Source organism: Squalius cephalus, assembly GCF_949319135.1.
Source record: "Squalius cephalus genome assembly, chromosome: 2".
NCBI classification, from domain to species: domain Eukaryota; kingdom Metazoa; phylum Chordata; class Actinopteri; order Cypriniformes; family Leuciscidae; genus Squalius; species Squalius cephalus.
In genome coordinates, this window is record NC_137123.1 from 4,188,591 (window position 1) to 4,317,168 (window position 128,578).

The 128,578-nt window shown below is 37.6% G+C and overlaps 5 protein-coding genes and 1 long non-coding RNA gene across 9 annotated transcripts in view; 1 reads left to right on the top strand and 5 right to left on the bottom strand.

Moving 5' to 3' along the window:
- The window catches only part of LOC307154788 (stonustoxin subunit alpha-like), a gene marked incomplete at its 5' end in the record, with an annotated part of 9,347 nt that extends 822 nt beyond the window's left edge, over positions 1 to 8,525 (bottom strand). The window contains 5 exons of the mRNA XM_079864872.1: positions 1 to 962; positions 1,245 to 1,291; positions 7,332 to 7,505; positions 8,186 to 8,398; positions 8,494 to 8,525. The exon at positions 1 to 962 is cut by the window's left edge and continues 822 nt beyond it. Coding sequence (XP_079720998.1) covers positions 439 to 962; positions 1,245 to 1,291; positions 7,332 to 7,505; positions 8,186 to 8,398; positions 8,494 to 8,525 — 990 coding nt within the window. The 3' untranslated portion in view covers positions 1 to 438. The remainder of the gene's footprint in view (positions 963 to 1,244; positions 1,292 to 7,331; positions 7,506 to 8,185; positions 8,399 to 8,493) is intronic.
- Positions 8,526 to 8,533: 8 nt separating this feature from the next.
- Positions 8,534 to 15,541, bottom strand: LOC307154493 (protein NLRC3-like; the record flags this gene model as incomplete). 3 transcript variants are annotated; one of them, XM_079864495.1, is made up of 3 exons in its annotated part: positions 15,410 to 15,541; positions 10,868 to 10,990; positions 8,534 to 10,346 (listed from the first exon to the last, which is right to left on the bottom strand). In XM_079864495.1, exon 3 carries the CDS (start codon positions 10,259 to 10,261, stop codon positions 8,534 to 8,536), a length of 1,728 nt encoding a protein of 575 aa, XP_079720621.1. In that variant the 5' UTR covers positions 10,262 to 10,346; positions 10,868 to 10,990; positions 15,410 to 15,541. The 3 variants fall into 3 exon arrangements, 2 of the variants coding, with proteins under 2 accessions (XP_079720621.1, XP_079720622.1); XR_013820367.1 differs by lacking the exon at positions 8,534 to 10,346 and adding an exon at positions 10,349 to 10,395; XM_079864496.1 differs by lacking the exon at positions 15,410 to 15,541 and having other exon boundaries at positions 10,868 to 11,047.
- Positions 15,542 to 43,456: 27,915 nt separating this feature from the next.
- Positions 43,457 to 93,146, top strand: LOC307154563. 2 transcript variants are annotated; one of them, XR_013820382.1, is made up of 4 exons: positions 43,457 to 43,523; positions 43,673 to 43,718; positions 43,891 to 43,971; positions 93,072 to 93,146. It is a non-coding gene; the product is annotated as an uncharacterized lncRNA (long non-coding RNA). The 2 variants fall into 2 exon arrangements; XR_013820383.1 differs by lacking the exon at positions 93,072 to 93,146 and adding an exon at positions 44,137 to 44,192.
- On the bottom strand, positions 43,965 to 55,211 carry LOC307154525 (uncharacterized protein). Its single transcript, XM_079864537.1, has 2 exons — positions 55,124 to 55,211; positions 43,965 to 47,820 (listed from the first exon to the last, which is right to left on the bottom strand). The coding sequence occupies exons 1-2, from the start codon at positions 55,133 to 55,135 to the stop codon at positions 46,687 to 46,689; spliced, it is 1,146 nt and encodes a 381-aa protein (XP_079720663.1). The 5' UTR covers positions 55,136 to 55,211; the 3' UTR covers positions 43,965 to 46,686.
- On the bottom strand, positions 61,029 to 91,099 carry LOC307154532 (uncharacterized protein). Its single transcript, XM_079864546.1, has 7 exons — positions 91,019 to 91,099; positions 89,767 to 89,847; positions 77,927 to 78,243; positions 70,488 to 70,536; positions 68,908 to 69,047; positions 67,812 to 68,193; positions 61,029 to 62,165 (listed from the first exon to the last, which is right to left on the bottom strand). The coding sequence occupies exons 4-7, from the start codon at positions 70,534 to 70,536 to the stop codon at positions 61,741 to 61,743; spliced, it is 996 nt and encodes a 331-aa protein (XP_079720672.1). The 5' UTR covers positions 77,927 to 78,243; positions 89,767 to 89,847; positions 91,019 to 91,099; the 3' UTR covers positions 61,029 to 61,740.
- Positions 93,147 to 94,457: 1,311 nt separating the features above from the next.
- On the bottom strand, positions 94,458 to 104,163 carry LOC307154513 (uncharacterized protein). Its single transcript, XM_079864521.1, has 2 exons — positions 103,782 to 104,163; positions 94,458 to 96,474 (listed from the first exon to the last, which is right to left on the bottom strand). Exons 1-2 carry the CDS (start codon positions 103,993 to 103,995, stop codon positions 95,291 to 95,293), a joined length of 1,398 nt encoding a protein of 465 aa, XP_079720647.1. The 5' UTR covers positions 103,996 to 104,163; the 3' UTR covers positions 94,458 to 95,290.
- Positions 104,164 to 128,578: the final 24,415 nt, after the last annotated feature.

Below are 128,578 nucleotides of genomic sequence, written 5' to 3' on the forward strand. Positions count from 1 at the left end.
CCTTTACATAATCATCCTACGATCTCTTTCTCAATGAAATCAAAAGCCGCAAGTTGTGTGATAAAACAAGGTAATGCACAATTTTAGTTTGTTATTTAATAAGATGCTGCGCCGCTTCAATGCATTGCAGGCTCGTCAAAACGCAAAGCGGAATGTAACTTTTGGTAACCGCTACCTGCTGGAAAAAGTAGTTAGCTACTGGAAAAGCTATACTGTTTTAAAAGCAACTGAGCTACTGTCAAGCTACTGAAAAATGTAAGTTAGTAGCGTTGCAACTAGTAGTTAGCTACTCGCCAACACTGTGTATTTCCACTGCCTCCATTTGGTTACAGAGGCATAGTAACAACGTAATCTTTTAGTATTATGCTATTAACTACCTTTGAAACTTATCTATGTAACTACTTACGAATAAGTTTAATTATTTAAGTACCTTTGTCTCTAATGCAAAGACACAGAGGAGCCTGGATACAACCCAAATCCAGCATAGAGGGGTTCAGTGAATGTGGTGTTGAATGTGTGTAAGTGTGTGAGTGTGTGTGTGTCAGAGACGCTGTAGAAGGACAGATTGCCGGCAGACACGTCCAGATACACTCCTACTCTCTTAGACGTTGAAGGAGCTGGTATGTCAGTGCTTTTTTTATTGTGTAGTGCAGAGAAATTGCTACTTGTACAATAAACAGTCCAGGACTTTTCATTGTATCCAATAAAACACTCATTACTGTTTCCTTTTCTGCTGATTCCTTTATATACCACTGCTATGTCAGCCACTCCACTCCATTCAGCCTCCCAGTAACAGCGTCCAGTCAGGCTCTCTTTACATAAAACGTTACCATAGTAATCAAATCTCTCTGGATGATCAGGATACGGCTGACGCTCTTTCACTCGGGTCACTTTTCGGTTCCTCTCGGAAAGAGCAAGACGAGAGTCTGCTGTATTTTTATCCAGTGTGAGATCACAGTTGTCTGTAGTTGAGATAAAAAAGCAAGATTATTCATCATAACATGGTGAAATGAGTGAGAGAAAAAAAGTTAAAAGTACAATTACCCCTGGATAAATCCTAGTGTAATTTACTCCCTTTTCTTTCTTTCTTTCTTTCTTTCTTTCTTTCTTTCTTTCTTTCTTTCTTTCTTTCTTTTTTTTTTGCATGATTTTAATTGCATATAAATGTGTATCATGTTAGATAATTTGGTGCTTTTTACTGTATTTAATATAATTAAACACAGGATGTGTTTATTAAAACTTACATTTTTTCAGTCCTGGTTTAATTCTGCTCTCTCCTCCATGACCCAGCCTATAGAAACCCAAACACACACCAAACTGGTAAGCAGAGGTGGACAGTAAAAAAATACATTTAATTGAGTATTACTTTTTCTGGAAACTTGTTACTTTAACTTTAATGTTGATCTTGATCTATTTTTCATAATTGAAATAACATAATTTCAGGGTGCAAACCTAATACAAAAAATCAATGTTAAATTTCAACCTTGATTCAATGTTGATTCAATGTTAGTCTGCTATCAGGATATAGATTAGACTACAAATTAAATCAGTGAATCGGGCCACTCCGTCAACACGTTGATCTCACAGTGATCTCTCTATATCAGGGATGGGCAAATGCTGTCCTGGAGGGCCAATGTCCTGCAGAGTTTAGCTCCAACCCTGATAAACTCTCCTGTCTGTAGCTTTCTAGTAATCCTGAAGACATTGATTAGCTGGTTCAGGTGTGTTTGATTAGGGTCCCAGATAGACAGCAACCATCAAAACAATGTTAAATCAATGTTAATGTGTACATTTGACTCAACACTTTTGCTCCCACAATTTAAGATTTCATCCAAAAAACAATGTTAATGATATTGAATCATTGTTACAATGTGATGTTGGTTCAACATCATGTTTGCACCCTCAGAAAATGAAACACAACAACTATAACTGACTTAAAGCCACACAGCCTGAAATCAACTGCAAATAAAATGCAATACATCTCTCAAGATCTCAGCAGAAGTTCTTTTTGACAATTAACAGAGGTTTAGATGTTGATGTTTTATTGAAAATGTTTGGTCACCATTATGGTGAGTAGTGTTTTCTTTAGTTGGACAGTTTGACTATTAGCTTTTATGTGAGTGTGTGATCTTTGCAACAGTGTGTCCTGAAACACATAATTTATTGCAAAGAAAGCCAGAAACAAAGATCATAATTCAGCATCATAGTTCACTAATTTTACTCTGATCAAAAGTAGTAATTTGTTATTAAAAAGTTATATTCACAAACAATACTTTCTTGCCACAGATCAGACATTCTGAATTTTGATTTTTAAAATACATTAAAGAAAGAATATTTTTAGATACACATCCAGACATCAATAATCAGCATATGAATCTCAACAATGGTGACATGCTTCATGTTGCAATGCATGTTGGGAGCCACCATAGTATAAAACCAGCATGCATTGGCATGAAGCATGTCACCATTGTTGAAATTCGTATGCTGATTCTTGATGTCTGTGTGTCTAAAAAAGAAAATTCCTACTATGTTTTTAAAAATTAAAATTCTGAACGTTTTATCTGTTGCAAGAAAGCAATAACCACTTTTGTTGTTGTGGTGGAAAATTAGGAAACTAATCTACTGATCACAACAATGGTGACCAAACATTTTAAAACATTTTATTTGCAGTTGATTTCAGGCTGTGTGGCTTTAAATCAGTTGTAATTGTTGTTGTTTCATTTTCTGAGAGTGCAAACATGATGTTGAACCAACATCACATTGTAACATTGACTCAACGCCATCATCATTGATTTATGGATGAAATTTAAAAAAAAATGTCAACATTAAGAGCAACATTAATATTAATAAAGAGATGTTGATTCAATACAGTTAACATCGACACATTGACATTATTTTGATGGTTGCTATCTATCTGGGACCCTAATCAAACACACCTGAACCAGCTAAGCAATGTCTTCAGCAGAGGTGGAGAGTCCAGGGGTAGGGCTGGCCGATTTAAATCGCGATATTGTTATGCGCATCTCGTCAGTAAAGCCGGTTCCTTGATTAGTAGTAAATCGCCATCACCTGCTTTCAGATGGAGCGGCATTTACTACAAAGAGCCGTAGTTAACTGACAAGCTGAGCCATATCGCATTAAAATCACGGACGTATCGCCAGCGATAATTAATGCGATATGGCTCAGCTTGTCAGTTAACTATGGCTCTTTGTACACAGCAAAAACTCCAGTGTTAATTTAACACTCCTGGGAGTCCACACTCAAGAGTGTTTAAGTTAATGAGATAATTAAGTGATTAATTTAGTGATGATTGAACATTATTGAAGACACCTGATGTTAACAAGCAGAATCACTGAAGGAGAAAATCACAAATTGTAAGTTACCGTTATGACGATCAATGGTTGCTTTAGTTGGACTCTTGACCCATATATTATTAACTTTAGATATTGTTTGTCTGTTGATTCTGAATTATAATCACCAGTTGAACAAAGAAAAAAGTGATCTGATGGTGTTGGTTATGTTATGACAATCATCATTTGAACTTGATCACTGAACTCATTAAAATCCTTCTTTCTGACTTCGATTTATGTTGTTGGTTAGTGAATCTGCATAAATGCCCAGAATTTTTTATATAATATAAAGGATTTCTTAAAAGTTGTTTAAAAAAAAAAAATCATTCTTTTAGGCACACACAGATGTCAAGATTCAGTCTATGCATCTCAACAATGGTGAGGAGCAGAATATTCAATTAGGAAAAGTAAATTACATAGACAATTCAGATCATAATTTATTCATACCGCAATGCATGATGGGAGCCATTAATGAGTTGTGATTGGTGGCAGCCACTGCAGCATGCTTTATTATTGTCACCATTGTTGAGATTCACAGGCTGATTATTGATGTCTGTGTTTTAAATTAATTTATCTGAATGTCTTTTGATCAGAACCATGTTTATTAAATATTTTGAATTATAAGTAAAGTACTGATGATCATAGGCTGAAGAATCACTAAACTGCTGCAAACAAGTTAAACCAAACTATCTCAATAAGTTTCCTTTTTCAGATCACAGCATGATTATGTCAAAACATAACCAACACTATAAGATAGCATTTTACTTTGTTCATTTAGCTGTTATAAATCAATAACAACAGTAACTATTAAAGTAAACATATAATGGTCTAGAGTCCAACTAAAGCAAACACCCATCACCTTAATGGTAACTTACAATTTGTGATTTTCTTCTTCAGTGATTCTGCTTGTTAACATCAGGTGTCTTCAATAATGCTCAATCATCACTAAATTAATCACTTAATTATCTCCTCAGCCCTAAATGCCGCTCCATCTGAAAGCAGGTGATGGTGATTTACTACTAATCAAGGAACCGGCTTTACTGACGAAATGTGCATAACAATATCGCGATTTAAATCGCCCAGCCCTATCCAGGGGTCAGAAAGTAAAAGTCCTGCCATATTTTTATTCCACACATGAACTCACACAGCAAAAACTCCAGTGTTAAATGAACTCTCCTGGGAGTTTATTTGGCTCCAGACTCAAGAGTGTTAAAGTTAATGAGCTAATTAAGTGATTGATTGAGTGATGATTGAGCATTATTGAAGACACCTGATGTTAACAAGCAGAATTACTGAAGGAGAAAAATCACAATTTTAGTCACCATTATGTAGATCAGTGTTCGTTTTTGGTGGGCAGTTGACCTTCAAATGATTACCTTTAGATTTTGATTGGCTGTTGATCTTAGTTATTACAGCCAGATGAACAAAAAGAAAAGTTGATCAGGTGGTGTTGGTTATATTTTAACATAATCATAATTTGATCTGAATCACTGAACTCATTTAAAGCCTAAACTCTGACTTAAATGTATATTGGTCATTACAACATCGCAGTAATTCTACAGATTAAGATCCAGATTTTTCAATATAATTCAAATTATTTCTTAAAAGTTGTTCTGATAAAGAAAAAGAAAATCTTTCTTTAAGGCACACACAGACATCAAGATTCAGTGTATGAATCTCAACAATGGTGACAAAAAGAATATTCAATTAGGAAAACAAGACAATTCAGATCATAATTTATTCATACCGCAATGCATGATGGGAGCCATGGATGAGTTTTGATTGGTGGCACCCAGAATGCACTGCAACATGCTTTATTATTGTCACCATTGTTGAGAATCACAGGCTGATTCTTGGTGTCAGTGTGTCCAAATAATGTATTTTTTCAAAATCTTTTGATCAGAACAACTTTCAAGAAATCTTTCTGATTACATTGAAAATGATTAACATGGCATAATATTAAAATCACAGGCTGTTGTAATCAACAAGGTAAACTTAACTCTCTAAATGAGTTTTCAAAACATAACCAACACCACCTGATCAACTTTTCTCTTTGTTCATCTGAGAGTTGTAACTCAGATACAACAGCCAAACAAAATCTAAAGTTATTAGTTTAAGGGTCAAGAGCCCAACTAAAGCAAATACTGATCACCATAATGGCAACTTAAAAAAGAGATTTTCTCCTTCAGTAATTCTGCTTGTTAACATCAGGTGTTTTCAATAATGCTCAATCATCACTCAAACAATCACTTAATTATCTCATTAACTTTAACACTCTTGAGTCTGGAGCCAAATAAACTCCCAGGAGAGTTCATTCAACACTGGAGTTTTTGCTGTGTGAGTTCATGGGTGGAATAAATATATGGCAGGACTTTTACTTTCTGACCCCTGGATTCTCCACCTCTGGTCTTCAGGATCACTAGAAAGCTGCAGACAAGAGAGTTTATCAGGGTTGGAGCTAAACTCTGCAGGACAGTGGCCCTCCAGGACAGCATTTGCCCATCCCTGCTCTATATGATCACAATGTGAGTTCACAGTGAGCAAAAAGTGTAACCACACAGTACACTCACTGTGTGCTCATATTATGGCCATAATGTGAGTCACCCCAGGTAGAAATGTTATTGGACATGGACTCCAACATCGCTCAGACGTCACATTTTGGTTGAAATTGAAAATTGGGTTGACATCTCAACATTTGATGTCAGGCCCCAACATCATTAAACAACTCCACAAACAGCATTACCAGCTTCACTTATTACTAACCAGATTTACTTCTGTCATATGTGTACAAAAGTCCTTATTGAGATTAACAGAAGTTTAGATGTTAATGATTTATTGAAATTAATAGTTTGATTTTATGTCACAATTATGGTGATCAGTCTTTAGTTGGTCAGTTTGACTCTTGATGTTTTAATGTTAGTTTTTCTCTAGCTGCTGAAACTGTTTGTTATGACAAGAACAGTAAGAGAAAATGTGATCAGATGATGTCAGGTACTTGATGATGATGATAATGATATAATATCAGCTGATCTCTTCTAAATCATCTTGTGTGTTATTAATTTGATATAGTTGATTATAATAATGTTTCTATAGTATTATATCCAACAGTGTTTAAATAGGAAAATCTAATGAATAATAATAAAATAAAATAAACATTTTTAACTACTACTTCACTAAGACACATTCAAACCTTAAGAATCAGCGTGTGAATCTCAATAACGATGACATGCTTCATGCTGCAATGCATTCTGGGAGCCACTGATGAGTTTTGTATAATATACCCAAAATGCATGTCACAGTTATTGAGTTTTGTGTTTGTCTCAAAAAGGGGGTTTAAAACTTATTGTACACATATTTCATTTTTTATATTAAATACTCTGCATTAAAATTTAAAAGATAAAAGTGCAGCAGGATCTCATGCTGTATAATTCCTGAGAAATTTTAAGGCATTGAACTTCAGTTTATTCAGTTCATGATCATTCACACCCCCACGCATATTGCCTTTCCAAACAAAAAGTACCTAACAAAAATTGTAATCAATGTATTGTTTTATGTGAATGATTAGGCAGTATTATTTTCAATTCATTTTGAAGAAAAAACTCTAGGCGACAACCTCCATTAGTCAAAAGTCTTGTGGACACATATTTAGTATGTGTTTTGTGATTTTGTTATTTCAGAAAATTTCATTTTTAGTTTTTTCAATAACCATGCATAAACATTATTCTCTCAAAAATACAAACATGTACATACATGTTGCTCACATATTATGGTAGCCCTGTTTGTGCTAAATAATGGCACCTTTGCCATTAATATGTTTATAAGCAACTGAAAAAAGCATAAATGTCAGGGCATGTCAAAACATCTCAAGGACCCCTAAAACACCTTAGACCCCAGAGGGTTAAACAAAAAAGTTTCATTTCAGATTTCAGCTTCTATTTGAAGTTGGTTGAAGGTCAAAGAGTTAAATTTAGTTTGACATACTTGAGTTTCTGCAGCGAGCAGTTTGGATCATTTAGTTTGTGGTTGAGCAGCTGAACTCCTGATTCTCCTGGGTTATTGTAGCTCAGATCCAGCTCTCTCAGGTATGAGGGGTTTGAACTCAGAGCTGAAGACACATAACCACAACCTTCCTTTGTCACCATGCAGCCTGACAACCTGCAGATGGACAATGATTACTGAAATATTTTTGTTTTGTGTAGGAGAGCACTACATTTTCTTTAAGATAGTAGAGAGAAAATAGACTTATTTTATATATATTATGTATAGACAAAAATATTTAAGTCTAATTATGTTTGTGCTTTTTACTTATGAGGTAGTGCTATATGAACTGTACTATCAGCTCATCATTTTTTGATGTGTGGGTCAAATGACTGTTCTTGGTAATAACTTAAAGCAGCCCTTACACACTGTACAAGTTCTAATTTACAGATATTTCAAGACTGTCTTTTTTAACACTATAAAACTACTTACAACAAATAATAAACTATATAGCTGAAGAAACATTTTTAAAACTGTAAGGAAACTAATTTTATTAAACCATTCTGAGATATTATAGAAATAGATTCTATGGGTTTCATATTACTTCCTCGTCCACTGTCAACTCTGTGTTTTCTAGGAAATGGCACACATAAAAGGTCCCTGTTACCTTTAAAATGTCATTGAAATAGGTGTCATGAATTATGACTCTTAAACATACACGTGTTTATAGTAAATAGTAAAAGTGAAAGAAAATAGCGACATAATGCATTCATGCCACAATGCATGCTGGGAGTCATGGACGAATCGTGTTTATATAAACCACACTACAGAAAGAATGTCCAAATTTGTTCACAAACCTCAGTATCTCCAGCTGACAGTTTGGTCTCTTCAGTCCATCCGAGAGCAGCTTCACTCCTGAATCCTGCAGGTCATTGTTACTCAGATCCAGCTCTCTCAGGACACAGTTTGAGGATTGTAGAGCTGATGACAAACTCTCACAACATTGAGCAGTCAGATTACAGCCAGAAAGACTGGAACAAAGTAAATCAATTATTAATCTTACTCTATACCTTCTTTCAAATTATTAAATTTCAAAATTCAAATTCAAAATAAAAAAAATCAAGACTCTTGATAAAATCTTAGATATGAATTCCTCTCAGGGAACATAATGCTGCTCTTCAGAAAGATTTTCTTCATTGTAACACTCACAGCGCTTTCCTGCAGTTGATCACAGGTGGTATTAGTCTTCTTCTACCTTCATCTGATGTGTTGTATTTCTTGAGGTCCAGCTCATCAAGCACCTCCTCTGACATCTGAAGCATGTAGGCGATTGTTGAGCAGTGAGCAGGAGAGAGTTTCTTCTCTGAGTGTTTGTCTGATTTCACAAACTCCTGAATCTCTCTGGACAGAGTCTGATCTTTCACTTCCAAAAGACAGAGGAACAGATTGATCGATCTTTCAGGGGAGAGTCCATGTCCATCTTTGATCTTCTCGTTAATGTACTGTGTGGTTCTCCTGATGCTCTCTGATTTGTTCTCTGTGTGTGTCAGTAGATCCTGTAAGAGTCTCTGATTGGACTCCAGTGAGATGCCCAGCAGGAACCGCAGGAACAGATCCAGATGACCATTCTCACTCTCAAGAGCTTTATCAACTGCATTTTTTAGAAAGCTATAAATAACATCAAAAAAATTAAGTGTGTCAACATTTTTTATTACATGGAGGTAAAATAAATAGAAAGCAGCAAGAAACTCCTGAACACTCAGATGAATGAAGCTGTAGACTTTCCTCTGATGAATCACAGATTCCTCCTTAAAGATCCCAGAATATACTGAGGCGTCAGTGACATCTATGCCGCTCTCTCTCAGGTCCTCCTCATAGAACATCACATTGCCCTTCATCAGCTGCTTGAAAGCCACTTCAGCAAGTTTCACAATCACTTCTCTGTTGGACTGCAGAAGTTTCTCTGGATCTCTCTCTTCACACTCCTGATTCCTCATGTTGATCTGAATCAGCAGGAAGTGGATGTACATTTCAGTCAGAGTTTGAGGGATTTCTGCAGTCAGATCTTCTTTCATGAGCTTCTGAAGCACAGTGGATGAGATCCAGCAGAAGACAGGTATGTGGCACATGATGTGGAGGCTTCTTGCTCTTCTGATATGTGAAATGATTCTCCTGGCTTGATGCTCGTCACTGATTCTCTTGCTGAAATATTCCTCCTTCTGAGGCTCATTGAATCCCTGAATCTCTGTCAGACGGTGGATGTATTTGGAGGGGATCTGATTGGCTGCTGCTGGTCTGGAGGTAATCCAGATGAGAGCAGAGGGAAGCAGATCTCCTTTTATGAGGTTTGACATCAACACACCCACTGATGAAGTCTCAGTCACATCGGAAACCTTCTGAGTGTCTGGAAACATCAGTGTGATTCTGCTTTCATCCAGACCATCTAAGATCAACACAACTTTACACTGCTCATAAGTCTTTGAGTCCAGATCTTGAAGTTCAGGGTGAAAGTCCTGCAGAAGTCTGTGAAGACTGTACTGATGATCTTTAATCAAGTTCAGCTCTCGAAATGGAAGCACAAACATGAAATCTACATCCTGATTGGCTTTTCCCTCAGCCCAGTCCAGAATGAACATCTCCACAGAGACGGTTTTTCCAATTCCAGCGATGCCTTTAGTAAGAACAGTCTTTACGTGGACTTTGTCCTCACAATCTGGTTCTGGTGAGGCTTTAAAGATGTCATTGCAGTAGATTGGAGTGTCTTGTGAGTGTTGTGTTCTGGCTGTTTTCTCCATCTGTAAAACCTCATGTTCTTCATTCACTCCTTCTCTCTCTCCCTCTATGATGTAAAGCTGTGTGTAGATCCTGTTCAGGAGGGTTTGATTCTCTTGGAGTTTGTTTCCCTCAAATAATCTCTCATATATCTTCTTCATGCTGCTTTTGTGCTGGTCTTTGACCCCCTGTAGTTGTCCAGTCTCCAGTGTGTGTGTTTTCAGGGCTGCTTCAGTTTTGTCCTGCCTATATAGAGGACGGCACAGATGTGATCAGCTCATGTATTTCACTCTTGCTAAAAAAATTAAAAAAGAGTAAAAAGACAATGACTGCTGGAGACCAGAAACGTATTGGTTACAAGATATCCCAGCTAACAGGAAAGTTCTCATAACTTTGGCTATAATGTTCTGGCAAGATTCTCTCAGTTATGAACAAACGTTCTTCCAGTAAACTTAACAGAATCCGTTCAACGGTCTCAAAATGTTAACACAAATACATTATTCATACATTATTTATAGAAGGTGTTTCAAAAGTCCTCATAATGTTGGGAGAAAATGTCTAGAACAACATTCTGTCCTTTATCTGCTATAACCTCACTATGCAAGTTTGCCAGATCGGATCGCGTTTCTGTAGTTCTAATGAGACATAAGAAAACTACAAAATTTACTTGCTTTACGTCAAGCGTTACAATAGTCATTATTTTGTTTTTCTTCGTTTCTGATGTCGCAATACATCATACTTTAATAAAATCATGCATCATACTCTACCTTGTCTGTGGACATCGTTCATTCCAAAGCCAGTGCTGGATAAACAGCGAGAGTGCGTGCGACGGTAGGCTGCGGTGGGCTAAATGATTTACGACAGCGGTAATAAACAATTCTGCTTCCAACCTGTAGGGCGACCACAGAGGAAAAGTTCCTTGGTGTTGCTTTAAAGACACTGTTTCTTGCAAATTATCCAGTATACAGTCAACTAAGCACAACAATAAATATACAGAACATAACACTTAAATTTACAGGCAGCACATTACTCACATAAAGAAATAAAAGCAGCTTTCCCAATTGTCTATCCCGTTGTTTTAATGCAACATGATAGCTAAAAACATGTGACGTGTTTAAGTATACTTACATGCACATTAGCCATATATGGGTTAGTGATAAATGCCTTAAAATTTAGGAAAAAAAACTAAAATGAAATAAAACTAAAAGTTGTTTTTACCATCATTATAATGATATTTAGAAATCTACTGTATATTTTAATTTCAAATCATATGATGTTAGTAGTCTTATGCGTTAACAGTGATGCACATTAAATTATGATGTAATTTTTTAATTATCATATTCAACAGTTATGGACTTAAGAGAATGGCATCGACTGAGAGGCCGGGTTTTTTGGGCAGATGCCGTGATGACCAACTTCCCGGCGGCAAAAGAGTTCGACTTGAGAAATGCAATTGGGGAGCATTTCAAACAAGAACCAGGGAGAGCGGGGGGTGGGGGGAATATAAATAAAACCAATTAATAATGTATTCACTGTTGAGAGTTAAGATAATAAATAACCCACTTTACAGTTATATAAGTTATACCTAGCTATACTTGTTGTTTAAAATATTTTATTTTGTCATTCTTTATATTTTCATTATCTTAACTTAATTTCCAATATTTTTTATTATAATCTTTATATATATATATATATTTTATTATATTCATAATATTTTATTTTCATAATTGTAATTGTATAATTAATAAGTGTCATAATTGATTTTTTTTTTTTTTTTGGATGGATGGATTGTCAAATATGTATGTTATATTTGAGTAAACAGAATTGTTGTATTTTGTTGTCTATTATATGTAGTCATTCATTTGCTGTCTATTTGAGGACTAGTCTATTCTTGGTCTATTACATTTTCAAAAATTAGTTTATTAACTATTAAATTAGTGTCATAATTGAATTATTATTATTTATTTTTTTGGATGGATGGATTGTCAAATATGTATGTTATATTTGAGTAAACAGAATTGTTGTATTTTGTTGTCTATTATATGTAGTCATTCATTTGCTGTCTATTTGAGGACTAGTCTATTCTTGGTCTATTCATATTTTATTTTCATAATTGTAATTGTATAATTAATAAGTGTCATAATTGAATTATTATTATTATTATTATTTGGATGGATGGATTGTCAAATATGTATGTTATATTTGAGTAAACAGAATTGTTGTATTTTGTTGTCTATTATATGTAGTCATTCATTTGCTGTCTATTTGAGGACTAGTCTATTCTTGGTCTATTAAATTTTCACTGACAGCCCAACATTAGCCTTGTTTTAGCCTAGATGTCAGGGCTGTGTTTGGACGGCTATTAGATGTCTTTTAAACGCAAAATTGCTTGCTGGGTTGCTAACTTTTCTCAAAAGCAGCATTATCAATTAGGGGTTGAAACATGAACATTTGAATAATGTACAGTGAGTCTGTTCAGTCATTGAGTAAGCTTGAAACATTTAATTGTACTTTTTGTGCACATGCAGTCTGTACTTGACTATTGATTAAATGTTTTTTTTTTTTTCACTTTATTTTGAAAATTACACATCTGAGTATTTTACTACATGTATTGTGTTAAATTTGACTCAACGTGTCATTTTAAACATGTCTCTTTTTAGAGTGCACATACTCTAAATCCATTAAATTCAGGAACACTGAATAAACGTCTAAATCAAAAGACTGGGTGTTTTATGAAGTAGGAACTGCATTTTAGCGGGAAAATGACACCTATGGCCATTCCAATGGGTCGTTTCTCCAGGCACAGATACTGTACGGCCAATCCGACCCAATACGGTTCAGTTTTTTTAAGTATCTTGATCTGTCGAGCAGCAGAAGTGATTCTACGTAGGCTATACAAGGTTAACAAACTCCGTGAAGTTGGCACCCCATAAAACGAAATAATCTTCAAAACTATGCCATTCGTTTGTGCTGATTTGTGCCGCAAAAACGAACGTTTGTGCTAGTTTGGTGTTTGAGATATTGAACATTGTTTTTTTGGTTGTGTGACGTCACTCTCCACCCCATGTCATTCAAATCGCTCCAAACCGGTGTCATTCGTTTGTGCTGCTCGGTTTGTGCTGATTTGTGCCTTTGAAACAAACACTGTATCTATTTTCCTTTCACACACATATAACAAATATAATTCGGGGCAGTGACGTCACTCTCTACCCCACCTCATCTAAATCGCACCAAACCGGTGTCGTTCGTTTGTGCTCGGTTTGTGCCGTTGAAAGAAACATTGCAACTACGATCCCCTCTTAAACATAAAAAAATTAACTTTTTAAGTACAGTTACATAACTGTCCACCCCATGTGGTCCAAATCATTGCAAAACTGCGCTGCTCGTTTGTGCTCGATTTGTGCCGTTACGATGAACATTGTATCTTTTCCCCCTCCTTAGAAATAACACATTGGATTCAGGACAGTGATGTCACTCTCCACCCCATGCCGTCCAAATCGGCCCAAACCGGTGCTTTTAGTTTGTGCTCGATTTGTGCCGTAGAAAGAACCATCATAAATTATTCCATTCTTTAGACATCACAAAATCTTTGGAGGAGTAGTGACGTCACCATACTCTCCATCCATCTCGTCTACAAACCTGTCTGGTTTGTTTGTGCTCACACAGGGCCGCAGCTGTCATTGCTCTTTTCTTTAGATATGGGAATGTTTTATTTTAGATTTGTGCTATTGACATTTGGTCTTTATATAATCACCAATGCACAATGATATGTAAATGTACTGTCACTACTCTGGCTGTATGCTACATGTGACTGATGCTTTAATTTTGTAATAAAATAAAATAAACAATATATATATATATTTTTATCTTTTAATTGTGTGTAGTGTCTTAAGTTTTCTGAATACTTTTAACAGCTTACAGACATTTAAAGTCTTTCTGCCCCCATAGCCTACAGCCAGAGTAGTGGCAGTACATTACATAGGCCTATCATTGTGCATTGGTGATTATGTAAAGACCAAATGTCAAAAGCACAAATCTAAACTAAAACATTCCCATATCTAAAGAAAAGAACAATGACAGCAGCGGCCCTGTGCGAGCACAAGTGAACCAGACAGGTTTGTAGACGAGATGGATGGAGAGCGCGGCTTGCTTGTGTAACGTCACTAATCAAAAAAGATCTTGTGATGTCTAAAGAATGGAAAAATTCATAATAGTTCTTTCTACGGCACAAAACAGCACAAATCAAGCACAAACAAAAAGCACTGGTTTGGGGCGATTTGGATAGCATGGGGTGGACAGTGATGTCACTGTCCCGAATCCAATGTGTTATTTCTATGGAGGGAAAAAAGATACAATGTTCATCGTAACTGCACAAATCGAGCACAAACGTTCGTTTTTGCGGCACAAATCAGCACAAACAAATGGCATAGTTTTGGAGATTATTTCGTTTTATGGGATGCCAACTTCACGGAGGTGGGTTAACACCATGCTTTTCCAGTCAGGGGAAAGGAGTGTTTTTCCCCACTCACCCAGCTATGACACGACACCGACCAAGTCTACAGGGCACAGCAGATGTTAACTGAAACCAATATGCTGAAACCTGTAACCTGAACATTTTCAACTAAAATTAGCAGCAGATTAGCAGCAGATGATTTACATCGTTGTGACATTTGAATATAGTGATTTTTAGACTGATAATCAATACAGATTGATTATAATTGTGAACCGTGTTCACAATTGACTCATGTTCATCCATCTACAGTGATGTTATTATATAAAAAAAACAATACCATTGTTCAAAGTGTCTAAAAGGAATAGGTGAACATTCCGTCATCATTCACTATTTCGACGCATTAATGATGTTCTCCCCAGAATAGTCCAAACTGCTCATACATCGGGAATGAATAAAGGCCATGGCTGTTAAAGAGTTTAAAGGCGAGTGAATGAATAATGAAATAAAATTCACTCTGAATTTATATATTTACATATTTATAATATTTACATAAGGTCTCATGGCCTCGAAAGGGTTGGAATATAGTGTACAACCTCGCATGGACTACTTTTACGATGTCTTCATGGTGATTTTGTATGACATTTTTGGAACTTGAAAGCCTCCATCCACTTGAAATGTATGAACATTCTTCAGAACTAAACACGTCGGTGTTTCTGCCATTTTGGTCAGACATTTTCACATTAAACTGTTGAAATGAAAATGATCCGACTTTGAAACTCCATGTAAAGGAGAGCAGAAACAGAAGCTTATTTTTATATACCTATATGGTTTCATGAAGAAAAAGTTCTAAACTTACCAGAAAATATGCTCCCTTTGAACAACCAGTGTTTACAAGTTTAAAGACTCGAGATGCCGTCTCTTCCTTATCTCCTCTTTTGCTTTCGATTCAAGGAACTTGGTTAAAGTGAGTCTTTGTCCTCCCTCTAGTGGCGCGCAGAACGTCACCACAGTCTCTCAGGACCTGCAGAAAGGGGCGGGGCTACAGTGTCACTCCCCATTCTTACTCTGATTGGCTCGGTCGTCTTTCATAGGCATACATGATAGAAAACGTATTCGGAGTTGTCTTTGCACAGGCAATACAACACTAGCCTACATCCTGCAATGGCTAGAGAAATTAATTAATACTAATAAAATATTACTCCAGTAAAAGAGAGGTTTCTAAGTAAGAAAGTAAGACAGACCTAAAATAGGTTAGAGCCTCCCCTTACGGAACATGTATTTCTATATATTTATGATCAATACATTATATGGTGTAAATATACTGGAAAATATATTAAATAATATATTGCGTTACAATATTATATATATATACAGTACCAGTCAAAAGTTTGGAAACATTACTATTTTTAATGTTTTTGAAAGAAGTCTCTTATGCTCATCAAGCCTGCAGCAGAAATCATTCTAATATGATGATTTGATACTCAGTTATTATCAATGATGGAAACAGTTGTGCTGTTTAATATATATTTTTTGGAATACTTTTTTCAGGATTCATTGATGAGTAAAACGTTAACAGCATTTATTCATAAAAACAGCATTTATTCAAAATAAAAACATTTCTAACAATATAAATCGTTACCATCACCTTTCATCAATTTACCGCATCCTTGTTGAATTAAAGTACTAATTTCTTAAAAAAAAAGAGTTATTGTTCCCAAACTTTTGAACGGTAGTGTATATTGTTACAAAATATTTCTATTCTAAATAAATACAGTTTTTTTTTTTTACTTTTTATTCATCAAATAATCCTGAAAAAAGTATCTCAGGTTATAAAAAAAATATTAAGCAGCACAACTGTTTCCGACATTGATCATAAATCATCATATTAGAATGATTTCTGAAGGATCATAAGACACCAAAGACTGGAGTACTTGCTGATGAAAATTCAGCTTTGCAGCACAAAAATAAATTACATTTTAAAGTATATTAAAAAAGAGAACCATTATTTTAAATTGTAATAATATTTCAAAATATTACTGTTTTTTTTTTTTTTTTTTTTTTTTTTTTTTAACTGCAGGCTTGATGAGCATAAGAGACTTCTTTCAAAAACATTAAAAATAGTAATGTTTCCAAACTTTTGACTGGTACTGTATATATGTATGTACAATGTATTTACACTTTAGTTGAGTGTACTTAGAAAACATGTAGAAAACGATTGCCCTAAATTTCTCAAGGATGTTTTACTCAAAGTTGTAAGTTGCTAATATAAAAACATACAAAAGTGTTGGCACAATGACAGACTGTGCATTTATTCGTATTTATTAAACTAATAATTCTTTGTGCATGTCTGAAACATAACTGAATAAATAATGAAAAAAAAAAAAAAATATATATATATATATATATATATATATATATATATATATATATATATATTAGGGTGGACATCCTTTTGTCTCAAAATGTATTGCGCCCCTCTCTGATAAATGTAAATAATAATAATAATTATTATAAATATTATAATAAATAACAATACACTTATAAACGTATACACCATTGCCACTCACTATAATAATGCAAAAAAAAAATATTATTATTATTTATTTTTTTTTGGTTTGTTTATTATTCATATTAACTAACATGAACTAACCATGAGCAAAACATTTGTTAGGCTACTGTAGGCCTATTAATAATACAACTGTTAATTGTTTGTTCATGTAATGTCACAGTCAGTGCATTAACTAATGTTAACAAATACAATTTACAATTTAATAATGTTTTAGTAAATGCTGAAATTAATATTAACTAAGATTAATAAATGCTGTAGAAGTGCAGTTCATTATTAGTTCATGTTAACAAATTTAACTAATGAAACCTTATTGTAAAGTGTTACTGATTTCATGATAGCTAACACTTTCATGAATACATACAATTTATAACATCAACATAACTATACATTAATTCCTCATAATTACCTTCTTGATTCTCATTGTTTTGTTTGGTAAAGTAAATAATATTATCTAATAAAAATATTAGTAATATTATCATCATTTCCCTATTTTTGTTTGATTATGATTATGATTTGATTTGATTATTTTGTGTTATGCATTCTAATTGTATTAACGTCTTTTCATTGGTAATGTAGACTCTGACCTACCGCTGCTCTCCATCGAGCGAGATATTCCAGTTAATTGTGAGGAAGTCAATAAAATATTTAAAAACACAACAGACAGACGGGTACTGCTTTAAATACAGGTGATTTATTTAATAAATAAATGTAAAAAAAATTGTGCCCTTTTTGGTCCTTCCGCCCCTGCCCCTGAGGAGGTCTGTGCACGCCACTGGTGTGAAGTAGTCTTCAAGTGCTTCCAGTATGGCTTTTACGTCTTTCTGCTGGTCTTGTGTGAGACCCAGGTTGTGCTTATATAAGTGTCTGCACTCACTGCCCATTAGCCTTCTTAGTGTCGCCGCTTGCACATCCGCATCTTTCTCACATAGTCCGGTCGCCAGCAAGTAATCATCAAACTCTGCTCGAAAACTTGCCCAATTGCTGCTCAAGTCACAAGACATCTTCATTGGCTCTGGTGGCGTAATGGACGACGCCATCTTACAGTCGCAATGTTATGGCTAACGTTAGCTGGTTTGCTGCGAACGGACGTAAATACGACTTATCTGTCCAGTAAATAAACCAAACGTGTCGTGTTAGTGATGGGCTACATAAGCTCACTTTTCGCCTAGTCTATCTGACACCATATTGCATGTTGTTGAATAAGGACGCTACACAAACTGTGGGTTAAGATCCGTGAATTGATGTATCGCACCTGGTAGCACAACACTGTTGACTTCCTGTTACATGTTAACATACCCAATTTCCCCACAGGTTGGAGCTGCTGCCTAAGCAGTACAACAGGATACCCTGTAACATACACCCTAAGTGATAATAGCTGTACGTCGTTTAACCATGCAAAGCCACATGTCCTATTCATCATGTTCATGTTTTTGTCTGCTTGACAGGACCATACAAATGTGTGTATCTTGTATTAGAGCAGTTCAAATTTGCGCTTTGAGTACAATTCTCTCATACTGACCACTGAATGTTCAACATGGCACCTCATGGCAAACAACTCTCTAAGGATTTGAGAATTTTAATTGTTGCTCTCCACAAAGATGGCCTTAGGCTATAAGAAGACTGGTAACACCCTGAAACTGATTTACAATACAGGCCAGGGTCATACAGAGGTGTTCCACTTGGAACAGGCCTCGCAAGGGGCAATCAAAGAAGTTGAGTCCTCGTGCTGTATGTCAGGTGCAGAAACTGGCTGAAAAAAACAGAAGCATGAGTGCTGCCAGCATTGCTTTAGAGCAGGGCTATTCAATTAGTTTCATTCGAGGGCCGCATTATCAAATCGAAAAGTTGAGGTGGGCCGGTGGGTTGGTTTGGGGGTTTAGCTTATTAATTGAAACATAACAGTTTCAATAAATAAGTTAAAGTAACCCTTAAAAAAGTGTGGTATTTACTTGGAAATGTGGTACCCAACAGTATGCAAATATATAAAACCATAATAAATAAAAACTTGATAATTTACAGCTGTGTACAACTATTTTCCTTGGAACAAATAAATTATTTATACAAACTTATTGCTGTTGGTGAGAAATAATAATTATTTTATTTATAATAGTTATGCTTAAATGAAAATATTCTGACAGTGAGACTTGATAACCACAGGCTACTCACTCCCACTGTATAAAAAATGCCTAAACACAAGTTAAAAACTATACGCACCTTTACAAAGAAACTGACATCATAACAAACATTAATTATATATTCCTCTACCCACCTAATAAAACTAATGCAATATAAATCACTATATTTACTATTATACTACATAATATTATAGTAGTATATATATATTTACTATATTTATTTATTACTACATAGTATTATTCAATATAAATATTGCACATTTCTGCCCAACCCATGGTAAATTACTACAGTACATTCATGGTAAATGGGTGATTAGGGGATTTAAAGTCTTCTAATTTCGTTCATGCCACAATGTTTCTCCTGCTTTCCTCATCAGTCTCAGTGTAAAAAATTTCTAACCCTCCCAAATCAAAAATTTCAAGTGACCGATAACATCTAAATTTTTCAATTGGCCCAAGTGAAATTCTGTAAATTTCAATTGGCCCAAGTGAAAATCTGTAAATTTAATTTTATAATTTACAGAATTTCACTTGGGCCAATTGAAAAATTTAGATGTTATCGGTCACTTGAAATTTTTGATTTGGGAGGATTAGAAATTTTTTACAGTGCTTGTTGGGAATGTTGAGGCTGTTTCATCCGATTTAATACTAGTTAAATCATCGAGTGATTTGTGGTTTGTAACAGAGAGGTGTCTGTCGAACTGAAACGCTTCCCACTGGTTGTCGCAACGCTGCTCAATATAGTGTCCAGGACCGGGAGTAAACGCAACTCCGTGCAGGGCCGTGCTGAAACAACTAGTGAAACAACTGAAAACAGCGCTATTTGTTGTTACTGTACTGGCCGAGAAACCGCTTCAGATGATTCAGTGACGGAGCGGTCCGAATGAATCCGAATAGTTTTAGACCGTTATGCAAGCGCGTTTAGAACCGAACCAAAATAATGATTCATTCACGAATGATTGGTAGCCTATCGCTGGTTCAGTCTACATAAATTCGGGACACATATAATAACTGCTGAAATATTCGCACATAAAACGTTTCTCAGGTCAATTGGAGAGAGTATCAAACTGAATTAGCCGCACCGTCAGGAAAAGAGGAGGAGGGAGGTTGGTGCCGTCGGGCCACATGGAGATGATTGGCGGGCCGCATTTGGCCCGCAGGCCGCCAATTGAATAGCCCTGCTTTAGAGGTTGCAGAAGCGGAAGGTCAGCTTGTTAGTGCTCAGACTATACGCCGTCATCCCAGAAGGAAGCCTCTTCTGAAGCTGGCTCACAAGCTGGCCTGCAAATAGTTTGCTGAAAGCAACCTGTCCAAGAGCATGAATTACTGGAACCATGTCCGGTGGTCTGATGAGACTTAGATAAACTTGTTTGGCTCAGATGGTGTCCAGAATGTGTGGTGATGCCCTGGTGAGGAGTACCAAGAACATTGAGTCTTGCCTACAGTCGAGCGTGGTGGTGGTAGCATCATGGTCTGGGGCTGCATGAGTGCTGCTGGTACTGGGGAGCTGAGCTTCATTGAGGGAAACATGGATTCCAACATGTACTGTGACATTCTGAAGCAGAACATGATGTCCTCCCTTCAGAAACTGGGCCGAACGGCATGATAACGACCCCAACACACCATCAAGATGACAACTGCCTTGCTGAGGAAGCTGAAGGTGAAGGTGATGGAGTGGCCAAGTATTTCTCCAGACCTGATCCCTATTGAGCACCTGTGGGGCGTATTCAAGTGGAAGGTGGAGAAGCGCCATGTGTCTAACATCCAGCAGCTCCGTGATGTCATTATGTGGAAGAGGATCCCAGCAACGACCTGTGCAGCTCTGGTGAACTCCATGGTCAGGAGGATTGAGACAGTGCAAGATAACAATGGTGCTCACACAAAATATCGACACTTTGGACACAGTTTTGACATGTTCACTTAGGGTGTTCTTACTTTTGTGGCCAGCTATTTTGACTATAATGGCTGTATGTTGAGTTATTTTCAGAAGACAGTAAATATATACTGCTATAAAATCAGCACAATGACTACTCTAAAATATATCCAAGTTTCATTTCTATAGTATTGTCCCTTAAGAAGATATACTAAAATGTTTGCTGAAATGTGAGGGATGTACTCACTTTTGTGAGATAATGTATATACAGTATATATATATATATATATATATATATATATATATATATATATATATATATATATATATATATGGGTCAATGACGTGACGGGTCATTTTTTGTCCAAAGGCCTTAATAATAATAAAAAAACAAATATATAACATCCAAAGTATGTAAGGTAGTACAACTTGATCTCTTTTACTGAATCCAAAAGGTTTTAATTATATTTTACTACATATAAAGGTATTTTAAAGATTTTGAAGTGTCAAAAGGTCATTCGGTTTAACCGTCCGAAGGCCAATACAGCAATTTCATTTGTGATTAAAATATCTTAAAATTTTATAAGTTTATATTTTTTTTATTCTGGCATGATTTTATAATATTATATATAAACATAGTGGCATGATTTTATAATATTATATATAAACATAGTGGAAAATGGTATTACTTTGCTTTGTTATGAGAAAGAATGTCCGGAAAAATTATTTTCATTGATGTCATTCAGAGTAACCAATATAAAGGGCTCCATTTTGGATCAAGTCATGTGGTCAATATTATATGACAGGATGTGACATCATTCAGACACCTGCAAAGGACCGCATGGTTGTGAAGCAAAGTAATTAACTCTCTCTTAACTATTAGAAAAATTCATGTTTTCACTTGCTCATACACATGTCCCCAAATATCAGGTCATTCGGTACAACCGCTATAAAACATGGATAATGTTGTAATATTTTAAAAACTTTTACTAAATATAAAATGTTTGATTGTCCTTTTGGTAGCTAGCTAGCTAACTAACAAGCTAGGCAGCTAGATATCAGCCTGTTAGCATTGAATGAAGATTTTGTCATTCGTTATAACCAAAAGAGTCATTCGGTTAAACCGAAATTTTGGTTATAACGAATGACTTACTGGTTGTATCGAATGACAGCAATGTATGTTGGTCATATTTGTACATATCTGGAATAAATAAATACAACATTTTATTAATAGAAAATGTGCAGAGTATATTATTATAAAATTTTGACTGAATTTTGACCTTTTTATAGATTGATAATTATATCACTTCTGGGCAAAGATCAATGCTGATCCTGTTAAAAAAGAACAGATGCTCACCAAAAGAAGGGAAAGGTATCATTTGTTTTTATTATTTATATTATTATATTCAATAATATAGGTGCCTGAAAGTACCCCATAGACATATGGTGAAGGGAATGCCCAAAAAACCTGGATTGTGCATGTTTATCCTACTATGGTAAATTGCATAGGGATTTTGTATTGAACATGATTTTGCAGCACAGTGTCATAGAGACAAGGGGGTGGGCTCATTTTACTCAGGCAATCAATCAGGCCCTATCTTGCCCCTAATGTTTTAATTAATATAATTTGCGATACTAATTATATGTTCATTACAATATCAAAATGTTGGATATCAAAATGTTTTAATGTTTGAAAAACTTTTTACATTAATAGCCTATTATATTAACAATATTGTTAATATATATTAACAATAAAATGTGCTTTTGAAGCTATTTGTGTCTCTTTATTGTCTTAAATATTCATAATGTCAAGGGCAGCAGACATGGCCATTCGGTATAACCGGCCTTGGTCATTCGGTAAAACCGATATAGTAAATATTTAAATGGAATAATATTGTTTTTAATAACTAAAGGAACTACAATAATACAAATATAAAGCAGATAATGATCTCTTTTTTACATTTCCCCTTTTCTCCTTTCCCTGTGCAATGTTTTACTTGAATATCCAATAAAATGATTACATTTATGAGATCAGTGATAATTTTATTTAATATTTCTTCTGTGGTACACACTATATACTATCTCAACATCAATGTCAAATCAGATTTTTTCATGAATAATTATCTGCAAATTAATAATTTTAGATATATTCATGGTTAAACCGAATGACTTTTTTGGTGACAAATTTTGTCCATCTTGTAAAAAATGACAAAAAACATTGTTAATTGATTGTACAAACCACAAAATCTTATTGTTAACACCTAGGTAAACTAAAAACTGGTTTAAAATATAGTTATATCTCCATTCTATTTTTTTACACTTTTAAAAACCTTATTCGTCAATGACCCATATATATATATATATATATATATATATATATATATATATATATAAAACAAAGCAACCACTGTGGTTTGTGTTCTAAATACAGGTCTGTGACATCATGACATCAACACTGTTCATCTCTCACGAGGGTCACGTGATCTCAGTTAACACTTGAGATGCTAATGTGAAGCTGAACAGTCAGAGTAATAAACTTAGTTCTACAAAATGTTAGACATGAGGAAACAACTTCTGTTCTATTACTCTGTTAATTTCTGATTTTATTATTGTTAATTGTATTACCAACTTCTTTTTAATTAGTCAAAGTGTGTGAAATGGATAATCAATAATTTACTTGGTTCCTTAGAAACCGATTAAATATGCATCAAGTTTGAAAACATAATGAGAATCTCTGTGAGCTGATGTAAAGTTTCTCTCAGTTGAACTTGCATCTGTGATGAAGCCCTTTTGCCTTGTTTAATCTCTTCTGCTATTTATGCTGTGAAGGGGCATGTCTTTTTTTAAATGTGTTAATCACGTGTCATTCATAGTGTGAAAACCCCAATATCTGTCACATCCTGAACATTTTTAATTTGTTAACCGATCATGATTGTTGGTGAAACGGGTAAGAGCATGGTTTACCAATAATTCTAAATTATTCTCAGATATGTTGTGTGTGTGTGTGTAGGGGATACTGGGGCTAGTTTTCAGGAAGTGGACACATGGCTGTATCTCAGTAACTATAAGGTTTAAAGTCAAATATCAAGATGGTTTTGTATTCAATAAAAAAAATTCTGCCTTCCAAGTTAAAATTTCAGCATTACTCGAGAAATATTTACAGAACTTAAAGCATGACTAGTCCTGGTGTGTGTGTATGAAGACAGGAACTATATCTGTACCATTTGGTCTGATTTTTAAGATAAATGTTGTTGATTTATATATTTAACATGATTTTGTAATGGATAAGAACCTGCTGCAAAGACCAGGATATGTTGTATTTTAGATGTTGGTGTCACTACCAGGCTTTTACTTTTGCTTAACCAAAAACACGATCTTGGTTTCACCAGAAAGACTACGCTGGTCAACCAACTTTTAAACCCCTGGATAGCATAAACCATCATTTAAAATTAAATGTGGTATTTGGGAAAGCCAGGAATGATAAAATTAACAGCATGTGTGCTATAAACTAGTTTAACCAACAGTTGCAATGAGTCGGACTAAACCACAATAAACACTAGTTTCTAAACAGACAAACTAACTGTACTATAATATTTGCATTTAAATGGACATTTATGCATTTAGCAGATGCTTTTACCCTAAATGAACTACAATAGAGCAGCAAAAGCAATTCATCACATAGCCAACAATTTCATTGTGTAAATTGCCATGTTTATTATAAAGCTGGATTAGCAAACAAGCAAAAGCAGAAGATTGGCCTAAGCGGAATTAATAAATAGTGACACCCACAAGCCAACTATAATTGCAGTTCAAAGCAAGGAAATACGGCCACAGTGGTAGAGCTCTATTGTAACGATCTAAGCGCATGGTCTAAAGCTCAGGGCGCAATTGCACTTATGGCCTTTCTGAATCCACTTTTGCTAGTTTAACGATGGGAAAATGGTCGGCGTGGTCTGAAAGGGTTGTCTCTATTCTCTTAATGAGTAATGGGTGTGTTTTGTGCGTAACGTGAAATAAACCAACCAGAGTCTAGTCTCCCATTCTCTTTAAAAGCCAGTTGCACTCGCGCCATGGCGGATTCGCTATTTACATGACGGAATTTGCAAGCGGAAAGACTAACCGCTTCTCCAGAGAGCAAACGGATCTGCTTGTGCGCTTGGTTAAAGCTCAGACCATCTAAGGTACAAGCCGGATTCACCATATCTTTATGTACACAATATTAATCGTTTACATTGTAATGCTTTTATTTGTAATATTTGGCATGTTTGTGTGCTGCTGTGTGTCCCTGTGTGTGTAACAAGCAGAGTGTACGTGTGTTGTGGACCCGCCTATAGGCGCATATTACTAATGCGCCCTTTAAAGGGATAGTTCACTTTGAAATTAAATTTTGGTACTACTGTGGAAACAAAGACACCTACATCTTGGATGCCCTTGAGGTAAGCTAAAACATACCAAAATTTAATTTCAAAGTGAACTATCCCTTTAAATAAAAATTCATGAGTTCACACGGGACGATTTTAAAATTGTCGGCCGATTTTCCAAACCTGAGAGACCCCACACACGGCGATCAAAAATCACGGGTCTAACAGTTTTGGTCGTACAGTGTGTGGTGCGCAGCCACATCACACACGAACCGATTTGACTCCCGAGCATTCCCAGGTCAGACGGGAAATCGCGCAAAATCCCTCGAGATCAAACGTAATTTAATACTGTGCTTACGATGATACTTGACAAAGTGAACATTTTGGCATACTTTTGTGTGTTTTTGTCCGTTCAAGCGTGAAAGAGAACTCAATGCGGCAGCGCGCTGTCTGAAGCGGGATTCTGTGCGCATGAGTTCTGTGTGTGTGTGTGTGTGCATCACACAGAGAGGAGATTTACAGACAGCGCGCCGCCAGTACAGATTTAAGTTCTTTTTTGCGTTTTATCGCGCTTGAATTGTTTCTTAGCACTTGAATGAATGATAGCGTGAAAAAAAACTATAGTAGCCTATAGAGCAGCCAATGGATGAAAGAAAAATCTACATGCCACAGTCCACATGCAGGCTGCGTGCTCGTTTGTCCCCGGGGGACACCACACACGAGGAGAAATCGGGCCAAAACAATCCAACATGTTGGATATCCCCGATTTGAGATCGGAGCGGTCCCGAAGTCCTTCCGAGCAGCCGAGAGCAGTCTTAACACACCACACACGGCAGGAATATCTGATCAGATTATTTTACGATAATCGGAGCATCCTTAAGATTGTCGGAAGGGGTGAATCGGGACTAAAATCGGCCTAATTATCCTGCCGTGTGAACCAGGCTTTACATATAATACGATAGAGTAAAGTATATGCGTATTTGGCGTGCTGTCAGAGGGGAGGGTTTAGCTAGTATAATAATATTACAGCATCAACTCAGGGTGCTCTTGCGTTCAATGGAGGATGCTTAACACCCTCTAGAACCTCCATAGAACCGGGCCTGCCTCCATACAGCAAAATCCTTAAGCATTATGGCTGCCCTCAAAGGGCCGGTTGTAACTGTAAGACTCTTAACATATTGTGGTAACACTTTACAATAATAGTACATGAATAATCATGTACTAATACCTGAATTAATAATTACTTTACTATGAACTAATGATGAGTTAAGACATGTATTAATGAGGTACTAACCTTAATTACGACATGAGTATCATGAATTCCTACATGAATATACCATCTTAACTACGCGTTAGTACATGCTTGTTAATTAATGTATTAATTAACATTTCGAGGTAAAGTAAATCAAACATGCTCTAGATCAGAAGAAAGATGTACTAAAAGGGCACAATGTTAAATTGTTCATAAATTTAACACCATCAATTGTCACATACATCAGTGAATGACACAAGATGTCTTGAAATATTTATATTAAACCTACTCATTGAACACACATTCCGTTTTAAGTGATTCCACTGCTGCCTTCAAGTGTAAAATACCTACTACACTAGCATATTCATTAAACAGATGCAATTTTCAAAATTAAAATCAGTGTTAGCACAGATGATGGTTATTTTCTGGATTTGTTTACTGTCTTTATATCATAATGCAGTCGGATGTTAGTCTTGTTTGCTGGCTCTTCTTTGGGGCCACTATTGCCCCTTCAAAATTTGTCCACTTTTTTCCTACCGTTCAGTTCCTTCTCCATCTAAATTCAGGCACAGCACCTCTGCTCTTCCACTTCTTTACAAACCACCGACAAGCACCAAATGATATCTGATTTAGAAGAGCTGAATATGTATAAAACATGTGTAATTGATACATTTTTGAAGATTTACTCTTGGAGGGCCAAGACAAGAAATTACATGATACATTAACAAATCATGAATTCATGTTACTTTCCAAGTAATTAATGATGAGTTAGTAATGATGTGCCCCCCCAAGTAAAGTCATGACATTATGATACATTAACAAGTCATGAATTCATGTTACTTTTACTTCATGGCGGGGCACATTATTACTAACTCATCATTAATTACTTGGAAAGTAACATGAATTCATGACTTGTTAATGTATCATAATGTCATGACTTTACTTGGGGGGGCACATCATTACTAACTCATCATTAATTACTTGGAAAATCCAAGAGTAAATCTTCAAAAATGTATCAATTACACATGTTTTATACATATTCAGCTCTTCTAAATCAGATATCATTTGGTGCTTGTCGGTGGTTTGTAAAGAAGTGGAAGAGCAGAGGTGCTGTGCCTGAATTTAGATGGAGAAGGAACTGAACGGTAGGAAAAAAGTGGACAAATTTTGAAGGGGCAATAGTGGCCCCAAAGAAGAGCCAGCAAACAAGACTAACATCTGACTGCATTATGATATAAAGACAGTAAACAAATCCAGAAAATAACCATCATCTGTGCTAACACTGAATTTAATTTTGAAAATTGCATCTGTTTAATGAATATGCTAGTGTAGTAGGTATTTTACACTTGAAGGCAGCAGTGGAATCACTTAAAACGGAATGTGTGTTCAATGAGTAGGTTTAATATAAATATTTCAAGACATCTTGTGTCATTCACTGATGTATGTGACAATTGATGGTGTTAAATTTATGAACAATTTAACATTGTGCCCTTTTAGTACATCTTTCTTCTGATCTAGAGCATGTTTGATTTACTTTACCTCGAAATGTTAATTAATACATTAATTAACAAGCATGTACTAACGCGTAGTTAAGATGGTATATTCATGTAGGAATTCATGATACACAGCAAAATCCCCAGTGTTAAATTAACACTCCTCAGTGTTTATATGTGTCCACACTACAGGGTGTTAAAAATTAACACTGAACAGTGTTGAAGTTAATGAGTTAATTAAGTTAACACTGAAGCAGTGGTGAAGTTAATGAGATAATTAAGTGATTAATTAAGTGATGATTGGCTATTAGTGGTGACACCTGATGTTAATAAGCAGAATCATTGAAGGAAAGAGAAACAAGAACAGAAAAAAGAGAAACACAAGAACTACTGACTTCGAGACATTACACATTGTTGCACTTATTATTACCAGTTTGACTTTATTTCTGTCAAACTGACTTTTATTACTTTATTTTCTTTTCTACATCGACAAAAGTTCTTGAGATTTAACAGAAGTTTAGATGGTAATGTTTTATGGAATTTTTCTTTTCAAGTCACCATTATGGTGGTCAGTGTTTGCTTTAGTTGGGCTCTTGACACTTTTCATATTTCAATAGTTTTTCTCTGGTTGCTGCAACTCTGTGTTTATAAAGCACATTTGTTACTGCAAGAGAAAACATGACCTGCTCACAATATGTTTTGATGATAAAAACATTATCATGTAGTGTCCTGATTCACTGATGTCATTCAGAGTCTAAATTGACTATATGCTTTATGTCTTGTTTTAGTATTGGTGATTGTAGCTCTGAGATTCTACATTTTGAGATCCAACAGCAATATAAAAAATTTTGAAAATACTTTGAGCAAAGAGGTGACTGTATTTAAACACACAGACATCAAGTATCAGCATATGAATCTCAACAATGGTGACAATAAACAAACTAGTGACAAACAGATCAACTCTGAACATCACAAAACAAGCTACTAAAGTCAGAACAAAACAATAGCAAAATAAAAGCAAACAGAAAAAACAATGAAAATTACAGGACAATTCAGCTGCATAATTTATTCATGCTGCAATGCATGATGTCAGCCATTGATGCGTTCTGATTGGTGGCTCCCATCATGCATTGCAACATTAAGCATTTGTTTGATTGTCACCATTGTTGAGATTCATATGTAGATTCTTGATGTCTGTGTGTGATTTTAAATCATTCAGATCTGTAAAACATGTAAAACATGGCTGAAAGTAACTACTGTAGTGAAAAATTAATAAAACAATTGAAACAGGTCACTAGTAATTTCATCATTGAAACATAACCAGGGCTGAATTTCCAAAAGCATCTTAAACTTAACTTGATTGAAGACCAACTGCAACAAATGGTCTATACGATCAAATTAGGCTTGTGATGCTTTCAGGAAACACAGCCCAAATCATAGTTTCTCTTGCCACAACACATATGCTTTATAAGCACAGAGTCGGAGCAGCCAGAGAACTACTAATATTTAATAATAAAGTGTCAAGAGCCCAACTAAAGCAAACACTGACCACCATAATGGTGACATGAAACGAAACATTCCATAAAACATTACCATCTAAACTTCTGTTAAATCTAAATAAGACCGTGTGTAGATGTATGACAGAAATAAAGTCAAACTGGTAAAATAATAAGTGCAATAATGGCTCGAAGTCAGTAGTTCTTGTGTTTCTCTTTTTTCTGTTCTTGTTTCTCTTTCCTTCAGTGAGTCTGCTTGTTATCATCAGGTGTCACCACTAATGGCCAATCATCACTTAATTAATCACTTAATTATCTCATTAACTTCACCACTGCTTCAGTGTTAACTTAATTAACTCATTAACTTCAACACTGTTCAGTGTTAATTTTTAACACCCTGTAGTGTGGACACATATAAACACTGAGGAGTGTTAATTTAACACTGGGGATTTTGCTGTGTACTCATGTCGTAATTAAGGTTAGTACCTCATTAATACATGTCTTAACTCATCATTAGTTCATAGTAAAGTAATTATTAATTCAGGTATTAGTACATGATTATTCATGTACTATTATTGTAAAGTGTTACCCATATTGTTAAATAACTGTCTCTTTATTTTATTATTACTTATTTAAGTTACAAATATTGTATATGCATTTTCAGGGGCGTTTCTAGGTTTTAAAAACATATGGGGATGAGCCCGAAACATCAGGGGCTGGGTAATAAGATAACATGATTTGATACAGAGTATATTGTGTATTGTAGGCCTATATGCAGGGGCAGACTGGGTCAAAAATTCAGCCCTGGCACTGTAGCCACACCAGTCCCCAGCCCACATTACCACACAAACACGCGCATTGAAATGTGAGGTAAAATTTGGATTTCTCTGACCTGCATTTTAAGGTGTTTGAAGGGCAAAAAAATTGGATAACAATAGCTTTAAATTCATGTCAGTGGGCAGTAGCATAAATTATTTGTCAAGCACAAAACAGATTCTTAAACATAAGAAAGAGGATAAATGTTGCAGTGAATGATCCATACAACAAAATTGAAATGCAGAATGTTGTTGCTTATTGTTGACAATACACAATCACATATTCCCAAAAGAAATGGCCTTAATTGAACTGATTAGTGCCAAAAACATTGATTAACTCAGGAAAGAAGTTTGCTGAAACCAATCTTTAATGCTAATAAAAATAGCTAATTTGCCTCTGAATTGCCTCAAAAAGATTGCAGTGGTGTTTGACTGAAATGTTAGCCTAGAAATCTAGACGCACCCTAGCGGCAGCAAAATTTATTTTGCAGCCAGGGTAGTCTAGCAACTCTCCGTTGACTTTCGAACTGGAAAAAACTAAATTAGCTCAGGCCAATCACAACATGTATTGAGTAGGCGGGGCGGGCTTAACATAATGACAACAGAGTTGTGACGGTTCCCTGCTACTTGAAAACAAAGAATGGCGGCTGCTGCTGGAGAACAGTCTTTCGAATCGGCTTTGTTCGCGACTCTGGAGGACTTGGAGTTAAGTTTTTCTTTGAGAAAAGAGCAAAGAACGGCACTTAAGTCATTCTTAAAAAAGGAAGATGTGTTCGTAGTTTTGCCTGCCAGATTCGAAAGTTGAATCTATCAACTAACCTTAGCTCCGCTGTTGGGAAATTGCTCTGGTTGGTTGAAGCGCTGTCCTATTGCGTGCAGAGGGAATTTGAAAGACAGCCGTTTATCCCGCCCCTCGGATTGAGCCGTGTCTATGGTGAGTTGCCAGACCCAACATCTTGATGTAGGTCTGGCTTGCCAGGCTACTGAAATGTAACATCTATGCAATAATAATTGTTCACTCACAAAGACACTCACTTGTCGCCACCTACTGGCTTAATGATGCAAGTCGCGCAAACACAGACAAGCAGAGTGATATAAATGGTGAAAAGGCTGATACTGGTACCATTATTAAAATAATATTATATATTCATATATTATATATGAATATATTAATATTAATATATTATTCCAGCCCGTTCTCATCCCAAGGCGTCATATACTGACGCTTTTGACATTTCGTCTACATCAAACGCACATGGCACCCTTTAGCGTCAATATGAGATGCAGATAGATATGGGCCAGAAGGCGCCTCCTAGCGGTCTAACCCTAACCCTACCCCAGACCTAAACCTACCCATAACCGAACAAAGCTCTGTGCGTGTCATATTGACGCTAAAGGGTGCCATGTGCGTTCAATGTAGACGAAATGTCTAAAGCGTCAGTATATGACGCCCTCGGATGAGAATGCGTTGATTATTCTTAATTCAGTTCTATGCAGTAGAATCAGATTTAACAGATTTATTTTTTGACCAATTGTCTAAATAAAGTGTAGTCCTACAAAGCTATTTTTATCAGAGCATGTGAGCAGATAGCAGGGAGAGGATCAGTGAATGAGAGGATAGCATCATTTTACCAGCGTTGCCCAGCACGGCTATAGGCCTACACACCATGTTATAGCACAGTAGTTCTATTGCAAACAGAAACAAGTCCAACGACTGAGCAGAGCGTGCAACACAAACACACACACACACACACACACAGCGGAACACGCTTCAAAGTTGTGTATCTTCGGAAGCGGAGCTGCTTGCAAAGTCACAAAACATGCTGAGCCAGAGTGAAACCAGATCGCCGAACACGGAGGGGCGGTGCGGCCTTTTTTTCCTCTTTCGGCCAAAAACCAAGTATGCTATCTTCGGCAGCCTAAATTTCGGTGCATCCCTAATTTTCAGACAATCGTATGCTCTCACGGGCAATATGAAATATAGTGGCCTTGGGCCACGGGCCTTGAGTTTGAAACATGATATAGGGGACATTAAATCTCTCAAGATTGAGAGGATTAAACAACTCCACAAACAGCATTACCAGCTTCACTTATTACTAACCAGACTGACTTTATTTCTGTCAGACGTCTACAGAAGCTCTTATTGAGAATTAACAGAGGTTTAGATGTGATGTGTTATTGAAAACAGTGTTAGTGATGGGCAAATTAAGGTTTGGTGAAGCACTGAACCACTTAGAAGAATTGTTTTAAAAATGGGTGCATTACTCGAAGCTTCAGTAACAGCGACCTCGCCTGGTGAAGTGCCAAGGCTGCATCTAAATTATCCCGGCTAGACAGTGGACAGGCTTTAAGACAAGTGAAATAAATCTAGTGCAAGCTCCTAACTCCTTACTTTTCTGTACCAAAGCAGCCTTCGGAGCAGTGGTTCAAATGGAATTGTAGTTAATGGTTTGAAGCACGTATCAAAGCTTCAGTGTCAGACTGCCATCACTAATCAGTGTTTCCTTAGTTGGTTATTTTGACTCTTGGCTTTTTTTTGTGTGTGAATTTGTGGTTTTTGTATCAGTTTTTACCAACTAGTTTTTTAACAACATAAAGTAGATTAATTCACAAACCTCATCACTGACTAAAAGTGATTATTTGATGTTAACAGATTATATCCACTAACAACACTCTCTCCCCACAGATCAGACATTCTGAATTTTGACATTTAAATACATTGCTGGATTATTATTACTATTATTATATTTTTAGACAAACAGACATCAATAATCTTAGGATGTTAGGATGGGAAATAGAAAGTTATTTGCGTTCCCTCGCAAAGTTATTTGCGTTCCCACGCAAAACTTTTGCGTTCCCACGCAAAACCTGTTTTGAGCTCGGACATACACTTCCTGTTTAATGTCCCGCTGGCAGTGTTTCAGAGCTCCGTACGTTAATGGAGCGTTTCATAGTGTTTGAACTTGGACTCAAATATAAAGATGCGGTCAGTGCTTAACTCAAGGAGTTCAATGAAGCTGGCAATATTCACATAGGCTATTCGAACGTCCCTATTCTTGAGCTAAACGTTGTTAAAGCACAAACGACACCTATTTACAATCACAGTAACCTAGACAACGAGCTACAACCCAATTATCATATATTTATAATATAGGCTAAATGGATCTCTATGAACAGGCGGCAGAGACAAGTTCAAAGGGACCGTCTGCAAAGTGCAATATAACCCAAAAACGACTACAGCATCAACTCATAGTCAAAAATAGTCATTGACTTCAATGTTACAAACTGTAGTGCCACCCAATTCAGTTTACATATCAATGGTGACCCACTGGTCATACTACATTGCTTTTGCACATTTTATATTACTGTTCTAATGTTGGTTATAGGCCTACACTTAGTTTGGGAAGTAATTGCACATAAAAAAGTAAGTAGGCCTAATTCTTTACACAAATTATATTGGTACTGTACGCAGCTTTTGCATTATATTTGCATACTGAATTTGATGGCATCACTGTATAACAGTGTGAAGTTATTTATAATATATTTTCTAAAAAGGGTGAAGTTATTGATTTTATTTCATAATAAATAATTATAAAAATTATCAATTTTTTTAAAATCAAACTATGTAGTATAACCAGCAGGAGAGCAGTGATGTGTGAACTGAATTTGGTGACAGTACAGTGTGATCACAGTGAAGCTATTGAATATGTTCAATAATATAAAATGTGCAGAAGGGTTGGGGATTTGCACTTTACAGACGGTCCCTTATTTGGACTTGTCTCTCATTCGTCTGGTTAGAGACAAATTAATATTATAAAGCTCGTTTTGATGAGAATTGGGTTGTAGCTCGTTGTCTAGGTTACTGTGATTGTAAATAGGTGTCATTTGTGCTTTAACAACGTTTAGCTCAAGAATAGGGACGTTCGAATAGCCTATGTGAATATTGCCAGCTTCACTGAACTCCTTGAGTTAAGCACTGACCGCATCTTTATATTTGAGTCCAAGTTCAAACACTATGAAACACTCCATTAACGTACGGAGCTCTGAAACACTGCCAGCGGGACATTAAGGCTCCAATATGTAACAATTTTGTAATAAAATTTCCGAAAATAACTTGCACAGTGTGATATATTTCCTCCATTTGTGTACTTACAATATCTCAAAAGTCTCCAAAGATTTTTTATTTCAGAGAAATTCCGATTTTAAAGAACTGACCGTCCCGGAAAAGAAATGTCGCCTCTCAGTGACGCAATGTCCGCACTATCCTTTTTTTCCGGTGTGGACCATGTGATATTCCACCACACCGGAATATCACATGGTCAAATGCGGAAGTGGTGGTTATAGCATAGCCATAGACTGTATGGTTATAGCTGTTATGAATCACGATTACTCTTTGGCGAGTATTGAAGTGCCAACAAAACGAAAGCGTCCATACTCGGATACACGCAGAGACTGTGTGACAAATGGAGGAATAAAACCCGGATAAATATCGGCCAGGCGTTTTCGAGATGGAGAGAGCTGCGCGATAATCTTGGACTTGACAGAGACTCTGCTCTCGCGAGTGTATTGATTTTTTATTTTTATTGTACAAGTAAGTTATATTGCTCTTTGTACTTCGGTAAGGCTTTTTATCACGTGTGGTTACCGAGATTATGGCAGTACAATTAAATACAATCGGATATGTGTTGTTAAAAAAATATATATTTAGTCATTACTTGCAAATGTTCGTTCAAATTTACTTTTAGATATTGGTTTGAACACGTTAAACAACACGGCATTAACCATAAACACGTAAAACTGCACAACATTGACCCAACAAATCATTTGACAAATAGCTGTAAGTTGTAACGAGATAATATAGCATAACATTTCACATTCCTTGCAGTTCATTAAATATGATGGCATAAAATAATACGATCAGACATACAGGTAATACAAAAACGAATAAATTACCTCATCCGTGATCATGATTCATTAATTCCATTTAGATACATCGCTAGATGGTGAAAACGCATTAAAAACGACATCTCCCATCGTCACCTCCTTCATAGCGTCATCAAGCTTCGCCTTTGTTATTGTTGGAAACTGCGCCCTCTTGTGGTGAAATTTTTTTACATATTGGGGCTTTAAACAAAACAGGTTTTGCGTGGGAACGCAAATATCTTTGCGTGGGAACGCAAAACTTTGCTTGGGAACGCAAATATCTTTGCAAGGGAACACAAAACTTTCCGTGGGAATTCAAATATCTTTGCGAGGGAACGCAAAGTTTCTCGGGGGAACGCAAAATATTAGAAAAAAAAAATCTCCCACCTAAAAATTTTTCCACCACCACGTCCCTTTAGGGGCTCCGTAGATTCTTGATGTCTTTGTCTTTGTCTTTGTCTTAAGATTTTTTCCCCCCATATTGCAGTTCAAAAATCTACATTCCGGAGGAGGGCCTGGTGGAAACTTTGCGTTCCTGTTTTTGTTTTTTCTGTTCCACCACTGGCTCACCGGAGTCCAGCAGCACCCACTTTTTTAATTAATTGTCCCACGAGGGCCAGACTGACAGTGTGCGACCCTTGTAAAGCCTTGCCACCCTCAGCCCCCTCTTGAATCGCCAGCCAGGTACAGTTTGAGGACCCAACTATGCCTTCTCACGCACCCCCTGCCAACCTGTGGAGACAGGGAAGTGTTGCACCGCGCACTCAGACCCCACTTCGGGCTGCTATACTTTCCGATTTGTGTCCCTGTCTTCCATCTCCCTGCCCCACCGCAGGTACATCTGTGGTTCCCCTTGGTTTCTGGGAGCCTGGCTAGCGCTCCCCAACCCGTCCAGCTGGCTCCTCTGTACCATCAGACTCGGCTATACAATTCAGTTTGTCGATTGTAAAACCATCAGGAGTTAACCACCATTGCCTGATGTCCTTTCACTTTAGCTTTAGCTTTCTTTGCTGCTGCAAATGTGTTTGACAAACACACTGTCACAGCGGCCAAAATATATAATAAGAGTAAAGAGCCCAACGAATGGAAACACTAATCACTGTTATGATGACTTCAAATGAAACACATTAGAGTTAAACCTCTTTTAATTCTCAATAAAAACTTCTGTAGAAGTCTGACAGAAATAAAGTCAGTCTGGTTAGTAATAAGTGAAGCTGGTAATGCTGTTTGTTACGTCTCATTTTTATTTATGAATCCTTGCTTCCTTTCCTTGCATCTTAGCAAGGAAAGCGTCACAAGTCATTAGTAATTTGATGGCAAGAATTACAGGAGAAACAAGAAAGTATTTACAAATATGTTTGTATTGTCTTATTAAAAGTACAATGAGAGATTAATACAACTTCAGTACAATAAAAATGAGCCACTGTGCTTTTGTTGCAGGTGTTGCTATGCTGATGTCAGTCAGAAGAATGGCTCCTCTTTCTATGATCTTTCTGCTCATGATTCACGGTGAGTGGCTTCAACACTTTAGAAACTCTCAAAGGATTTTGCAATTTGCGTACAAATGTTTTTCCAGTATATTTGATGCACAAGCTAAAGCTAATTCGTTCAGTCTGAATTCTGTGTTTCAGGGGTTTCTAGTGATGGCTGGGGTGTGCGTTACAGTTCTTCACACATCTGTGCACTAAAGGACTCAACAGTGATCGTGAGATGCACTTATACATACCCTGATGGACATCAGATCATGAAAGCGTTCTGGACCAAACGCTTAGTAACAGGTGTCGAGCATCCAGATCTGTCTCAGGACCCTGAATACAGTCAGAGGCTTCAGTATCTGGGAGATAAACAGCAGAACTGCACCGTCAGACTGAGTCATGTGACACTGAAGGATTCACACATGTACTATTTCAGATTCATCACTAATAATACAGGAGGAAGATGGATTGGCGCTCCAGGAGTGAGTCTTACTGTCACAGGTGACTTTGATGAGGTTTATCTCTTCTTCTGTGCATTATGTTGAATAATAATCAGTGTATGACAGCAGCACTAGATATAATGTGTGTGTTGTGTTCAGATCTTCAGGTGGAGTCTCCTAAGAGAGTGACAGAGGGAGATTCAGTCAATCTGACGTGTAAAAGCAGCTGCGCTCTGACTGACAGAGCAACATTCATCTGGTACAGAAACTCACTGAAGATATTAACTGAGAGTAAATTCAGTAACAAACTCTCCTTCAATCCAGTCGGAAGAGAGGATTTAGTCAGATATAGCTGTGCTGTAGACGGACACACTCCCATCTCTCCTGCTGTTTATCTCAATGTCATGTGTGAGTATGAATTCAGTCAAATTTTAATTATAATATAATATATTTTAATCAATAAAGATGTTGAGTGTCTATTTACATTAAGTACAAGCCACTGCCACAATCACACAGCCTGGCGATTTACAATTGCTTTTTGCATGACTGACCGAGTTTGAATCCACATTTTTCAGATTTCTTTCCTCATTCCCATCGCAAATAAGCTCAAAGAAACATTTTTTTTTTTAAATTAAAACGAATAAAAGTTGAAACAAAATGCCAGGTATAAAATCTAACATGTCTAACATGCAAGTAGCTCAATCACAGTTCAGGTCATGATGGTTATGTTTCAATTACGAACTTACAATTGTGTATTGGCCTGATTCACTAGCCATCAAGCATTACAAGCTGATTATACAAATGCTTAATTAGTTTTCATCACAATAATTCCTACAGTGTTTTAATAATTTAAAGATTTTAAAATCACACACAGACATCAAGAATCTGCATATGAATCTCAACAATGGTGACAATCACACAAATGCTTCATGTTGCAGTGCATGATGGGAGCCACCAATCAGAACGCATCAATGGCTCACATCATGCATTGCAGCATGAATAAATTATGCAGCTGAATTGTCCTGTAATTTTCATTGTTTTTTCTGTTTGCTTTTATTTTGCTATTGTTTTGTTCTGACTTTAGTAGCTTGTTTTGTGATGTTCAGAGTTGATCTGTTTGTCACTAGTTTGTTTATTGTCACTATTGTTGAGATTCATATGCTGATTCTTGATGTCTGTGTGTCTGAACACAAAAGTTTTAATGCACAACATATTTTCAAAATTGTTCATATTGCTGATGGATCTCAAACTGTAGAATCTCAGAGCTACAATCACCAATACTAAATGAGACATCAAGCATATAGTCAAAGATTTAGACTCTGAATGACATCAGTGAATCAGGACACTACATGATAATGTCATCATCACAACATATTGTGAGCATGTTTTCTCTTGCGGTAACAAATATGCTTTATAAACTCAAAGTTAGAACAGTCAGAGAAAATCTATAGTTAAAAAATAATAAAGGGTCAAGAGCCCAACTAAAGCAAACACTGACCACCATAATGGTGACTTGAAACGACAAATTCCATAAAATATTACCGTCTAAACTTCTAAACAAGAACTTTTGTCGATGTATGACAGAAATAAAGTCAAACTGGTAATAATAAGTGCAATAATGTGTAATGGCTCGAAGTCAGTAGTAGTTCTTGTGTTTCTCTTTTTTCTGTTCTTTTTGTTTCTCCTTCTTTCAATGATTCTGCTTATTAACATTAGGTGTCACCACTAATGTCCTATCATCACTTAATTAACTTCAACACTGCCTCAGTGTTAATTTTTACCCCCTGTAGTGTGGACACATATGTACACGAGGAGTGTTAATTTAACACTGGGGATTTTGCTGTGTAGAACATCATTATATTCATTGCAAATAAATGTCATTAAGAATTCAAACAGTGTGATGACATGGTTTCTTAAACAATCTCTACTGTAGTACAAACTGTTTTAAATTGCAAAAAAATAAAAATAACTAAAAATAATACATTTTCTTCTAGATCCTCCACAGTACACTTTTGTTGGGGTGAGTCCATCTGGTGTAATAGTGGAGGGAGATTCAGTGACTCTGAGTTGCAGCAGTGACTCAAACCCTCCTGCAGAAATCAGCTGGATTAAAGGAGGAACGATTGTAGGATCTGGAAGAATCTTCAGCATCTCAAAGATCAGCTCTGATGACAGTGGAGAATACAAGTGCAAGTCCATCAATGAACGTGGAGAGGAATACTCTGATGGTGTGACTTTAAACGTCATGTGTAAGTTTAAAATAAAACACAAGATGCTCTAGAACATTCCAGTATGTCTATTATGATATCAGTAAATATTATGGCGCTTTTCCATTACCAGTACCAGCTCAACTCAACTCAACTCAACTCAACTCGACTCGACTCGACTCGACTCGCCTCGCTTTTCGCTCTGTTTTCCATTGCAGATAGTACCTCCACAATAGTACCTGGTCGTCATAGCGATGCCGCAGGAAACTGTACGAAAAAAAGTACAGGTACAACTTTTACACAGTGGAAAACCAAACAAAGGCAAGTCGAGTCGAGTCGAGCTGGTACTGTGTAGTGGAAAAGCGCCATTAGTAGCACAAAAATGGTTCATGATCTTTGCCACAATAAGTTTGGTAATCATTTTTAGACCCTCCCAGGAATGTCTCAGTGTCCATTATTAGCCTGGTCAGATTTGGGTCGGAGATTCAGTGACTCTGAGCTGCAGCACCAGCACTCAAAAAAACATGAATGTCTAAATTTAAGATTTATGTATGTAAAAATGTTGGCTAGTAGAAGCCGAATTTGCCGGTTGATAACAGACCCACTACGGAGAGTCCGGTTAGAGACTTTCACCAGAGATGATCAGATATTCGGGAATAACCCATTTATTGTCACCACAACTCAGTACACTGGATCATTCTGATTTGCATGTGTGTGTGGTTTTCTATAAATAAACATATAAGAAAAAGTTATAAGTAACAATAACAAATAATAGTAGTCATCACAATATAAACATAGTAACAGTAATCTTCACAATGAATATTAAGTTAAAATGATTAATAAAGTATAATAAGAAAACAAATGTGCCATTATAAGGAAAAATGCACTGCTAGAAATGAGTAATTCACAATAATTCTGAGCGGTTGAAATTCGACACCCTTGCGCGCTGAGGACAGAAATGGAGCCGCTCTGACTATCACATTAGTGCGCATGCGCTAAAAGAGTGCTTTAACTCTAAAAGTGAGTAATATATATATCAAATAGACCATATAATGAATAAAAGGCACGTAGATTATGTCTTATGAATATAACAATAAAATATGTGAGGAAGTATGTAAATATACACACGAACATCTTTACGAGCTCTGTCGTATCGTCACTCGCATACATTAACTTTTACACATGCGGGGCTATTCAAACGTTCATAAAATGAGTAAAGAACAATGTATAAACAGACTGCAACTTACTTTAGAGGCACGCACACAACTTTAGCAAGGATTAATCGTTACAGTACAGCTTGCATCCGTCCGCTTTCTCGAATCAGTCAGACTCCGTTCAGTGGGCGGGAGCACTGACCTGCACGTCGTTTCCGCGGCGCTGATTGGCCCGCTGGACGGATGCTATGATGGATGCGTCATTTTGGCATATAGCAAAGGAAACTAAGAAACTTAAATATAAGCCTAATAGTGGCCTTTTTAACAATGTATTTGAATTTCATAGAAAAAATCCATCCATTTGGATTACATAGTTTTAACATACACAAATAAAAAAACTGAATGTGATTCATATATGTCAGTCATACATAAATTAAACAAATAAGATTTATGTAATAATTTGTGTAATGTTTGCGGGCATGTATGATTGCGGGCATTTGTCTGTGATCTCGCGGAAAAAGTCGTCGAGTGAAATTTGGGGCTGAAATCGTGCAGTGTGAACTCGGCATAACGCCTGGTTCACACCGGACGCCGAAGCGGCGCGGAACGGAGGCCGCTTCCTTTCGGCGCCCATGTTAACCTATGGTGTCGTTCACACGCGCGCCGCGGCCGGCCCGCGCCGTGAAGCGCCAGTTTCGGCATCTGGTCTATTTTTTGCGGCCCGCGCCATGAAGCGCCAGTTTCGGCGTCTGGTCTATTTTTTGTCACACCAAGAAACACGAGACAATCCGGTCAATTGTCAAAATATAAGCAATTTTCAAAAATTAAAATACCGCGAGTGACAAATGCGATCATATTTGTGTATCTAAACAGACTAGAAAGATGAAAACAAACAAAGAAAAAACACAACAAAATAGATTTAATAAATTTGAAGAGAGGATGTATATTTCAACGGTATATCTACACTACTACTGTCTCTCTCACTTCTCTCTCTGTCTGCGTGTGTGTCTCGACAACGGATTAATAAAAGAAGTGTACAAACTTCTTGGTTACAGAAACATGGTGTATTCATTTTATGAGGTTATTTACTTACCCATGATGTAAAAAATAGCTCTGAATAAACAACAACTGAGCAGAAGCGCTTGTCGACCGCCGCGGAGAATACACGTCTGGTGTGAACAGGCAGGCGCCGGACCGCACGTGATTTTCCGTTCCACGCCGCTTCCGCGTCGCTTCGGCGTCCGGTGTGAACCAGGCGTAAGGCTGTGGCTGGAAGTCAGTTGTAGTTCTGTTTCTCTTCAGTGATTCTGCTTGTTAACAGCAGGTGTTCATCATTAATGCTTAGTCGTCACTTAATTATCTCATTAACTTCAACACTGCTTCAATGGTACTTTAAGACTATAATAGTGTGCACACACATGAACACTTTTGCTGTGTACTATTACATAAATCCCCAGCAAGCACAGTATGTCAATGTAACTTCAGGAAGATGTTGGACTCCAACTAATCCAACATCAGATGTCATATTTAGGTTAAAAATTAAATTCAGGCTGACGTCTAAACCCAATGTTTGTTTGACAATGTGGTTGGAATAAACATTGCACTGCAAAAAGGGTGAAATGCACATTAAATCTGTGAAGATCTCAGCAGAGGAGGATTAAACAACTCCACAAACAGCATTACCAGCTTCACTTATTACTAACCAGACTGACTTTATTTCTGTCCGACGTCTACAGAAGTTCTTATTGAGAATTAATAGAGATTTTGTTGTTGATTTTTTTATTGAAAATAATAGTTTGGTTTGAAATCACCATTATGATGATTAGTGTTTGCTTTAGTTGACTTTTTAACATACATTTTTCTTGGACTTCAGTAACTGTATTTTTTATGTCAAGAAAAACATTTTCAACCAAAAATTAACATCTAAACCTCTGTTCATTTTCAATAAGAACTTCTGTAGATGAATGACAGAAATGAAATCAATCTGGTTAGTAATAAGTCTACTGCCATTCATTTCACTTTTTTCTTTTTTTGTGTGTGTTTATTCCAACCAAAATTTGACGTCTGTCTGACACTGGAGCTTGACGTCAAACAAACGTAGGGTTAAGATGTTGACCAGACTTTAATTTTCAACCTAAATCCAACGTCTGACTGATGTTGGAGTCTAAATCCTCAGTCTCATTCTGACTTGTTTAATTTAAAGGCACAATATGTAAGATTTTTTGTTAAAATATCCAAAAACCACTTGAACAGTGTTATATATTTTGTTGATTTGTGTACTTAAATTATCCCAAATGTTTCTAAGAATGTTTAAATCCAGAGAAATAAACAGTTTTAACCAGGACACGGACAGTGTCTGCGCGTCGCCTATCAGTGACATCAAACCTCTATGAATTTCTTTGTTATGCTGAACACAGAAGAAGATAGAGTGAAGACGGTGGGTAACCAAACATTACTTTTTATACATACTATGGAAGTCAGTGGCTACCGTCGTCTGGTTGTTACCCACCTTCTTCACTCTATCTTCTTCTGTGTTCAGCATAAAGAAATTCATACAGGTTTGGAACAACTTCAGGGTGAATGATGACAGATTTTTTTTTTTTTTAATTTTGTCTGAACTATCACTTTAGATTACTCATTCTAAAGTGAAGTAAATGAATATTTTCGGATGTTATACTTATACTTTTTGTCTCAGCTATAGGATGTTTGGTGATATTATACATATCCATTGGAGTGGTTTGTGGAGCTGCAGTGATCATTACTATGGTGCTAATTGGGTAAGATGTTTGCAATATTTGACTGCAGTTACTAGTACTAATATGTCTTTTTTTAAATGTACACTAAATATGATCCCATAGTTTAGACAAACTAAACTGAAAGGTTTTCAAATAAAAATCTGATCACATCACATTAATTGGTTTTCAAGGGTAAGCAAGTGGATGAAAAAGAGAAACGACACACTCAAATCTCAGGTGAGAAAAATGAATTTGGTTATCAGTAGTTTACTAATCAGGTAAATGACCTGCACTCAGATTGAAGTCCTGAATGTAGTCGTGACTCGTGACTTTTATCTAGTGGGTGTTGGAAGACATTATTCATGCATTTCTCTCTATTCTGTTTTTTTTTTTTTTTGTAATGGAAAAGATGAGTCAGTCCAGAAATGATTATAGCAGACGTGAAGCTTCTGGTGATGAGTTAAGTGAAGCTGTGTATGAGAATGCAACAGTAAGTGTTTTAACTGAGCTTTTCACACTATTCACTGAATATCAAATGTCTATAGACTAAGCATATAACAAAGAATATAAAAATAAATAAATAAAAAAGCAGTATTACTTCTATATTCATTCACTTACTCTCATTATTTTTCTCTTCATTGTTTCTTTCTTTTAGCCTAACATGAGACCGTAGTGTTTGGGACACAGAGCAAAAAAACTGTTCGCTTGAAATGGAAAGTCTTCACATCCCTTTTAAACCAGCTGGGCATTTTTTATGTACAAATTTAAACAAAAGATAAATCATATCAGAACTTTTGCATATTTAATGTAACAATTACAACTTATGCAATGCCACAGGACTCCGTTTGGATGGGAGTCTTATCAGTTCGGCACATCTTGACATGGCAATATTTTCCCACTCTATTTTTTATTTTGCAAAAACACTTTGATTCACGATTCCATCCACCTTTCAACAATGAGAACCCGTTGATGTTTTGTATAAGCTCTTTATTTTTATCTTTGGTTGTCATTTTTTTTTACATTAAATGTGCAAATGCTCTGACTGAGTTATCTTTGTTTCATGTTTTACATCACTGTTTTAACGGAGTGTGTAGACTTTTAATATCCACTGTATCTCTTGTGTGTGGAGCCCTGAAAAGCAACATGAATTGATATAAAAGTGTGTAATCATTCGTGTGTATTGTTTTTGTTGCATATAGTTTGTTTAGCTTAAATGTTTTAAGATGTTTTGTTTAACTTTAAGCCTCATTGTTTGTTTTCAACACAGAAAATAAAGATCTGATATTGCAAGTTTACAGTCTTCTGTCATACAACAGCATAAAAAAACAATTCATTTTTGGGGCATTTACATTACGCAGTTTTCAACTAAAAACTGAAAACTTTGTATGTCTTTTCACTGTTCATTTACACAACAACAGTGTTCTGGGCCTGAAAACGCAAAACTTTTGAAAATGGGTTTCAAGGTGCTAGTTTCTGAAAATTATAGTTTTTGTCTCAGAGTAAACTACAATAAAATTTGCTTTTGTGTACTTTCTTTAAAATTAAGGTTTATCTGCCATTTTAATTCATAATTTCCACAAAGTGCCATAGAGGAAGTCCATATGATTGATGAGTAATATTTCTGAAGTAATACGACAGCTTTGTGTGAGAAACAAATTTAAGATGTAAGTGATACTGTATATTAGTTGAGGGAGGCCTGTTGATAACTCTGACATTACTCTAAAAAAGCCCTGGATTTACACTGACATTGAAAGTGAAGAAGCAAACCAGGAGCACCAGAATAAATCTCAACTTCTCTGAAGAACATGTTTCACCAATATAAAAAAAACAAACATATATCTTTGTTTTTTCCACACTTTACATTAAAAGTCATTAAACACTAAAGTATTCTCTGAGATTTTAACGGAGGTATGTGCGTTCACATAATAAAAGACAATGACAGCTAAATTTACTGGATTTCAGATCATAAAAAATTAATAATAATCAAAGAGGCCTACTTTTAAACATTACTTTATAAAGGAAACGTGAAAAACAAGAGTGCTTCAAAATTAATTTGTGAAGCGGATCTTACATACTATAGTATCATAAAGACACCCAAAGACATGAATCTCAGCAATGGTGACGAATGAAAAGCTATATGCTGCAATGCATGCTGGGTGCCACCATGTACAAAACCCATCCATGACTCCCAGCATGCATTGCGGCATGAATAAATTATGCACCTGAATATTCCTACTATTTGCTTTTATTTTTGCTGTTGTTTTTGTTTTGTATTTGTTTTGTGATTTTAGTTGCTTTTCGTGATGTTCAGAGTTGATCTGTTCAAATGAATAGTTTGTTGATTATCACCATTGCTGATAGTCAACACTTTAAATGTTTCATTTTTGCATTTGCATTGTATGGTCTGAAAACTGAATTGTGAAGTGTTACACGGACCTGTTCAGGCGCTTAGTTGGCGCATTGCTATTTTTAGGCAATATCTTTTGCACTACTGACTTTAGAGACGCGTTCAGTTTTTCTGCTTGCAAATTTCGTCATGTAAATAGTGATTTTGCTTGTTAACATCAGATGTCTTTAATAATGCTCAATCATCACTCAATTATTCACTTAATTATCTCATTATCTTTAACACTGCTTCATTGTTACTTATAAAACTCTTTTAGTGTGGATTATATGAGCAGTGTGGGATTTTGCTGCGCAGAAACACAAGAACTACAACTGACTTCAGCCACAGCCTAGGATGAAATCAACTGAAGAGAAAAGAAGACATAAAATCTGTGAAGAACTCAGCAGAGGAGGATTAAACAACTCCACAAACAGCATTACCAACTTCACTTCATATTTTATATTCTGAACTAATTGCAATCAGTTTAATGTTGTTTGGCAGACACACAAACACACACACACATATATACAAGGAGTTGCAATAGTCTTGCCTCGCAAACACTGACCGGCTTGTGAAAGAATGATAGAGAGCATTATAGGTTAAAAATGGTGTATTTATTTTGAACAATCCAGATGATTTCATTTTTTTTTAAATCCCATAACAGCCTTTCAATGATACGTAATAAATATTAGATTAGAAAAAAAAATCAACCTCCAACTTTTATTTACTGTAATTTCTCACCAAAATCTATTAGCAGAAATGCTGGATAAAACCCCAAATTCGCAGAACTGCAAAAGTTCTTACAAAATTTGCACATTCTTAGTCCGCTTCCATTTTCACTTCCTCAAGTGTATTTTCTTCTTTTTCATCTTTCTTTTCATCTTTTTCATCTTTCTTTTCATCTTTTTTATCTTTCTTTTCATCTTTTTCATCTTTCTTTTCATCTTTTTCATCTTTCTTTTCATCTTTTTCATCTTTCTTTTCATCTTTTTCATCTTTTTCATCTTTATTTTCATCTTCATCTTGCAAGCTTTCAAGGAATTCCTGAGCTTCTTCAATGGAAGGGCAGTTTTCTCCTTTTGAAAGGTTTATATTTATATCAGCTTCACAACAACTGAGGCTTGCTTTAAGCTTTCTTTGAGGGAAGGTAAGGACCTCACCCTCTTTGATGTGAAAGACGAGGGTAAGCTGATCCCACACATAATACTGGTATGGATACTTGGTTTGTGTCACTGCTGTTTTTCCACGGATTTCCAGTTGGTAGCTGTGGGTTTGACAAATGGCTTGTGCTCTCCAGATGATCTGATTTCCCTCATAAGAAACCAGTGGGCTGGATGTAAGCAGTGGATATTTACTAAACTTCTCATTAAACTGAGGGCGGTGAACGAGAACAACATACTCAATCTTCTGCTTGAAAAGTTTGGTCTCGTAAACTCTGAGAACCGGCTCTTCGTCCTCACACATCTGCTTCTTGTAGGCCTCCATCAGTTCAGGCAGAGGAAACGTGAAGCGGAAGTTGCCGTAGCGTGAGGTGTCATTTATGAATGCTGGTGACGTGGTGAATTTACTCAGGAACGGCTGCTGAGCTGCTATTTCTTCTTCGCTTCTGTCTGGGAATGAACTCTCGAGGAAACGCTCCTCAGCGTCTCTTATATCCGCTTCATTGATCTTCAGGCTCCACCATGAAAGCGATTTTGAATTAAATCCCATGAATCCCTCTGAGTCCCAGATCTTCTGAAGGCTAGGTTTGTTAGTGACATGGGTCAATTCTGTGATGTGAAATACAACAGGAGTTGGATAATCTGTGATATCTTTGGAGAGATTTTTTAGTACTTCTCTCGTAGGATCTCTCATATCACTTCTTTTTTTCAGATCTTTTATGCTGACATGTTTTCCCTTTAAATATAACTCTGGTGTGTTGAAGTTGTTCTGTCTTGGTTTGAAGTCATTTGCCTGAGAAGATAAAGTAACAGTGTGTTATACACTGTTAACCCTTGCTGTAAAAAAGGCCAAATTCTGACAATATTATACCATTTTCCATTAAAACAGTAATATACCGTAGAACAATGCATTCTGGGTGATATTTGTTGTTTTTTGAGAAAGTAGCCTACAGGAATATACTGTGAATTAACAGTGCTCAAAATCGACACTCAGAGGCTGTTTTCCCAATCACACCCTATACCCTCATTCACTATTCCCTACACTAGTTCACTAATATAGTCCACTTGACAGAGTGAATGAAAAGAAGTGAGTGAATTGAGACACTGATGAACACCTGATAAGCAGAATCACTGAAGGACAGAGAAACAAGAACAGAAAAAAGAGAAACACAAAAACTACACAGCAAAAAGTCCAGTGTTAAATTAACTCTCCTGGGAGTTTATATGGCTCCAGAGTCAGTGTTAAAATATGAGTGTTAAATTAACACTCAAGAGTGTTAAAGTTAATGAGCTCATTAAGTGATTAATTGAGTGATGATTGAGCATTATTGAAGACACCTGATGTTAACAAGCAGAATCACCAAAGGAGAAAATCTAATTTTTTAAGACACCGTTATGGAGATCAGAGTTTGCTTTAGTTGGGCTCTTGACCCATAAACTGTAAACATTAGATTATTCTTTGGCTGTTATATCTGAGTTATAACTGCCAGATGAACAAAGAGATAAGTTGATCAGGTGGTGTTGGTTATGTTTTGACATAATCATAATTTGATCTGAATCACTGATCTCATATAGAGTCTAATCTCTGACTGTATATTGTTGATTACAGCATCACTGTGATTCTACAGCATAAGATCTTTTTTTCTAACTAGTCTAAAGGATTTCTTAAAAGTTGTTCTGATAAAACAAACATTTATTTTAGGCACACACCGACATCAAGAATCAGTGTATGAATCTCAACAATGGTGACAAACAGAATATTCAATTAGGAAAAGGAAATTACAAAGACAATTCAGATCATAATTTATTCATACCGCAATGCATGATGGGAGCCATGAATGAGTTTTGATTGGTGGCACCCAGAATGCACTGCAACATGCTTTATTATTGTCACCATTGTTGAGATTCACAGGCTGATTATTGATGTCTGTGTGTCCAAATAAAGTAATTTTCTATGTATTTTTATCAGAACAATTTTTAAGAAATATTTTGGATCATATTGATAATGATAAAAAATCATTTGTTGTAGAATCACAGGCTGCTGTAATCAACAAGGTAAATCTGACTCTAAATGAGAGTTGATATTCAGGTCAAATTATGATTATCAAATCATAACCAACACCACCTGATCACCTTTTCTCTTTGTTCATCTGAGAGTTATAACTCAGATACAACAGCCAAACAACATTTAAAGTAAAAGCTTTATGGGTCAAGAGTCCAACTAAAGCAAACTCTGATCTCCATAACGGTGTCTTAAAAAATTAGATTTTCTCCTTTGGTGATTCTGCTTGTTAACATCAGGTGTCTTCAATATTGCTCAATCATCACTCAATTAATCACTTAATGAGCTCATTACCTTTAACACTCTTGAGTGTTAATTTAACACTCATATTTTAACACTGACTCTGGAGCCATATAAACTCCCAGGAGAGTTAATTTAACACTGGACTTTTTGCTGTGTACAATTGACTTCCAGCAACACTGAGTGTGAAAACAGTTTACAAACCAGTTTAACATTATTTATTTCATACATGTACAAAAGTTCTTGTTGAGAATTAACAGATATTTAGTTGTTGATATTTTATTGAATATAATAAAGTTTGTAGTCCATGATGGAGATCAGTATTTGTTTTAGTTGCCACTTTACTTGACACTTGACTTTCAACCTTTAGTTTCTCTCTGGCTGCTATAACTGAGTTTGTAAAGCACATTTGTTATTGCAAGAAAAAGCCAAGCGGAAGCTGGACATCTCTGATTTTCTGATCACATCCAGTATATAAGCTTTGAATTTATGGCTATTTAAAGGGATAGTTCACCCAAAAATGAAAATTCTGTCATAATTTACTCACCCTCAAGCTGAATTTCTTTTTTCTGTTGAACACAAAAGAAGATATTTTGAAAAATGTCAGTAACCAAACAGTTGATGCACCCCAATGACTTCCATAGTATTTTTTTTTTTTTCCTACTATGGAAGTCATTGGGGTGCATCAACTGTTTGGTTACTGACATTTTTTAAAATATCTTCTTTTGTGTTCAAATGAAAAAAGAAATTCAGCTTGAGGGTGAGTAAATGATGACAGAATTGTCATTTTTGGGTGAACTATCCCTTTAATATTTATTAAACGTATATCTGTGCATCTGACAAAAATATTGCCACCATTGTTGAGATTCACGTGCTAATTTTTGGTATCTCTGTGTTTCTACAATACAGTGTAGCTCTGTATTATTTGGTTATGCATGTATTCATTGTAACTCATTGCTGTAGTTTAACAGTGATGGTAATGTAACACTTTTAATACAGGGTTAAACTCTGAATGATGTTAGTGATTGAACAGGCTATATAATGATTTTGGCATCATAATCAATATAACTGCAATCATTCACTAACCATGTGTGTGTGCACAAGTGTGAGCTGCAAAAACACAGTTCAAGCAGCAAGAGAGAAACTAATGTTATTAAGTCAAGAGTCCAGAACCCAACTAAAGCAAACGAGATAGGTCTGACTGCAGAATTGCAGAACCATACGTCATAGCAGTGTGAGGACGACAGCGCCAGCCTGACAGTCTGGTGCCGGAAGTGGATACCATACATATCCACCTTACATATACCATACCTAAACCTACCCATCTCCACCCCCTGACCCCTAAACGCACCCCTAAACCTACCATCTCCACCCCCTGATCCCTAAACCCACCCCTAAACCTACCCATCTCCACCCCCTGACCCCTAAACCCACCCCTAAACCTACCCATCTCCACCCCCTGATCCCTAAACCCACCCCTAAACCTACCATCTCCACCCCCTGATCCCTAAACCCACCCCTAAACCTACCATCTCCACCCCCTGATCCCTAAACCCACCCCTAAACCTACCCATCTCCACCCCCTGACCCCTAAACCCACCCCTAAACCTACCCATCTCCACCCCCTGATCCCTAAACCCACCCCTAAACCTACCATCTCCACCCCCTGATCCCTAAACCCACCCCTAAACCTACCATCTCCACCCCCTGATCCCTAAACCCACCCCTAAACCTACCCATCTCCACCCCCTGACCCCTAAACCCACCCCTAAACCTACCATCTCCACCCCCTGATCCCTAAACCCACCCCTAAACCTACCCATCTCCACCCCCTGACCCCTAAACCCACCCCTAAACCTACCATCTCCACCCCCTGATCCCTAAACCCACCCCTAAACCTACCCATCTCCACCCCCTGACCCCTAAACCCACCCCTAAACCTACCATCTCCACCCCCTGATCCCTAAACCCACCCCTAAACCTACCATCTCCACCCCCTGATCCCTAAACCCACCCCTAAACCTACCATCTCCACCCCCTGATCCCTAAACCCACCCCTAAACCTACCATCTCCACCCCCTGATCCCTAAACCCACCCCTAAACCTACCCATCTCCACCCCCTGACCCCTAAACCCACCCCTAAACCTACCATCTCCACCCCCTGATCCCTAAACCCACCCCTAAACCTACCATCTCCACCCCCTGATCCCTAAACCCACCCCTAAACCTACCATCTCCACCCCCTGATCCCTAAACCTACCCCTAAACCTACCATCTCCACCCCCTGATCCCTAAACCCACCCCTAAACCTACCATCTCCACCCCCTGATCCCTAAACCCACCCCTAAACCTACCATCTCCACCCCCTGATCCCTAAACCTACCCCTAAACCTACCATCTCCACCCCCTGATCCCTAAACCCACCCCTAAACCTACCATCTCCACCCCCTGATCCCTAAACCCACCCCTAAACCTATCCATCTCCACCCCCTGATCCCTAAACACACCCCTAACACCTATCCATCGCCACCCCTTAGATGCTTTTACCCCGCCCACTTCTGGCATCAGACTGTCAGGCTGGCGCTGTCATCCTCACACTGCTATGACGTATGGTTCTGCAGTTGGTTAATATTGAAGCAAACACTGATCTATATAATGGTGACTTCAAACCAAACATTTTCAATTAAACATCTTAATAACAACTTCTGTAGATGTATGACAGAAATAAAGTCATACTGGTTAGTAATACTTTTTCCTCTTTGTAGTGTGGATTTTCCTGTGGGGTTGAATAAAAAGACACACCCACTGGATGTATTTTAACAGTAATAAAGTTATAAAACAGGTTTATACTGGTAACACTGTTGCCAGTAGTTTACTGTAAAATGTATTTTATTGGGTCACCATTGTGCAGAAGAGTAGAGCCTGTGCTTCAGTCCAGGAGAAGATCTACAAATATTGATGATACGCTGCATGTTGCTTTATTTAACAGGCGGTGACTGTGTAGTTGCTGGTCCAGTGGAAATCTCTTTATTTACAAAAGTTTTTTAGTGGTTTCAAATGAAAGAAGTTCACTTACGTTCACTAAGTTAATTGCCATTAATATGCAACGTTTTAGAAAAGTATAAATTAGTAGAATATCCAGTGTTATGAAAACAGTAGGTCAACATAACTACTATGCATTCTATAATTCCCGGTCTTATTCTGCCCTCTAGTGGCATATCGAAATGAATACAAACCTTAACATATTTACTTACAGACCAAACACAGTAAATAATCATACTAATAAAGTATATGTACAACAAAATCTGATGAGCTCAGAATATACGCGTTTAATTCCACGTTAAGCAAATTGCCGAATACACTCAAATGAGATCGACTCAGACGACAATAAATGGACGCGCAAATTATAATCACTAATACAAAATAAAACAAAAATGTCTTTTATACACAAAAATGTCTCTATTTGTACAAATTGCTGCACAATCGTTGAATTCTGAATTTTGCACATTTGAAAGCAATTTGTTTATGGGTAGCCTAAAATATCTGCAACATTTATCAAGTTCAAGGATAATTGTGCGTGCATTTCTTAATCAATATGATACTAAAATCATAATAAAGTATACTACAAAAAAATCAGATAAGTCCAGACTATGAACGCAAAGAAACTCTGTTTTACTTGACTTGGCTTGCACTGCCTTAGCCTAGCACTACTGCGACTATTATTATTATTATTATTATTATTATTATTAATACTAATATTAATTTAACTATTATTGTTGTTGTTGCACTGCATTCGTTGAATTCTGAATTTTGCACACATAATTGAAAGCAATTTGTTTGTGGATAGTAGCCTAAAACATATCTGCAACATTTATCAAGTTCACGGATAATTGTGCGTGCATTTATTAATCAATATGATACTAAAATCATAATAAAGTATAGGCTACTACAAAAATCAGATAAGTCCAGAATATGAACGCAAAGCGTTTAATTTGACGTTAAGCATTTTCCTCCCATAGAAACTCATTATAAGAACGCTAAATGTAGCTTAATGCATATTAGAATGTCCCCTTATTATGTCGAAATAACGAGATATTTATGTCGAAATAACGAGATATTTATGTCGAAATAACGAGATATTATGTCGAAATAACGAGATATTATGTCGAAATAACGACTTATTATGTCGTAATAACGAGATATTATGTCGAAATAACGACTTATTATGTCGTAATAACGAGATATTATGTCGAAATAACGAGATATTATGTCGAAATAACGAGATATTATGTCGTAATAACGAGATATTTATGTCGAAATAACGACTTATTATATCGAAATTAGGGCCGGGACTCGATTAAAAATTTTTATCTAATTAATTAGAGGCTTTGTAATTAATTAATCGAAATTAATCGCATTTTAATCGCATATAAATTAGGGCTGTCAATCAATTAAAAATAATTGTGTTGAACATGTTATTGAAATAATGTTCAAATGTTCAAAGGGTGAGAATTGAAATAATTGTGCCTAGCAAATAATCAATACAATTGAACATTGTAAAATTATTGAACATTATTAAATTATACATTTAATATTAAACATTAAATTATAAACATTATTTACACTTGCTTTACAGGTTTTTAACATTACTAAAATGCTGCAATTTAAAGTTTGAGATGTTTTTCATCTGTTTTAGAAAGTATTTTTAGACTTTTGTTTTTTCAGAATAAAACTTGTTTTACAATCTTGAGCATGTATTATATTTTTATTAAATGTGTTTAATTAAGCCATTGCTGCAAGTAATTTGACAGTTAATAATATTTTAGTGTACAGTTAATCACAAATTCAGTCAGCATTGTCATGACTCATTATCCCATGATGAAAGGTAAGACGGTGAAACAACGTCACGATATCAACGTTGATTCAATTTGCAAAACCGAAGCATAATTCAACATTGGTTCAACGTCGACATACAATCTTTATTCACCCATATTGAAAGAAGAGACGGTGAAACAACGTCACGACATCAATGGTGAAACAACGTCACGATTTCAACGTTGGTTCGTTTTGCACAGTCGAAACATAATCCAACATTGATTCGACCTTGGTCCCTTGCGTTCACCGGTGAATCAACGTTGAAATGCCGGCTGTTTTTTTATAAGTAAATGTTCCAATCAATGATCCAGGCAGCGCAAGCGCGTTCTCGTCTCCCTCCTTCATTTTACAGTCGAATGGTGGCTAGAACGGCTCCAGGTTCAAAGGTCAATATGGAATGGATTAATCTGCGTTATTTTTTTTAACGCGTTATTTTTTCTCAGATTAATTAATCGAAATTAACGCGTTAATGTCACAGCCCTAATCGAAATAACGACTTATGTCGAAATAACGACTTATTAAGTCGAAATAACGAGATATTATGTCGAAATAACGACTTATTAAGTCGAAATAACGAGATAAGTTTTCTTTATTTTTTTCTCACCTTGCGGTTCAGGGCTTCCATATATTAACAAGATGATACCATTGTTTCATCCTACTGAAACTAGTTTATTTAGTTGTATTGTTTTGAGTAGCACTGTGATTTATCAGTGGAATGTTAAGCACTACACTAGAACAGTTTTTTTTATATAATGCCAAATAATGCCACAGTGCTGTGAAATGATGACAGCAAAGTTACAAACCAATACATACAAAATGTTCAAAATCAGCACATTCACTATTTTACGATTTGTTCTCTCTATCCTGATTTGTGTCTGCCTTGAATTCAGTGTTTCTTGTTAAGAATTGCCTACTTACTGCGTTTGCCATTTCATGAGATTTATGCTATGAAGCAAGGTGTGATGTTGTTCTTCTCTGTATTGTGAAGACTGTGAGATCCTCTTCTGGTTTTCAAAGTATTTTGACGTGCCTATGAAGGTTTTTTTTTTTTTTTTTTTTTTTTAAACGGACCTTGCCTTGCATAATCACACAGGAAGCTTAATTACTGCAGAATGTACAGAATGTGCTTCCTCATAGCAACCAGTTAATGTCACAGTGATAAAAACTGCATCTCATGATATAAAATTCATTGCATTTTCTCAACAAATCAATACAGATCTACACTTATTTACATTCCAGAAATGCATAGAGTCTGTCTGCAGAACTATCTTAACATCAGGCGTCTTCAATAATGGTCAATCATCACTCAATCAATCACTAAATTAGCTCATTAACTTTAACACTCTTGAGTGTTAATTTAACACTCATATTTTAACACTTTAACACTCTTGAGTCTGGAGCCATATAAAGTTACTATCTGGGCAGTGACAAACAAAGATCAGCTGTTCATCTACTGAAGCTGCGTCACCTGTTCTTCACACAGAACCTGTTTCACTACAGATACTTCATTAAAGTCAAACACACAATTATTCTGTTTATGTGAACATTTACACACCTTACAAGTCAAGTCAAGTCAACTTTATTTATATAGCGCTTTTCACAATACAGATTGTATCAAAGCAGCTTCACAGTATTAAATAAAATAGTACATCAGTGTTTGTTTCTAGTGTAAAACGTCCACGTTTGGTAATGCTGATCAATAGTATTGTTGATTGATTAATTAAATTAAGTATCCCCAACTGAGCAAGCCAAAGGCAAGTTACAGTTTGAACCTGCTCAGTTGCATATTTTAGATGGGTGTGTTAGTGTGTCTCTTGTTTTTCAGGACATCACCTGTCACATCTACTAACTAGACACACCTGACATGAACTAGGAACAAAAGTTTAAAAGGAAAGATGTTAAACATGAAAAAACAACTCCAGCTATGAACCCAGCAAACCTGTTATACATACAGCAAAAACTCCATACTCAAGAGTGTCAAAGTATTCAAATTTGAGTGTTAAATGAACACTGAAGCCGTGTTAAAGTTAGAAATAATTAAGATAATTGAGTGATGATTGATTATTATTGAAGACACCTGATGTTAACAAGCAGAATCACAAAAAAAAAAAGTCACCATTGTGATGATCAGTGTTTGCTTTAGTTGAGCTCTTGTTCCTTGAATTTTTTACATTAAATTTAGTTTGGCTGCTGTAACCATAGACATGTATAGAAAGGCTAGATGGCTCAAGGCGGAGTCAGCTGTGTCGTCACTTGGCGGCCATCTTAGGTCAGGAGACTGCGCTGCTGCTCCCTGCTGCTGTGGACGGAAGGTGAGTGACATACGCCAACTAAAATGCTCGTAACTTGCTGAAATCTGGACGGATTTACAAACGGTTTGGTTTCTTACAAACGTTATTAACGTGGCTATAATTCTGAATGCTTAAACATTTTGAACATAATTATTCATATGTATGCAGTATAATAGCTACATCTCTGACGTTTATAACAAACCAAACCGTTTGAAAATCGGTTGAAAATTGAGCAAGTTATGGTTATTTAAAAGTACATGCACCATGTTATGAGTGAGCGAGCATCCTGTCGTAAGATGGCCGCCGTGTGCGGATGTCGAGCTCCATTGGCCAGCAGCGCGGACGAGACATCTAGCCTTTATATGATATCTATGGCTGTAACAGTCAGACAAACAAAACCAAAAGATAGTCAGGTGGTGTTAGTCGTATTTTGACATAATCATTGTTTGATATTTATCACTGATCTAATTTATAACTTTATCTCTGAGTTAGATTTACATTATCGATTATAGCAGCACTGTGATTCTACACCATAAAATTCAGTATATTTAATATAATCCAAAGGGTTTCTTAAAAGTTGGTTTAACTGAACAGACTTTGTTGTATTGTAGAATTAATGTAGTTTTAATCGTGCGGCTGTAAAGTTCATCTTCTTGTTTCAGGGAGGATGTTGTGATTGGATCAAACTTGTGATGAAGAGAAGAGAACTGCCAACAGCATTTTTCTGTAAATCTTTGCTGAATTTTATATATATTTGTAGCTCTATTGTTTATTAAAAGACACAGAAGCTTTCTTTTTTTTTTTTTTTTTTTTCAAAGTCCATTGCAACAGTGACATGTAAAAGAGTGAAAGTTCACAGTGGAAACAAACAAAGATCAGCTGTTCATCTACTGAAGCTGTGTCACCTGTTCTTCACACAGAACCTGTTTCACTACAGGTACTTCATTAAAGTCAAACCCAGAATTATTTTATCTATGTGAACATTTACACACCTTACAGTTTGAACCTGCTCAGGTGCGTATTATAGATGGGTGTGTTAGTGTGTCTTTTGTTTTTCAGGACATCACCTGTCACATCTACTAACAAGACACACCTGACATGAACTAGGAACAAAAGTTTAAAAGGGAAGATGTTAAAAAAAACAAAACAAAAAAACATACAGAAATTATGCTTGACAAAATGACCTCAAATCAATCAATTAATCTGAACTTGGGTTTTCTGAATAAAAACGGCATAGGGCTGGGCGATATATCGCACGATATTGGGCCGGTTTCACAAAGCTATTTTAGACCGGTCTATAGACAAGTCTAAAATTTGCTCATAGACTAGTCTAATGCAAGTTAGTCTGTTTCACAAAAATAAAGACTGACTTAATTTAGACCAAAAAAATTAGACACCTTACCCCCAGGCTAACTTAGGTCTAAGACTCTGGGCCCTATCTTGCACCAAGCGCAATTGACTTTGTACAGCGACGCACGTATCATTCCTATTTTGCACCCGCGCAAAGCGGACTTTTCCCTCCTCAGACGCGCGTCGGTTAACTAAGAAATACACTTGCGCTCCCCGGGGCGGTTCAGCGCAAAGAGGAGGCGTGTTCTGGCGCAAACGTTCCCTCATGCTATTTTCCTGTTCCATAAAACAATTGCGCCACTGACCAGAAAAAACCTAGTCTAAAGTCAGTGGCGCGTTGCGCGTTGTTCATTATGCTATTTTAAGGGCGCATGCTTGACCATAATGTATAGCGTGCACAACGCGCATACACTTTGCTTATGTAATCTACACAGATGCAACAGTTATTTTTGCACATCATAAATTGTTACAATAAAAAATATTAACACATGAGATGACGGAAATCATTGTGGTGTGCACGAAGATGTGAAAAAATAGGCATAAATGTAGCTTACAAATTTTTCAGGCTAATTGTAGTAATTAAGGATCAGACCTGTTTGCCCAATAGTGGCAAGACATATGTATATAAGGACATCTGACAAATTGGTTTGTCCGTCAAGAACCAGGAAAAAAAAATCGGAAGACTGTGAAATCACCTTTACCATAATGTAAGTAGCCTACATTAAAAACCTTAGTCTTCAACTTACCAGTTAAGTTGAGCTTGCTCATATTTTTTTCTTTTGCACAGTGAGATGGAGTATGTCTTGGGACAAAGAATTAGACGCCGGAGGGAGAGGGTATACCGGCCCAGACAGACTTATCTCTCCCTCAGTGAGGAGGAATGCGTACGTAAGCTACGCCTGACCCGCCAGGCTGTGACAGACATCTGCCATCTCCTGGCAGATGAGCTGGGGACTGATGCACCCTGTCCCTATGCCTTCCCCGTTGCAGTAAAGGTTACAGCGGCATTGTATTTCTATGCATCTGGGTCGTTCCAGCACCCCCTTAGCTCCATTGGAGGCATTTCACAATCTGCCATAAGTTCGGCTATACATGCAGTTACATCAGGTCTAGTCCGACATGCTGGGGAATACATCAAATTCCCCGTCACACCTGACAGCCAGGAAAGAGCAAAGCAGGCATTTTGTGCGAAATATGGGTTCCCTGGTGTCCTTGGTGTTATAGACTGCACCCATGTGCAGCTACGTGCCCCATCAGAAAACGCACTTGTATACATCAACCGCAAGGGAACCTATTCAATCAACGTACAAGTCATTTGCGATGCTTATAGTAAAATCACCCATGTCTTTGCGAATTATCCTGGCTCGAGCCACGACTCATTCATACTGGCAAACTCTGCCATTCCTGCCATCTTCGAGGGGAATCCCCCGTTGGATGGGTGGCTGTTAGAGGACAACGGCTATCCGTTAAAGACATGGCTGATGACACCATTTTTGATGCCAGCAACAATGAGTGAAATGCACTTTAATCGAAAACACACACAAACACGCTGTGTAATTGAACGAACGTTCGGCATGCTGAAAATGCGCTTCAGGTGTTTGGATAGATCAGGAGGCACTTTACAGTACAGTCCTCAAAAAGTCGCAGCATTCTTTGTGGCGTGTTGTGTTTTACACAACATTTCCATAAATCAAGGTTGTGTTGTTGACATAGATGAGGAAATATTAGAGGACTTAAGGAGACGTGATGGTGAACTGCATGTGCCGATGCCACTTAACCCCAATGCCCCAGCAGCAGCACGGGAGAGGAGAGCTTATTTGGCAGAAGAGCTGCTGCATCGTCTATAGTGAGGTAAGCAAAGTTATCTCGGTCTATGTTATACTACATTGCAACAATATAACCATACTCGTGATTCAGAGAGAACGAGTCCAAAACATTCAAAAGTATTTATTCGTGACATTTCTTTATATTTTGTCAAAAAAACAGTAATTGATAAAAAAAAAGGAAAATGAGGTTAAAAATATTTAAACAGAAAAACTTTATTTATTTTTCCCTCCTCTGGTAGTTTTGCGACGTGCGCCACGGCGGGATTGGACACCTGAGGGTCCGGGAATGGCATTGCGCGATGTGCGCCTGGTGGAACGAGTGGACGGAGATGGAGTGGGGGAAGGAGGAAGAGGCACAACCGGAGGTGGTGGTGCGCTTGAAGGGCCACGCTCCATGGCTGCAGCAATCCTCTCCAGGCTTGAGGAGATGCACCCGAGAGGCCGCAGCAACATCGCCATCCGGTCAAGATGATCATTCACACTTTGCCGCATCCCAGACAGCTCCCGCTCCAGCATTTCAAATCCGGTTTGCTGGAGCTGCAGGAATGGGTGGTCCTCCGGTCTAGCGATGCTGCCACGGCGTGTAGTGGGTCTGGACCTTGATGGTTGCACTGTTCCCTCCTCAGATGGCCCGTGCACACGGCTCGCGAGGCCAGGGTCTTCCTGCGAAGCTGTTACATTGTTTTTATTTATTGTGTGGACTGCTTGCGTTTCTGGTTGGGTGCCGATTTCAAAGCCCCCAAATCCTTCAACGCTTTCAGCGGTGAGGGTGGACGCAGCGATGTCCTCTGCTGGCGTCAGGTCCTGAGTAGAGGCAGATCCACCTCCCGTTACACGGAGTGCCCGATTGATGCTGGCAAGCTTGGACTTCCCCCGTCTTCTGATGTCATTGTAGCGCTTGCGGCACTGGTGCGACGTCCTGGGGATGCCAGCTGATGAAACAATTGTGGCTATTTCCTCCCACGCCTGTTTAACCGACGCTGATTTGGGTGGGTTTCTCCCATCCCCATACAACATAACTTCTCTGTCTTTCACTGCTCTTACAAGAACATCAGTGTCCTCGGCTGTGAACCGCTCCAGGCGTGCGCCTGGTAAATCCGCCATAATAATAGCAATCCGTCATGAAACTTGTGCACCTGCTCTTAAAGGGAATGTGAGATGACGCTCTGATTGGTTTATTTCACGTTACGCCCAAACCACACCTATGAATAATGAAGCTACTTCAGACGAACCCTTTTTAGATTTGCGCCTGGCGCAAGTGTCATTTATCCCGCCGGGAAAATAGCAACAGCGCCAAGACCCGCCCACAAAGTTACTTGCGCTTTGCGCTTTGACACTTGCGTTTCAGATCGTTAAAATAGGGCCCTCTATGTTACCTTGGCAACCAGCAGTAACAATCAGTTACATTACAAACTGCCAAAAGAAAAGGGAAAATGGCTCATAATTTAAACATTTCTTCTTGTTACTATATTCCCAAGTAAAATGTCCGTGTGACTGTTAGGGCCGTTACATAGTCAACGTGAGCAACGATCGACGCGCTCCCTTTCATACGCAAGCGTCACGGGCGATGCGTGAAATGCAATACACCGTGACTGCTCAAACAGGGGGTAGTGGACTCATAGTGGAGTCATAGCTCTGAATGCCCGTCTATTTCGCTTCAAACGCTCGCTTTATACGCGCGTCCTATTCGCCTTGGACGCGCATGGATTTAAAATGTTCAAGCGTCGAATTAGACGCGATAGACGCGTTTGGAGTGAACGCTGCATAATAACAGGCTGCGATGTCAAGATTGCAATGCTGGAATGTGTGTGTGTCAGAGAGAGAGAGAGGCACGGGCGCGATCGAACAGTGGAAACATAAAAACATACTCCGTCATTTATACTCCTCCAACAAACACATATTTTCCGCTCGGGTAAACTGCACTGAGCGGTTGAATGCGCTTTCTCGATCCGCCATGTTTTTTGTTTTGAAAAGTGTCTTATTTTACCCAGAATGCATTGCAGTGTAGTCCTACTTAAGATAGTCAGAGTCTTAAGTGGTTTGTGCAACGGTCTGATTATTAACTTTATTAACTACACTTGTACAGCTTTTCCCCCGTGTGCATCCGCTTGTGAACACGAAGAGATTGTTTGTTCCTGAAATACTTGTCGCACTCGCTGCAGTGGAAAGTCTTTTCGCCAGTGTGTGTCTTTATATGAGCTCTCATATTAGATGGAGTGGTGAAAAAATCCTTCCCGCACTGTTCGCAGTGAAACTCCTCCTTCACTCTGTGCTCTTTTGAATGAAGTCTCTTCTCTTCTAAGTTTGTAAAGCTGATGTTGCATCTCTTGCATGTCAAGTCTTTCTCTTCTGTGTGTGTTCTCTTGTGTCTCGCTAAATTTCCCCGTGAGCTCAATGTTTTCCCACAGGTGACGCAGGAGAAACTCTTGACCTTCAGCTGCTCTTTTGATGTCGAGGTTGTTTCTTCATCAGTAGATGAACCGCTATTCACATCTGAAAAGAAAAAAAAAGGTATTAAAATATCGGTAAGACTATACGATAATGTTCCATTAGTTATTGCATTGGTTAACATGAACTAACCATGAACAACGCCTGTGAAAAGCTTTACTGTTTTGTAAGGTTAACTTACTGTACATATATACATTAGTTTATGTAGCAGTTGACACTACACTCTCAGAATAAAAAAAAAAAAAAATAAATAAATATATATATATATATATTAGGGCTGGGCGATTTAAATCGCGATATTGTTATGCGCATCTCGTCAGTAAAGCCGGTTCCTTGATTAGTAGTAAATCACCATCACCTGCTTTCAGATGGAGCGGCATTTAGGGCTGAGAAGATAATTAAGTGATTCATTTAGTGATGATTGAGCATTATTGAAGACACCTGATGTTAACAAGCAGAATCACTGAAGAAGAAAATCACAAATTGTAAGTTACCATTAAGGTGATGGGTGTTTGCTTTAGTTGGGCTCTAGACCATTATATGTTTACATTAATATTTACTGTTGTTTGTCTGCTGTTATTGATTTATAACAGTTAAATGAACAAAGTAAAATGTTATCTTATAGTGTTGGTTATGTTTTGACAATCATACTGTGATCTGAAAAGTGAAACATATTAAGATAGTTTGGTTTAACTTGTTAGCAGCAATTTTGTGATTCTTCAGCCTATGATTATCAGGACTTTACTTATAATTCAAAATATTTAATAAACATTGCTTTAATCAAAAAGACGTTCAGACATCAATAATCAGCCTGTGAATCTCAACAATGGTGGTGACAATAATAAAGCATGTTGCAGTGGCTGCCACCAATCACAACTCATTAATGGCTCCCATCATGCATTGCGGTATGAATAAATTATGATCTGAATTGTCTATGTAATTTACTTTTCCTCATTGAATATTCTGCTCCTCACCATTGTTGAGATGCATAGACTGAATCTTGACATCTGTGTATGCCTAAAAGAATGATTTTTTTTTTTAAACAAGTTTTAAGAAATCCTTTATATCAAAAATGCTGGCCATTTATTCAGATTCACAGTTATGCTGTAACCAACAACATAAATCGAAGTCAGAAAGAAGGATCTTAATGAGCTCAGTGATCAAGTTCAAATGATGATTGTCATAATATAACCAACAAAGATCACTTTTTTTTCTTTGTTTAACTGGCAGTTTTAACTCAGATACAACCGCCAAACAAAATCTAAAGTACACATGAAAGGGTCAGAGCCCATCTAAAGCAACTACCCATCACAATAATGGTAACTTACAATTTGCGATTTTCTCCTTCAGCGATTCTACTTGTTAACATCAGGTGTCTTCAATAATGCTCAATCATCACTAAATTAATCACTTAGTTATCTCATTAACGTAAACACTCTTGAGTGTGGACTCATACACTCCCAGGGGTGTTAATTTAACACTGGAAGTTTTGCTGTATACAAAGAGCCGTAGTTAACTGACAAGCTGAGCCATATCGCATTAAATATCGCTGGCGATACGTCCGCGATATTGATGTGATTTGGCTCAGCTTGTCAGTTAACTACGGCTCTTTGTAGTAAATGCCGCTTCATCTGAAAGCAGGTGATGGCGATTTACTACTAATCAAGGAACCGGCATTACTGATGAGATGCGCATAACAATATCGCGATTTAAATCGCCCAGCCCTAATATATATATATTATAAAGACCGCAAACTGGACGTTCTTTTAAATTGAGATTCAAGCAGCCAATCAGGGCTGGCTCTAAGGATGAACATTTCTAAATCCCCATCTTATCCTAAAGGTAAAAATGCTGTTGTGCACCTTATCAACATTATTTAATAATTAAGCATTGATTTGGGCTTTCGGTAAACATAATTCTACAGTGGAAACTAGCGGGAAAACATGTTGTTCATGTTTATATGTGCTTTACTATCATTACTTGCATTCAACAAAGTATTTATTAATGGATTTTGTGAACATTATTGTAAAGTATACACTATTTTAACATTAACTGATGTGTTAACATTTGTAGACTCTTTATTAACATGACTAACTAGGGATGGGAATTGATAAGATTGTATCAAGATCAATGCCACTGACGAGTCTGCTTATCGATCCGATTCTTTAACGATTCTCTTATCGATTCTTGATAGCACTGTGTGGAAAAATTTAGTCATATGCTTTTCAAAAAAACAAGTGGTTATATTTATTTTAAAGCTTAAGCTTGAGTAAGCAAACTGTACTTTTTATGTAATTTATGTAATAAATAAAACCTTATTGTAAAGTGTTACCCAGACGTCTCCTGAGTTCACTGTTGGAAAGATCAGTTGTTTTAACCATTCATTAAAATTAATCGGTTCAAAGGAGCCATTAGTTTCGTTCATTCAAATCTGGGACCAGTCTGCAAAGTTGAACGATAGCCATTTTTGCCGGATACACCTCAGTTTGTAAATGCCACTGAATTGCATCAAGGAAGCGACAATCGATCTGTAAGTCCGATCGCAACTCTACAAAACACTATTCTTCACCTGAATGGCTGTATACATAAAGAACAATTAAATAGAATGACGACTAAAAGAAAGTTTGAACTTTTTCGACCAGTAAACCAGGCCACCAACGACTGCTTTTGCTGTTCAGGGGTTTGCTGTACAGAGGTGTGTCAGCCAAGACAGCCCCACAACATCCAGAGACTTGAGGTACTCAGGGCGGATCTCATCCACCCCTGGTGCCTTGCCACCGAGGAGCTTCTTAACTACCTCGGTGACTTCAGCTTGGGTGATGGACGAGTCCACCTCCGAGTCCTCAGCCTCTGTTTCCTCAATGGAAGACGTGTCGGCGGGATTGAGGAGATCCTCGAAGTATTCCTTCCACAATCCGATGACATCCCCAGTTGGGGTCAACAGCTGCCCACCTCCACTGAAAATAGCATTGGTAGGGCACTGCTTCCCTCTCCTGAAGCACCGGAGCGTGTCGACAATGGAGGAGGAGAACATGGTCCACTCGGACTCCATGTCTCCAGTCTTCCTCGGGATCCGGTCAAAGCTACGCCGAAGCTCTCTGACAGGAGACTCAGCCAAACGTTCCCAGCAGACCCTTACAGTATGTTTGGGTCTGCCGAGTCTGTCCAGCTTCCTCCCCTGCCATCGGATCCAACTCACCACCAGGTGGATGAACGACCACAAAGTTGACCATCAACCTTCTGCCTAGGGCGTTCTGATGCCACGTACACTGATGGACACCCTTATGCTTGAACATGTTGTTTATTATGGACAAGCTGTAACTAGTACAGAAGTCCAATAACAGAACACCGCTCGGGTTCAGATCAAGGGGGCCGTTCCTCCCAATCATGCCCCTCCAGGTGTCACTGTCACTGCCCACGTGGGCATTGAATTCCCCCAGTAGAACGACGAAGTCCCCAGTCAGAGCACTTTCCAGCACCCCTCCCAGAGACCCCAAGAAGCCGGGTACTCTGCACTGCCGTTTGGCCCATAGACGCACACAACAGTCAGAGACCTATCCCCAACCCGTAAGCGCAGGGAAGCGACCCTCTCGTTCACCGGGGTGAACTCCAACACATGGCGGCTGAGCTGGGGGGCTATAAGCAACCCCACACCAGCCCGCCGCCACTCACCATGGGCAACTCCAGAGTGGAAAAGAGTCCATCCTCTCTCCAGGAGTGTGGTTCCAGAGCCCAAGCTGTGCGTGGAGGTGATCCCGACTATCTCTGGTCGGTACCTCTCAACCTTACGCACAATCTCAGGCTCCTTCCCCGCCAGCGAGGTGACGTTCCATGTCCCTAGAGCTAGTTTCCGTGTCCAGGGATTAGGTTGTCGAGGCTCCCGTCTTCGACTGCCGCCCGATCCACTAAGCACCGACCCCTTATGGTCCCTCCTGCAAGTGGTGGGCCCACAGGAAGGTGTCCCCACAGCGCTCCTTTGGGCTGAGCCCGGCCGGACCCCATGGGGGGCGGCCCGGCCACCAGGCACTTGCATACGAGCCCCAATCCCAGGCCTGGCTCCAGGGTGTGGCCCCTGCTGCGCCATGCCGGGTGATATCACGGTCCTCTATTTAAGTCCATCATAAGAGGTTTTTGAACCGCTTTTAGTCTGATCCATCACTTAGGACTTGTTTGCCTTGCAACATAGTTACTAGGGTCATTCGGGAACTCAAACCCCTCCACCACGGTAAGGTGGCAGTTCAAGGAGGGGTATGGAATTCCATACCCATAAACATCTGAAACATTGATAGCTTCACAATTTTTAAAACCAAGCTTAAGTACTGGCTACTATCAGAACAAATCTGCAACCACTGATGACTGTGTTTAAATAATTTGTTTTTATATACTGATTTTGTAAATCTTACATTCCTGGACATACGTATGTTGATGTTTTATGCGGTGTATATGTATTATTGTATGTTATTTAATTTGTTGACCTGCCCATTGACATGCTTTTAAAGCTACTTTTATCATTTTTTAAACACTTTAAAAGGCACATGTGCAGATCGGGAAAATCAAAATGTTCTTTTTTTAAAAATCACTATTTCAACATTAACTGATGTTACTAACATTTGTACATTTGACTTGACTTGCCATTAATAAATTATTATTATATTATTAAATGCTTTATTAATGGTAAGTCATGTTATTGAGACTATAGAACATTTAGATTTTCCCGATCTGCACATGTGCCTTTTAAAGTGTTTGAAGGCCAAAACAAAAAAGTAGCTTTAAAATCATGTCAGTGGGCAGTAGCATAAATTATTTGTCAAGCAGAAAACAAGATTCTTAAACATGAGAATCAGTTTAAATGTTGCAATGAATGATCCACACTACAAAATGGAGAAGCAGAACACTTATGCTTATTGTTGACAATACACAATCACATTTTCCAAACAGGAATGGCCTTAAATGAGAAAAGTTTCAAGGATTAGTTTGCATAGATGTTAAATTTCAATCAAACGCCAATGCAATCCTTCTGTATCTAGAGGCATGAGCAAGTAGTATGACCATCGAAGATCTGTTTCAGCAACTTGTTTATTTCCTAAATTAATCAATGTTTTTGGACTAATCTGTTCAATTAATGGTTCAATTGCTCACTGATAAAGACAGTCACTTGTCTCCACCTACTGGCTTAATGATACAAGTTGCGCAAACACAGGCAAGTGGAGTAATACAAACAATGAAAAGTCCCAGTGCGGACACTAGTGAAATATTCAAACACATTCGATATAAACAAATATATTTATACAATAATAATGGCAATATATTTAATATGTGCTTGCTTGTGTTGTTAAATTGAGCTTTTAGTTTCCACTGTAATTGGCAAAGAACGTACAGTATATCTGTGTTAACTAATGGAACCTTGTTGTAAAGTGTTACCAAAATGTCTAACTTAAAATGAACACAGTTAGATTTAATGAATCATGCACTTACCATCATGAAATTCTATAATATCTGTCTATATTTTTCTATAACTTCTAGAGCTTAAAAATTAAAGATTAATGTGAAATTGTGATGCAGCTCATGATAGTGTTTTCACCACATCGGTTCACAGTAACTAATGTCTGCACCTGCTGATTTAGGAGCACAACTACATGTTTACACACATTCATTTACTATAACACAAGATCATAAATGGAAGATACATACCTGAAGGAATAAAATCATCATTGTCATCATTTCGATTATCCTCATCCTCATTTTCTTCAACATCATTTCCTTCATCATCCTCATTCTGAACATCATCATCCTCCTCCTCCTCCTCATGGCTCTGTTGTTGTTCCTCTGCTGTGGTTTCTTCTCCTCGTCTCTCTATCAGGTTCCTGCAGTCCTCCAGTTTGACGGAGCACATCTTCATCTGCTGTTCTCCAGCGTTACAGTCAGAGGTTTGATCAGCGGATCCATGATCCTGAGCGTCAGTATAACACAGTAAAGTGAGGCTGAGCTCTGAGTCCTGTGTGTCTCTGGATCTCCAGACTGAATCCTGAGCTTCTGTCCCATCAGTCACACACACTGAAACTTTCTCCAGATCCTGACAAACACATCATAGATCAACACAAATAAACAACAACCTGTTGATATTAGCCTCATTATTCAGCAGTTTTCTCTAGTGGGTATACTGGTGATTTGTTTGCATATTTTGCTGCTGTCTTAACTTGAGATGTGCATAAGAAGTGAGAAGTGTTGTAAACTTTTCTAGCAAAACGAGACGTTTTGGATACATTCAAGAAGTTATATTCTTTATTGAGGACGTTGCTGTATTTCTTCCAAACAGTCTAAAGTATATACATTTGCATGGTGTCTTATAGGCATTTTAGGAGGAGGGACTTTTGAAGGTGCTGAACTTAAACACAGACTTAGGGCTGACCACTACATCTAAGCATCTAAAGACAATAGAGGCAATTACCCCCAACCGAGATAATGGTACCCCCCAAATTGTATAAACACAAATGGTCACGAGAACTAAGACTAGGTAAATATTCACACATAGTTCAACTCTTAGTTGGAAGATCAAAGACTAACAAAACCCCTTCAAAGGAAACTATTAAATCTAATCAGTAAATTGATGCCATCGTGTTCACCTTGAATGCCCATTAGAGTGTAGTACATCTTAGTTTTTCATGTGATGTTATGTAAGGAAGTAGGATCCGCAGATCTAAAACATATTCTTAAATTTTAATCCTTCAGAAGCTAACAAAGCTTAGGTTTGATTGAGCTGAAGGATGAAATGATGAGCGGCTCAAACCTCTCTGTTGGGGTTGTCTCCTCTTTCTCTCAGCTTTGCCTCCAGTGACGCCACCTCTTTCTTCAGTGATGAAATCCTCAATATCCAGCATGGACAGATCAGTTCCTGGGTGATTCTCCAACTATGGTACTTTTTATGTCCTTGACAGATATTAAAAAAACTAAAAAACATTTCCACTGTTTTTTTTTTTCACACTTACTACATGTGTAGGGGAACCTATATATAACAAATCATTGTTAAATTCTGTTGTTTTATATAAAATAGGAGGCATTTTATAAGCGTTTTTTACTATTTTGCCTCTGTCCCTAGGCCAGACTTTGGATCTTCAATCTTATCTCACTTAAAATCTAATACTGATATAATTTTAAATTCAAACAGAAAGTATGCATTATAACCCAATTCATTCAAATCTAATATTTTTTTTAATATTTCTTTTCAATTTGACATATTTTAAACATGTTGAACACTTGTCCCTTGGGTTCACTGTCATTTCCACACCTCTGCATTAAATGCAATCCCAGGCTCAGTGTTCTAGATTTGTATACTCAGTAACCATAGTAATTGACACTCCAGAGGAAACCACATGGCTGAATGAAAGAATGGTCCCAGCAGATGTTAATAAATTGGAGATATATCAAGGTAAATATGAGAAAAACTGCGAGTATGTTTATTGTATGTCATTTCTGAACCGCTCATAATTCATTCCGACGGAAACATTTCTGGATGTTTACAATTTCATCAGGTGATATTTGAGATTATTTAATGCTAACTCTAAAACTAACACTAACAGGCTAATCAAACATGAAATATTAGAGGGAAAGGGGGAAAATGTCATTTCCACATCTGTCTCCATGGAAGTGATAAAGACAGGTTGGCTTGGCAAGGACATTGTCTGTGCTTAAAAGCAAAGTAGTTTGCCTATAGTACTAAAAATATAGTGTAAACACATAAACTTTACATATAATGTCATAGAGAATGTTTTAAATTGAGATATTTTATTGTTTACAACTAAATCTGACATAGTCTCTCTGTTGTTCTTTAAGATAGCACACAAAACATCAGCAGAGAAGTCCAGACTATTCAGGGAAAGACTAAAATCTGATCCAATTAAATATGCTGAGTTCCTAAGGAAAGACAGAGAAAGATATGAAAAGAAAAAACAGCAAGGACAGGTCTGAATGTTATTTTCACCATAACCCGCCTTTCCCTTGTCATTTCCACAACCACAAATATTTTTTGGTAAAACATAAAAAATAAAAAATAAAGTTAAGGTAATGATGGTGGTGGTGTTGATTATTTAGCATGTATATGAGTTGATATATTTTATAACTACAAATATTTCAACATTTTTTGTTGAAAACACATGTTTTTGTTCGGTTGTGGAAATGACAATTTATTTTGCGATGTCTGGAAAAAAATGTAAAAAAATACATATTATTTCATAAAAATCAGCACAGCCAACTTCAGGGCAGGTATCTAAGCATACTGGGGAAACAAATTATGCCAGTAATATTTTAATTAAAAATGTTTCATTTTCTGAAAATGTCCAGGTCCAAAAAGTACCATAGTTGGAGAATCACCTACTGATTTACAGCAGATCACATCCATCTGCGCTCTCATGGTCAACATCTGAAGACACACATTTTATCATTATTACAAGATGCATTTATCCACATTTATATCAATCTAAGTTGTAATGTGGACTCGTGCATTTTCTGTAAAGCTGCTTTGAAACGATGTGTATTGTGATTGTGAAAAGCGCTATACAAGTAAATGTGAATTGAATTATAATGAACTTACACTGATTTAAACTCAAAATGACTAATGATAATGAAGGAGAACAAAACTACACAGAATAAGAAAATTATTGCAATTTCTGAGAATATTAATACACAGGTAGATATTAATTACAGATATAAAATAAACATATGTTTAAGCGTGTTTATGTTTAAATTCATTATCATAAGAATATCATTATGATACATTATCATCATTATCTAGAACTTAAATTTAGCTTCTGGATTTAAACACATAATGTGATACTTGTACTCGTTTCTAAGCATCATTTAAGTGTCCAGCATTTAAAATTAAACGTGTTGACTTTGGTTTTATTACAAATATCACAGTTAAAACACACCTAACGTTACTGTAGTAAGCAAAGGCTAATGTGTGTTTACAACTACAAATATACTTACTATTATTACAAATATCCTTTACTTATGCTAAAAAAAAACGTTAATTTGAAGCTCATTAAAACACTACAGACAGAAAATCAACAATCACACACACAGTTAAAAACAACACACCTCAGTGTGAGCATAGATATCATATATAAACGCTAGATGTCTTATGGCGCAGTCACTTCCGGGATCACCGTTCGGCCATCTTGTCACAGGCAGGCTTAATGTAAAGTGAATGATCAGCACGCACACAAATCCTCTTATCTCGCTGAAATCTTGACGGATTTACAAACGGTTTGGTTTCTTGCAAACGTTATTAACGTGGCTTTAATTCCGAATGCTTGAACATGTATGTTATAATTATTCATATGTATGCTGTGTATGTATGCAGTGTCATAACTACATCTCTGACATTTATAACAAACCAAACCGTTTGAAAATCGGTAGAAAATTGAGAAAGTTATGGTTATTTAAATGTACATGCACCAACGAGTGAGCGAGCTGCCTGTGGCATGATGGCCGCCATGTGCTGACGTCGACCTCCATTGGCCAGCAGCGCACACGAGACATCTAGCGTTTATATATAATGGCTGTTTCTCAATTCCAAGAACGCAGAGAACGGACTTGTGTTCTCGTGGAGACCGGTCTTGCCAAGCTTCCTTGGAAGAACGAACTCGGAACCGGCCGCAATGACTTCTGGGACACCAGGAGAGTACTAGCTCAAGTCTGCATTCGATGCATCCTCGGTATCAAGAACACATCCGGGTTCTTTCATGCGTCCTCTGTACTTGCGTTCTTGAGAATTGGGTCTGAACTCCGACGGTTAATGATGACGTAAAACGAGAACACAAGGACGCAGGGCCGGCCCGAGGCATAAGCGAACTAAGCGGCTGCTTGGGGCCCCCTTGCCACCAGGGGGCCCCAAGCGAGTTTTTTTTTTTTTTTTACATATTAATTAACTTAAACAAGTGACATAAATGAATGAATGGATTAATAATTCAAGACAAGAAAATTCTGATTTCATGATCAATATACCTGCCTACAACTGCTGCTGTGTCTGCCAGTGTCTGAGTCATATGCGCATAACCTCGCGTGCTGCGCAAAGTCACGGTAGGCTAATAAGCCATGTCACAAAAATTTGATTTGATCAATGATTTGTCCTTTAAGTTTAATGATATTCATAACAGAACAAGAATAAAAAAAAAACTATAAACAAGCCAAAACGAAATAATTTAAAGCGAAAGTGAAAGCGGCGTTGGTCTCACGTCTCTCAGTCTCTCATTAGAATCAAAATGTTTCAACATTCGCGATGGATTTGGATGGCAAACTATTCTTTATAATAAGCTTCTTTGTACTTCACCCACGTTCCAATATCGAGGGAAAAAATCATTCTCTTCACATGCGCAAAAATGTGCTTGGAAACATCACAGTGGAGCGGTGCTTAGGCTACGCAGCGCTGAATGGTACGAATTGTAGGCTACTGACTATTTAAACAGAGCAGTGTAATTTTATATGTTAGGTTGACTATTTTATTATATTTTATTACGGCTATAACGAACAGGCTGCGATGTCATTGCAATGCTGCTGAATATGTTGTGTGTGTGTGTGTGTGTGAGGCGCGGGCGCGATCGAATTGAAACATAAAAACATACTCCGTCATGTTCATACAAGACATCATTCAAACTGCAAAGTGTTGCAAAACGTTGGAGGATATTTTGCAAATTATTTTTTTTATATGTTTTGTGACAATTTGTTTTCAGAAGTTTCAAAGAAGTAGTAAAAGAGTAAAGAAAAAGTTAAAACATTTTATTTAAGTATATCTATTTTTTATTAAGTATTTATTTTGTATAACCTCATTGTATTAATTTATAATGTAACATTATAGAGTGACATTGTGTCAATAATCGACAAGCACAGGTGACTCCGCGTGGTGGGAGGGGGCCCCCAAATCAAATTCTGCTTAGGGCCCCCAAAAGGCTCGGGCCGGCACTGCAAGGACGCAAGATCGCTGAAGAACGCATATTGAGAAACACCCGATATCTATGAGTGTGAGTGCCAGGCTTCCTCTTCTTCAGTGGTTTTACCGGCGGACTGAAGAGCGTCACAGCGACTCCTACAGGTTTCAGGAAGAAACGCTAGTCAGTAGATATATCGTGTCTACAGCAAACTTTCTAATCTCGTTATCTCAATCAAAAACAAGCTTGAATTCCTGTGGTGCTGCTATGAACGTGAAAATACCGCCAGCTACAACACCATGTTTATGTTTCTCTCTATGGTAAAAGTAAAATTGTTCATTTGATGACCACGATGTAAGTTTTAACTGTTATTTTTGTTCTTGATTTGTCATGTTCACGACACCACTTGATTTCCTAACGTTTCCGTATCGTGTATTATTGTATGTCTGTGTCAGAATCAGTTCTGCTCTCTAAACATGAACTGTGGTAAATAATTTATTGCCCTGATGTGGTACTGCCATGTTTCTAGAGTTAGTATTACTGCTAAAAGAAGCTAGCTGAGTTTTTTGTTTACATGAGACCAATAGGCCTATGCTAAATAAATAAAACTATCAGCCTGCACATTAAAGAGAAGCTGCCTCAAAATAAAATAATAAAATAAATAAAAGTTCCATCCAGAGCATTTATTTCTTTGCAGCAAACATCTTAGGCCTACCTGACATGGTGGCACAAATGCTCTGGGAAAACACATGAAATTAAAAATTAATAACATTGTGTGAAAGGAAAACCATGGCTCTTTCTTGATTAAATAAAACTTATCCCAATGAAAACCATCCAACAATGGAAAAAATGGTTCAATTGCCTTACAATCATCCTTGAGCCACTTTCAACACTTAACATGTTTATCAGCGTTATGAAATCCAGGAACTCATAGATACTATTTTGAGGCTTTTTAGTAAGTCAAGTTCAATCAATCTTTAAGATACCATCATTGTTCTATTCTGTCCAACACAACTTCATTTACAGAGTTTAGTTCAATCCATCTCTACTCTCTCAATCCACAAGCTCAATGTACAGTTTCAGGATGAGCTCAATGAGTCTTTTCCAGATTTACTGATGAAAAGACACTATGGGGCGGTTTCCTGGAATGGCCCTTAACAGAAATCTGCTTTACCTGTCATGTTAAATCTAGTCATAAACTTCTGGGGTCTCATTTCTAAAACTGTGCGTAGGAAACTTACTAAAAGTGTACGTGTGCCCGAAAGCCAAAAATGGCGTACGCAAAAAAATATTCAGACTTATAAAACCGTTCGTACGCCAGAACCTGCGCAGAATTCACTTTATAAATCCCAGTCAGCGGAAGATTGTGCGCACATGCGTCTCCTCCCCGAAATAACCATATATGGAGCTTACAACGCCTAGTTTTACTATGCAGATCCTCATCTACATATCATTTGCATATGATTATTCATCCATGTGATAACGTTTAACGGTACAAGACACATTACATTAATAAAAATCAAGTAGTTGCCTATCCTTGCCTTGTTTTTGAGTACATAAATGAAATGGTGTAAAATACATTTCAGAGAAAGTTTTTCTCAATCTTTTCCACTGGCCGAATTGTATTTTTAATTGATTTATATGTTTTATGGAAACAGATAGTCCTTGGGCATTATTTGCACGAAACTATTTTCTCAGACAATCTGGTATTATCATGATAAGCAATTATCTCTGTGGTTAAAACATTAAAACAGCATGCCAGAGGAAAAGTGTTCAAAAGCATCGCATCCACAACAAATATTTCTGTAACTGTCAAAGGACATGTTTTTTTGTTCATATGTGTATTTATGTTTTTGTTATAAATTAATGTCAATTTGAGTTCATTCAATGTGAAACAATTGCGTTATTCAGAAGCCTATATTTATAATTAATGCCCTTTGAGGTGTTTAAAGTTAGGGGTTCTTTAAGATTTACGTAGAAAACGTGATGTCACATGACCCAGTTCAGTTTGGAGCGGGTCTGCGTCATTTTTGGGTCAGAGCGAATATGGATGCAGAGAAACGACATGTACCCAGTGGGCATTTGATGTCAATTTAACATCAATATGACATCAAATTGATGTCAAAATTACGTCAAGAAATAGGTCAAAAATGAAAGTCAAATTGACGTCAAAGTGTCAATGTCAATTTGATGTCAAGATTTTGACCTCTGCTGATGTCATTTTGCCAAACAAAAAGGTGAAATGCATGACCGTACACTTATTACCAGCTTCACTTAAACTAACCAGATTTACTTTATTTAATTTCCGGTTTAATGAAATCATATTTTGTATTTTAAAGTCACCATGATGGTGGTTAGCGTTTGCTTTAGTTGTGCTCTTGACCCTTGACTCTTTAATAGGGCTGGGCAATTTAAATCGCGATATTGTTATGCGCATCTCGTCAGTAAAGCCGGTTCCTTGATTAGTAGTAAATCACCATCACCTGCTTTCAGATGGAGCGGCATTTACTACAAAGAGCCGTAGTTAACTGACAAGCTGAGCCATATCACATTAATATCGCGGACGTATCGCCAGTGATATTTAATGCGATATGGCTCAGCTTGTCGGTTAACTACGGCTCTTTGTACACACTCAAGAGTGTTTAAGATGAGATAATTGCATGAGATAATTAAGTGATTAATTTAGTGATTGAACATTATTGAAGACACCTGATGACGTTAACAAGCAGAATCACTGAAGGAGAAAATCTCAAATTGTAAGCCACCGTTATGACGATCAATGGTTGCTTTAGTTGGGCTCTAGACCCATATATTATTAACTTTAGATTTTGTTTGGCTGTTATATCTGAATTATAGTTGCCAGTTGAACAAAGAAAAAAAGTGATCTGATGGTGTTGGTTATATTATGACAATCATCATTTGAACTTGATCACTGAACTCATTAAAATCCTTCTTTCTGACTTTGATTTATGTTGTTGGTTACAGCATAACTATAAATCTGAAACCCAGAATTTTTTATATAATAGAAAGGATTTCGTAAAAGTTGTTTTAAAAAAAAAAAAAAAATCATTATTTTAGGCACACACAGATGTCAAGATTCAGACTATGCATCTCAACAATGGTGAGGAGCAGAATATTCAATTAGGAAAAGTAAATTACATAGACAATTCAGATCATAATTTATTCATACCGCAATGCATGATGGGAGCCATTAATGAGTTGTGATTGGTGGCAGCCACTGCAACATGCTTTATTATTGTCACCATTGTTGAGATTCACAGGCTGATTATTTATGTCTGTGTTTTAAATGAATTTATCTGAATGTCTTTTGATCAGAACAATGTTTATTAAATATTTTGAATTATAAGTAAAGTACTGATAATCATAGGCTGTAGAAGCACAAAACTGCTGCTAACAAGTTAAACCAAACTATCTCAATAAGTTTCCTTTTCCAGATCACAGCATGATTATGTCAAAACATAACCAACACTATAAGATAACATTTTACTTTGTTCATTGAACTGTTATAAATCAATAACAGCAGACAAACAACAGTAAATATTAAAGTAAACATATAATGGTCTAGAGCCCAACTAAAGCAAACACCCATCACCTTAATGGTAACTTATAATTTGTGATTTTCTTCTTCAGTGATTCTGCTTGTTAACATCAGGTGTCTTCAATAATGCTCAATCATGACTAAATTAATCACTTAATTATCTCCTCAGCCCTAAATGCCGCTCCATCTGAAAGCAGGTGATGGCGATTTACTACTAATCAAGGGAACCGGCTTTACTGATGAGACGCGCATAACAATATCGCGATTTAAATCGCCCAGCCCTACGTTGTAGTATGTAACATTTTATGTTAACATTCCTAGTTTATGTTGACTCAAATTAATGTACACATTAAATGTAGAATTCTGAAGAAAAATAGGCTCATACTCCAGTTGAGCAGTGTTAGAGCATGCACTGCATAAAACTCTTGTGCTGTTGAGACTTTGCACGTTAACACTATACATGTTGTTTACATGTTCACATAAGGATTCATATTCGTATTGAATGTTGTAGAATGTTTAAGTAGTAACAGAGTTAAACAACATTTCAAAAAGGTAGCCTACATCAAGATTTCTTGGAAGCTTTTTTAAATGCTTCCTGCAGTCACTGTGAGATTTGCATATGCTTACTGTCCATAAACTGTTAAAAAATAATTGTTATGAAATGTTAAATCTGAATTGGGCATGAATGTTAAGTATCTTGCATGTATTTCCTCTACTAGTGCACTACTAGTTTATTTTGATAATTGTTGGATAGTGTACTGTAACTTCCTGCTTGCTCAAGCATACATCACAACTGTGTTTTATGAAAAAAAAAAAGTTTATTACACTTACAGCTCAAAAATAATACAATATATTAGCATAACAGTTTTTTTTGGGGGGGGGGGGGGGGGGTTGTAATTTGAGCTCAAATTTAATTATCGGATTCATTTCATTGTAAAACAAACATTAAAAGTTGTTCTTTCTACATATTCTCTAGTATCTCAATTCTTAACCCTTTAGGCGCCAGAAGTTTTTTCCTAAAACGTTCGATTTTGACATCTTAATTTCAAAAGGCTATATCTTAAAAGTGATAAAAGATAGAGACTTTCTGTAAATTAGAGAAATATTAAGGATGACCCAAAGATTATGTAGGGATTACATTTTCCCATCTAATTTGCATATTATGACGTCATATGGTGGTATTAAATTAAATTCTTAAATGTGTGTACAGTTCATCTGCATGGTATGGGTCCAGATGAGCAGTTAATCCCTTTTCTTTCATAAGAAGTGCACAGAACACAAAAACAGGCTTGTCACAGGGATGTGTGTGTGTGTGAGTGTATTACATCAAATTTCTTATCTCCTGTTTAAGTATAATGTACAGGTTTCTGCCTTCCTCAGCATCCTCTGGAGGAAGAAGATGAAGCTCCTCCATCAACAGGCAACAAAGTTCAAATGTCTCCTCACATGGGTACGTCAACATGTGACACTCCTCCTGGCAGTTCTGAACATCCAAAGAATTGCACTGGAAAAGATAGTCGTCTAATCCATAAAGATGAGGAGCCATATACATTATGGATGGACGCCCATGAGGTGCCGTAATGTTCCGTTGCGCTCGGATTCTGTGTGCGTTTCACATCTGCACAAATCTGTCAAGTTCATCCTTAAATGACAAAAGCACATAAAATCCTCCATTAATATATATATATATATATATATATATATATATATATATATATATATATATATATATATATATATATATATATATACAGGGCTTGACATTAACTTTTTTGCTCACTAGCCAATGTGGCTAGTGGTTTTCCAAAGTTACTAGCCACACAGCATTTTTACTAGCCACATTTTTGTTTTTGTGAAATTACCTGATAAAAGTTGACTATGGCGTGCTAAAATTTACTTGAACTAGATTTACAACCCTTTTAAATGTAAAACCACTGTACTCACCCAAATCAAGACTACATAAATATATAACAATACAGGTCATTATCATTAGCTCTGATAAGGTTGTGTGTAAAGCTCCTTTTTTAAAAATAAAACCATGTATTATGTATTATATGTCGCCACATAGCTCCACACCGGCATACGACGTAACTCCAGCAGGGCAGCTAGCTGTCTCTTCGTTCTGTGTTGTACGGTCACAAGCGCGCAAGCGCAAGGCAACACAGTGTGCATCTACTAGGCTACTCATTAGGGCTGTCAAAATTGCTCAAAAATGACGTTCGAATATTCCCTCTAAAAAAAAAACAGCCTATATATGAACTATTCGAACATCTGGTTGCGCATTTTGTCAATGACGCCCATTACGTCAATAACAGGACAAATTAATACAAAGAGACATAACTACTTGTATAGGTAGTTTATTTAAGTTTAAACATAGTTGACAACGTATTACCTACACAAAAACAAGTAAATCAACGACCAAGACCGCAGATCTCTCTCTCTCTCTCTCTCACGTGAAACGTGAATAGAGCATCTGGCGCGAGTTTAAAGACGCGTTTACGCGCGTCTGGAGGTCTTGCGGCGCGAATGAGGCGTCACGCTCTCTGTGCATAACAGTTTAAATGAACAACAACAATAAGCAAATGTTGAGTGCTGATCAAGAGTTTTGTGCAAGCAATTTAAGGTCGCGACTCTTATATAGCAGGCTTCATTCAGTGATTGAAACAAATATTATTTACAATAATTTAAGTTTTACAGTAGCCTATATAAAACCGACATTGAACGCTCTGAGCGAGCTGTGCTGTGGTAAACATGGAACTTTTCCTTGACATGAAACAGTAAATAATCAAACCAGTGGAAGCCTGCAGTGCATGAAACTACTGTATCTAACCTACTTTATTCATGCACTATCTATTCAGTCAATATAGTAGCCTACACTTTAGTAATGTTTCTGTTTAACGTTAACGCTTCTTCTTGTTACCTGTCCCTGATTCCCTCAGGCAGCGCGTCCACTCGCAAAGCAGACAGCCGCGCCTCTGCTACCGTGGGCGTTTTTTTTTTTTTTTTACCACATTCGAATAGCCTATTCATTTTCACCTTCGAAATTCTGTTTTTTAAAACTATTCAAATATATATTCGCATTTAGAATATTCGTTGACAGCCCTATGGGAGTTGTAGTGTCACACTTATTTCAGATGCGTTTTGAAAAGACTACAATTATTCAACCCGCCAAAGTGGCTAGTTGGAGTGACTATGTTACCCGCCACGAGCAAAATCCACCCGCAATGTTAATGTCAAGCCCTGTATATATATATATATATATATGTAACAACATTGGCTATCGAATCATTCGTCGTTGGTTTGAATTAACAAATTCAAATACTCTGTGTTGCTAAAAACATTTCTTCCTGAATACAAAAGCTGGTGCACTTTGAACTCGTGAGTGCAAATCAGGCTTTGGCTCCAGCTAGTCGGCCAATTGACTTTTACGACACTAATTTCACCTCAGAGACATTCCGAACCCCCCCTTTCCCCTCTCTGGACCACAGAGAGATAACGAAACTTGAAACTTTCTACACACACACAAACACACACAAACATCCCTTTGTGTTTAAATTAGGATAGAATATACTTTAATTTATGTACAATTACATTAGGCATGTGTGATTTAGTTTGGCTTTATAATAGAGGTGTGGTTTTGAAATGTATTCTTTAATCAATAGTGTTTTAGTTAGAGAATGTTCAACAATATTCTCTGGCAATTGCCTTCCCCCCACTTTGCTGTTTTATTGCCTAATGGAATGTCAACTGGGTTTTTAGGAGTGGAGCAGAATTAACGTGGTAATCTTTACTCCTACTTAAATCCTACATTTTCTACTTAAATCCTAAATTTTCTATATGCATAACCACCGAAGAAATGTAAACATGGATGTAATTTCCCATCTCATAATTTTTCTTTTACGTGGTGTAGTTTGTGTATTCTGGTAAACTTTGGTAATAAGGTTAGACAAATCAGGTGTGTACCGTGTTTAGTTCCTCAAGCTTCATATCCATTTGTACCCTATAGGGTACAACACATTTTGGGTAAATCTTATTTCTAGACATGTAACGAACTTTAAAATGCTTGTAAATATGCATATCTTATGTAACTTGATTTTCTTAATCTTCATATGACGTGTGTGATATCGTTGAAATTCTCTCAATCTAACAGAGTCGAATTTCGATAGCAGAATGAAGTAATGTGCATTATTTTACACTTTTTCATATTTCGGGAGCCGAACAGCTCAAAGCTCATCTCCTCATGACTCATCCGAGTGGGCGTGGCCCCAGAGACAAAGACATTTTTCCCGCTTCAGACCTTTGGACGTTCATTGGTTGTTCGCGCGAACAGAGGCGTCAACCCATATTGTCCATAAAAGACCGACTCAGAAAATCCTCTCGCACTCTCTCCTGTTTTTACGAACCCTCTTCTTCAGAAGACCCATGGCTCCCTTTTAGGGAGCATTCTTTCGTATTCGGACTCAGCGAAGCAAACGCAGCAAGCAACTTCAACTCAAAGAAAAGACTCTTTTGAAAATCCCGCAGCCGCGCTCACCTGAAGACGCATGAGAGAACAAAGGCCCATGCGCGCGCGCCTGCCTCATCCACAGACCACATGCAAGTCTCGAAATCTAAATGCTGTTTAAGGTTGCTTTCACTTTCGCTCGCTCATCCTTTCCTACTCTCTCCTTCCTCCTCCAAAACCCAAGTCCGGACCGGCTTCGGCCTGCTTCTCTTTTCTTTTTATTTATTTCTTTTATGTTTTTCTATAGTCTAGTTTCGTTTTCCTCTTCGCCTCTGTTCGTTCACGAGCTGAATGAACTTAGCCTGAATCATTCCCGGCAACTCTTTGAAGCTCCCGCGCTCGCACGCGCGCCGGAAGACAGCACGCGCACGCCTCCCCTCAGACGACTCGCGCTGCTTTTAAAGACACGCAGAACCCTGCCTTCCTACACATAGGGTGACCACCCGTCCCGCGTAGCGCGTGCGCGCACAGCGTTTGAAGCCCAATTCATGCGTCCCGCAAATTGAGACCGTGTCACGCATAATCTATGCTTGCTCAAAAAAAAGTTGGTCGCTCTCCTCGAGCCCCAGGCAGCTAAACGAACATTACTTGACAGTTCACGCTATTGTTGGAACCATAGACATAATAAATACATAGACGCCCTATTGGCCGCTTTGGAACGTTGCTGCGATACGTCAAGGCGTCCGCCATTTTGTGGAGGGCAAGACTGCGCTGTAATCAAATGCAAGTAAACAGGTGAGCTGCGGTTTTTCTGTATAAAAACCAAAAAAAAATTACATTTATCAACCGATTTCAGTGGTTTGTATGTGGTGTACCAAAAAGTTCCATAGTTATTTAAAATCACGATAGTTAGACTTTATTTTTTAAATAAGGAATGGCCAAAGCTCAGGCTTGTCATGTATTTGGCTTTTCATTCTTGGATAACAATTGTGAACACCCCCATACTGAGATATAATTTAATTTTCACATTAAATTAAATAAAGTTTTCTTATTGTGGGAAAAGCATATTCTGTCATTGACCCGATTTTAGCAATAACAAAGATAACTGATGGATCCTTTATGGTAATACATATGATATGGTACAACTAGAGTGCAATGCAAATAGTAAATATAAGATAAAGTGAGAGGTAGGCTAATAGTAAATAGTTTAGTCAATAAAATAAACAAACAGTATACAGCAAATAAAATAGTAATGAAAAGTATAATTATATAATATCATAAGTACTAATATAATAATAATAATATATTGATAATAGCATATAGTTTATGTATAATACTATAATAATAGCAATAGAATATGACATATAAATTACAGAATATAGACAATAAAAAATAATAAGTTAAATAGTTACTATGAATATTAAAATAATTTAACAGCATAACTATAATAGATTGATAATCGCAAGTGGTATATTATTATAATAACAATAAATAATGTAAATTTATACATTTTAAAATATTATTACATAGGCTATATAAAATAAAATGACGCAACCCTGTCTCTTTTTGTTAAATTTCAGTTTTTAAAAGGTATAAGAAGCTATACAAGTCAAGAAATAAAGTAAACGATTCAGTCAAACATACAGCAGGCTACACCGTTAAAGTTAAATAGCCTAAATATATAAAGTTATGAAACTTTACTTTGCCCTCAGCCAAAACAATCTGCCAAGGAACAAATGATAGATTAATGAAACCAAAGATCGCCCGTTAGATAAACACAAGACGAATTATTCTCACTAGACTGACAGCGGCGAACGTCAGAACTCAGAAGCACAAGCCGAGGCAAGGCTGTTCTCGGCGGGGTTCACGAGCGCTGAGCGCCCGCGGTGATCGCTGGATCTCACAACTCCGAAACCGTCAGATAACATTTTTAAAAAGGCGCTATCTTTATAAATAAACCACAGATTTGAGCTTTAAACAACTACATTGTCGACTGAAAAACTCTTAAAACTACATTTCGTGACACAATAACAGTAGTATTTTTAAATTTCGCGGCCTTTCTCCTCTGAAAATAAAAATAGTAAATGAAATGCAACCAGAAACAAATTTTCAGTTTTGCTTGTGAAAGGTAATTCCCTGAGACCTGTTTTCAATTGTGTGGCGATTTGTAAAGCCCCAAGCAGCACAAGAAATAGGCATTTTTCTCAATTCTCGTTATGAGAGGTATGGGAAAGTTGCCCTCCGCAGTATGGCGGCGCCGTTGACGTACGATCCAGCGGCCAATAGGGCGTCTATGTATTTATTATGTCTATGGTTGGAACACCCACCCCTCAGTTGAACTGCTGACTAGGTTGTTGTCAACTTTTTCGTTGTTGTCATGACAGCGCACGCACGCGCATACCAGACACACTGGGAAGGAAGGAACTTTTAGATGCGCGCTTTCCAATTCGAAAAATTCGAGAAAGAGACTGAGTCTGAGAGGCACCGTCATCATCAATTAAAAAGAGAAGGTGTGGGTACAAGAAAGACTGGGAAAATGAATATTTGTGGCTGAAAGGTGTTGAGGGGGATACCGAGAGGGCTTTATGTGACCTTTGCAAAACGTCCTTCTCAATCGGACATGGAGGGGAATACGATGTCAATCGTATTTTTTTTTAAATACTTTTTTTTTTACTGTTCCTGTGGTGTTGAGCAACTACAATTCCTGTTAATCCTATAATTTTATATTATAATTTATTTAAAGTGAATAAATTGTAATGAAAAACAAATAAAATTAAATAGTAAATCTTAAGTGGAAGTACATCTGTCAATTCATTGAATGTTCAAAATATTATGAATCTTTATTTAGAAAGAAAATACACATTGGTTGGCCTATTCATGAGCATACATCAGCAATTACTCATGTTTAGGGGAATGGGGCATTATTACCATGTAAGGTGGTATGTGCTAGAAATGGGTAAACCACTATCAGTGAGTCTGCCCGTGGGGTGGGGGCACCGCCGCGCCAGGCAGTGTCCCACATTGTCCCTCAGAAACATACCCCTTGTCCCCCCTTGGGCTTATTAGCAGGTGGTCACCCTACCTACACACCTCATACAAAGAGAACCATATGCCATGCAAGTATCGATTATTGAATTGAACTTATGATGTGATTTCTTTGTTGTGTCTTAAGGGTTACTGTCTGTGATTTTGCCATAGCCAACTGCGATCTCTGATCGCAGATTTTTGCTTTCACTTCCGATCTCGTCCCCCATCCTTCTCTCTCTCTCTCATCCACTCTCTCTTAATCCTTTTCTGGCATTCTATCTTTTTCTAACTCTGATCATTTTATTCTCTCTCACTGTTATTCGTTATCTTGTATTGTTTAACTGTATTTTATGTACATAGACATATAATCCGTGTGTATTGTGTAGTTTGATATATCCCTTAGTTCGATGTATTGGTCCAATTATTAAATTCCATATGCCCTTGACTGACTCTGATTTAATTGCCCATGTTACTTAGTCCCTGAAATGTTCGATCTTAGCTATATGCTTTATCTTGGTAGGCTACGATTTAAGTAACCTAATTTTAGTCTACAGACACCGAGAGTGTCTTTTCAAGGCCTGGAAAAGATACTCTTTCTCGTGTTTGTAAGAAGGATAATTTTCCTTGAGAGTTAATTTAATCTTACGTACAATCTGTTCGCTGGACAAACAGATTGTTTGATAACTAAATTAATTCCATTAAAGTTATCCCATAACTTCGAGCTGAAATAAGAACAATTGATGTATTAATGACGAACCATAACCCGTTATGGTAATCGTTCATATATCAATCTAGTTCAGCTGCGATAAATTAATGTAACTGTAACATACAAAATATTAATCATATTCATGATTAATTATTAAAATTCCCTATAGATCATTTGAGCTAATATTAATATTAATGTACGACCCATTGTTCTTACATATATATATATATATATATATATATATATATATTAGAGGTGGGCATAGATTAATTTTTTTAATCTAGATTAATCTAGATTAATTTTGAAATTAATCTAGATTAATCTAGATTAAAATGGCTCATTTGAATTCTGCCGAAGGCATTCAGAATATGTGTGCTACCCAAATAATGACTATAAAAGAACGGGTTTCTCAAGCCAGGTGGCGCATTACACCAGGGGCTCATCTCCTGTTTCCAAAATGCATCACAAACTGCTTGAGAAAGCTGTTCTACTCATAGACTGTAAAAGGTTACTACTGTACTGTTACCGTCCATAGGCAACATTAGGTAGGCCTATGTTATCATCAACTACTATAGGCTATCAATTAGGGATGGGCGATATGGCCTAAAATCTATATTGTGATATACATTGCAGCCTCTTGCGATAACGATATACAGTATATTATAATAAAACCATTTCAGAACAGGTTACACAGACCCTGCTAAACAACTGCTAAATGTATTTTTTTTTAAGGGTATATGTAGTTTTGAGAACATATATTGTGCAAAACTGTGAGTATACAACATAATTTTGCAGATAAATAAAATTTAAGTACACTAGCTGCAGAGACTTAAGTAGGTCTAATGTTTATTATAGCTTTGAGCTTATGAAACCCCAAATTTAAAGTGATAATATTGTCTAACTGATGTCTTTTCAGTTAAAAAGAAACACAACAACGATTCTTAAAATCGGGCGCAGACAGAGATTATGTGTTGACGTTACACCACTAAGATATATTGGAATGAGAATAATACGCGCGCGCTGGTATTCAGTGATATCATGTTTCGTTTTGAATTTGAGGTGGTAGAACGGATTAGTCGTGTGTTAACTTACCGAACCGTTACCCCACACACTCTGTCTATAGTTTGCTGCTGTTTGTCGGACGGCTTAAATCCGAACCAAGTCCAAATAATGGATGTTGCAGCTTTCACTTTCAGCCGTGTTTACTTAAGATGACGACGAATATGCGTTGCAGCCGGGTTTACCTCGCGGCCGCGGGTAGATTGCGTCATCATCTCCCAACCCAACTTGGGGAATAGATTAACGGCGATATTTTTTTTATCGCGCGATAAGAGTCTCGCGTTAACGCAGCGCGTTAACGCCGATAACGGCCCACCACTAATATATATATATTTATTATTATTATTATTATCTATTAAAGTGCATGTTCTCTTTGTATTACAAGGCCTATTACAGTCTTGCTATTTTAGCAAATAAATATGTGGACAGATAGATAGATAGATAGATAGATAGATAGATAGATTTTTACAATAAATTTTACAACAACATGTTGTATTCATGTTTTTATTGTAAATGCAAATGCATGATGGGAAATTTATGGACAGTCCTGTAATTTTATTGTAACTACACTGTAGAAGCATTATTTTACAGCCACCGCATAGCATTGTGGGATCGCTGCTGTTTGAATTTTGAAATTGCGCGGCCAACGGTACCACAGAATCAAACATTTTTGGAAGAAGAACACATCTCAGGTATGAAACGTTAACATGAAATCTATTTTATAAGTATATGGATATATTAATACCGTTGATATGAGTGAGTGCTGCTGATTGTTTCGTATGGTATATTTCAGTGACATTAGCTTCAGTGACGTTCGCCCCGAGTCGACTAAACAACCTGAACTGACCGCGGTGAAGTGGCGTCTTCTTTCTCAATCCATACGGAAAAGGAACGAAATGCAGGTGCAAGGTACGAGATATTCACAATTTTTAATTTGGTATATTTCAGTGACATTAGCTAGAGTAATGTTAGATCCCTATAACGTTAGCTCGACTCGCTCACTCCCGGTATAAACAACATGAACTGACCCCGGTGAAGTGGTCTTACTCAATCCATAAGGAAAAAGGTAAGTTACCACCACATCAGGTATAAGACACTAGATATTCACAATGGAAAAACAAACATGGTGAGTAGAATCGAGTCGAGCTGAGCTTAACGTTAATGGAAAACCACTACAGTGACGATAGCTCAAATAACTTTATCCCAGACTGTAAAAATAAGCATTAACGTTAGCCCGGTAAGCTTCCTTAGCTCAGGTTATTATTATTATTATTGATTACACATGCTAACGTTACCGGACAGGCTGTTGTATGACTTCTGTTTTGCTGCCTTGTAACTTAATCGGGGGTCTTGAAATCGTGGTTTGCACACTAGCATAAACGTAGCTTGTAGATTTTACGGTCACTGAATACTTACAGAATTAAATTAAGGTATCTTCATTTAATTCTGTAAGTTAGCTATAACTGTGATAAAAGCTGAATATAGCATCTGGTATGTTCAGATGTTATGACTTTACTTTCTGCTTGGCCAACCAGGGTGAAAGAGCAGCCATGTAACGTAAGTTAAAGTTAGCTGTCTTTATATAAAATAAACCGCGCGTGTACAACTTAAACCGACCAGCATCATCATTAAATATTTTTTACGGAGCCTGGGTTCTGTTGAAAGGCTTTCACTGCTCTCTTTGTCTTCAGAGAAGGCAGCAAATTATTAGTAGTATTAAAATCAAGTTAACCATTTTGTTTGTATGTATGTTTAGTAACCACATTTGGTAATGTTTACATTTTTTATTCCCTAGCCCTCTGCCACAGCTGCTGATATCCAGAGAGAGACCCTACCAAGCACACCTTGCTTAATTGTACAAGGTATATTCTTCCCTTATTTTTTTAAAAGGGTAGTTCACTTATAAATGAAAATTACCACCCCATGATTTACTTGCCTTCAAGACATTCTTTCAGACAAATACAATGTGAATTATACAGAAAAAAAAACTGTTGAAGTTTGAAGCTCAAAAAAGTGCATCTATCCATCATAAAAGTGCTCCATGCGGCTCTGAGCGGTTAAAATAGGCCTCCTGAAGCGAAGAGTTTGTGTAAGAAAAATATCCATATTTAACACTTTAAAAGTAAAATTCTAGCTTACGGCCAAACTGCCATACGCAGTCTACTTGCATTCAAAGTTCAACTTGCGCAACTCGTGACGTCAGAAGTAGCGTAGTGCGTCATGGCATAGTGTAAATATCAGCAGTACGTTGCATTACACTCATAAGTTGCGCTTAAAATCTGTATGTTATTGTTCTTTTGGCCGGAAGCCAATACAATTATGCATCATTTCATTTCATAAAAGTATATGAACTTTATGAAATGATGCACAATTGTATTTAAGTTTGCGCTGAAACTTTATTTACCTTTTTTCAAATAATCCATTAAACCTGCTGAGAAATGATCGCGTGAACAAAAATGAGCAGTTAGACGAGCATGCTCGGGAAACTCATGAATTTTAATGTAGGCTCCAACCTCTACAGATGCACAACTCACTTTTGAACCAAATATCACGGTGCAAAATGGAGAGCGCACGAAACTTGTCACTTGAAAGTGAAAAACAGTGTTTGAGATTCGTTACAGCAGATTCAAGCAGCTGTATGTACTTGTGTTTGTGCTAGAAACATATACAAGACATATACAAGAAATATTCTTGAAGTGTGCAACTCTCATTGGATGAATTCACATACTGATTTGCGGATGTGTAAAATTTCTCCAAGACTTCACATTTCTTGATGCGGCTGTGTAAATGCGTTTTGGACCATATTCACTGCAGCAATTGTATCAAAAATGTGAGCATACGAGTTTCTTAATTTGTGATTTGTAGAATAGGATTTGTGAACCTGCAATGAAGAATTTGAGAAGGTGTAACTGTTGTGTTGTGTTTGTGGAACGGAGAGAAAAAAAGTCTACAAGTTTGCAACTCTTAAAACATTTCTCTCTGTTACTTCAAATTTACTGATACACGTGTGGCTTTTCTCTACAACTACATATCGCACTGTCACAGGCGTTCAGTTGATTTGAATCAAATATACCTTTTTACCTTTATACCTAATTATGACCATGTCATATCAGTCTTAAATGTTTCCTGATAAGTGTGTTTTTCCCCCTGTTTTCAGAGCCTTTTGCGACATAAATCCTCAGACGGGCAGCAAGGCAGAGAAAAAACAAGAGCTGAACACACCAGTTTGCACACTTTTGAGGAAACTGCTGGATTTTGAATTGGTGGGCAGGGAACATTAGTATGTTTGACAACTCATGTTCAACCAGTTTGGTACAGTAATAGATTGATCAGTTTTAAAATAAAAAATAAAAATATATATTAAAAAAATACTAAGTGTTTTGTTTTTCTTTGCAGAAGTCTGAAAGAGGACATTTAACCAAGTTGCAACATTTAATTGTAATATTTACAATATTCTGTCCTGTGAAATTACAGGAAATCCCTAAAATTACAGGAAATTCCTGGCTACTAAGTTGCCGTAAATATAAAATTTTGCTGTAATATTTACAGTATTCTATCCTGTGAAATTACAGGAAAAGTACAGTACCTTGTTGTAGTTATTTTACAATAACAGTCCTGTATACTGTTTACAGCAAATTTACGGCAACTATTAGCCAGGAATTTCCTGTAAAATTACAAGAAATTTCTAACAGTGTAGATAGACAGACAGATAGATAGATAGATAGATAGACAGACAGACAGACAGACAGACAGACAGACAGACAGACAGACAGACAGACAGACAGACAGATAGATAGATAGATAGATAGATAGATAGATAGATAGATAGATAGACAGACAGACAGACAGACAGACAGACAGACAGACAGACAGACAGACAGACAGATAGATAGATAGATAGATAGATAGATAGATAGATGATTTCTTACCTGTACAAGTGTTGTAAAGCAAAACTGCACGATTGATTTGTCAAGGAAATCCCCACTGAAATGGTCTTCTTCTTTTAAAGCCTGAAAAAAGTTCAAAATCCAAAACTGAATATTCTCTTTCCGAAGTATGCTCCAAAAGCTTTCGATTCTTTGATATTGATTGCTTGAACCATATAAGAAACTCCGGTGAAAAGCAAATTCATCAGTAGCATTTCTTCGAAGAAAGATCTTGATCTGCTCCATAGTAACGTTTTCAGTCCCACGATCATCACGTATTCTTCTAGGACAGGGGTGTCAAACTCAGTTCCTGGAGGGCCACAGCCCTGCAGAGTTTAGCTTCAACCCTAATTAAACACACCTGATCAGCTAATCAAGTCCTTCAGGCTTATTTGAAAACTGCAGGTGTGTGTGTGTTGAAGCAGGGTTAGAACAAAACTGTGTAGGGCTGTGGCCCTCCAGGAACTGAGTTTGACACTGTGTTCTAGGACAACCATCTCTATTCTTTACTGTCTCAATAAAATATGTTGCAATGTCTTTCGGGTCATTATTGGTGAAATACACTTTCTACCACATCACATTATGTGAGAATCCATCAGCACATCCATTAATGCAGAGGCTGTACGGTTTAAGCTTATCGTACGAGTCAACGTGCCACATAAAGTTTGGACCAGGATACCTCCTTCGGCGTAGTCTTCGTGCTCGTCTATACACTATCTGGGTCGAGCAAACAGTAACCGCACTGTTTCCCTCTTCACCGTAAATCCTTTCTGGATACATTTTAAGTGCATCATTCTGTATCAAATCATTTGGCCGGATCCCATTATTTCCTCAGATATAAAGCTGGCTACCTCCATCCAGTCTGAAAAGTGTTTTCGCCTGTAAAGTCTATTCCGGCGCAGTATATTTTGTAACGGCCTAAGACAAATGGTAATGCCATGTTGGTAGATTAGCACCTGTAGAATTTCCTTTTGTTGAAAGCCCAGATAAAAGTAAAAATCTACTATTATGTTTAGATCCACGTTAGAAGCAGTTCGACTTCACGAGCGCAGGTCTTTACTTAAAAAAAAAATTACGACTTTATTCTCGTAATATTTCGACTTTAATCTCGAAATGATAGGATTTTTTTTTTTTTTTTGTACATTTTTTTTTTTTTTTTTTTTTACGTTGCGGTTCAGGGCTTCCATAGAGAGCAGAAACAGAAGCTTATTTTTATATACCTATCTGGTTTCATGAAGAAGATTTCTAAACTTACCAGTAAATATGCTCCCTTTGAACAACCTTTGTTTACAAGTTTAAAGACTGGAGATGTCATCTCTTCCTTATCTCCTCTTTTGCTTTCGATTTTAGGAACTTGGTTAAAGTGAGTCTTTGTCCTCCCTCTAGTGGCGAAGAACGTCATCACACCCTCAGGACCTGCAGAAAGCATGCTTGCTCTGATTGACTCGGTCGTCTTTTATAGGCATACTACATGATAGAAAACTTGTTCGGAGTTGTCTTTGCACAGGCAATACAACACTAGCCTACATCCTGCAATGGCTAGAGAAATTAATTAATACTAATAAAATATTACTCCAGTAAAAGAGAGGTTTCTAAGTAAGAAAGTAAGTCAGACCTAAAATAGGTCAGAGCCTCCCCTTACGGAACATACATTGGTGGTCAAAATTGATGGCACCCCTGATAAATATGATAAAAAATGTCTGTAAAAATAAATCTGCATTGTTTATCCTTTTGATCTTTCCTTCAAAAAATTCACAAAAATCTAAGCTTTCATTGAAGTAAAATAATTGAAATTGGGGGGTAAATCACATTATAAAATAAATGTTTTTCTCCAAAACACGCTAGCCATAATTGTTGGCACCCCTAGAATTTTTTATGAGAAAAATATATCTGAAGTATTTTCCCATTAATATTTACATTTTTAAGCACACCAGGGTGACTAGGAACATGAAATTGTCCAGCTATGACTTCTTGTTTCACAGGAGTTTAAATATGACGAAACACAAAGGCCAAATCCCCTTAATCATCCATCACAATGTGTAAAACCACAGAATATAGTTCTGATGTGCAGCAAAAGATTGTTGAGCTTCACAAAATAGAAAGTGGCTGTAAGAAAATATCTAAATAATTGAAAATCCCCATTTTGACCATCAGGGCATTAATTAAGAAGTTATAATCAACTGAAGATGTTACGAATCTGCCAGGAAGAGGACGTGTGTCTATATTGTCTTAATGGATGGTGAGGAGGATAGTTTGAGTGGCCAAAGACTCTCCAATAATCACAGATGGAGAATTGCAGAGATTAGTTGAGTCTTGGGGTCAGAAAGCCTAAACAAAAATGATCAAACAACCCCTACATCCCCACATGTTGTTTGGGAGGGTTTCAAGAAAAATCATCCTCACTCCTCCAAAAATAAACTCCAGCATATTCAGTTGTCAGACACGACTGGATCGTCAAACGGGACCGGATTCTGTGGTCAGACGAAACAAAAAAAGGGCTTTTTGGCAGCAAACCTAGCAGATGTGTTTGGTGCAAACAGGGATGAAGAGTACCCCATGCCTACAGTTAAATATACTGCTGGATCTTATATGTTGTGGGCCTATTTATTTGCTGGAGGTCCTGGACATCTTGTTCAGATACATGGTATTATGGATTCTAGCAAATACAAATAGATAAAAAATAAAAACCTGACAGCCTCTGCTAGAAATCTTATAATGGCCCGTGGTTGGATCTTCCATTAGGACAACGGTCCAAAACAAACATCAAAATCAACACAAAAATGGGTAACTTAGCACAAAATGAAGCTTCTGCCATGACCGTCACAGTTCCCTGACCTGATGAGTAGAGTGAACTGAAGAGAAGAAGCACCAACATGAACTTGTGAATCTGAAGGATCTGGAGAGATTCTGTATGGAGGAATGGTCTTTTATCTCTTGTCAGGTGTTGTCCAAACTCATCAGGCATTATATAAGAAAACTCAGATCTGTTATCTTGGCAAAAGGAGGTTGCAAAAAGTGTTTAATAACAGGGTGCCAACAATTATGGCCAGCGTGTTTTGGAGAAAAACATTTATTTATAATGTGATTTACCCCCACTTTCAATTCTTTTACTTCAATGAAAGGTTAGATTTTTGTGAATTTTTTGAATGAAAGATCAAAAGGATAAACAATGCAGATTTATTTTTTACAGCCATTTTTTATCATATTTATCAGGGGTGCCATCAATTTTGACCACCACTGTATATATATATATTTATTCTATATTCATTCAGTTACTCATTTTTCTCTTCATTGTTTCTTTCTTTCAGCCTAACATGAGGCCGTAGCGTTTGGGACAGAGCAAAACCTTTTTTCAGCTTTTTATGCATAGTGAAAAAAGAGAGTCTTCACATTCCCTTTAAAACAGCAGATTTTTTCTTATGTAAACAATAAAACAAAGATAAATCACAACAGAACTTTTGAATGTTTAATGTAACAATTACAACCTATGCAATGGCACTAAAAAAAGCTAAAAAAACCTTAAAGGGATACTCCACTTTTTTCGGAAATATGCTCATTTTACAACTCCCCCAGAGTTAAACAGTTGAGTTTTACCGTTTTAGAATCCATTCAGCCGAACTCCGGTTCTGACGGTACCACTTTTAGAATAGCTTAGCATAGATCATTGATTCTGACGAGTCCAGTAGCATTTCTTTCAAAATGACCAAAGAGTTTCAATATTTTTCCTATTTAAAACTTGACTCTTCTGTAGTTAAACCGTGTACTAAGATCGACGGAAAATGAAAAGTTGCGATTTTCTAAGCCTATATGGATAGGAACTACTCTCATTCCGGCGTAATAATCAAGGAACTGTGCGGCCGTACCATGGGTGCAACAGGCGTAATGATATGACGCAGCGCCTGAAACACTGCAGACTCAAAAGCTGAGCTCAGTGAACACGCCTCCTCTTTTCGCTGAACCGCCCCCAGGAGTTCATTCCCTAATTTACCGACGTGCGTCTGTCGAGGGAAAAGTCCGCTGTGCGTCGGGTGCAAGATAGGGCCTTTAGTCATTTAGCAGACACTTTTGTCCAAAGCGACTTACATATGAGGACTGAAGCAAACAGGTCATTATGAAGAGGCAAAAACAGTGCATGAAGTGCTCAAAATACAAAGTTCAGGCATTGCTTTGAGTAGCATAAGCCAGTCAAGGGAGTATTAAAGAAAAAGGAAAGTTACATTTATTATTAAGAGGTTAAGTGCTCACGGAAGAGATGAGTTTCAGCTGTCTTTTGAAAGTTGTCAGGGATTCTGCATTCCGGATGAGGGTGGAGAGAGCATTCCACCATCAAGGAACAGTGAATGAAAATGTTCTGGAGAGTCATTCCGTGCCTCTCTGTGACGGTACCGCGAGTCATCACTCATTGACCGATCGTAGGCTTCTGGTAGGGATGTAGACTCATAGGAACGAGTGAAATTAGGAGGGAGCTGAGCCTGTGGTAGATCTGCAAGCAAATGTCAAAGCCTTGAACTTGATGCGAGTGGTAGCCAGTGCAGAGAGATGAACAGAGGAGTGGCGTGGGCTCTTTTGGGCTCGTTGAAGACAAGACGAGCTGCAGCGTTCTGAATCATTTGTAGAGGTTTAGTTGCACATGATGGAAGTCCAGCCAGAAGAGGCTGCAGTAATCGAGCCTAGAAATGAAACCATGTGCCTGTATGATGTGTCCCAGTGATGTGGTGTAGATGGAGAAGAGGAGGGGTCCAAGAACTGAACCCTGAGGAACCCCTGTGGTCAGTTGATGTGCTCTGGATATCTCGCCTCTCCATGCGACCCTGAAGGACCTACCTGTGAGATAGGACTCGAACCAGTGGAGGGAAGTTCCTGTGATGCCCAGAGATGAGAGGCTGGACATAAGGATCTGATGATTCACAGTGTCGAAGGCAGCAGACAGATTCAGGAGAATGAGAAGTGAAGATATTGGAAGCAGCTTTTGTGGTCCGTAGGGCTTCTGTGACCGACAGTAATGCAGTCTCGGTTGAATGCCCTTTCTTGAAGCCGGAGTGGTTGACATCCAGCTGGTTGTTCTGAGACAGGAAGATGATACTTGGTTGAAAGCAACACGTTCAAGTGTTTTCGCTATGAATGGTAGGAGAGAGGCAGGTCTGTAACTCTCTACAAGTGACGTGTGTAATGTGGTGGCACAAGCGCTCTGGGAAAACACATGAAATTGAAAATTAGTAACATTGTGTGAAAAGAACAACATGGCGTTCATCATTGAGCCACATTTAACACGTTTATCAGCGTTATGAAATCCAGGAACTCATAGATACTATCTTGAGGCATTTTAATAGCTCAAGTTCAATATACAATCATTGTTCTATTCTGTCGAACAACTTAATTTGCATAGTTTGCTTCAATCCATCTCTAAATCTCTCAAACCACATGAAAGCACAATGTGACACTGCCTCCTACTGGCAGAAAGAGCTCAATGTACAGTTTCAGGATGAGCTCAATGAGTCCTTTATCCAGATTTACTGATGAAAAGACACTATGATGATTCAGGAGCAGTTTGCTCTTTAGCGTGTTTCTTCTGGTGGGTCTGAAAACTACCTAAATAAGCGAATCTCTCGTCGCAGATGGAGCAGCGGTAAGGCTTCTCTCCTGTATGAACTCGCTCATGAGTCTTCAGGACGTCCGATCGAGCAAACGTCTTGTCACACTGAGAACACTTGAACGGTCTTTCTCCTGTATGAATCCGCTGGTGATTTTTTAAGGCACCACACTTACTGAAACTCTTCCCACAAACGCTACAGTGATATGGCCTTTCTCCAGTGTGAACTCTCAGATGAAGTCCAAAATGAGCCGGATTAAAGAAGCTCTTCCCGCAGTAGGAGCACAGGTACGGTTTCTCTCCGGTGTGAGTCCTCTCATGGCAAGTCAATTGAGATTTTTGACGGAATCTTTTATTACAGTATTCACACTGATATGGTTTCTCCTCAGAGTGTATTTTCTGGTGTGACTTTAGATAACTTGAGTTAGTGAAGGTTTTCCCACATTCGTTGCACTGGTACGGCCTCTCATTGGTGTGAACGCGCACATGCTTCTTCAAATGGGATCCATACATGAATCTTCTATCGCAGTGAGGACACTGGTACGGCCTTTCACCCGTGTGGATTCGCTTATGAACATTTAGATTCCCTTTGGTGAGGAAATACTTGTCGCACTCGCTGCAGTGGAAAGTCTTTTCGCCAGTGTGGATTCTCTTATGACTTGAAAGAACTTGTTTGGTGCTAAAATACTTGTCGCACTCGCTAAAATGGAAAGTCTTTTCGCCAGTGTGTGTTCTCTTATGACATGAAAGTTGTTGTTTGTTCCTGAAATACTTGTCGCACTCGCTACAGTGGAAAGTCTTTGCGCCAGTGTGTGTCTTCATATGAACTGTCATATTAGATGGAGTGGTGAAAAAATCTTTCCCGCACTGTTCACAGTGAAACTCCTTCTTCACTCTGTGTTCTTTTGAATGAAGTCTCTTCTCTTCTAAGGTAGGAAAGCTGATGTTGCATCTCTTGCAGGAGAAGCCTTTCTCTTCTGTGTGTTTTTTCTCATGTTGCGCTAAATTTCTCTGTGAGCTCAGTGTTTTCCCACAGGTGACGCAGGAGAAACTCTTGTCCTTCAGCTGCTCTTTTGATGTTGAGGTTGTTTCCTCATCAGTAGAAGAACCGCCATTCACATCTGAAAAGAAAAAGGTATTAAAATGTCTAACTTTAAATGAACACAAATATATTTACTGAATCATGCAATTACCATCATGAAAATCTATAATATCTGTCTATATTTTTCTATAACTTCGAGAGCTTAAAAATAAAAGATAAATGTGAAATTGTGATGCAGCTCATGATACAGTGTTTTCAACACATCGGTTCACAGTAACTAATGTCTGCACCTGCTGATTTAGGAACACAACTAACACCCATTTCACACATACTCCATGTGCAGTGCGTATGCGGTGCAGGAGCAGCACACGCTATAGTGCTTTCACATATGCTGCGTTTGCAGTGCATAACTGATCCGCAGCTGTACCACAAACACATACTCACTATTTTTATTTCAAATCCAGAAGTTATGCAGCAACTTTTATTTATATAAAAAAAGTTTTGTCAGCATTGCGATTCTCTTTGTACACATATACACTCTTTAATGGATGTATGCACGTTTAAACACAATTTAAACAATGTAGGCCTATTATTCCATGCATTACTTCTATATATATTAAGTTGCACAAGCAAGTGGTCAAATATTTAACCATTTACTTATATTAAAAACGCAAACATTTTAAATTAAAACTTAAAATTGACAAAAACAGCCGACTCTCATGCCTTTTCTTTTGCATTTAAATTTTTATACTTTAAATCTTGCATGTCACAAATAACTTGTTTTTCCACCTCCACGAATGAGACAAGTGTTGTTCATTATGTCACTGTAATGGAAAATTTTGATTTTCAATGATTTACAGTATTGATTTTCAATTATTTGCAGTTAAATGAGCACCATTCTCTCCAGAACATTGGATATTGTTGCACCTATTAGACTAAAAAAGGTCAGAGAGAAAAGTAAAGCACCATGGTACAACAATACTACGCGTGTTCTAAAGAGAGAAACCCATAATTTAGAGCGTAAATGGAAAAAAAACTAACTTAGAGGTTTTTAGAATCGCATGGAAAGACAGTATGTCACGTTATAAAAAGGCCCTAAAATAGGCCAGGGCTGAGCATCTCCGCAAACTAATAGAAAACAACCAAAACAATCCTAGGTTTTTATTTAACACCGTGGCTAGACTAACAAATAAACAGATGTCTCCTGAACAAAATATTCCGTTACAGTTTAGTAGTAATGATTTCATGAAGTTTTTCACTGATAAAATAGAAAACATCAGAACCACAATTGTAAACGTTCAATCCTCAATCGCGCCTTATAATTCAGCCTCAATTATCACCCCGCAAGAACAATTACAGTGCTTTACAACTATAGAACAAAAAGAGTTAAATAAACTTATCACTTCATCTAAAACAACAACATGTTTACTAGATCCTATACCAACTAAACTATTGAAAGAAGTGTTACCTATAGTGGAAGAGCCTCTCCTCAATATTATTAACTCTTTAAACTGGCAGTTATAAAACCTCTCATTAAGAAACCACAATTAGATCCACATAATCTAGCAAATTATAGACCCATTTCAAATCTACCTTTTATGTCTAAAATACTAGAAAAAGTTGTGTCCGCTCAACTGGGCTCTTTCTTGCAAGAAAATGACACCTATGAAAAGTTTCAGTCTGGATTCAGGCCTCACCATAGCACTTAAACTGCGCTCGTTAAAATCACAAATGATTTACTCTTAGCTTCTGACCAAGGCTGTATCTCAATATTAGTTTTACTTGATCTTAGTGCTGCGTTCGATACTATAGATCACACAATACTCTTAGATCAACTACAAAATTATACTGGTGTTCAAGGACAAGCATTAAGCTGGTTTAGATCGTATTTATCTGACCGCTACCATTTTGTTTATTTAAATGGAGAAAAATCGATTATAACTCCAGTAAACTATGGAGTGCCGCAAGGATCTGTGTTAGGCCCTCTATTATTCTCAATATATATGCTGCCACTTGGAAATATTATAAGGAAACATGGAATTAGTTTCCATTGTTATGCTGATGACACTCAAATATATTTCATCACGGCCGGATGAAAACGCTAAATTATCCAAATTGACAGAGTGTGTTAAAGATATAAAAGATTGGATGACGTGCAATTTTCTTTTATTAAATCCAGACAAGACAGAGGTACTACTTATCGGTTCAAAAAAACGCCCACAAAACCTCTCACAATACAACTTTAACATAGTAGGATGTCCTGTTACTTCATCCTCTACAGTAAAAGACCTGGGTGTTATATTAGACTGTAACCTGTCTTTTGAAAATCATATTTCATGTTACAAGAACAGCCTTTTTCCACCTTAGAAACATTGCTAAGCTACATAATATGCTATCTGTTTCTGATGCAGAAAAGTTAGTTCATGCATTCATGACCTCGAGACTAGATTAGTGTAATGCTTTATTAGCCGGTTGTCCTGCAACCTCAATAAACAAGCTACAGTTAGTCCAAAATTCCGCCGCCAGAGTTCTAACTAGATCAAGAAAATATGATCATATAACACCAATTTTATCATCACTACATTGGTTACCTATAAAGTTCCGTATTAATTACAAGGTATTGCTACTGACTTATAAAGCCCTAAACGGCTTAGCTCCAGTCTATTTAACCGATCTTCTATCGCCCTATAATCCATTGCGCTCTTTAAGGTCACTAAATTCGAGGCTTTTGGTCATACCTAGGATATCCAGATCCACCAAAGGAGGGAGAGCATTTGCACATTTAGCTCCAAAACTCTGGAATAGTCTTCCTGATACTGTTCGTTGCTCAGACTCGCTCTCCCAGTTTAAAACTAGATTAAAGACGCATCTCTTCAGCCAGGCATTCATATAATACTTTTAATCTTACAGTTAAATCCGACCTCTAGTTTATAAACGCCAGAGGAGAACTGCCCCCCGACTGAGCCTGGGTTCTCCCAAGGTTTTTTTTTTTCTCCATTAGGTCACCTGATGGAGTTTTTCAGTTCCTTGCCACTGTTGCTTTTGGCTTGCTCAGTTGGGGATATTTGGGGATATTTAATTTAATTAATCAATCAACGATACTATTGATCAGCATTACCAAACGTGGACGTTCCACTAGAAACAAACATTGATGTATTGTTTTAATTTATTACTGTGAAGCAGCTTTGATACAACCTATGTTGTGAAAAGCGCTATATAAATAAACTTGACTTGACTTGACTTAAAACATTGAAATTATTTACTTTTGCTGAACTGTCTATGATCTGCAGGGAATTTATCGGACTGATGTGTGTGTTTTTGCACTGTGAAGCAAATTGAGACTTCAGAGCAGACAGCCTGGCTAGGGACTCCTAGGATCAGAGGTGGTCCGATTTAGGACCAGAGGAGTTTGTAAGCATAAACTTGAAAATAAATTCTTATTTTCTTACTTTCTTATTCTTTCTTTCTAAGGACGATGATAATGTGTAAAGAGGGTTAAAAGCAGCAGTCATCCGTGTCACAAGGTGGCGTACAAGGACAGGGTTTGAAAATGAGGGATTTTTTTTATCTACTTTTTATCTTTTTGTATTCTTGTGGCTCGTTGAATTAACTAGGGGGGGTTGAATTGATGTGTTTTTCCTACTAAATATAATCTACACTATTTCTTGTTTATACTGAGGTGACTGAGGGTCCGACCAATAGTGTTGGGAATGCAATAGCAGTGCCTGTTCATTTAGCCTGGCTTCAGAATAAACCTTTACTTGCTTGCTATAAAATTAAGGGCCTAAGCTTATTTTCTTTTAATCTTTTTTCCTACAAGTTTAAAGAGTGATCAGTTATATGAAAATCAGAAAGTTTTCTGAAGAAAATGAGAAGTATAAGTGTGATGTAAGACTTAAACTTGGTGCATTTTATTATTATTGTTTGATGTGTTTTTGATTGATCGATTATCAATGAATGATAAAAAAGGGGAATTGTAATGGAAAATTTAGATTTTCATTGATTTACAGTATTGATTTTCATTTATTTGCAGTAAAACATTGACATGATTTTCTTTTGCTGAACTGTCTATGATCTGCAGTGAACTTATCTGACTGATGTGTGTGTTTTTGCACTGTGAAGCAAATTGAGGCTTCAGAACAGACAGCCTGGCTAGGGACCTCTGATCCCTAGAGTTTGTAAGCATAAACTCAGCAGAACTAGATCACTGGCTCAGAAACCTTCCCTTCTTTAGATAAGGCCTGTAAGCAGAAACCTTGAGAAATGATATAAAGGCTGCTCGGTCTGTTCTCTGATTGTCGCACTTGCTTCACAGACTGTACTTGTGACTTCTGTGGGCAACTGGGCCTTCTTGCCAGAATAAATACTTTTTGAAAAGACAATTTGACTCAGAAATGTCTCTTACACAGTGATGATTGTTTAATTAATATTTTTTGCCACAACAGTCGCCTTGAGGTAAATTGTAGTTCTCTTTCATAGGTTCACTAAGCACTGCGTAGCTTAAGACACATTGGGAACGCCCTCTGGGTGTGCCGATTGTCTGAAGCCCTTATAGAATCATGCCAATATATTGGCTGATGGCGCGGGCGCCACCCCGACGCTCTTACGCCGTCACATTATATACGTGCGCACGCCATCTGCTCCTCAGATTTCTCTGCCTTCACGAAGCGGCCATTTTAGTCCTTCGGCCTCAGTTTTTCTGGCCCAAATATTGGATTTACAATCAACATTCTTCATCTGCACTTCAGCAACTGCGAATAGTGGAACTCAGTTCTCCTTGCGGTGAAGTGCCATGGAGTTTCGTCGTTGCCTGCTCAAACCTTGAGCTGAGTTTTGGAACCAACGCAGTCAGTGCTGCTGAAGTGTGTCCATTTAAGATTTGATAATACAAGTTTATCCCATGGCTTATTTTATAGTTCTGAAATGTCAAGGCATTACACAAAGATAGTGCAATACAGTGGTGAGTCCAGCCTGGAAGTTTGTTTAGGCTTGGTTTGTAGGGAATTCCAAACCTGTGCACATATATTCAAACGCACATAACTATAGAACCAATTCTTAATGCGCATGTGAACGCCATCAGCGTTTCTCACAGGTTCGCGTTTAAAGCAAGCGGCAACATTCTGATCTGAAAAATGAAGCCTACCCGGAAGTGCGAAAAACTGCAATACCTCGAAAATCCGCTAGGAAGGTCCCAAAAGGGAGCAAATGTCCATAGACCCCATGTTAAAATGTCCGTTTTCACAGCATAAATTCATGTTTTTACAGGTTGGTCCCATGGATTTTTATTGTATTTTTCGATAGCTTCCGAGTGCCTGACAACCATGAGGGCTGTGAATTTTTTTCTAACTCGTTAGTTTAGATCGTATTTAGATATAAAATGTATGACAAATAAGGACGTGGTTAACTTTGATTGACAGCTTGATTGACAGCTGACAAGGCAGCGCCACAGAGAATGACAACATAAGAAGCGCCATTTTTTAATACAGTTGACATAATACTACTGTTTCTGTATCATGAAATGTAGTTTTAAGAGTTTTTCAGGCGAGAATGTAGTTGTTTAAAGCTCAAATCTGTGGTTTATTTATAAAGATTTATGAAAATTGTATCCAGTTGTGAGATCCCGCGATGACCGGGCGCTCGGCGTCATGTACCCCGCCTGGAACAGCCTTTCCTCGGCTAGTCGGTCTGAGGTTTGCGTCTAATTCGTCTTGTGTGTATCTAACGGGCGATTTTTGGTTTCGTGAATCTATAATTTGGTCCCTGGGCAATCGTTTTGGCTGAGGGGAAGTTTCATAACTTTATAAGCTATTTAACTTTACCGTTGTATGGTTAGACTAGAGCGCTGACTTTGTATGTCTGACTGAATTGTTTGCTTTATTTGTATAGCTTATTGTACCTTTTACTTTTTACTTTTATAATGGCTAATATTGATAAAAGTGAAATTTAACAAGAAGAGACTGGTTTGAGTTTTGTCATTTTAAATTTTAATACAACGAAGATGATCTGTAATGTTTACTGCAACATCTGTTGTTTAGTACAAACGCATATATTGCCTGGACCATATTAAAATGTTTATTATTTTTTTATTATATTTAAAACGAAAAGAGGCAGGTTTGTGTTTTATATTTTGTTTTTTTTTATACATAGGCTAACATTATGTGCAGTTGAATATAATCAATACGCGTTGCCTGAACCACATTTGTGTGGCTATAATGTTTAAGATTTCTTTAAATGAAAACGAAAAGAGTTAGTATGGTGTTTTATAACATATTTCGTTGCCTAAAATATACACAGAGATAACCGGAGTAGCAGAGCGAGCTGAGTGACGCGCGCTGCGTAAGAAGGTGGGCGGGATTAGGATTTCCCAATATTTTCCAAGATGGCACCGCCCATACCCCCCATAAACGGCTTCAAACCAGTTCTTCAGAAAGTCTATGGGTGACGTCACAGACGCTTTGTCCATATTTTTTACAGTCTATGGTTTAAAGTCTGTGTAGAGAGAATAGTGTCGTCTTAGCGGCCCCTAATTTAATAACAAATGATCGTTGCGACGGAAGCGAATCAATCAAAACTAACTTTAGCTGGAAAATAACTTTATTAAAGAACCTAAGCAATGCAGCGTTGAGTGAACCTATGAAAGAGAACGTCTCTGGTTACTGATGTAACCTATGTTCTCTGAATAGGGAATGAGACGCTGCGTTCGCTGCCAAGCTCCTCGCGCTGCCGACAAGCTTATTTTTCGGAAGAGAAATCTGAGGAGCAGATGGTGCGCGCACGTATATAATGTGACGGCGTAAGAGCGTCGGGGCGGCGCCCGCGCCATCAGCCAATAAATTGTCGTGATTCTATAAGGGCTTCAGACAATCGGCACACCCAGAGGGCGTTCCCACTGCGTCTTAAGCTACGCAGCGTCTCATTCCCTATTCAGAGAACATAGGTTACATCAGTAACCAGACACGTTTTCCTAGCTTTACCCCGGTTTTAAAGTAAAAAGATGAAAAAAGTATTTAATTAAATACATTTATGGTAAGATTACTACATTTTATTTAATTAAATGCGTTTATGGTGAGATTATTACATTTTCATGTAAATCTGTGTTCATTTTGACCACGAACCATGCGCTGTCACTTTAATTCAGCGTTTAGAGGACAGCAGTAATAGACTCGGTGCTCGATCGCTGCACTGCTGTATACACACCGCAACTGGAACGGATCGACAGACTACAACTGCGTGCAGTGTGAAAGCTCTAACCTGTTAACATGGGTACGGAAAAACATGCACCGCATACACACTGCAAACGGAGTATGTGTGAAATGGGCATAAATTTTTACACACATTCAGACTATGATTTACTATAACAAAAGTTAATAAATGGAAGATACACACCTGAAGGAATAAAATCATCACTGTCATCATTTCGATTATCCTCATCCTCATTTTCTTCATCCTCAACATCATTTCCTTCATCATCCTCATTCTGAACATCCTCCTCCTCCTCCTCCTCCTCATGGCTCTGTTGTTGTTCCTCTGCTGTGGTTTCTTCTCCTCGTCTCTCTATCAGGTTCCTGCAGTCCTCCAGTGTGACGGAGCACATCTTCATCTGCTGTTCTCCAGCGTTACAGTCAGAGGTTTGATCAGCGGATCCATGATCCTGAGCGTCAGTATAACACAGTAAAGTGAGGCTGAGCTCTGAGTCCTGTGTGTCTCTGGATCTCCAGACTGAATCCTGAGCTTCTGTCCCATCACTCGCACACACTGAAACCTTCTCCAGTTCCTGACAAACACATCATAGATCAACACAAATAAACAACAACCTGTTGATATTAGCCTCATTACTCAGCAGTTATCTCTAGTGGGTATACTGGTGATTTGTTAGCATATTCTGCTGTTAACTTAAGAAGTGAGAAGCTAACAAAACTTTGGTTTTATTGAGCTGAAGGATGAAATGATGAGCTGCTCAAACCTCTCTGTTGGGTTTGTCTCCTCTTTCTCTCAGCTTTGCCTCCAGTGACGCCACCTCTTTCTTCAGCTGACAGATTTCAGTGATGAAATCCTCAATATCCAGCATGGACAGATCAGTTCCTACTGATTTACAGCAGATCACATCCATCTGCGCTCTCATGGTCAACATCTGAAGACAAACATCATCATCATTATAAGAGGCATTTATAATGAATTCACTCTGATTTAAACTCAAAATGACTAATGATAATGAAGGAGAACAGAACTACACAGAATAAGAACATGATGGCAATTTCTGAGAATATACACAGGTAGATATTAATTACAGATATAAAATAAACATAGCCTATGCTTAGGCGTGTTTATGTTTAAATTCACTATTGTAAAAATATCATTACAACACATACACATCACCAAAATATAAAACTTAAATTTAGCTGCTGGATTTAAACACAGATTTCAGAAACTTAACATGATAATGTGATACTTGTACTCGTTTCAAAGCATCATTTAAGTGTCCAGCATTGAAAATTTATTTAAAATAAAAATTAGAAAATTAAACAACGTGTTAACTTAGGTTTTATTACAAATATCACATTTAAAACACAGCTATTGTATTAAACAACGGTAAATGTGTGTTTACAACTAGGCTACAATTATACTATTATTTATTATTATTAATACCCAGGCTAAACTATGGTTACTGTGGTAAAATCATGGCTAATTCGTTTTTTATTTTAATGATAAATGCGAATAAGTAGTGTTAATGAAAAATTCATCATTCTTGTGTTTATTCATTTAAACTTGTTGATTTCATTTAACTATGTGTAGTAGCATCTGGCCATGTGCTTCTGTGAGGGTTTTCTAACAGCTGAAGAAGGGACAAAGAACAGTGTGACCTGCTCAGGGGGGTAGAAAACCAGTCCAGGCCAGTTGAAGATAGGGGGTATCTTTTGGAAAGTTACAGAAAACTAAGTAGGTGTGGTCAAGATGTTAGAAACCTGTATAAAATGTCTCAGTTTTATTATGTTTTTGGGATGGTCTGTTTTTCATGGCTGGGTGGCTGCGGTCTGTGAAAAGAATCCTCAGAGAATAAAGCCTTTTCTTCTTTATTACAATTTTGCCTTTTGAGTGTTTCTTACACCTGTTGATGCTGTTTTTCCCAGTGAGATAAAAAATTGCTATTACAGCTGGTGTCAGAAGTTTGGGATCCTGTGCGGACGCTTCTTCTCCTGGCCCTGAGAACGGATTTGACGGGAAAGTGCACAACCTCGGCAGCAACAGGCGGCCGTCTCATACCTCGACGGTTTGAGATAGAAACTCAACAGATTACGGGAGAGAGAGCCAATACCGCATTCAGGGCCAGTGGAGGAAGCTCCCACCAGGAACATAAAGAATCCGCGGCGATTGCGGGAAAAACAGAGAAAAAGCATCTGGGTAAGACACGGCAAATTGTTTTATTGAAGTTTAAGTGTGATTTGATAATTGTGAGTGAACATGAACTATTCTGGCTGAGTGTCTGCCTTTGGTACGAGCGAGAGGTGATTCAGGGGAATCACAATTTTTTTGGGGTAAGGGAAAGAATTGATCTGAGGAATTCGGATCAGTTTCTACCTCACTTAGCTCGTTGGTGGACGGAAAGCCCACAGGTGATTCAGGGGAATCACAGATTCAGGGGAATCACAGTTATTGATTAATTAGTTTTACTCAAAAGCGCTAGTAACCCAAAAAAAAAAAAAATTAATCGATTTAGGTGGACGGAAGAGCCACATCAAATCGATTTAGGTGGACGGAAGAGCCACATCAAATCAGAATTAATCGAGCGCTGGAAAGTGCTTATAGGAAGTTTTTGAGTGAAACGTAATTACAAACCACCCGACCGATCTTGGGGTAAGGGAAAGATCGGGTCTGTCGAAGACGTTTGACAGACACTAAGACACGTGTCGAATAGTAAAATCCAGGAGGGGGGGACTCAGCCAAAATGGGATCATCAAACAGTAAAACAGATAATTTTTATACACCAATTTTCTGTCAAATGAGAAATAATTATGGTGGTAAATGTATGACTGACATACAGAAACTGATCAAATATCATGATTTCCCTGAAGCGGGAACGTTGAGTAAAATAAGACTGAATGTCGTGAAAGAGTCAGTGGAATAGAACGCAGGGAAACGGAGAGGCTGTTGTGTGTGTGTCAAGCATGTGTGTAAAACTGTGAACAGACAGTAGTTTGTTGAACTGAAGAAGATAGGGAAAGATAGAATGTTTTTCCTGATGGAAATTATAAACAGAGAATTGTTGGATTGCAGATAAAAGAGAACAGATGCAGAAGGAACTAGCATGTAGGGGAAGATAGAGTTCATGGAACAATTTATGAACGCCTGTTAAGTCAAATTAAGTTAAAAATGGTATGAAAAGTGAGTTTTTAGATAAAAATAAGGCATTGAGTATGATTAACAGGGATTAACATGATATAAAAGATGAACAAAAGTTTTATTAAGCAGAATGGGAAACAATTTTATTTTACTGGTAAAATAATGATGTCTAGAGAATTTTCATAACAAGAGTTGAAGGAGCAAGCAGCTATAATGGCTGCCTGTGCGATTTAGGGACTGAGAAAATATTGATAAGTATTAAGTTGAATCTGCAGCCTAACCATTTGATAGAGGAATACTGTTTCAACACAGTTTTAATGAAATTGATGGCATATAGTACAAATGTTTATACTTTATGAAAAGTCCTGAAACAAACAGTAGGACAGAAGTGAGCAAATGCTGTAAGCAGCTGTGCTCTGAAGCTTTGACTTCAAAGAAATGTGAAGTTAAAAAAGAAAATGTTTAGTGAAAACCCCTTAGAATATGTTGAGTGATTTTCGTTGCAACTTATGAAAATTAATGTGCTGCCAATAATAATGATGAAGAGTATGATTTGGCTATTGGGATTGAATCCACACTGGTGGACTGTAAAAGAATACAGAGAACTGCTTATCAGTGGCTCTGTTTACATTCCTGATCGGGACACACTGCTTCAAGGGTGTGCAGTAAGTTGGAGCTGTTTGCAAGCTCAATGATCAAACTATAGGTATAGAGAGTGTTTTAATTGTGGTCAGTGGGCCATTTAGCCCGTAATTGTAAATGGACGCAGAAAACAAAGTGATAACGTGAAAGTGACGTGTATTGATGTGGGTTTTTGAAAGTAGAACAGTATTTAAATGACGATATTAAAGTTTTCGTCTGAGAAAGAACTAAGAATGTGAACGCAGTGCTAAAGAAAGTGAAAAGAACGTGCAAGGGAGAAAAGAAAGTTAAAGGAAAGTTAATAGATGGAAGTCGTAAGAAGATTGAAGATTAAAAGAAGGTTGAAAGATTTAAGTCTTAAGGGAATCGTTTTGAAGGAAAGAGCTAGTGAATTGATGAATGCAGATTGATGTAAAATTACAGATAATGACAAGTTGCAAAATATTCTAAAAGTACCGTTAACTAAAAGGATGATTGTGTTTTTAATGGAATACTTTAAAAGGGTTTAGATGATATAGAGAGACTAATCTGACAGATTATTTACAATGATAAATGCAAAAAATGCATCACAAGCGGAGAGTGCTAGCCTCCTCAAAGTTAGTGTGAATCCTAATTGCAGATTGATAAACTCCTAGAAAAAAACATTGAAGTAATTGAGAACTTGACAACTAAAATTGAGATGAAATGCGAAACGTTATTAAGAACTAGAATAATTATTATTCTTTCTTTAAGATAAAATAAGCAGAAGCAGTATTACTGGATTAAGAGTTGCTAAATGTAAAATGTGTGTCTGATTAAACAAACAGTTTGTTAGTGTAGAAAGACATGGAGGTTGACCATGAAAGAACTAAGAGCTGATGTTTTGCTTTAAAAAGATAAGCGTGTGATTGGCTGAAACAGTTTGCTTATCTGAATCTGGTGTGTGCTGTGGCTAAGACGTCCAGTGCGACAGAGACACGATCTGAGAGGAAATTTGTAATGTGATGTCTAAATTCCCTGATGTGGGCAAAAGACAAATATAAAATATGGTTGTTTGAAAAATACATGTAAATTCTGTCAAAGATGCCTTACGCTGGGCTAGAGTTAAAAGATGGTAGATAAAGTTTGATTTTAGAAGTTTATGAGAGTGCAGTGTACCAGTCCTGAATGCCTCAGAGTCTCTCTCATTCAATGTCAGCTAGGAGCTGTTATCTGAGCCTGTGTCTTAAGTGGTAATAAGCTATTTATAGTAAAGCACAGTGTTTCAGTTGAAAACCATAGACATGGAGATGTTAAAAGAAATCATGCTACAAGGCAGTTCAGATTTCATACATTTAAAGGGAAATTTGTAAATGTTTTAAAAGTAAAACTGAATGACTTTAAAGAAGTCTTAAACGATAGAAGTGACATTTTTGACTAGTTTAGGACCAGTAACTTTGTCTCATTTTAGTCTCCACCATGCAGAGCCGATGGCTCTGGCCACAGATGTAACAGTACACTGAATGGACGTTGTGATAACTAAATTCACTGAGTGTAAGCTCAGTATTGCGATTTTGTTGATTTGAAGATGTTTAAAATATTTAAGTGATTAAATACTGTTGTTATTAACCTGTCTCCCTGTGTTAACACTATTAGGCAGTCCGAATGGCTCTGGTGACTCTTGAATGTGCCTTTCCTAAGCTCCAGAACTGATTATGTTGAAGAAAATGGTCAAAGATTCTGTTATGGGGAAGAGCGGTTACCAGTGTGCACGAAGTGATATCACTCAAAGACGGGTAAGATTCTCTAGGGCCAGAGGTCAACCTAAGACAGAGGGTCACGCCAACACTGGGTATCTGCAGAATGGCGGTGTTTTATGTGAGTTGGGTATGAGAGTGGCGCTGATTGACTGAGTGGCCACCAGCATCAGCAGATCATTGAGAGGCCAGATGGGCTGTGAGGAGTTACGGCATGTCTGACCCAGAGAATGTGAGTTCCTCTATATACCACTTGCAAGAAACCGCATTCATTGTATGGCTTGTTTTTCATTATGACAAGTGTTTGCAACCATGCCAGGGGACAACACCCTGATGAAGATTATAGATAAAGAGCTGATGGGAGTGGGCTTTCAAGAGCCAGCTGAGACCGTGAGGTGATTGTCATTATTTGTTGTGGAGACAGTAACAAAACTTAATTTATGTCAGGAACATGATGATGGTTGCCTTATGGGCAAGGGGAAAAAATTATGGAAATGTTGATAATGAAATAATATGCCAATAAGATGGTTTTAACTCCTGAAGGTCGTTAGACATGGTGGTGGCTAAAGGTGAAGACAGCTTTTGTAGATTCAAGAAAAGTCTGGATAAAGGTTAATGGTCAAAGGTTATTGAAATGAATTTATTATTAGATTTTGTCTAAATTACAGTCTTAGGAGGCTGTTGAAAAGATTATTTGTTTTATAGTGAGAGAGACTGCTTGAGTGAAGGAACGGATGGTATTCTGTCAGTCTTTCTGTTATCGGCATGCTAAAGCAAGCTGAAGCAAAATAATGATAATGAATCAAAACAACCCAGCTGACTTTTCTAAGAGAAAATGAATAATGAACAGACGGGCTTTGAAACTGGTAAAGAGACCATGTAAAATTAGATAAAAGCTACAGGAAAATGAGATGTTTAAAATCTTATTTAAAGTTTAAATATGTTTAGAGTAAACATCAAAGATATGAATATGAGAATATGAGCGGTTCATAGTCAGGTGTGTGTGTGTGTTTGATGGTGACAGCATTGTATGTTTTGTGAGAGTTAATTCATGTTTGGTATGTGTTAGTTTAGAGCAGCTATTCCATCTGAATAGTGTGTATATGGTGTCATTAACCTCTGGAATGAGTGTTGTATCATTAAAGATGGGTTGAGGCAAATTACAAAGTTTAAAGAAGCCAAAAAATCTGATGAAAATACAGAACACGGGGCCAGTTTTAAGTTGATTAGTCATCAAGCTCTGTCTGGCAGTAATTGATTTTGTCATTTGTGGTGTTGATTTGAATTACCTTCTGGATCAGTTTAAGTATTTATGTAAATTGGAATCGTTGTAGATCGTCGTCAATCGTGGGTTGACATAAACGAAAATGTTATAGATTTGATGGCCACAACAAAGTGACACATTGGCTAAGTCAATATCAAATTATCCAGAGAGCTCCTAACATTTATGATTATTGTGAACAAAGGAGGAGAATGTTGTTTAACTGACAATGACGACTAAGTCTGTACACGACGACCTGACCTGATAGAAACAATTGATGACTTTGACATTGGAAAATGTTTGTAGATGACTGACTTAAGAGACCAAATAACAGGCCTGAAAAGCAGTGAGACTCAGGACCGGTGCCCTTCAAATTATTAGATAAGAAGATGAGATTGTGGCTTATGTAATGTTTTGTTTCAGAGGCAGAGAAAGATGTCTGGGGGAAATTTGGCTGAAGGACAACATTTGGGTTAGTGTTGAAAACTTTGTTTACCCAAACACCATTGTGTATCATGCATCAAAAGGGGGATGGTAACAATTACCATACCAAGGGGTTCAAATTAGCTGAAAGCCATCGTACAGGTGGGACAATAAATGTTGGGAGAACACTGCGTTTAACTGGGTAAAGGCCCTGTAAGAAGTCATTTTTTTCTCCCTAACAAAATTGCTGTCTGTAAGTGTGCAGATTTGGCAGTGAAGGCCGCGGCAGCACAGCAGACAAAAGAAACTATGTGTACTTTACTATCTGACAATAACCTCGACGTTGGTTTTCTTTACAGAGCATGCTGACTTTTGATACAGGGCAGACTGTGCCCAGTAAACTGGGTTATTATTGTGGCAGAGAGGTGCCACACCTTGCGCAGCGCATAACTTAAAACTTTCCTTTTGCAGGATGTCAGGATGGATTGTGTCGAACAGAACTGATTCTGTTCCAAATGTATAAATATTGTTTTGTTAACATGAGCAAAGTGGGGTGAGTGTTTTTCAGGGGAAAAAAGGACCCTGAGTGCTGTTCAGTGAGCAAAATTATTTGGTGACAATATGTTTCAGGCTGTTGATTCAACAGGTCACACCAAAAGGGACGACCGGCCAGACAAGCGGTCAATAACAAAATAGCTAGGGTCTGCATTCACAGGTGACAGCGGGCAGGAAATGGTTGATTCCAGTAGAGGTGCGGTCGGGATAAGGAAAAATCTTGTAACGATCAGAAAATGGTTGGAGTGGGTGACATCTGGGTCCACGCCTCTGACCTTAGACTACACCAACCAACCTCAGCAACCCCACGCGCCGACGCGAAGGACAGTGAGGGGTCAAGGACGTGCTAGTAACGTACCCTCCCTTGCCAACGATGGAAAGCCCATTGCAACGGTTCGTAAAGAGTCACCCTGGTGAAGACGGAATGTCCATGGGGCGAACGAGATGGTCAACACACCTGGAGGAGGATGTGGACCAACTAATGGTTTAAGTTTAGCAGAATAATTTGTTTTGTGATGATGTTGATGATTTTATTTGATTAAATCAAACTAGGGCTTAGTATTGATATAGATCTAATGATTTGATTGGTGCAAATGTTTTCAGGAAAATTATAAAATCTATTCAATAATGTGAAGTATGGTCATAAAAAAAAAAAAAAAAAAAAAAAAAGACAGTCGGTCTGCAATGGAAAAGTAAGAGTTAATTTTTAACAACCAAAGTGGATTAATGGAAAGGGCTGAATGTAGGCTATAGGAGTTATGATTGTATGTGTTATTCTGACAATTTTGTTATTCATGGGTGAATACGAGTACTGGAATGTCTGTTCAGTTTATCCCAGGATGGACAAAATTAGGCAGACGGTGGAAGTAGCGGGAGCTACAGTAACGTGGTAAACAGGGGGGGTGTTTTTTCACTTTCGGATTTTCTTACTTTCTAAATTCTTTCTTTCTAAGGACGATGATAATGTATAAAGAGGGTTAAAAACAGTAGCCATCCGTGTTACGAGGTGGCATACAAGGACAGGGTTTGAATTGAGGGATATTTTTGTATCTACTTTTTCCTTTTTCTTTGTGTAATAGGTTGCTGAAATTGATATGTGTTGAACTGATGTGTTGTTTTCCTACTAAATATAACTACACTATTTCTTGTTTATATTGAGGTGACCGAGGGTCCGAACTATAGTTTTGGGGGTGCAATAACAGTGCTTGTTCACCTAGCCCGGCCTTATATAAACCTTTACTTGCTTGCTACAAAATTAAGGGCCTATCCTTACAAAAACAGCCTAAGCTTATTTCATTTTTAATCCTTTCTTTTCCTACAAGTTTAAAGAAGAGTGATCAGGTATACGAAAATCAAATATGAAGGGTATGACTGTGATGTAAAGACTTGAAGTAATTATATTCTTGGGTTTGATTAATTTTAGAAAATAGAAATGAATTTTTATTATTTTGTTGGTTATCAGAGAATGATAAACAGGGGGGAGATGTTAATGAAAAATTCATCATTCTTGTGTTTATTCATTTAAACTTGTTGATTTCATTTAACTATGTGTAGTAGCATCTGGCCATGTGCTTCTGTGAGGGTTTTCTAACAGCTGAAGAAGGGACAAAGAACAGTGTGACCTGCTCAGGGGGGTAGAAAACCAGTCCAGGCCAGTTGAAGATAGGGGGTATCTTTTGGAAAGTTACAGAAAACTAAGTAGGTGTGGTCAAGATGTTAGAAACCTGTATAAAATGTCTCAGTTTTATTATGTTTTTGGGATGGTCTGTTTTTCATGGCTGGGTGGCTGCGGTCTGTGAAAAGAATCCTCAGAGAATAAAGCCTTTTCTTCTTTATTACAATTTTGCCTTTTGAGTGTTTCTTACACCTGTTGATGCTGTTTTTCCCAGTGAGATAAAAAATTGCTATTACAGTAGTTAATTTAAAGCTCAATAAAACACTACAGACAGAAAATCAACAATCACACACACAGTTAAAAACAACACACCTCAGTGTGAGCGCGCCGGGCTTCCTCTTCTTCAGTGGTTTTACCGGCGGACTGAAGAGCGTCACAGAGACTCCTACAGGTTTCAGGAAGAAACGCTAGTCAGTAGATATCGTGTCTACAGCAAACTTTCTCCGTCTTTTACTATATCAAAAACAAGCTTGAATTCCTGTGGTGCAGCTACGAACGTGGATCATGTTTATGTTTTCTCTATGGTTAAAGTTAAATTGTTCAATTGATGACCACGATGTCAGTAATTTGTTTTTGTAGTTGATTTGTTCATTGCACCATAACTTGATTTCCTAACGTGTCCGTATCGTGTATTACTGTATTTCTGTGTCAGAATCAGTTCAGCTCTCTAAACATTAACTGAGGTAAATAACGGTCCTTTCTTGCCCTGATGTGGCACTGCCATGTTTTCTAGTATTACTGCTAAAAGAAGCTAGCTATCTACACAAGAATAATATGGAAAATAAATAAAACTAGGCTATAGCAGACACTGATCAGCACATTAAGCTGTCAAAAAAAAAAAAAAGTTTTTCCATCCAGAGGATTAATTTCTTTGCAGCAAATATCTTACCTGACATGGTGGCACAAATGCTCTGGGAAAACACATGAAATTGAAAAACATTATCAATTAATAATAAATTAATAACATTGTGTGAAAGGAAAACCATGGCTCTTTCTTGATTAAATAATATTTAAAATGCCAATGAAAACCATCCAACAATGGAAAAAAATGGGTGCAATTGCCTTACAATCATCCTTGAGCCACTTTCAACACTTAACACATGTTTATCAATGTTAAAAAATCCAGGAACTCATAGATACTATTTTGAGGCTTTTTAATAGATCAAGTTCAATCAATCTCTCAAGTTTAAGATACAATCCTTGTTCTATTCTGTCCAACACAACTTAATTTAGCCTACAGAGTTTGGTTCAATCCATCTCTACACTGTTAGACCTTACCAGGGTTTTTTACAGTAAAATACTGGCAACACTGTTGCCAGTAATTTACTGTTAATTGTACAGTTCTTTACTGTAATCTACAGTATGTTACTGTAAAATGCACTAAAACTCGAGTTAACTAATTTCACTTGCAGAAACCGACTGGCTTAAACTGACCAACTGTCATTTAAATGTGTTAACTAAAATTTATAATGCATTAACAACGTGAGCAAAGTATTACTGTGAACTTCTTTCATTTGAGACCACTAAAAAACTATTGAACATAAAGAGATTTCCACTGGACCAGCAACTACACAGTCACCGCCTGTTAAATAAAGCAACATGCAGCAAATCATCAATGTTTGTAGATCTTCTCCTGGACTGAAACACAGTGACAATGATGGACAAATATACAATTTGTTTTGAGATTGAAAATGTACTTCTCAGAACTATATGTTTCGAAAACTGTGTTTTCTGTTTTTTGGTGTATTGTTTACTGACTGCTTGATAGTGTATATCATTTTGATCACATTGTTTATGATTTGAGAGCAGTGTTTGATTGTGAACACAGGTAAAACTGTTTTGAGGCGAAAGCTTCATTTTGCAAGAGGAGTCAGACGTTTTGTGAATAGTGCTTGAAGATGAGGTTTTCTGTTTAACGTTTTAGCATTCAAATTTAACTGCAGTTTTACAACAATAGTTTAAACTGCTGTAGGCAGTTTGCAGATTGTTCAGACCTCATATTTATAATTCATCGTAACATTTCAGTTAGAACTAACAAACATACATAAACGGATGTAATCTTTGTAAATGATGAATCAATGTGTTTACTGTATGACCAAGCACCACACTTTATCACTCGATTAACTACTGCTGATATCACGGTCATTCCCATTAAATGTGCTTTACTTTGTGCCCCCTGTATTACTGATCAGTGTTTATTGTCCAGAGAGTATTTATAGTATCTGTGCACTGCAGAAGTAAACTTTCATTTCACTGTATATGGCTAGACTGAAACATACCTCAACTAAATGTCCATTATCTTCCCAGGCAAACTTCAAAGCAAGAAGAAATGCTTGACAAGCCAAATAATCACTCTGTAAAGGAGAATACATTGTGATTAACAATCTGAAATAGAGACGTAAAAAGAGAGCGAATTTACAATTATCTTTCAAAGAAATTCCAGATTATCCAACTCCTGTTGAATTTGACATCACAGAAGAGGCTCATGTCACCAACAAGACAAAACTGCCATCGATTTTTAAGTCAGAAAAATATGGCTTTGTCATTTGACAGCATTTTACAACTAAATAACATTTTAAGTAGGATGACAATTATCTTGTTAATATTCTTAACTAGGGTTTAAACCTCGTATCTATTTAGACAATTCACTACAACATTTCAGTTAAAACAAACAGAAAATGGAACAAAATGGATATAATCTTTGTAAATGATTAACCAGCACATGTTTACTGTAATGTATGACAGTGCCAAGTTCCCTTTGCATGACTCCTTATTACTTACTACTGATGACTTTCACCATTATTGCTGCCACAGTTCATGTCGTTTGTGTTTGTTTCCCATGTGTGTTTTTTGACCCTTTGCGTTGTATTTATATTTCAGATCATCTGAAAGGCAAGCCATTTGTGAAACCCACAGCTATGAACTAGAAATCCATGGAAAAACAGCAGTGACACAAACCAAGTATCCATACCAGTTTTATGTGTGGGATCAGCTTAGCCTCGTCTTTCACATCAAAGAGGATGAGGTCCTTACCTTCCCTCAAAGAAAGCTTAAAGCAAGCCTCAGTTGTTGTGAAGCTGATAGAAATGTAAACCTTTCAAATGGAGAAAACTGCTCTTCCATTAAAGAAGCTGAGAAATTCCTTGAAAGCTTGCAAGATGATGATGAAAAGACGGATGAAAAAGAAGAAAATGCACTTGGGGAAGTGAAAATGGAAGCGGACTAAGAATGTGAAAATTTTTTAAAAACTTTTGCAGTTCTGCGACTTCGTGGTTTTGCCCATCCTTTCTGCTAATAGATTTTGGTGAGAAATTACAGAACATAAAAAAAAAAAAAAAAAAAAAAAAAAAAACTGACATCATCTGGATTGTTCAAAATAAACACACCATTATTTAACCTGTAATGCTCTCTATCATTCTTTCACAAGCCGGTCAGTGTTTGCGAGGAAAGACTATTACAACTCCTTGTATATATGTGTGTGTGTGTGTTTGTGTGTCTGCCAAACAACATTAAACTGATTGCAATTAGTTCATAGCACCGCTCACACGTGGGATCAAATTCTCCTATTCTGTCTTCTCTGAGCTCAGCTTTTGAGTCTGCAGTGTTGAGGCATTGGTTTTGTTTGCACTTAATTTCCTGCTCTGGTGTGGTATTGCTGTTTACCAGTCAGTATGAACAACCGGCTGAGATTTGTTTTTCACTTGAGATCAATATGCCAAATAAATATACTTTTATCAGTATATCAGACACTGATCTGCACATTAAAGAGAAGTAGCTACCACGATAAACATGCTGTTTTTCCACCCAGAGGATTCATTTCTTTGCGGTATACATCTTGAAATTTTACATTTACATTTTGGGCCCTATTTTAACGATCTGAAAAGCAAGTATCTGACCTGAAATCAAACGCGGAATGCAACTTTGTGGGCTGATCTCGAGCGCTGTTGCTATTATACCGGCGGGATAAATGACTCTTGCGCCCGACGCAAATCTAAAATGGGTTGGTCTGAAGTAGCTTCATTACTCATAGGTGTGGTTTGGGCGTAACGTGACAAACCAATCAGAGCGTCATCTCACATTCCCTTTAAGAGCAGGCGCGCTTGTTCCATGGCGGATTGCTATTATAATGGCGGGTTTGACAGACGCGCCCCAGGAGCGGTTCACAGCTGAGGAGAGGGCCGTAAAAGAGAGAGAAGTGACATTTTATGGGGATGGAGAAACACACCCAAATTAGCTTTGGTTAAACAGGCGTATAATAATTTGGGTAAATGTGTAAGCTAGATTTATGCCTATTTTTCAAATCTTCATGGACACCACAATGATTTCCCTCTGTGGAATATTTTCCTTGTAATAATGTATGGTTTGCAAAAATGGGAACTGATGTGTCTGTGTGTAGATGAGAGACTTGTATGCGCATTGTGCACATGCTACATTATGGCCAAGCATGCGCCCTTAAAATAGCATCTGAACGCACCACTGACTTTGGACGAGGTTTCTCCTGGTCTGTGGCGGAATTGTTTTCTGGAACTGCAAAATAGCACCAGGGAACGTTTGGGCAGGAACGCCTCCTCTTTTCGCTGAACCGCCCTCGGGAGCGCAAGTTCATTCCCTAATTTACCGACGTGCGTCTGTGGAGGGAAAAGTCCGCTGTGCGTCGGGTGCAAGATAGGGCCTTTAGTCATTTAGCAGACACTTTTGTCCAAAGCGACTTACAAATGAAGACTGAAGCAAAGAGGTCATCATGAAGAGGCAAAAACAATGCAAGCAGAGCTCAAAATACAAAGTTCAGGCATTGCTTAGAGTAGCATAAGCCAGTCAAGGGAGTATTAAAGAAAAAGGAAAGTTTTTATTTTTTTATTAAGAGGTTAAGTCAGGCGTTCTAAACCCTGGTCCTGGAGGGCCACTTTCCTGCAGAGTTTAGCTCCAACCTTGATCAAACTCACCTGTCTGTAGCTCTCTCGTAATCCTGAAGAGCTTAATTAGCTGGTTCAGGTGTGTTTGATTAGGGTTGGAGCTAAACTCTGCAGGAGAGTGGCCCTCGAGGACCAGGGTTGAGAACGCCTGGGTTAAGTGCTCACAGAAGAGATGAGTCTTTTGAATGTCCGGATGAGGGTGGAGAGAGCATTCCACCATTAACCCTCTGGAGTCTGATGTGTTTTCTGGGCCCTGGAGGTGTTCTGACATGCTCTGACATTTGTGCTTTTTTCAGTTATTTATAAACATGTTAATGGCAAAGGTATAAATTCACTCTATATAGCACAAACAGGGCTACCAAATATATGTGATCACCATGCATGTATATTTTTTTATTTTTAAGAGAATAATGCTTATGCGTGGTTATTGAAAAAAATAAAAATGAAAGTTGCTGAAATAAGACCTCAAAACTCATAATAAATATGCATGAATAAGACTTTTGACTAATGGATGTTCTTCCTTCGAGTTCTGGCTTCAAAATTATGTGAAAATAGTCTTGCTTTATCGTTCACATAAAACAATACATTGATTTAAATTGATGTAAAACAGGTTTTGCTTGGAAAGTCAATATGCGAGTGGGCGTGAAAGAGGAGTGGTTTACACCTTGGAATACAAAATGTCCCACCCATTATGCATAATGACTCTGCATAATTAGCCATTCATTCAGGTGTGACTCTGACTGACTGAGCCACAATGCAAGGACAAAAAATTAGAAGACGACTTATATTGACCATTTAAGATTTTGCTTACATCTATCTTGTAAATATGTTTTGCTATTTTATTAAAAAGGTTACAATTACAACAATAATTAAAATTTCAACAATATTTCAAGTGTACTCTTTCTTTGTAAAAAAAAAAGAAGATTATAGGCCTACATTTTAGGCCTATCTATGTATTCATTAGTTTGAATATAGCCAAAATTGGAACAGCTAACATCTTAGTTGATGACTTTATTTTATATATATATATAAATTGCTAAACAACAGCTTATTTGATGTGGCAGTATATTCTACAGTAAAAACTGTACTCAAATCTAGTCAACAAAATGTTGTCTTTCATATTTCGCCTGACTGTAAAGTTGTTTTTATGAAATATTAGGGCATATAAATGTTAATTTGCAGTTTAATACGTATTGCTTATACAAATAGCCTACATTTTATTTAAACATATTTCAGTCGATTTTTACTCATCTCAGTATAGTAATACAGTTTGCTAAAACATCATCATTCATTCACACACGCGATTTAAATTTAAACTGTCTTTTTGCGAGCTGTGGTAAACAGCGCGCATCTCTGCCGTTCATTCATCAAAAACAGAAACCCGATTCACGTGAGAAGAAAAAAAAACTTACAGTATTCCTCAGCTCGCTCCTCGATATACCCGCACTTCTGAGGTACTTTTTTCATTATTGTTATTGCTCACAGCGCTGCGAGACGTTGTAAACAAGTAATGATCTGAATAAACTGATATGTGGGCGTTCACAGGTTTGCGTGGATTGCCTCATTCATTTGCGTTTGAATAGCGTGCGCTCTCCGTAGGCGGAGTCACATTACATTTGAATTAGTTGTAATGAGGTCGACTGGAATTGCTCTCTTTTAATACAGATTTCACAAGATGAGAATTTTTTTTTTTTTATATAAGTTACTTCATTTAAAAGAAGAGAATTCAAGCTTCATGCCTGTGTGTCTGTATGCCTGTTTGACTGAGTATTCGCTGAGTTATTGTTCATTTTCGGACGCGTTTCAGAATGGTCTACACTGGCAGAGAGAAGGAAGAACTCGCATCATGTTTATTTTTCTTTATTTGGCGAAAAGCACAACACTTTGTTTTTATTGTGAGTGTACACAAAAATAATACACACTTAACAGGATAGATTGATGTACAAAACAAGCATATAAGATAAAAATTAATATTTTTATTTTATTATTTTTTTGCACTCATACGGAAAAAAACTAGCCTATCGTGCCGGCGCGATAGCCGACCTCAGGGGGTTAAGGAACAGTGAATGAAAATGTTCTGGAGAGTGATTACGTGCCTCTCTGTGATGGTACGACGAGGATGTAGACTCGTAGGAGCGAGTGAAATTAGAAGGGAGCGTAGCCCGTGGTAGATCTGTAAGCAAACGTCAAAGCCTTGAACTTGATGCGAGTGGTAGCCAGTGCAAAGAGATGAAAAGAGGAGTGGCGTGGGCCCTTTTGGGCCCGTTGAAGACAAGACGAGCAGATTTCTGAATCATATGTAGAGGTTTAGTTGCACATGATGGAAGTCCAGCCAGAAGAGGCTGCAGTAATCAAACCTAGAAATGACCAGGGGTCTCATTTATAAAGCGTGCGTACGCACAAAACGGGGCTGGAAACATACGTACGCCAGTTCCCACGCAAAGGTTGTGATCTATAAAAAACAAAATTGACGGGAGAATGTGCGCACCTTTAAGCAAACTTTGAGCCGTGCGTACGCACATTCTGGAGACAAAGGGAATTGGCGACACCGATGATGAGCTGGAGTTGTGTCTTTTTGGTCACTTTTAGACAGAAAATCTTAAGAAAATGAAACATATACAGAAAGATAATACAAATATAATTTCACTCACCAAGCCTGTCACTTGAAGCAAATATCCATCCCTTCTTAAATGTCCGCGCCAGCGAGCGCGTTGGGCCGTTTAGTGAAACTGACGCAAATAACAGTTTAAATAAATAAAATAATGATTTAAACTATGTTTTACTTCTGATATAAACATTTAGATTAAATATGCCATTCAAATTAATGGAGTTAAGCACTTAAACATGAAATCATTACTGAGAAGTTACAACATTTTTATATTCAAATTCAGTCAATAGAAATATTTGTTGTGGATGCAGTGTTTTTAAAAACTTTTCCTCTGGCATGCTGTGTTTTAATGTTTTAACCACAGAGATAATTGCTTATCATGATAATACCAGATTGTCTGAGAAAATAGTTTCGTGCAAATAATGCCCAAGGCCTATCTGTTTCCATTAAAAATATAAATCAATTAAAAATACAATTCGGCCAGTGGAAAAGATTGAGAAAAACTTTCTCTGAAATGTATTTTACACTATTTGATTTATGTATTTAAAAACAAGGCAAGGATAGGCAACTACTTGATTTTTATTAATGTAATGTGTCTTGTACCGTTAAACATTATCACGTGGATGAATAATCATATGCAAATGATATGCAGATGAGGATATGCATAGTAAAACTAGGCGTTGTAAGCTCCATATATGGTTATTTCGGGGAGGAGACGCATGTGCGCACAATCTTCCGCTGACTGGGATTTAGAAAGTGAATTCTGCGCAGGTTCTGGCGTACGCACGGTTTTATAAATCTGAATATTCTTTTGCGTACGCCATTTTTGGCTTTCGGGCGCACGTACACTTTTAGTAAGGTTCCTACGCACAGTTTTATAAATGAGACCCCAGGGGCCTCATTTATAAACGTTGCGTACGCACAAAAGGCGGCGTACACCGCTCCCTATGCAATAATTGGAGTTTATAAAAAAAAAAAACTTGACGGGAAAATGTGCAGTCCTTCATGCAAGCTCTGACCCAGGCGTACGCACAAAAACGGGTGAAATGAGAAATGGCGACACCGTCGGCAGATGGAAGAAACACGTGAAAGTGTGTGAAACTGTAGAATGCTGTGTAAAAGAAATGGCAATACTGCCTCTCATAAATAACATGAAGACTTCACAAAGCAAGTCTTACAATTAACAGCCTGCACAAACACCCGTTTGATTGATCTGCAGTGTAAAACAAACAAAATCAAATGAAGATTACAACAGAAATGCAAATTAACACATATTTGCAAAAAGAAAAGTGAAATATGCTCTGCAATAATATTGGCATGTTATGCAATTCATCCTCATAACACATCTGTAGCTTGTCAGATGCAATCAAATGGATGGTAATAAAATGTCATGATGCCGTCACAACGTGTAATGATGCACAATGGCTGATCTTGCGCTCTTGGTTTTCCTCTCTGTGTTTGCCATGATTTCGCAATCGATGAATATTAACTTGTGGGCGTTTCATGAACTAGTTATGGGCAACTATGGGCGTGACATGAAGCCACAAAAGCTGCGCTACATTTAGAATTTTGATTTATTAAGGGAAAACTGCGTAGGATGTGTGTGCGCACGGTCTTATAAATAAGAATATTTCTGCTCATCCAAGAGAATGAGAAGTGAAGTAGGGCTTCTGTGACAGACAGTAATGCAGTCTCAGTTGAGCGTCCTTCTTGAAGCTGGATTGGTTGACATTCAGCTGGTTGTTCTGAGACAGGAAGATGATACTTGGTTGAAACCAACTCGTTCAAGTGTTTTTGCTATGAATGGTAGGAGAGAGACAGGTCTGTAACTCTCTTCAAGTGACGCGTTTAATGTGGTGGCACAAACGCTCTGGGAAAACACATGAAATTGAAAATTAGTAACATTGTGTGAAAAGAACACCATGGCTCTGTCGTGACGAAATAAAACTTTATTTCCTTTATCCAGATTTACTAATGAAAAGACACTATGATGATTCAGGAGCAGTTTGTTCTTTAGCGTGTTTCTTCTGGTGGGTCTGAAAACTACCTAAATAAGCGAATCTCTCGTCGCAGATGGAGCAGCGGTAAGGCTTCTCTCCTGTATGAACTCGCTCATGATGTCCTCAGAGTGTATTTTCTGGTGTGACTTTAGATAACTTGAGTTTGTGAAGGTTTTCCCACATTCGCTGCACTGGTACGGCCTCTCGTTGGTGTGAACGCGCACATGCCTCTTCAAAAGGTATCCATACATGAATCTTCTATCGCAGTGAGGGCACTTGTGGGGAAAGTGTGGATTCCCTTGTGACTTGAAAGAACTTGTTTGGTGCTGAAATTCTTGTCACACTCAATGCAGAGGAAAGTCTTTTTGCCAGTGTGTGTCTTCATATGAACTGTCACATTATAAGGAGTGGTGAAAAAATCCTTCCCACACTGTTTGCAGTGAAACCTCTTCATTCTGTGCTCTTTTGAATGACGTCTCTTCTCTTCTAAGGTATGTTACGCGCCACATGCACGAACATCGAGAACGACACCCGTTAAAATGGATGACGCCCGGAGTTCAATCTCCTGCTCCCATAAACACAACGGCACACAGCCAAGATATCAAGAAAAGTGGTTTATTTGTTTACAAAAGGGTCTTTGCTGTTCTTTTAAAAAAAAGTATGTCACAGAGAGGTTTTTCCAGACGGCCAAAAAAAAAAAAAAAAAAAGGGGTCTCTAAGTTTTAAACCCTCTTACCTGGAACAAAAACTATAAATAAAATGCATTGTTCTTACCTCCCTTACTGACCAGTAAACAGGAGAAAATAATGTTAAAGAAAAAGGGCCTCTTGTCTCTCTCAGGGACTTTTTACAAAGATAAGAGGAGTAAGCTAAATACAATTACCGGCCTATACCGCTACAACAGTTAAAGCTCCTCTATAGGAAAGTTCACATGAGCTGGGGCGTAGCGCAGCTCTCACTGATGAACAGACAACACGAATCTCACTCTAGATTTACAACTCGTTTTGGGCAGCAGTCGTACACACACGCTCTACCATGGAAGCAGGAGGGTGAACTCGACGAAGAGACGGTTCACTCTGCTTTTATACACACGCTGACACGCTGAGTGGCTTCAGCCGCACCCACTTAACAGCTGCACCTGTTGCACTCAAATGAGCGGGGAGAAAGAGAAGAACACCACAAGAAACATGCATACACTCACATGTGATACAACAATCATTAAACAACATTTACGTTCTGACACGTAACAGGTAGGAAAGCTGATTTCGCATATCTTCGCATATCTTGCACCACATTGCCATGTTGGAAAAGTAGCCATACATCCTGTCAGTAGGGTAATTACGACTTGCGGTCTTCACAATCCGAAACACAGCCAATCCCTGCTGAAGCAGGCTAAGGAATATGTTGACTGCATGCGTGACCTTTCAGGCAAAACAAATTGCTGAGTATACGCAAGAATGGAGGCAGTCTTTCTGCTAAAGGAGAACCTTCCTGAAATTTTGGAACCACGCCATTTCTACGACGAAGCAGACCTCTACAACCTACTCGAAGACTGTCCTATGGTCATTGTCTTCAAAGACAATTCAAAGAAATTGGGACTGCGGCATGTGATCAACCCAGTGACGGAATGCCTGACTCAAAGCCTGTACAATCTCTTGGATGAATGCAAAGGACAGGGAGGTTACACCAACAGTTGGACTGCCTTCCAGCTCGAGTTAGCTCTAGAAGAGCTTTTCTTTGGGTATCGTGTATTACTGTATTTCTGTGTCAGAATCAGTTCAGCTCTCTAAACATGAACTGTGGTAAATAACGGTCCTTTCTTTCCCTGACGTGGCACTGCCATGTTTCTAGTAGAAGCTAGCTGAGATTTGTGTTTACACAAGAATAAAATGGCAGAAGTTCATGGTGTCTGGTCACTCCTTCCTTCCCTGTGACCGTTCATTTGCCACGCTGGACAAGAGGCGTAAGGTGTCCAAACTCCACACCCCCAGCGATGTTGCCGAGATGATCCGTGGAGCCAGGCAGCAGCAGCCATTTAAAGTAACTGAGATGAAATGTGCGGACTTCAGGCAGCTCCCTGATGCAACATTAAAGCGTCCACCTGGCCTCCTAATCACATCCATGATGTGGTTGAAAGTGACAGCGTAAAAAACCGAAGAACTAAACTAAAACTAAACTGGTTTTCTGAGATTAACAGTGTTGGGGATATGTGTGTGAAGGAAGTAAGGGATAATCCACGGCTAGCCATGCATTAAAGGATTTTAATGCACGACGTAGAGGCGAAGAACCACCCGACGCGAAGCGGAGGGTGGTTGCCTCTACGAAGTGCATTAAAATTCTTTAATGCATGGCTAGCCGTGGATTATCCCGCTTATACCTTGGTTATTTGCCAAGTTAAAAATAAGTTAAAGCTGTAACTGATGTTTACAGTGTAATTTTTTAACAGACGTGTAAAAATGACGGTTATTTCTTAAGTTAAGGCTCGTCAGTTCTTGCACTCCGTCCGCTTTAAATAAAGTAGAGCCATCGGATTGCTTTTATTTGAATGAATTCACATTTATTTAAATTCATTATTAAAAGAGAGAGACAGAGAACTGAAGGAGAAGGAACAGAGAGAGAGAGAGAGAGAGAGAGAGAGAGAGAGAGAGAGAGATGCGTGCGCGAGTTACCTGTGTGCGTCTCTTCTTTAAAGTCTAGCAGCTACAGTCCCCTCGTTGCTTAAGCATATAGCTAACTTAATGATTCTTTAATGGATTTATTACAATTATTTATGAATGACAGGCCACACTGAAACAAATTAAACGATATTCAAAAATCATCCATTTAGCCTACCTAAACGTTTTCATATTTGATATTTTCATAATTTTCATATTTTCATAATCTGTCTCTCACTCTGCTTGCAAGTGTATCTGTGTTACTATGGTTACCAATGTAGCGGATTAATTTCGAACTGTAATCAAACTGACTGGAACTACCTGTGCATTAAACGGTTTTACTGCACACCTTCCAGCCAATCAGAATCGAGTATTTAAACAGCCCATGGTATAACTAATGTTAACAAATACAACTTTTGATTTCAATAATGTAGGCTACTAGTAAATGGTGAAATTAGCATTAAGAAAGATTAATTAATGCTGTAGAAGTGCAGTCTTTTAATAGTTAATGTTAATTAATGTAGTTAACTAGAGTTTAATGAATGGAACCATATTGTAAAATGTTACCGATCTGTTACACACCGATTTAGACGTCTCGTGAGTCCAGTGTCGGACATATCAGTTATTTTAACCATTCATTAAAGTGAATCGGTTCAAAGGAGTCATTAGTTCGTGAATTATGCGATGTGTCATTAGCGGACGTCTACGTGTTGTGTGACTATCCCGGCAGTTAGGACATCGCACAAGATTTGTGTCAAACACAGAAAACATTTCATTACTGGATAGTTTTGTTTGTTTATTGAAAATGTGGTTTATGTCAGCTGAATGGGCGGAACGCTTTTCAGAGAAGATAAGGCAGTGTATTTTAGCACAATTCACACCCAGTGGTAATGCAAGAAATAAATATCCGAATGCGCCACGTGAAACAATTAGGTCTTCCGACCTTTTACCATCCTGTCAATAGATTTTGATTAATATGAGCGAGGGAGAGAGAGCAAGAGTGGAGAGAGTGCGCGCGCGCGACCGGGGCTCTTTCTCTCTGCTCATTCTTTCAGTTAACATGTCATGCACCCTGTCAGCGCAGCAGTCATCATCTACATTAGGCTACTCACCGATCAAATAAGGCTTTGGCGGGACAAAAATGCACTGAAATAGAAGCGAACTCGCGAACAGGTTTGGCAGCAAGCCAGCCGGGTAACTTACCCAGTTTGTTTCAGCGCGCGCGCGAACAAAAACCACGTCACATGATATCACTCAGGTTCTACTCGCAACATATAAATAAATCCACGCGAATCTTTGAAGAAAGGTCTGCACTTAACACAAATTGAAACTCATAGGCCTAGCTGGATAGGGGTTTGAAAATTTAATACCTCGACAGATGACATTTATTACTTTTTAATACTTTTTAATGGCCTTAATTTTGGCTAATTTCATTTACTACCTTTTAATACTTTTTACAACCCCGCGGACACCCTGTGGAAAAAAAATGGGTGCAATTGCCTTACAATCATCCTTGAGCCACTTTCAAAACATGTTTATCAATGTTAAAAAATCCAGGAACTCATAAATACTATTTTGAGGCTTTTTAATAGATCAAGTTCAATCAATCTCTCAAGTTTAAGATACAATCCTTGTTCTATTCTGTCCAACACAACTTCATTTACAGAGTTTGGTTCAATCCATCTCTACACTGTTGGACCTTACCAGGGTTTTTTACAGTAAAATACTGGCAACACTGTTCTCAATTCACTCACTTCTTTTCATTCAAGGGGACTATATTAGTGAACTAATGTAGGTAATAGTGAATGAGGGTATAGGGTGTGATTGGGAAAACAGCCTCTGAGTGTCGACTTGAGCACTGTTAATTCACAGTATATTCCTGTAGGCTAGTTTTGTTTTCTACGGTATATTACTGTTTTAATGGAAAATGGTATGATATTGTCAGAATTTGGCCTTTTTTTAAAGCAAGGGTTAACAGTGTACTCTCTCAATCCACAAGCTCAATGTGACACTGCCTCCAACTGGCAGAAAGAGCTCAATGTACAGATTCAGGATGAGCTCAATGAGTCTTTATCCAGATTTACTGATGAAAAGACATTATGGGGCAGTTTTCTGGAGAGAGATAAAGCCTTGTCTTCAGATTAACAGTAATCTGCTTTACCTGTCATGGTTTTAAATAGTCCTAGACTTAAGGCCCGTTCACACCAAGGACGTGCTTAGAATAAAAAGACCGTTATTGGTCGTTGGTGTGGACGCATATATAGTTTTATATCTTTATCGTTATCGTGCTTGGTGTGAACGGGCCTTTAGTCTTGTCCAGAGTTTAAGATCCTCTTAAGTTAAGAACTCTTCTAATTATTCTTTTCACTCCTCTATCAGAAATCTTGCGAGGAGCACTGGTCGAGGCAAATTTATGGTGAAATTATTGTCTTTCCACTTCCGTATTATGGCCCCAAAAGTGCTCACTGAACCATTCAGAAGCTTAGAATGGCACCTATAACCAATGCCATCATTATGTTTTGCAACAATTAGGTTGCGAAGGTCTTGAGACAGCTCTTCGCTTTTACCCATCATGAGATGTGTCTTGTGTGACACCTTGGCAATGAGACCTTTTTGTAGGCCATCATTTGGGACAGAACCAGCTGTTATTAATTTCCACTGACAGGGGGCTGGATTGCTTTTTAATTACTGTAAGTTTTCAGCAGTTGTCTTGGCTTTCAATTTCAAAACAATGTGAGAGGACGAGGACGAGTGCGTATCCGAGGTGGGCGACGAGGAGGAAGAGGAGGAGGGCAAGAAAGATGAAGAGGAGGAAGAGGGAAAGAAAGAGGAAGAGGAGGAGAAAGAGGAGGAAGAGGGCAAGATAGAGGAAGAGGGGGAGGAGAGCAAGAAAGAGGAAGAGGAGGAGAAAGACGGCAAGAAAGAGGAAGAGGGGTAGGAGGGCAAGAAAGAGGAAGAGGAGGAGGGCAAGAAAGAGGAAGAGGGCAAGAAAGAGGAGGACAAGGAAGAGGGCAAGAAAGAGGAAGAGGGGGAGGAGGGCAAGAAAGAGGGGGAGGAGGGCAAGAAAGAGGAGGAGGAGGACAAGAAATAGGAAGAGGAGGAAGAGGGCAAGAAAGAGGAAGAGGGGGAGGAGGGCAAGAAAGAGGAGGAGGAGGAGGACAAGAAATAGGAAGAGGAGGAGGAGGGCAAGAAGAAGAGGGGGAGGAGGGCAAGAAAGAGGAAGAGGGTGAGGAGGGAAAGAAAGAGGAAGAGGATGAGGAAGAGGGCAATAAAGAGGAAGAGGAGGAAGAGGGCAATAAAGAGGAAGTGGGGGAGGAGGGCAAGAAAGAGGACTACAAAGAGAAAGAGGACAAGGTAGAGGACAAGAAAGAGGAAGAGGAAAAGAAAGATGAAGGGGAG

What these genes read in the sequence shown, in the direction of transcription:
- LOC307154532 (XM_079864546.1), bottom strand. Translation starts at nt 70,536, where the DNA reads ATGTTGACCATGAGAGCGCAGATGGATGTGATCTGCTGTAAATCAGTA. An exon ending in GAGACAACCCCAACAGAGAG is followed by an intron (nt 68,194 to 68,907) that starts GTTTGAGCCGCT and finishes TGTGTTTGTCAG; the next exon opens with GATCTGGAGAAAGTTTCAGT. An exon ending in TGATGATTTTATTCCTTCAG is followed by an intron (nt 62,166 to 67,811) that starts GTATGTATCTTC and finishes TTTTCTTTTCAG; the next exon opens with ATGTGAATAGCGGTTCATCT.
- LOC307154513 (XM_079864521.1), bottom strand. Translation starts at nt 103,995, where the DNA reads ATGAAGATGTGCTCCGTCACACTGGAGGACTGCAGGAACCTGATAGAG. An exon ending in TGATGATTTTATTCCTTCAG is followed by an intron (nt 96,475 to 103,781) that starts GTGTGTATCTTC and finishes TTTTCTTTTCAG; the next exon opens with ATGTGAATGGCGGTTCTTCT.